Raw genomic sequence first — 144,179 nt, forward strand, 5'->3', positions numbered from 1 at the left:
AGTGACTCAAAGGGGAGATGGTTCTAAGTGCCACCAGACCACTTCCTGAAAGAGTAATGACTTTACCCAAGATGTTAACTCTTTTCCCCTTCCGTCGATGTTGCCTGGGCCAAGTACTTTGAACACTTTCTGTTTAAAGTTAGATGAATAATGACTCCCTGGTCTGTTCTTCCATCTCGGGCGCCCCATTTCCCTGCTCACAGCAACTTCTCATGCAAGACCTATCTTTTTACCTCATCCTTTTCCACCCTCCAGTGACCTCATTTATCTTTCCAATTGCACTTCTTCCAATCAGTGCACTGAATTCTGTGTTAACAATGTAGTCACCTCTACATTGTGAGTGTCCTCTGCTCAGTTAGCAAGAGTGACCCTGAGTCACCTGTCACTTTAATTCTCTATCTCACTCCGACCTCCCAGAGTGTTCTAACGATACCCAATTTAAGCTCAAGGAATGGCACCTAATCTTCCTTCTGACCACATTCTAGCCCTCAGAACTGAATAATGGTAGTGTAACCTTTGGTAGTGTAGCAGTTAGCGTAATGGTATTACAGTGCCAGCGACCTGGGTTCAATTCCCGCCGCTGTCTGTAAGGAGTTTGTATGTTCTCCCCATGTCTGTGTGGGTTTCCTCTGGTTGCTCAGGTTTCCTCCCACATTCCAAAGATGTACAGGTTAGGAAGTTGTGGGCATGCTATGTTGGTGCCGGAAGCGTGGCGACACTTGCGGGCTGCCACCAGAAAACTCTACGCAAGAGATGCATTTCATTGCGTGTTTCAATGTATATGTGAATCATAAAGAAATCTTATCTTTCCCGTTTGTGTCAGAACTGGCCAGTTCTCTTTCGACAATCGCTGCCTGCTGGGTATTTACAGCATCCTCTTTTGTTTCAGATTTCCAGCGATTGCTGTGCTCTGCATCTCATGGTTCCAACACGCTCTTTTGTTTTCCATTTTCTCTTTAATTGCCCTCATTCATCGATTAACCAGACAGTATTGAAAACATTGTGTCATCTGGACAGCCTTGGTGTCCACCCAATCACAGACATTCCCTTTGTTTTCCCGAACCCTCTCCCTTCTCTGCAATCCCAAACAAATTTGTTTTCGCACTTTTCCAGTTCTAATGAAGGATCATTGACCTAAAACATTAACTATTCTCTCTCCACAGATACTTCCTGACAATGCTGAGTATCCCAACATCGTTTACATTCCCTCCCCACCCCAGGGACCTTCTGCTGCCCTCACCATAGATGCAACACCTGCCCCTACACCACCTCCATCCAGAGACCCAAACAGTCCTTTCAGGTGAGGCAGAGATTTACCTACACCTCCCCTAATATCATCTACTGCATTCGGTGCTCCAAGTGTGGCCTCCTCGACACTGGCGAAACCAAACGCAGACTAGGTGACTGTTTCATAGAACACCTACGCTCCGTCCATAACTACGATCTGCGTCTCCCCGCTGCCAGTCACTTCAACTCCCCCTCCCACTCCATCACTGATATGTCAGTCCTCGGCCTCCTCCACTGCCGGGAGAAATCCAAGCACAAACTGGAGGAACAACATCTCATTTTCCACCTTGGAACCTTACAGTCTAACGGGATGAACATCAAATTCTCCCACTTTAAGTAAACCAAACCGTGCCCCCCAATCTTGCCTCTTCATTTCTTCTCTTTCCCAGCCGATCTCTCTTCCCCCCCCTCACCATTTTTCTCTCTCTCCTTTTCCTCCCCTCCCCCCATGCCGCCTGCCTCCACACCTTTGACCCATCCCCTGGTGGATCTGCTCTCCCCCCCCTCCTCCACATCTGTCCATCATTATCTCTTAACTGCATCTGCCCACCTTGTGCCCACCCTGCCTCCCCTCTTTTGTCCACCTACCTCCACACCTTTGACCCATCCCCTGGTGGATCTGCTCTCCCCCCCTCCTCCACATCTGTCCATCATTATCTCTTAACTGCATCTGCCCACCTTGTGCCCACCCTGCCTCCCCTCTTTTGTCCACCTACCTCCACACCTTTGACCCATCCCCTGGTGGATCTGCTCTCCCCCCCCTCCTCATCTGTCCATCATTATCTCTTAACTGCATCTGCCCACCTTGTGCCCACCCTGCCTCCCCTCTTTTGTCCACCTACCTCCACACCTTTGACCCATCCCCTGGTGGATCTGCTCTCCCCCCCCTCCTCCACATCTGTCCATCATTATCTCTTAACTGCATCTGCCCACCTTGTGCCCACCCTGCCTCCCCTCTTTTGTCCACCTACCTCCACACCTTTGACCCATCCCCTGGTGGATCTGCTCTCCCCCCCTCCTCATCTGTCCATCATTATCTCTTAACTGCATCTGCCCACCTTGTGCCCACCCTGCCTCCCCTCTTTTGTCCACCTACCTCCACACCTTTGACCCATCCCCTGGTGGATCTGCTCTCCCCCCCCTCCTCATCTGTCCATCATTATCTCTTAACTGCATCTGCCCACCTTGTGCCCACCCTGCCTCCCCTCTTTTGTCCACCTACCTCCACACCTTTGACCCATCCCCTGGTGGATCTGCTCTCCCCCCCCTCCTCATCTGTCCATCATTATCTCTTAACTGCATCTGCCCACCTTGTGCCCACCCTGCCTCCCCTCTTTTGTCCACCTATCACTGCTCTGCTTTTCCCTCCTATATATTGGGCTTCCCCTTTTCCTATCGTCAGTCCTGACCCAAAACGTTGACCGCCTGCTTTTCTCCACGGATGCTGCCTGGCCTGCTGAGTTCCTCCAGCATCTTGTTTTTTTTAATATATAAAGAGTATGTATTTTTAAAATAAAGAAAAACAGATTCAGGCTCATTTGAGTTACATTTTTTCCAGAATGTTTCCTTCTGCCTTCCTGATTATCCTCCACTGCAACATTCTCATTTTCAATGTCATTTGCAACACAAGATATTTAGGTTGCCCTTGTATTTTGAGATTGTCAAGGTCACAGGTTTCTGAGGTTCTGTTAAGAAGTCTTGGCGAATTGCCACAATGCACCTTGTAGACAAACTGCAGTCACCATGCACCCACACTGGAAAAGGTAAATGTTTAAGGTTGTTAATAGGATAATGAGCAAGTGGGCTGCTGCTGTGTCCTCGGCAAGGTCGAGCCTCCCATGCGTTCTTGGCAAATCATTCATCCAGGCACATGGAGAACGTTCCATCCTGCTTCTTTTGTGCTTTGTAAATGGTGGAAAAGATTAGGATACATCACCAGCAAAGAATCTGCTGGGGGAACTCAGCTGGTCGAGCAGCACCTTTGGGAAGGGAGGAGGGCGAAGGGAAGGAATTGTCGACATTTTGGGTTTAAACCACGCTTCGGGACCGAGAGTGGAGAGAAGATGGCCAACGTAAAGAGGGAGTGGTGGGTCAAGGAGGGGTACTGGGCAGATGGAGCCAGGTAGGGAAGGGGAGGGGTGGAATAGGGAGTCATAGGCCGGTGGAAGACAGATAGTGGCAGATGGAGCCATGCGAGGGGAGGGGAGAGTGAAGGTGGAGACAGCCGGGAGGGAGAGATATACAAGAGGGTTACCTGAAATAGGAAAATTCAAATGTTCATACCATTGGGTCGTGGACTATTCAGGTGTAGTTCCTCTAGTTTGTGTTGAGTCTCACTCTGACAGTAGAGAAGGCTGAGGACAGACAGGTCGGTGTGAGAATAGGAAGGGGAATTGAAATGGCATGCAACTGGGAGCTCAGGAGGCATTGCAGACTGAGTATAGGTGCTCTGCAAATCAGTCGCCAGGTCTGCGCTTGGTTTCGATGTGGAGGAGGCCACATCGGGAGCACCAGATGCAGTTGAGGATGTCGGAGGAGGCGCACGAGAATTGTTGCCTCACCTGGAAGGGCTGTTTAGGTCCCTGGATGGTGGCGAGGGAGGAGGTGTAAGAACAGGTGTTGCATCTCCTGCAGTTGCAGGAAAAAGTGCCTGGGGCCAGGGAGGGAGTAAGCAGTCCAGGAAGCCACGGAGGGAGCGGTTTCTGCGGAAGGCAGAAAGGGGAAGGACAAGATGTGGCAAGTAGCAGAGTCTCACTGTAGCTGATAGAAATGAGGAAGGGTGACCTGTTAGATGCAGAGGCTAGTAGGATGACAGGAGGGGACCAGGGGAACTCCATCTCCGTTCTCACAAGGGAGCTGGAGGAACTGTTCCATCTGGAGGGGGATGCGGCAAGAGCAGAAATCTGGGGAATGGAGGAAATGCAAGAGGGCTCCATCAACCACAGTGGAAGGGAAGTCATGTTTCCTGAAAAAGGATATTTCAGATATCCTGGAATGGAATGCCTCATCTCAAGAGCATATGCAGCAAAGATGGAGAAACTGGGAGAAAGGGATGGCATCCATACATGAAGCAGAGAGAGAAGTGTAGTCCAGGTAGCTGTGGAAGTCAGTGGGTTTATAGTAAATGTCAGCGGATAGTTTGTCTCCTGAGATAGAGACAAAGACCCCTAGAAAGGGGAGAGAAGTGTCAGAAATGGTCCAAGTGAATTTGAGAGCAGGGTATAAGTTAGTAGGGAAGGTGATAAAATTGATGAGTTCTGCATGGATAGATCGCCAATTCCTGGGGTTGACACTGGTCATTTCCGACAAATATAATCATGCTTCTCAAATGCCACCTCATTCTACATCACTCAAAATAATATATTTCAATGCATTTCCTCCCATTGCTCCATGCCTTTGACTAGCTCTAAAGAAAGTGGCTCCAATTTTCCAAATCAGTCTTGTTCGTAAACCTTCAGGCCAAGCAACATTCAATTGATCTTGATTGTGTGTCACCATCTAAGAACCAAAAAGACCTTCTACTTGCAGTTCTCCCAATCTCTTTCAGGAACATTCCTCATCACCCTTACACATCATATTATTTGGGATATCAGAATATCACTACCACACTGCAACTCTCAGGACACGGTTAGCTTTAAAGAACATTTGATTATGTAAGCTACATTATTCTCAAGGTCAGTTTTGAGTGCCTGAATAACCAGTTGGAGCAGACACATTGACTGCTTTCTATTCAACAGTGACACAGCTAAACATGGTGCACCCGATCATGCAGTGGTGGATCAAGACCGCTCTTCCTTGCCAGATGGCTTATGGTGTCACTTATCACTACACCTGGAGGAATTAAATGAAAGATTTCATGCAAATGATCATAGGAAAAGTATAGTGAGAAATCAGCTTTGGCGCTACAAGCTCAGTGAAAACACCAATCAAAAGTCAACGTCCTTCAGAAATTTTGGAAGAAAAAATTACCATTGCATTCTGAAGAAGTTGCAGATTAGCATTGAGGCATAACACACACATCTAAAGAGGTAGTGGTTTATTTACAAGTAGCACATGTGAACTACTTATATTTTGAGTCATAGAGAGACACAGCACAGAAACAGGTCCTTCAGCCCACTTCCCACGCTGATCACCAACCACCCATTTACACTAATCCCACATTAATCCCAATTATTCTCCCCACATTCTTCTCAATTTACCACTCCCCTACTCACCCAGGGTGATCCATAGTTGCCCAATTAACCTTCCAACCTGCACAGCTTTAGGACGTGGGAGAAACTGAAGCACCTGGAGGAAACCCATGTGGTTCACAGAAGCAACATGCAAGCTCCATGCCATCAGTATCCAAGGTCAAGACTCAATCTGGCTCTCTGGCACTGTGAGCCAGTGGCTCTAAGCTGCATCACTGTGCTGCCCTTTAAGCTGTTGTTACCAACTAAACATTCTAAATTGATTACAACAAAACAAACACACCTCATGTCTCCCCCGTCCAGTAGGGTGACCAATGGTATACGAATACAATAGGTACAGCAAGTTACATTTTTGAAGATGCATGACAGAGACCCAAGACCTGCCTTGCCCTCATCTGACTGGCAAACAAGAGAGGCCAGAGGTAGAGAGTTTACACTTGGCAGGAGCTCAGCACGAGTGGACGTTCAGCTAGAAGGGTGCTATTGGTTTGAAGAAATCCCTCTAAAATTCCTGATTATTTGAAGTGAAGGATTCTTCGGAGACTGTTAGATTATCTAAATTATTAATGAGATGATCGTTGTGATGTATGTGGAGTGAAACATGGAATGAACCCTGTGGATCTGTGCTGTCTGCTCTCGACAGTTTGGTCACAGTTAGATGCGCATTGTTGAATTTCCTGCTCCCTCTTTTACTGTATTACCAATTGAAGAGTCCTCATGAATTCAGTCCAAGCTGTTGGCACACAAACCTGGTATTCAGATCTGCAGGGAAAGTTGCTGCATTGAGGTGAATGATGTAGTGGTTAGTGCTACTGCCTCACAGCTCTGGTGACCCAGGTTCAATCCTGAGCTCAGCTGTTATCTGTACGGAGGTTTCGTGTCCTTCATGCAACCACATAGGATTGCCCCGGTTGCTCGAGTTCCCTTCACAACCCAAAGCTATGCTGGCTGGTAGGCCAACTCTCTACTCTAAATTGTCCCTAATGTAGATGGGTAGCATGGAATTGATGGGGATGCAAGGAAAAACAGGATTTGTATGCACATGATGGGCTGAAGGGTCCATTTCCCAGCCAAAGAATTTGGCCCATCACGATCAGTTGGAATAACTGCAGTCCAAAGTCAAAATCCCATTGCTAAGAAGGCGGCTTCAAACAGAGTCCGAAGCACATCGATGAAAACAGTTCAGTCAGGTTTGGTCATTGTGTTCCATTATCTCGTCAGGTTGGAAAAGTCAAATGTTTCAGTTGTGAAAAGGTCACATTCCAATAGCCTGCAGGTCCAAGGGTAAGGCAAGCAACAAAAGCAACTTCAGTATCATTGTGAAACAAAAGCACAATAGAGGATACCACTGTCTGAATGAACTTCCAAACCATGAGGAACTCTGACTGCACAGTATCTAAGTCACAGGCAAAACACAGGCTGACTTTCGAGTAAGGATGCTGGCTAACATCAAGGGCATTGACATGGTGCAAACTATTTGACACTTAACATAGAACATTACAGCACAGTACAGGCCCTTCGGCCCACGACATTGGCCAATGTTTTATCCTGCTCTAATATCTATCTAACCCTTCCCTCCCACATAGCCACATGAATGATAGAAAAATGGAGGGCTATCTAGGAGTCTCTTAAATGTCCCTAATATATCTGCCTCCACGACCTCTGCCAGCAGTGCGTTCCATGCACCCACCACTCTGTTTAAAAAACTTACCCCTGACATCCCCCTTAAACCTTCTTCCAATAATCTTAAAATTATGCCCCCTCATGTTAGTCATTTTCGCCCTGGGAAAAATTCTCTGAACATCCACTCGATCTATGCCTCTTATCATCTTGTACACCTCTATCAAGTCACTTCTCATCCTCCTTCTCTCCAAAGAAAAAAGCCCAAGCTCGCTCAACCTATCCTCATAAGACATGCTCTCCAATCCAGGCAACATCCTGGTAAGTCTCCTCTGCACCCTCTCTAAAGCTTCCACATCCTTCCTATAATGAGGCAGCCAGAACTGAACACAATACTCCAAGTGTGGTCTAACCAGAGTTCTATAGAGCTGCAACATTACCTCACGGCTCTTGAACTCAATACCCCGACTAATGAAGGCCAATACACCATACGCCTTCTTAACAACCCTATCGACCTGTGTGACAACCTTGAGGGATCTATGGACGTGGACCCCCAGATCCCTCTGTTCCTCCACACTGCTAAGAGTCCTGCCATTAACCTTGTATTCTGCCTTCAATTTCGATCTTCCAAACTGAAGCTTATCCAGTAAGTTTAACCAGATACTGTTGACAGAAAACACCATCCACTGAAAATCCACTCTAGTGAGGGCAAGTGGAGTGCACAGTGAGCACACTCACCCATCATCTCAGCAAACTACGAAAACATCACCTTTAGTGGGGAAGGACTGGCTGAGACAACTCAAGCCAGACGAGAAGAACGTTTCACCTTGACACTTCAAAAGTACCTTGCCAAGCACTGGAGAATGTGACAATGTGTTCAAAAGGCAGTTTCACTAGGATGACTGATGAGCATTTGCATCAGATAAGATGCAAAACTCATCTTTTGCAAACCCAGACCTGTCCTCTATGCTCTCAAGAGTCAAATTGCAAAAGATCTTGATATGCTAGAACAAAGTGGTGTGCTTATGAAATCCAACCAGAATGAATGGGCCACGTCAATTGCAATCATGTTCAAGGCAGAAAAGAAATTGTAATTTTGTGTGGAGGTAACAAAAATCACACTAAGTCAGGTTGTAGACAGCACATAACCACTGTTTACTTTGCAAGAGTTAGTAAGATCAAAAGATATTCACAAAATTAAAACTCTCTCATGTCTCCACACAGTATTAAAAGACAGTCAGCAATACTGAACCGTCAACACAGAGAAAGGGCTCTTCTTACATACAAGGTTATCCTATTCCATCAGGCCACGAAGGATAAAATCTTACAAGGAGTCGGTCACCTGTTGATCACCACAGGTACGGAAAAAGAAAGCCTTCGGTTCAGAAGATTATGTGAGCACAGTATGAAGTTCAGACAAAGCAAATGTGTACTTCTGCAATGTGAACTAATGCACTGTGGTTTGCAAGCTGTTGCCAATGAGCTACGATCATTAAAGGGAAATGACCACTTTTCTGACGATAACTCACCAGTTTCAATCTACTCGGTTTGCAAACTTCATGAAACAGAATGGAGCAGCTGAGGGATCAATCAGAATAGAAGCAAATATTGGAAGGAGATTCAAAAATTTGCACGAAACAGCATTTGGCCAGTTTCTTTTAAGGACGGAACAACTCCACGTACTAACGCAGGACTCAAGGAGATGACTGAAAATGTAACTGAGGCTCGTTAACCAAATTTGGCTCCTAAAGGAGAAGCAATTGAATCGAAAGTGTTACCATGACACTAATAGAAAGAAAATAGTTTCATGCAAAATAAGCACATCCGTGTTCCTAGTCTACCTAGCAAGTTAAACTCAAACAAATGGGAGGGTGGGAACATGGCAGAGGCAAAAAAAATATTTGGTTGAAATTGGTGACAAACTCCAATGTTCTTCTAGATAAATGATCATAGCTGGAGATGAACCAGGTCTGTCAACTGAACCACTTGAACACAAAGACATGATGACTGCAGATGCTGGAATCTGGAGCAAAACAACAAGCTGCTGGAGGAACTCAGCTGTCCTGTTACAGGGTCTCGACCCAAAACATAAACCATCCCTTTGCCTCCATAGATGCTGCCTGACCCACTGAGTTCCTCATGCAGCTTGTTTTGTTTTTGCATTTGAACATGAACATGTTCCAACTTGGATCCATGCAGTTTTTAGGAAATGCACTACCAAATCCAAGCAAGTCTGAAGAAACAGAATTTTCTTTCAATTCAAATTCAGAATGAAACAGTCCATAAGAGACAGGAAGACTGAAAACTTATTCCTGGACTAGATTGATAGTTGTTATCCATTAAATATGTACATTGATACATTGCTTGTCTCTCTCTGTTGCTTTCCAAAATTGGAGATGAGTGTGCTTCATCTTTAAATATGGAACATGATGTTCCACCTGTATCCACGTGTGTTCATATTGCAATCCCTTGGGACAGGAGAGCATGTGATCTGCCTGCTTTGCAGCAATGTAACACTGTCACAGGTAGCCTGCAACATTTAGTCCTCACTAACAGCTTAAGGACTCAACATGTAAACGGTTTAAGTCCGCTGTCTTGTGCAAAAATCTCCACCTCCTTGAATACGTGTACTATGTCTCCATGAATTTCTGAAAGGATTTACTTGATGGAAAATTATCAGCACCATTATAACCACATTCTTCACTGTTCAACAATTCGTCTCAAATTATGCTATCTTATAGAATATACAGCATTTTCTGTTTATACTTATTGTTTAAGCATTGACTGACTAACTAAATCAATAAAACCAGTCATGAAATATAGGTAACCCTTTACTGCCCATGGAATCATTTCTGTGCCATTTGTTCAAATCAATGTCTTTCTACCAGGGTACATAGAACATTACAGCAGAGGAACAGGCCCTTCAGCCCATGATGTTGTGCTGAACTAATTAAACCAGTGATTAAATACCTAACTAAACTAATCCTTTCTATCTACACAATGTCCATCTCCCTCCATTCTCTGCACAGTCATGCTCCTAAGGGCCTCTTAAACACCTCTATCTTATTTTCCTCCACTACCACCCTTGGCAGCGCATCCTCAGGGCAGGGGTGTCTAAAACCAGAAGGCATGGGTTTAAGGTCAGAGGGGCAGGATTCAAGGGCGAGGGATCTGAGAATCATAGAATGACAGAATTAAACAGCATAGCAACAGGCCCTTCAGCCTAACCCATCCTGCCGAACAAGACGCCTACCCAAGCTGGTGTGTGGCCCATATCCCTCTAAACATTTCCTATCCATCTACCTGTCCAAATGTATCTTAAACACTGTAATCGTACCTGTCTCTACCACTTCTGGCAGCTCATTCCTCCATCCTCTGCGTGGATAAACTTACCTCAATTCTCTTTAAACCATTCCCCTCTCACCTTAAACCTATGCCCTACCCTGTCGCTATGCCCCTCAATTTTATAAACCTCTATAAAGTCACTGCTCAGCCTCCTTCACTCCAGGGAAAACAGACCCAGCCTATTCATTCTCTCCTTATAACACAAGTCCTCCAGTATCAGCAACATCCTTGTGAATCTTTTCTGCGTCTTCTCCAGCTTAATCACATCCTTCCTATAGTGTGGTGACACAGTATTGTGTGCAGTTTTGAAGTGCAGTCTTACTAACATCTTGTACAGCTGTAACATGACATCCCAACTCCTACACTCAAAGCTCCAACCGATGAAGACAAGTGTGCCGCAAGTCTTCTTCACACCCTATCTATACCTGTATTGCCACTTTCAGGGAACTATGTACTTGCAACCCCTAGGTCTCTCTGTTCTATAACACTCCCCAGAGCCCTGCCATTCACTGGGTATGTCCTGCCCTGGTTTAACATCCCAAAATGTATCATTGCTCACTTGTCCAAGTTAAATTCCATCTACCATTCCTTTGTGCACTTTCCCAGTCGATCTAGATTCTGCTATAACCCAAGGAAACCTTCTTCACTGTTCATCATACCATCAATTCTGGTGTTATCTGCAAACTTACTAATCATGACATCTACACTCGCATCCAAATCATTAATACACACACATATATGTGTGTGTGTGTGTGTGTGTGTGTATATACACATATACATACATATATACATACACATAATACATACACATATATATATACACAACAAACAACAGGGGCACCAATCCCTGGTCACAGGTCTCCAATCTGAAAACAACTCTCCACTACCACCCTCTGCCTCCAATCACCAAGCCAATTTTGTATTCCAATTGGCTAGCTCACCTCAGATCCCGTGTGATACAACCTTCTGGTAACATTTTCAGTGGTAGCATTTTCAACCAAGTTTTTTCACTCAGAGGGTGGTGGGTACATGGAATGAGCTGTCAGAGGAGGTGGCGGGGCAATATTTTAAAAAAATATTTGGACAGGGACATGGATAGGAAAGGTTTAGAGGGACATGGGCCAAACAGAGGCAAATTGGATTCACTTAGGTATCTTGGTTGGCATGGCTAAACCGAGGGGCCTGTTTCCATGCTATACAACTCAGTGAAATACAGTATGAACATTATCAAACACTATGATTCTCTGTACATCTTGTATTACAAATTTAAACACTACACGTGAAAATTATATTGCAAAGCATCAAGGATATAAGAAAAGCTTTTTTTTTGCAGGATTGATTCTGCCTGCTTTTAAAAAGGGTAAACAGACCTGGGATACCATTAAACAAAAGATTGTAAAGGAACAAACCTTTTATTTGGCAGTGCAGGGTTGACGAATATGTTGTGAAATGGTCGGGTCCTCGCCAAAAGGGCAAATGATGTGTCCGCCCTTTCAACCACCACACACACACACAAACACATACAAATACATGGAGCTTGGCCGAAAATGCTCTCACTATCACTTGCCGGATATTACGTTGCAGTTTTTCATAACCAATTTCCACTTATTACGTTTCTACTGCATGTTATTTTTAGCATTATTACCTATGATATCCATGATGTAACGCTTCAACGTATCCAACAGGTTAGGAAACAGGAGGGTGAGCCACTCTATTTTCATTTCCGGCTAATTCTCTTAAAGTATCAAATCAGAAATTCTGCATGTAATCTGCAGAAGCCCTTAATCGAGCCCTGACCGAGATCACAAGCGGGCTCATGTCACAGATCCTGCCATGGATCAGTGTGCTGGCGGCACGGCTCTTCCTGACTGATGGTTTAATGGGGCCAGACCCACGTTATAGTAAACCTCACACAGCAACCCCCCCACCACCACCTTCTTCTCCTCCTCCTCCCCCTCCCCCGTTGCAAAACAATCGTTACAGATGAAATGCAAATATAAACAAGGTTGCCAATATTATTTTCCGTCTCCTCGGTGAAAGATTACCCGGAAGAGAGAGACTCCACCCAAGGAAAAAAAACAGAATATCTGCAAAAATGCTGACCTCCAACATGTTCCAGTGTTTGCAGAGGATTCAGGAATCATATGCCAGCACTTGCAGTCCGTCTCTCCTAACAGCCCAACCAGGAGCAAGGTAACCTCGGCCACCCAGCGAACACACAATTTCTAAGTCAATTTCAACCCACTCCTCTCACTTTCGCCTCGAAACAAGATTGGGCACATTTAAAAAAAAATAAAATGCACAAACCACATGAATGTACAACCGAGGCAAGACTGGGGAGGGAGACAAAAAGAGACCCACCTGATTGGGAATTAGTGAGATATATCGCGGGCAGGAGCGGTGGCGGCGAACAAGCTGTGATCAGGGTTGCAGGCAGGTGGAGAGGAATCGGAGAGCTCCGGATTATCACATGATCCTGATGGAAAAGAGGTGGCAGCGCCTTGGAACTCGCAATCTGTTGGTAACAGGAAGATCATGCCACCACGTGGCCTTCAGGATGATTTCTAACACTTGGGGGAAACATTCAATGAGAAGGCAGCTTCTCATCCCATCCGTTTCCACTTGTGAGTGGATTACAGCAATATTACTGCTGTGACTATGGGCAGGAGTTTCAAATTAATCCCATTTGTGTTCCAGTGATCTGGTTACATCTGAACCATTCCCACCTCCACACACGTATTTTTTTTGTTAAAATGGATGAAACTGGTATGGGATTATAGTTCAAACGGGATCCGATAATTAGTCATCGTGAGAGTGGAAAGACCAGTACAATGAAAAGACAATTTCTTTTAGAGTATTGCCTGCAAATTCTGGTCACCTCACTATAGGAAGGGTGTCGAGGCTTTAGAGAGGGTGCAGAGGAGGTTTACTAGGATGCTGCTTGGATTAGAGGGCATGTGCTATCAGGAGAGTCTGTACAAACTTGGGCTCTTTTCTCTGGAGCGGCAGAGGCTGAGGGATGATCTGTTGGAAGTGTATAAAATTATGAGGGGCATAGATTGGGTGGACAAGCAATATCTTTTTCCCATTACTGAGCGAACCAATACCAGAGGGCATACATTTAAGGTGGGGGGGGGGGTAGGTTCAGAACAGACGTGAGGGGTACATTTTTTACTGAGTGGTGGATGCCTGGAATGTGTTGCCTGAGAGGGTGGTGGAGGCAAATTCATTGGGGGCTTTTAAGAGGGGCTTGGATGGGCACACGAATGAGAGGAAAATGGAGGTATATAGGCACTCAGTAGGTAGGAGGGAATCTCTATGTCGGCACTACATTGTGAGGCGAAGGGCCTGTTCTACGCTGTACTGTTCTATGATATGTATGCTGGAGTTTCGCATTATGACAATTTTGAAACCTTATTCATCAGAGCAGTGCACACAGCCCTGCCCCTGTGCTGCCCTTTGAAGTGTGGCGCTGCCTGGCACTCCCACAATAACTTGGCATTTTCACCTTAACCCTGCCGGTTCCTCCTCCACAAACATCTATCCAGCTCTTTATTTTTTATTGAATCAGCTTGCCCAGTCCTTTCAGGGAGAGAGTTTAAGTTCCAGATCTTTGAAAAAAATGTTGTCCTGCCTTCTAAATCCTTTGCTGGTGATTTTAAATTTTTGGCCCACTAGCTCGTACCAATAATTTTTCCCTTCAAAACCAGCAATCATTTTGAAATATTTTGATCAGCCTGGCTCTCTCATTCCAAGGACAGTTCTGACCTTTCCAACCTCTCCTCAATGATGTCCCTCATCCTCAGTCTTAACATCTTGTAAACTTGCTTTGTACCCTTTCCAAAGATTTCACATATTTCTTAAAATGTAGAATCAGGATTGTCCACAGTGATCCAGACATGACTGGTCATCTGAGAAGTTCCACTGTACTTTCTGCAAGTTGATAATTTTTAAATAAACTGATGGGCGCACAAAGTAGAACAAGTACCATCGATAGAAAATAAAGGTTGGCCATTGTGGCATAAAACATTTTCATCAGCATATATTTTATCAATACACAATTGTAAAAGAAATATTATTATTGCAGATATGACCTCACACAATTGATACATATAATGATATCTATACTGTTAATGGAGGGTATATTTGGAGCACTCCTACCATTTATGATGGGCTTCTTTGTGCTCCTGACACATGAACCTGACGTTCTCAATAACATCCTGAATGCTCCTTCTTCACTTTGAGCATTCATGGGCTAGGAATTCCCAGGAGTGAATGGAAAGTTGCATTTTCTTAGGAAGGATTTGAAGCTTTTTCTCTGTCCACCTGGCGATCTCTTTGAGGTATGTTTTGGGAGTCAGTTGTTGGGCATAAGAATGACATGGGCTGGGCAACAGAGTGTAATTGGGGCCTCCACGGTGGGCACGTTGGCCTGAGAGTGGACCCTGACACTGGATCATTTGTCCTTCATTTAAAAAAAAATCCAAATTCACTTGAAGAGGACAAATTATGTTTTACTTATTTGAGTTATTTGAAATAATGCAAGCATTAGATAAGGGTGATGCAGTTGATGTTGTTTATGTGGGTTTTCAGATGGCAATTGAGAATGTACCACTCAGCAGACTTGTTAGAATCAAATGCCATGAAATTAACAAAATAGACTAGTATAGATACATGGATACAGAAGCATGTAATTGAAGTTCACATTGAAAGGACAGCAGGATAGTGTTTAACAGGAGTTGGTATTGAGAATTTTTTAAAAATATGCATTATTCTTGGGCATACTGAACAAAATTTCATATTTTACAGCTTGAAAACAGACTAAAGGTTTGGTAGGCAACAAGGACAGTAACAGATTTTAGGAGGACATGACAGACTGGTGGACATATAATAGACATATGCAGAAAGATGTGAACTACAGGATTTTTGTAGGAAAAATGAAAAGGTACAATTGGAACCTAACGGCGCAGTTTTATAGGTGCAGGACAAGTTGAGAGAAGGCTGTTAGGAAATTAAGAATCACATATCTCTTTAATAAAGTACAAAAGCAAGGAAATTGTACTAAACCTTTATAGTCCCCAAACAGTCAGCAGGAGATAGAAGAGCAGATATGTAGTCAAATCAGAGAAATGTAAATTAGATTAATAATAGGGGATTTCAATTTCCCCAGCATTAACCGGAGGTGCTTTAGTATGAAAGGCTGAGGGTGCACCATCATTAAAGTGTGTCCAGGAGAGCTTTTTGAGTGAGGACATACATAGTCTTACTAGAGAAGGGATGATACTGAATCTAATCCTTGGGAATGTAGCCAGGCAAGTGGAGGGAGTGATGGGAGGACATTTTGGAGATTCTTACCATATTCCTGCAAGTTTGGAGCTTGTTACAGAAGAGAACAAAAAGGATAGACTGGAAAATGAGGTCCTGAACTTAGGGGGAAGATGATTTACAATATGATAAGACATGACTTGGCAAAAGTAGACTGCGAGAAACAAATTGCACGCAAGTCTACAGGTGATCAGTGAGAGGCATTCAAACATGAAGCAGGGAGAGCTCAGGATCAACATGTTCACACAATGGTGAAGGTGGAGGAACCCTGGCTGTCACAAGACATTGAGGATTTGATTAAAAAAGGTAGTTTATGGCAGGTTTGGCCAACCAGAAACAGGTGGGGCTCTATTGGAGTTTAGAATGTGTAGCCTGGTATTAAAAGAAGTAATTATGAGGCTGAAGAGAATGTATGAAATGACACTGGCAGGCAATATTACAGAAAATCCTGAAAAATGTTATAATTACATTAAGGGCATGATGGTAACCAGGGAGAATAAGGCCCATTAGGAACTAGAATGGCAATCTGTGCATGGAACTGAAGGAGCTAGATGAGGTTTACCACAGAAAAACACTGCAATTGGAGAATTTAGTTAGGGCAATGGTGGAATTCTAGAACAAATTATGATAAAAAAGGGTGAGGTATTAGACGTCTTACCAGGCTTAAACATGGATAAATCCACAGGGCCAGATGAGATGTAAATCAGGCTGCTATGGGAGGCAAGGATTGATGGGCTCTGACAGAAATTTTTGAACCTTCAGTCATCTGGCACCTCTTTTGTGGATGGAGAAGGGCAGCAAATGTGGTACCTTTATTGAAAAAGAGCAGCAGGGATTATTTATAAGCCAGTGTGCTTTAACATCAGTGGCAGGGAAATTATTGAAAAAATTCTGAGGCAGGATTAATCTGCACGTGGAGAGGCAGGGATTGATCAAGGATAGAGAACTTTGTTAAGGAGAGGTCCTATCTAACTAATTGGGTTTTGTCAGGAGGTGACATGTCTGCATGAACTTCAGTAAGGCCTTTGACAAATTCCCACATTGGAGACTGTTCCAAAAGGCAAGAACTCATGGGATGCAAAACAATTTGACAAATTGGATTAGACTTGGGACCATATCCATTAACATTAATAGATAATGATCCAGAGGTACTGCTTCATTAATAAGACAACAGAAACCTGCATTCAAATCCCCCATAGGTGTTTGACAATTCAACAGTTAACAGAATACAAATCTGGAGTAAAGAACTGATACTGTGTCCTTGAAACTGTTAGATCATCATGATAACCCAATGGGTATCCTAACATGCTTAGAGCTAGACCATTGAGCAAGCAAAGTATCAAATTAGGACTCAACAAAGGCACCCCCAACCCAGATGGTTGCAAAGCCTGGCCTAGTTTAAGCACATTAGTAAACCCATGATGAAATGACAGTTTCAAGGACACAAGTATTAGCCCTTCAGTGATACAGGTCAGTTTTTAATGTTGTAAAAGGAGATGTAATGGCGAGTTATGAATTGTGTTGTAAATGGCAACTATTCTGCTGTGTAAATGTTTTACAGTTTTAGAAAATAGGACTATAATCAGTGATCCAGAGAAGTGTTCTGTCTACATTGTTAGAATTGTTCCCACTTTTTGCAGCATAATACCTTTACTTTAGCCTACCTTTGGATATTTCAAAGTTCTAATTATTTTTCCTGTTTTCTGCAGTTTGTCCACATTTCTTTATCTTCTTTCCAATATTTAATAACTTAAAAGTTTCCTTTTCATACTAGATTGCTAATCAAAAAGGTTCTGGTCTTTCATATGTTATATCATTACAATTTTTAAAAATGAAATGTCATTGTGCAAATACATAACAATACCTACTACACTACATCAAAATATTTAGAACTATGCCATAGTTACAAGTCAAATCAAGCAAGATATTTGAGCTTCTTAATAAAAGCATTTTAGTCTGCAATTTATTCCATAAGGGACCAAAAGGAAAGATTTTGCCACTTTGTTCCAAGTCTTTGGCCAAGTACCACTCTCATAAAAGACAATCTTATGACTTCAGCAAGGTTGTGAAATTAAGGACGTTTCTGTTTGAAAGGAAGCGCTATTTTGTACATCTAGAAACCAAATGATCTTTTCATGGTAACCGACCACAAAACCCTGCAACTTCAGCAGTCTGACTAAAACTGAGATAAATCATTATCACTGAAAGAAATTGCTTCAAATCATGGGAATAAAAAGATAGAGGCAACTACTGGAGAAATTCATTCAAAAGTCTTTTTAAACAGTTAAAAAATTCTCTATATACACAATTGTACTTTAAAGATACAACTCAGTAGACACTGGTTTATTTTGTAAACTTGGTACACTTATAATAGTGCCAATTTATAAGAACAATGAATATGTAGTCCAGAATATACCAACTAAAGTTAACAATTAAAGCTGGTGAAATAGGGTCCCCAGTTACAAATGAAATATTCTCATTATATATTTTAAATGGTTTAAAGAAAATGTAACATTGCTCAATGCTTCACTGAATGCAGCAACCTCTGCATGAGAAATTATTCCATAATATGTAAATGTGAGAATAATTCACAATTGGACAGTTGTCGAGATGAAAGCAGAGTGGTCTGTAGCATATTTGTAGATAAAAATAAAAGTACTGACCTATATATACACATACGTAAAATCTGCTTTACAAAACATATCTGCAATCCATTTCATATAAAAACATACAGCCAGATTTATATTTTGAAAATTATAACATCTCAAATTCAGTTTATTCACAGCTAAATCTGGAACATAACATAACAAATTCCAGTAAACATTCTTAAAGCAGAGAAGCTTCACATTTGTACAGTTAAGCAATGTTTTAAACTTGACAGAAAAAGAAGTTTTCGATAGCTTGCATTCTTTAGAATAAAAATAATTTTGTGCCAGTTTAAACATGTTATACAACTTTAAAAATGTCTATCAAGTACCATAGTTCAAAATAGTTCTTTTAACCATGGAAAATTTGATGACTTTTCATCTATATACATATACACATACATACAGACAAAAAAACCTCATCAAAATTGCACATATTCCTTTGATGTGAATCTCTGTCCAAAGAGAAAACTTGTTTCACTTAGAGGTTGAAATTACACTGTTGGTGGGAATTGAAAGGAGGACAAACACATCTACTTAAGTTTGTTGTGACAACTGTGACCAAAAATGTGGTGCAAATAATCTTTTGTATGAGTGGAGAAAGGGAATGGTGACTACCAGTCATAAAATACTTAAAATACCCTTGGAATGATATAAGCAACCTTGGATTTTGTAGAGCATAAAATGCAAATGGTACACTCACTTCTGCCAACTATAACAGCCACAAACCCAGAATTAGAAGTCTGCAAAAGATAGATCACACAGGATCATTCACTTTAAGCTTCAGTGTACATTGAATCGGTATTCCGAATGGAAAATACAAACTGGAATTAAAAAAAAGAACTGGATTTCTGTAACACTTAAATTTTTTTAAACATTATCAATGTGACAATGATACAAGGAACAAAACTAATTTAGAAAATTTTGCCTATAAAGGACGATAGCCAACTTTTTAACACAATGGATTTTGGCAAAAATATGTAATTTAGTCTATAACACAGAAAATGCCACATTTTCCAATAAAAAATCTCATTAAATGAACCATCTTTGAAGTTAAGCATGTAAAGGGATTCTGATTTTCTGAATGAGATTTCATCACAACACATATTTTCCATTGAAATGTATCAGTATTTCTGGAATTGATGCACCTGTGGATAAAATAAAAAATCTAGCACAACATCAACCTTGGTTAAGTATGCAAGCTAAAACTCAATAGTTTTATAAGGACATATATATGACATTCCAACACCTATATTTTTTTATTGACCATATAATTTGACTTGGCATTAACATAAATGATGACAGGATAGATTTTTTATTAAAGTATTTGTCCACAAAGATTAAGTTTCATTTTAGTCATATCCATTCATTTCCATATTGAACAGCTTGGTTTGGACTAGCTTACTTCAAGTTTCTTTTATTCATCAGCTTTATTTTTCTTTAGTGCTTTATGAAGTTGTCACTTTGTCTCTTTGACCAACAGTGGATGAATTTTCTGTTAATGAAGATTGCCCGGCAATAGATACATCACTGGAGGATCCACTAGAGACTGCATGGCAAAAATGCAAGGAAATTCACCTTTAAGCGAAGTCACCTTTAAGTTAATTTACCTAAAAAGTAACATGACTTTTTTTAAATTGCAAAGACACAAAGTCATTCACTTAAAGCAGCTGTTACTGATTTTTTAGCAAAGAAGCGTGAATTGAAAGAATGAAATCTGTTCATAAGGTGTATCATCCAATAGGCCTTGTTAATAAGGCAAATAAATTAGGCAATTAAACAATATTCAGCTGCACTTGCTAATGCTTGCCCCTTTTCCTGTGATAGCAAATTTTGCAGTCCTAAATGTTTTTTTTAATCCTGGAGGCCTAGCTGCTTGGAGGCAGCGTCTGGGTCTCGAGTCAGCTCCTAGACTGTCCTTGTGACTTTTTGCCATCACTTATATTGATGTATCCAGAAAAAAGGGCAAGGGATTTTGATGTTACAGGACAGTGAAGACACATGAAGTTACATGCTGTTCCTCCACATTAACACAATTTGAGCACACCCTACAGAGTGCACTGAAATTTCTGGGCATTTGTTTTTTCACAGGAATAAATTCCCTGCCCTTTTTGTGCATACATCAGTATAGGGAAATCTAAACAGATAAAAAACCTTAATTATCTGTAATTTAGCACTGTATTAGTGCTTGTAATAGTCCATTTTTTATAATCATACCCAGGCCCCATATATATATATGTATATAAAGAGTTCCAACAGATTCAGTTTCTAGTCTCTGTAATACTAAATGACTGAAATGTTTAGTAGTACTTCCAAAAATTAAAGTCATACTGACTATTAGATAATGATTCAAACTGCAGCAAGACCAACAGTCAAAGGATTAAAAAGACATCTGTCAAGGAATATGAAAGAAATACAGTGCGAGTTTTAACAATGCTACATTTATATATTTAGGATTTTAGTTTACTTACAGAAAGCAGATTTATTACTTTCTTGATCTGGCAACTGAGGTGCTGGAAGTATCTTTCTTGGAGTATATGTATTTAAAATCCTTCTACCCAGAGACAAGATATTTGAAGAAGCTAGAATCAAAAGAAGAAAATACCAGCAGTTATTACTAGCAATACAATATCTGTTCTGCAAGCTTCTAGAATGTTCAAGTTACCACAATGATTTACCAAAAATTTTAACATGTATTACACATCATTAAATTGATGTAGGAAAAACTTAAAATTATAATTGCATTGAATGAGCATTCAGCAGAACATGATGTCAATTAATGGCAGGCACAAATTAAACAGAAGACAACAGAAATCGGAACACTGCTAATTATTCAAATGCTTCAGAGTTCATGCCTGCAGGGAGTTATAATCTGGCAATTTGGTAAAACTAGTGGTGCATACATTTTGAAAGTTAATTTTTGTCAGTGCATCTAATTTTGGTTATTCCTTTAAATGAACTGGAATTTATTAAATCTTCCAATATAGGAAGAGGTCATTTGGCCCATTGAGTGCCTGCCAGCTCTCAGAGCACTCTCTATCCCACCCATCTCCCTTCTAACCTATTCTCTCTCAACTTCACCTTGATTCTCCTACGTAGATATTTTACATAGCCAATTAATCTAGCAAACCACACAACTTTGGAATGTGGGAGAAAACCAGAGCACCCAGTGGAAAACCACATGGTCACAGTGAGAACATGCAAACTCCACACAGACAGCATCCAGCACCCGAGGAAAGCTGTGAGGCAGAAGCACTCCCTACAGTACCTTTGTGCTACTGGCAAGTGCCAAAAATTAAGTTTTCCATAGCAAAGCATTTCAAAAGTAGGAACAGAAGTTAGCAAAAAAGTCTTACGGCAAAAAGGCTTTTGGTCCATTGTCAAAAAGGCTACAGTTCAAACACAGGAAAAATAGGTCTAGTGTAGTTAAGTACAGTGGTTGGCATGGACGTGATGAGCCGGACAGCCAGTTTCTGTGCTGTATGATTCTATATCTGACTCATAATAGCCAAAGAATTTAAGTGCCTTCGCATAAGATCTACCACTCAGACTTCAGGCTTTTACATAGAACATTACAGCACCGTACAGGCCCTTCGGACCACAATGTTGTGTCGACATTTTATCCTGCTCTAAGATCTATCTAAAACTTCCCTCCCACATAGACCCCCATTTCTCTATCATTCATGTGCCTATCTAAGAGTCTCTTAAATGTCTCTAACGTATCTGCTCTGCACGCACCCACCGCTCTCTGTGTAAAAAACTTACCCCTGACATCCCCCTTATACCTTCCTCCAATCACCTTAAAATTATGTCCCCTTGTGTTAGCCATTTTCACCCTGGGAAAAAGTCTCTGACTGTCCACTCGATCTATACCTCTTATCATCTTGTACACCCCTATCAAGTCACCTCTCATCCTCTTCTTCTCAAAAGAGAAAAGCCCTAGCTCACTCAACCTATCCTCATAAGACATGCTCTTCAATCCAGGCAACATCCTGGTAAATCTCCTCTGCACCCTCTCTAAAGCTTCCACATCCTTTCTATAATGAGGTGACCAGAAATGAACACAGCAAGTCCTCCACATCTCGGAAGAACCAAGTGTAAGTTGGATGGCTGCTTTGGAGAAGCCCTTCATTCAGTCTGGAATCTTGAGCTTTCTATTGCTTCTCACTTTAATTGTTCATCCCACTCATATTTTGACCTCTGTCTTTGGCTTTTTTACATTGGAACAACGCAAACTCAAGAACAGCATTGTATCTTCTAACATGGCACATTATAACACCAGGTTTTAACAATAAATTTAACACATTCACCAGCCTTTCCAGTTTATGTCAGAAATGGCCAGTTCTGATGAAAGACCATCAACCTGCTCTCCACAGACGCTGCCTGACCTGCTGAGTATTTCCACTATTCTTTTTTCCTTTCTTCCACTTCTGATGATGTTCTTGATTAAGCATATGTTAATATTTAATGGTTATATTCTACCAAATAAATCTGATCACATGCCAACTACATATTAGAAGTAACCTCTTTCCCAGAAATCAAATTAGTTAATTATGAATGTTTGCATGGTGGATGGAGGGAGATTTCTTGTTCAATTTTATGTTAAACTGGGTTAAAACAGAGCCATAAATCTAGGTCACTGAATCCTGACAGGGAATGCAAACTAATTATGGGAATGATGAGGAGATGAACAGTTGGTGGTTAATCAGGTTTCCATTGTTTAGTTTTATTTAATTATCTAGGATGTGCCTCAGATTTACACGACTAAAGCAGATAATTGTAATCTCACCTGAGGATGTAGAAGGAAACTCACAAGAGCTGTAGCTTTCAGGAATTGATGTAAGGAATTCATCCACTTGCTTCAGAGATAGTGAATTATGAAGGGTTTCAAGGGGGCAAATGGAAGGCACCATAGAATAGAGCTCAAATCCTGTAATGGAACATTTAAGACTAAGAAATGTAAAAATACAGATTCTTGGATAAATATACAAACACGTAATATGTGTTGTAAACAAACATGCAGAGGGCTACATTAAAGACTTAAGGTATAATGGGAATGTGTGATCATTACATTCTATTGTACATTATCTAAAATGTATTTACAGAGGTTCCAGGGCTCCCATCAAAGACCAAGACATCATGTACAGCCATCAGGTTTTTATATTGCTCTAAGTAATTGATTTCTCTTGCTGACACCAATGGAAACAAGAGGCATAATAAAGTCTCTGCACAGTAACTCTTCATGACAATGCTGTTCTCCACAAGTATTTCAGTCAATAGATCTCTCAATTATTTGCTAGTGTACAATAATACATAAATTTATAAATTATTTTCCATTTGATAGAAAAATACTGAAGATGGAACCCTTCAGTTACCTAAAACTCTCATGTTCAGTCTTCAAGATAAAATATAACCCTGTGGGAAACCCTTCTGTTTCCTGTATTATCTCTGTTTATTCTTGAAATATTGAAAGTGAACAACTTTGGTCATTCACAATCAGCTAACAGGTAGTGTTTCTTCCTATTCAGCAACATTTGAAACGAGTGGTGAATGCTGTAAAACATTACCAAATTATCTAAGGTAGAAAAATTACAATATACTGCAGAGTAATAAGCTGAGTCTGAAAATGTTGCCACTGTCGAATTAGACAGCCTGAACACCAAATACAAAAATACAAACCTATGTATCTTTCATGATGGAAATTACTTATTTGACATTGGGGTGAATTGTGCATTAAGAAATATAAAAGAACCAAATAAAATTGAATGTCAATTTAGGGAAACAAGCACAAATAAATGGTGTCACACATCACTAAAATTGAGGAAAGTCTAATGGGAAAGCCACTCAAGCTTTAAAACAACTACTCTCATGGTACCATGGCAGTCATGGTATGTGATTGTGACAAGGGTAATTATCCCTTCTTGTTCTTCTTGAATTAATTGCTGGTTTGACACAGGGGAGCAATGTTAGTTTGCCTCTCTAAGTGAGTCTACACTTGCCAGATTCCATTCTTAACTATCCAGTCATTGCCAGAGAATCACCTGCAGTGGCTTCTCTTCCTGAACCTTAATACCTTATGTCCTTCAAGTATCTGTTCTTGGACAGCTCTTATTTCTCCTTTGCATAATACTCCTCGATAACAGTGGATGAAAACAGCATCGACTTTTGCAGGTATGCCGATGGCATGTGTCTTTCTCGTTCACTGACATTCTTCTTGACTCATCCACTGTTTCTACAATGTCAGACTGTTCATCCAACACCTACCAAATTGGAGGAGCTGATATTATTTTCAACTAAATATTGAGGATCTTTGGTTCCCATCACAATTTTTCCATTCCCTAGCCACTGGCTCCATTCCTCATCCTGGCAAATATCTGAAACTGATTCAGACTGCTTGAACATTGGTGTTGTATTTAACCCTGAAATGAATTTCAGATCACAGAAGTACAGCAACACTGAGACTATTCCAACTCTTACAACAATGCTTGACATTGCCCCTACCCCAACTCATTGGTTACTGAAACCTTTTTGATACCTTCAGACAAGATTAATTTGGTACATGATTGCTTCCAGTTTAATTGCAAGTCATACACTATTTCTGTCTCAGGCATATACATGTATAACTGTTCCTTCCTGAATCAAAGTCTTCACAATTCCCTGCCTAATAGGCTGCAGCAATTTGTGTAAGTCCCATTTCCCTACTTTCACCACCCCATGAAGATACCAATACATTTGCAAGGTATGAATGAATAAAGTTAAAGACAGTCATTGCAAATATAATTCATTTTTCATCCTCATAATATGTATTCAGATTATAAGCTTTTCAGTACCTTCAATTTTCTTTCCAAACTACGGTGCTATTTTAGATTGAATTGCATAAAAAGGTAGTATGCAGAACAGTTTTGGTATGATGTGACTGGCCAAATAATAAAATGACTTTCTTATAAAATATAAATGTTCTTGCAATAAACATGGAACCAGTAGAGAGAGTAATGATAGAATACCATCAAAGCAAAACAGGAGTAGTCTAAGATATGACACATGCTAAGTGTCATATGCTTGGGAGGAAGAGATGATTTTGGAGCAATGCTTCAAAAAGCTTTCTACCAAGAGGCGTTTTTCTAAATCACTTTTAGCCTTCTGTGGACTAACTGATGACTGTTTCAGTAAATCAGCAACTCATATCTTGGTGGTTCATACAACAACCAGGATGATGGAACTGGAATGACAACAACGGTGCAAGTTGGCTATGACGGATTGAGGAACTTTACTAAATGGACTGGCAGTGGGTAATATTTAAAGAATGTATACGTGAAATAAAGCAATCAGACATTCCTGCCTGGCACAAGTAAAGAGGGTTCAACCATACCTTGCAAAGGACTATCAGATTCAAAGAGAAGGCATATAAAATTGTCAGAACCAAACAAGCCTGAGGATAAGGAGCAGTTCAGAATTCAGCAAAGGAGGACAAAAATGATTAAGGGAAGCAAGCTTGCAGGGAAAATAAAAACTGACTGCTAAAAGCTTCTATAAGAGAGAAAGGTAAATGAAGACAATTGTAGATCCCCGACCATCAGATACAGGGGAAGTTATAATTGGGAACAAAGAAATGGAAGAGCAATTAAGTATACATTCTGGCTCTATCTTAACAGAGAGCACAAATCACCTCCCAAATATACTAGAGAATTAAGTGTCTACAGAGGGAGGAACTGAAGGAATTAGTATTAGTTAAAAAAAAGTACTAGGGAAATAAACGGGGTGAAAGACTGACAAATCTCCAGGACTTGATAATCTACACCTCAGGGCACTAAGGAAGGGGCTCTAGGAATGGTGGATGCATTGGAGATCATCTTCCAAAATTCTTTACACCCTGGATCTCTTCCTGCAGACTAGAGGGTGGCAAACATAACCAACTATTTAAAACAAAAAGAAACAAACAGAATTACAGACCAGCAAGCCTGATGTAAGCAGTGGGAAAATGGGGAAATTGATTATAAAAAATTATAACAACAGAAAACTTGGAAAGCATTGATGGGATTGGACAAAGTCAACATGAGTTTACAAAAGGGAAATTAATTTACTGGAGTTTTTTTGAGCATGTTACTTGAATGGATACGGTGGATATGCCATTTGGAAATTTGGATTTAAGAGGATTTTTGATAAGGTGCCATGTAAGAGGTTAGTGTGCACAAATAACACATGAGCTTGAGGGTTATATACTAGCCTGGATTGAGAATCAGCTGACAGGAAACAGTGAGTAGGAATAAATGTGACCTTTTCCCCCCAGGCGGCTGGCAGTAACTAGTTGAGTATAATGGGGATCAGTGCTTGACTCCAGCCACTCACATCAAAAACTTGAATCAGGGACTAAACGTAGTATCTTCAGTTTTGCATACAATGCAACAGTACAAAGCCTGGCAGGAAGAACGTGAGCTATAGGAGGATGCAAAGAAGCTTTGATGTGATTTAGACAAATTGGATGAGTGAACAAATGCATGGCAGCTGTGGAATTATCCACTTCGGTTCTAAAAACATGAAGGGATGATTATCTGAATGGTCATTGACTGGGAAAAGAGAAGATGCAGCGAGAGCTGGGTGTGCAACAGAAGTTGCTGAAAGTTTAGGTGCAGTAACCAATTCAGAAGGCAAATGGTACATTGTCTTACTTTGCATGAGGATTTGAGTACAGGAAAAAGAATTTCTTGCTGCACTGAACATGGCTTTGGGGAAATCCCTTCCTGGAGTTGTGCGTGCAGTTTTAGTCTCCATATCCGAGAAAAGATGTTCTCACCATGGAGAGAGTGCAAGAAGTTCTTACTGGACTGATTACTGGGATAGCAGAACTGATGCATGAGGGATAGGGTTGGTTAGGCCTCCATTAACTGGAGTCCAAAAGATTCAGAGGGGACCTCAGAGACCTATAAAATTGTTACAGGCCACACAGCCTAGATACAGAGAGGACATTCCTGATGTCTGGAGAATCCAGAACAGCTGCAGAATTTATATAACACCATTAAGAACTAAGATCTGATGATATTTGTTCACCCAGAGACTGAAAAATCTGTGGAATTCTCTATCACAGAAGGCTGTAATAGTAATTAAATATATTCAAGGAGGAGGTAGATATATTGCTTAATATCAAAGCGACCAATGGATATGGGGAGAAGGCATAAACTGGGTAATGAAGTGGATGATCATCATGATAATGGTGAATGGTGGATGAGACCCAAAGTGGAGAATGGCCTTCTTTCACTCTTATTTTAAGAGATTTTTATATTCCTATGACATAGCTTATCTATGTACTCATACGGATCAAAATTCAAATCATAGCTGATTTTCATAGCTTGATATTGATAATAAAAGTAGTAGCCTGCAAATCAGTATTTTGAAGTCTGCAACACTTTAAAAAAATCAACTTAATTAGGAGAAAAATTATAACTTTTTAACCCAGTGGGAATGATTTATTAATTGGGATTCAGTTACTTATATAAGCAAACAGGTCATCCTGCTAAAGCCTAAGTTGATGCAACTTTGCTAAAGTGCTTTTCTTACTACTTGGTAACTTTTCAGATGAGAAGTCAATAGAGACTAAGCAAGGAATCTGTGTGTTGCAGCCAAAGCTACAAGTATGGTTCTTAATGAAATATCGGTTAGAAATCTATCTTGGGTGCAAGCCCTAAACGCATAATGTAGTAGCCCATGCATTTTATATACTGAATTCAAAAATTCAGTTTCATTGAAAGCACTAACTGCAGATATTTAGTTCACTCTTTTCATTTTATTAAAAAAGGTTATTTTATTACTATAGCTTGGCATGTTTGGGTTGAAAATTGAAGCACACTGCTAACAACATTTTGCATACAGTATTCCTACTAATTCATTCAAAAAGGAGTCTATTACATAGTTTTCACTTAAATGGAAATGGTCACAGAAAAAAGAAAATTAGAGGCCTCCCTAGACTACATTTTCATTTTACTGTAAGTGAAAATTACAACACCTTAATACTTTAATAAATAATCTTGTTAAAACTGATGCAACATTTTTCTTGGAAGTAAACATTACCAGTTACAAAATAGAGGATAATGGATCTTGTGAGTAACCTGTACAATAGTAATTCATCTCAAAACCATGTGAACTGAAAGCATAATGGCACAGATCTTCTGCACCAAGGGCACCACTAACAACATGATTTACATGAGCTTCCTTGCACAAGTCCAGCTTTCCTATGCTAGCATTCAGCATGTTCTACTCAGCAACCTCAACCCCCATCCAAGAGAACAGCTTGATTTTCTGCAGGCCTTCCAGTTCTCAGGCTGGGAAATCTGCCTGGTGATCCTGTGCCAGTTTAATCCTGGCTCAAGCACATCAGTCCACATTCAAATGAATGGGGTACATTCACTCCCAGGAGAAAAGTGATTTTTTTTGTGTGTGATGTACTTAGATAGTTTCAGTTATTTGAGTTGATTTTTAATGTGTGGATTGGCTTTACAACTTTTTATGTGTAAATTTATTTTGATATTTTTAACTTTGAAAATTTCTTTTTTTTAAAACATCCCAAGTGTTACAGAAGGTGAATGTCAAAGGTATCCCCAAACATTCAAGGTCATAGCGAATCTGTGGGGGGTGGGGGGGGGGGGTGGATGCAGGTTTAGTAGGGGTGATAGGCAAGGCTCACAGTGGTTCTTTGAATCCAGTAGGTTACTGGTGCTGAGACAGCTCCTCTGCTGCACTGGGCTTTGTGCTAGGCTCCCAGATGAAATTTGTACCAGGGGCATAATGGAGCAAACAGCATGACAAAAAGCCAGGTGGACAGTAATTCTGGGGCAATAGAAAACTTGCCCCATAATCTTGAACTATTTTAATGGAAGTGCTAACATTTATATTTAGCTAAAATATTGAAGTAGGGAATATCATATGAACTCCTCATATGAACTGGTGAAACGTATATTTATTACGTATACGTATAAACGTGAAATGCATATTTATTTCAAAGGATTACAAGTGTTCAAATTTAAAAAATTGAAGTTCAATCAAACAACCTGTCAAATGTTAATACAATCTTATAACAAAATTAAACTGAGAACTATGAATCATTATTAGTATCTCCAATTTGCCCAAGTTTTGTGCATCTAGAGAAGATATTGCCACAAATATTTACTCTTGAACATCCAACTGTTCTTTAAAAAGAATTGCTGGGGTGAGGGTAGGGGGGGAAGGGGTTAAAGATGCAAAACAAAAAGGCTAAAAAAGGGATTCCAGGTCATAAGCATGTAATGCATGTATCAGTAGTGGGCAGGATGTCAGGTCTCAAGATATTAAAATGTATCAATAAAAAAACTTTTAAAGCAAAATTATTCAGATAATCTGTCTAAATATGTAAAGATACATTAAGTACAAAAATGGTCAAACATGAATTATGTGCAATGAGATAACAGAAAGCATGGAATTTAGCACATTGCTAACTCAGTAATTGGATGTCACTCAACAGAGGAGAGAGAAAAGTACAAAAAGTGGCAGCTTGGATGCAAAGGGTTTCATTAATCAATATCACTGGATACATGGTTAAACTACAGAAAAGAAAAAAAATGCCTTTCACAAACTCAGAACATCGTAAAGCACTAGGAGACAATGAAATAGTTTTGAAGCAGTTATAGTCACAGTCCAGGAAATAGAACAGCCAATTTGTGCACAGCAAGGTTCCAGAAGGTGATCAGAATGTCTTGGAGATATTGGTTGAAGGATAAATTTGGCTGGGACACTAGGGACAACTCCACTGGTCTTCCTTGAAATTGTGGAATTAGATCATTTATGACTGATCTGAAGCAGTGCAGCATTCCCTCACTTTATATACTTAAGTCTCCATGTCGAGACTTTGACTCACGATCTGACTATGAGGCAAAATGCAAGACAAGATTTCAACCTTCCAAGTTACACTCTTAAATGCATATGTAAGTACATTTGTATACACAATACACTCAATGTTTGATCTTAATTCTTCAAGACATTTATGAATGCTAATTATTTATAAACAATGAATGGTCAATTTGGAACTGGTCTGTAAATTACCGATTCTAGGTTTCACCATCAGAATCCATAAGAAGAAAAGTGAAAATTTAAATACAGAATATCCAGAAGAGCAATTATGGATGGTTAATTCCTTTTTATTGTGGAAGTGGGACAAAAAGAGGAAGATTAGTTTAACATGACCATACTCTTCCTCTTATTGTGAAATTTCTGTTTGAATTTAAGGTTCAGGATTACCAAATATACAAAACCTATTTGCATTTATATAGCATGTTTAACTGAGTAAAACCTTACAAGGCCCAACAGCATAATCAAATTTGTCAATGAGCGACACAAGGTGATAGAAGGTTAAAAAGCTTGTATTTTTGAGGTAGGTTTTATGGAGCATCTTAAAGGAGCCAAAAGTAGAGGCAGAGGAATTTTCCAGAGTTAAAGCCATTACAATTGAAGACATAGCTGCTAATGAAGGAGTGATTTAAATAAGTGTTGCTCCAGAGACAAGAATCATTGGAGTCAGGATACTTTTGATGAGTGTGGGTTTGGACAATATCACAGTTAAGGAGGGGAGAGGCCATGACAAATTTGAAAAGGATGAGATTTTTAAAACTGAGGCATGGGTTAATTTAGTATGACTACTTTTCTTGTCCTTAATTATGAAGTGTCTGTTCGAGTTTAAAGAGTGATGATTCGAAATATATTCCAGATTAGAAAGTGCACAAGTAATTATACAATTTAGGACATGAGGTCATCTAAACTCTGATACCCAGGTTTAGAGGATAGATATTAAATATTAAAGGTTAGGATTTTAACAGCAGATGAATTAAGGCAGGCAGGAGTCAGGTGTTCTCACAACAGTGGAAAAAGGCAGTGTATAATGGTGTGTATATGCTGTCAGAAGCTCATCTTAGAATCAAAGTATGACACTGAGATATGAACCATGTTGTTCACCCAAAACAGTTGTTAGGAACGGAGATAAAGTTGGAGATTAGATAAGGGAATTGGTGAAAGAGACCAACGGAGGTGTCATCAGATATTCTATATATAATTGAAGGAAATTATCCACTTATTTAGTAATGAATGTTCAGCAAGCAATGTGATCATTTAGAAATAGTGGAAGGGTCAAGGGAAATGGCGGTGAGTTAAAACTGAGTGCAGTGTGTTGATGAAAAAAAAGGGGCTAATGGTAGATCCTTGGGGTCAGTATGGGAGTGATAAATGTTTTTATAGATTATTTGGATGACCACAAGGACACCAAAATGATATACAATGAGCAGGCCAGTAGAAATTGGATCACACTACAAAATTCCAGATTGATGCATTGGCACAGATATTAAAGTGTGTTTGAGTGGAGGTTTTACCATATAATAGGTAAAAATTCAGTTTATTTTCACCCTAGAAAAAAAAGCCGTGAAACCCTTATGTATACAATACTTTTTTTGAAATTATGCCAGGAATGTTCTGAAAATTAGTAATAAATCTATGCCATTCCTTCCAACTACGTAAAGGATAAAATACTGCTGCCATGAGTATTTATGCATAATATCTATTTTCTTTACTCAAGATTAATTTTGTCAGATATTATGCATTAAAATCTTTAAATTTCATTGTAGAAGTGTATGTGGTTCACTATCATCAAATATTTTCTGAGTCTGCATATCGTTGGAGTGCCAATAAAAGTGGTGGAAGTGGTGGTTAGGGTTAAATCCTAATCCATTTTTTTTTAAATTCCGAAGAACCCTTGAAGTTCATATTACTGCTACATGTTCTCTGGGAAAGTGGATTGAGAATGAGTGATTAATAGATAGGTTCACAAAATATTAGGTCAAATAAAGAAAGTAATCAAGATCTCTGTGGAGGCAAAATGTCATGACTGAGGTAATCATACATGCATTAAGAAAGCAGCAGGCTACATGGACAAATAAGTCTTTTCTCATTCCCATCTTTCTTGTGTTCTAATGCTTATTTTGTGTAATAGTCTCAGCTGAGATATAAATTTTTTAACATCAGTGCTCATGGGGAGGCTGGAGATGCAAGCTTAGTTGAAAATCTTTTTATATATTTGGGAAAACTATGACTGAAACTTTTCAATTTATTTTCTTCTCAAATTTAAGACAAAATTTAAACCTCCACTGCTATTAATTTATATGTGAAATAAGCAATAACGGATACACTACTAATACACATTTATTACAAGATCATCTCTTCATAATTTAAAATAAACCCTTTTAACCCTAACATAGTGTTAACTGCACAGAACAAGAACCACTTTCACATATAACACAGAAACAACCAGGAATGATGATGCATTTTAATGAGAAGGATAAAAGGAAGAGAAAACAAAATCATTCTGCAGTTCCATGGAACACACTTCCAAGGTATGTGCCTAATGGGAGGATAGGGAGGATGAATGGTAATAAAAGTTTGCATCCGATGTTACAAATAAAAAGGGATGAAGCAAAGGATAAACTTTGCTGGATAGGGGATAAAAAGCAAACATACCATTGGTTGGGTGTCGAGCAAATGAGATAGAAAACCTTTTTACAGCAGAACTGCATGTGGCGTCTAAGAAAGAGAAAAACAGGTACCTGAAATTTATAACAACAGAAGAGGGTTCCCTCCCTCCCAAAAAAAAGGATTGTTAGGCTGCATGCGGGACTGTTCAGAGGGAAAAAGTAATTCAATGCAAGACAGTCAGCTGTTACAGATCCTTTGACTACTATCAAGTGTTAAATGCACATTATAGTTTAACATCAGTCAGTTCAAGGTAACAAACTGCAAGGCTAGATTAGTTTACATATGGAGAGAATTTGCCATTTCTCCATCCCTCAGCTCTTAGAAGCTCTGCCCTAAACATAATAGTGCTTCAAACAACACCATATTAATTGATCATGCATCTACACTTAATTTATTTAACAGGCCAGCGAATATGTTCATTTATCAGGAATTAATCAAGTTCTACACCATTGGATTTTATGAATTGATGGTCTGTAAACATTTAGTGAACATTATTCAGTAACTAAGCACTGCAAGTCAAATTAGTTTAAAACTGTTATAAATGATATCTACCACCAGATTTTAGATCTGATCCACTGTTATGTGCCAATGCCAAAAAAATGTTGACTGATTAATGATTAAAATATAGTAATATTTTAAAGCTAAGGTGCATAAATGTGAAACCTGATTTAAATGTTTCTGTGTAAAACTATGTCTGAAGTGTAAATTGGCAATTCCTCTATGATACATGCTGAGAACAAGTGCTCCTCCACTGCCTCAGGTTTTGGAAAGGGAGAAATAGGATTCCGCCATTCTCATCACAGAACTCTGATTTTTCTGAAAAAGTGGTTACAGGTTTGGTGCGTGCACATACCATCAAAGCAGCCAGATGATGTCAGCTTTTTACGATGCGCACGAGCATAATCCTGTAGGTTAGGTGCACTCGAGGAACCCCCTAGCACAGTAGTGCTAAACAGGCCTGCACAGTGAGACCCTAATGGGAGTTAGAGAAAACACATACAAACCAGGTGTTCTTTGTTCCAAAATAGGGAATCATGCAGCATGCCTTAGAATTATGACAAGATCAATATCTCTTATTAGTATGGTAATACATCAACTATTGCAAATACATAAGTTCATAAGGTACAAAGCTAAGACAGTTATATCTTCACCATCAGATATCGAACAGTTAAAATTGTTTCAACCTTTAAGCTACTATTAGAGCTGCTTAACAGTATAGGTCACTGATGCATGATATATCTTTCTCCTTTCTCATCTATGTCACCTTAAATAAATAATAATATGGTGATGTCACAAAACAATCAGATTAACCATGTCAACCATCTATATTTTGTACATAATAACTTGCAAGTCTCCTTAAATACAGATGTGTATGCAAAGATGTTGGCCCTAGATTCCTTTCACATTTTTGAGGGAGAAAACACATAGTTATACAAATTTCTCAAAAAAACTTCTGTTGTGCGTGCTCAAAACAGGAAACTTAAATCTTTTGTTCTTTGTACATAACAGTTTACACTTTCCACACCATAAGCTTATCCTAAATGCATGCTCGATGTTCAAACATTGATTAACTTTGTGCTACATTTTACTTTTTAACTATGCATAGCCATTTAATAAAGTTTCAGCCCATCTTTGATAATAAATTGCTTTCCAAATGTAGAAATATTTGATTATTTTAATTACTGAATCTGTATGAGAGCAACAAAGAAGCAAGATCTTACAGCAAGTTATCAATTATGTAAGAAGCCAAGGCTTTTGCTGCATACCCATGCTTTATGCAAGTGACTTCAAAATCTAGCCAGAATGGTGCAGTTACTCACATGGCAGCAGAATCTTTCAAATGAGACAGTTTTTAAATTCACCAACATCCTTTATAGATCTGAAACTTCAGAAACACTTTCATTCTGCATTTACAATTTGTGTATGACTTTTCTTAAACTCCACAGTAAACCAACAAAATCTATTACAACCCAAGGAATAAAATGCCATTTTTTTTTCCTTTACTGCCTGCAATTCCTTCTGATACCCACAAAGGTTAATTTATTTCCAAATAATAATCATTTCCTTTCAAAGAATTGGATGCAGAAACATAACAGCTATCTTTGCACACTCAGTACTTACCAAGTCCAGTGTATTTCTGTTCTGAATGGGACCTTCCAGTTCGCAAATAATTACTGGACTCTGGAAGTACCTGGAAAGAAATAGCGAACAATATTTTGAGCATTTGAATCAATAAACAGTAAGAACAGAAGACAGCCTTATACTAAAGTCTGCTTAAGACAATTAATGTTAATAAGCTGCATGATAAATGTTAGTGGAAAAGTATGGATGAAGACAATGATAGATCATGCAAAGTCCTTTAGCCTGAAATGAGTCCATTCCACCTATAATGTCCTTGCAATGGGATGAATGAACATAGGAAATGTTGGATTAACACAGCAGTAAAATAAACATATGGGGAAAATATCAATTTACAACAGCATAGAGATATCGCTCTATTGCTTCATCAGTTAACTAAACTGCACCAGTCTCAGTAAAGACAAAACAAAAGCACATACAAGTGTGTTTGAGAGAACAGATCTTTACTCCATGCAGTGAATATACAAGAGTTCTGTGTACGCTGCACATTCCTCATTAGTGTCTTACGTTGCAGTACCTCTTTTCATTTAAATTGCATTTTAATTTTGGGCCCCTACATATGAACACCTTTCATCCTTCTGACAGCTGCATCATTTATTGCCTTGAAAAGGATTTATGTCGCTTACTTTAGCTGGAAGAATGTTGGTTGCCAATATCTACCATGATCTATATCAATATAAAACTATTACCTGGGCAATGAAAACAGCTTTTACGATAGATAGCTTGGGATTTTAGTTGAATGAATGTGCTGTTACTTACATTGGAAAAGGATATATCTGCATTTGAAGAAACAATGTTTATTTTCAAATATGGAAATAGACCCCAGGATGATTACTAATCATTCAATGAAAATAATTGTTTAAAAAATACTCCAATGCTGGATATCTGAAATAAAAACAAAAAAATGTTGGAAATACTTAGCAATTCAGGCAGCATAAGTGTAAAGAGAAAGTTAACATTTCAGGTCGAAGACCCTTCAAAGTATCTTCAACCTGAAGCGTTAACTCTTTCTGCAGATGCTGCCTGACCTGCTGAGCGCTTCCAGCATTCACTGGAAATATCTTGACAAAATGTCATGATACTGTGGCTTAAACTCAACTTACTTCATTTGGTTATATCCAATGCGAGGTTGCACTATGATTACTTTGGACATTACTACATTAGGGACGAATCAGTGAGAAATGTGATTCACAGCAACATGTGGGGTGGTATAAAACAACAAAGCTCAGAAAGCTCCTAAGTTGCATCTCTAATTTGAATTTTTAAGAGCTCTGAGAGAATATTATAAGTTAAATCATATTCCCGTTCCTGAATATTACACAGGGACCTCGTTGGTGTCTGACTATCAGGCTTACAGTCTACAGTGGTGCACTCTGTTAAATAAACTGGCAACAATTACTAATTCGGATCACAACCAGTGATGAAGGTAACAGAATATTATTTGCAAAAATGGATCTGGAGTCCAACACAAATCAACAAACTCAAAAGAGGGGAAAAAACTTTAATTAAAAATGGTATAAAAACTAAAATTCACTGAATCGAATACGTTTACCCTGATGTAAAATCCTGAACCAAAAGTTTTTAAAAGCAGAGGAATATGCAACTTATTATTGAAGCAAGCAGATTATAATTTGAATTATGAATACAAATCTAATTATAGAGGAGCCAACCTAAAGCTGTATTTAAGATCAGAATTAATTATTCACTATACATGACAGAGGGAAGAATCTGCAACAAGTTCCCATTTGAAGGTCTTAGTTTAAAAAAGCAGAATGTATATCCAATTCAAAACAGGTTTTATATGTGCATAAAGATATCAAGAGTGCTGAGAGGGACATAATGGTTCCTGAACTGCTGGACCTTTAGCAATGTTATGTCAAAAGGCAACTGTTTGAAGATCATAACTTCAGATGCAAGGTTAAATAAGTTAATTTGAGTTTTTCTTGTTTTACCTTTTCCTAGTGAAGTAAGAAAGATACACAAAAACATTTCATCAGGAAGTTAAATAAGTTGGATAAAGTTAATGGTAATGGAAGGAACAAGATTAATGATTCCACTGCTCTTTACCCTACCACAATTTTGTTTTTTTTTAAATTAGGCAAACAATATTAGGTTTCTCAACTTCTTGATTTGGGAACTTCCCTGACTAAAGTCCTTTCTTAAAAGTTTCAGTTTCAAAACAAAACATTATGTTCTATGACTGAACCTACACTCTTCATTCAAGGAGTGTATCTGCTGTAACTGCTGCTCTACCAGACCGTTCTGTAGTGAAATTATTTTGAAAAGGCTTATACTGAGCTACAACTAACATGGGCATAAAGGTGCTCTGATTTATGGGGTAATTTTAACTTAACTCAGCAGATGGAAAATGCATGGAATTGTTTAGGGTGGTTGTTTTATAAACTAACTAATATTATTTCCATCTCCAATTTTATTTTCTGTTGGTCTCTGGTGAAAAATCAGTAATATACTTGACCCCATAAGTTCTAAATGGATAGATTAGGTAAAAATTGCTACAAAGTTTTAAAGTATTCTAAAGATTAATGAAATTGGTACTGCAACATTCAAATTAAAAGAGAATAGACCTGTAAAGAAGAGCAGAAAGAAATGCAAGAGCAGCATCCATATTAAGTTCTTGCATGGATAGGCAATTAGACAGCAAAAGATCATTAAAATTTGAATGTATTTTACAAATAAAAGTAATTTTTATAGAATCAAATTAATCTAATGTTGTCTGAATATAAAGGATAACAATTCAAGTCAACTATTTCCATTTACTTCATCAATTTAAAAGTCTTGTTAATTATTTCATAATTATGGAAGTCGATGTTAAAATTAATAAGAGGGACTTTTAAGACAGACCTGAGGAATTACGGTGAATGTTTGACCAGTGAAAATGGCAATTTTCATAAAAATGAAGGAAAATTGAAAAACCTGTTGCCATGAGCCAAAAATACTTGATGTGAAAGCCAATGATTTGGGGGAGACAGGGGAAGAAGTGATTTGTTCCCCTGATCTGCGTCTTCGACGCCCAGCACCCACACCACTAGTGTAATGCATCCAGGTACCACTACACTCTGGGCTAGACAGACTCAGGGGGCTCTCTTCCTGGAAGTGAGAAAAGGGTGCAAAAAACAACAGCAAAGCATTCAGAGTTAGACTTATTTAATCCAAAGGAATCAAAAAATCTCTACTGACTGTGTATCATAAATAACTATTCACTATGTCAGAAGCAACTAACAATCCCGAGGTAGAAATAGCAAATCAACAAATTTCCCTTATTTAAATAAAACATTAAAAATGTACCCTATTGACATGCATACAGGCCATACTTTTCTGTTAAAGAAATGGAGACTGCTATACAAGTCTTATTTACAGGGGCAGTTTGAAAGTTTCTTCCCCTGTTGGCACTGCATCCATATCAATACAAGAGTACAGGAGTCAAGTAATTATTCCAGAAACAACCGAAATAAAATAATCAAGGCAAAATTTGCATGATTCTTGTGGACCTAAAATGTTACTTGACCAACAGAAGAACAGCCCATATCAATTCGATATTTTTTTTGGTGTCCAATTCTCTTTAAGTTTACAATTTAAATTAAAATCAAAAGAGCAATTTCAAGCTGTTCACCTCCTCTGTAATTATACTCTGATCCAAACGTGTTGCTTGGGTATTATGTACATCAGGGATGTCCAACCTCTGAAACAGGAAGCCAGATCAATATGTTGCAGCCAATGAATGAACGGCATTGACTGATTCAGCCCTAAAGACTGCATGAAATTGAGGACTCTACATTCCATCTTTAACTTGACATCAAGCATTACTCGAGACATCGAAGTAAACTGAGAGAGAAAGAGAAAAGAATAAAATCGGTCACCATGCTGTGAGAAGCAGGGGGACCAACTCGAGGCAGAGCAATGAAAAGCTGGGGCAAATTACTAACAGCACATGTAGTAGCAGAGGCACAGAAATGGAAACCCTTGCAATAATCCCTACCTGATTCAAACAACATCCCATCAACCAGTATACACAGATAGTTAATAGAACAATTTGTTTGAAGAAAGGAATTATAGCCTAAAATTGTGGAAAGGCACAACAATCCAGATATAAAAGGCCAACCGGGTCAGATCCAGCCTGTGAGCACAGGTTGGACAACCATGATGTACATCTCGTATCTGGTAATATGCTGCCTTTAGTCTTATCTGTTGTATGTTTATCATAAAAACAGCGAACATATAATACCATACTCAGTTTATCACCAAATAGAACAATTTATGATTCTAATAAAACAAACCTAAAGAATAAATAAAGGGGGAAAAAAGAAACAGATTGAAAGATAAAAGCACAAGGACAATACAAAGCCAGATGTTATTGTGAATTGTGAGGTATGCAACTTCAATTTAAATACAGGTGAGTGTAAATATAGTTGAACATTTAACTTGTATGTACATATCAAAGAGATTTCAGTCAGCTAAAAACTAGAGAAACATGAAAGAAAACATGATGAAAGGATATCAAAGTTATTCATTGCATAATGGAATAAACATGCAGTAAATTTTTCCTGCATAAATACAGAGAACGTATATATTATTTCATATTGAATTCTTGTTATCTTACTTCATGTTGCTGCTTTCATTGAAATGATAGGTCATACTTTTTTTTGTAAACTTGTCTTTTGTATACACCTATTAAAGCTATCTCATGACAAAATCAGGAAATTACTTCATTCCAATTGAACATAATACATACTCCGTAAAGAAAAACGCTTTAACTGCAATTTTACTTGCTCACTTTGGAAGTAAACCTAAACAGGGAGTTAGAAAACTGCAAGTGTTTGTTCAGTGATGGGTAACAATAATAAAAAGAGAAAGAGCAGGTTGAGCAAGAGGCCAAGGAGAACAAGCAACATTGGATGCACACCTGTCCTACATGCCAAGTCAAAACTCAGAAAAGCTTCATCAGGGATGGTTATATACAATGATAAGGGCAGTATTTGTTGATATGATCTCACAGAACCAGACATGGAGGCTTAATTTTCCAGCAGTATAGTTTCGCTTGCATCATGAAGATTTGCCACCAAAGGTGAATCCAGACTTTTCCAGGTCAGCCGCTTTGTAATGCACTGCCCCGCATTCCTTCCACTTCAGCAGTCCAACATTACAGCTTGCCAAGGACTTGGTACTTCAATGACTGCAGCCGCGTTGCAATTCAAGCTGCTGATCCTGTGTCTTTCGATCCATAGAGGGATATTTGCTAGTCTGTCCCATCATCTACTGGAGTCGGGCAGGTAATTATCATCAAATTATGTTGCTCTCAAGCCTTCTTGTTCCACATGGAGCAACTTTTCTCAGTTATAGCTGAATTCTTAAGAAAATGTACATCTGAAAGCAGTGATTGCATGAGCTCAAAAGATTTAAGAACAACATTGAGAAGAAAAGCTCATCCAGGGTGTAATCACTGTGCCTCACTACCAATCTAGGGATCCTTTATTCAAATGCCAGCAATGACAAGCTATGGAACTGATCTCAATAAATTTGGTGATTTGTGGACTGATGAGAAAATGAAATGATCGTGTAACTACAACAGTTCAACATGTTTATCATTGTTCTTCAGGGCAGAGAATGGCTACCCCAACCAGATTTGCTCTGCATCTGACTCCAAGCCCCAAGGGCAGCAAGGGACAATGCAATAAAAGCTGCCTTGCGGAATTGTTTGAGTTAATTTTTAAGAAACTAGAAATTAATTGAAATTAAGAAAATGTTTTGGTTAAGAAATTTAGTGTAAAGAAAAATACAATTTCCTGGTATCCTGGAATTCTAGGAAATAAAACAAGATAATTAAGATTTTCACTATACAATTTACTTGCACGCCTTTCCTCTGCCCCCCCCCCAAAACAGCACAACACATTCTCCACACTACCATACACGCGATATTTGCTCAACACCCCTGCCTTCACTGATCTTCCAACCCCACCACCCATCACCAGCCATGATCTTCTAATCCTCAACCCCAACAGATGACTGCAACACCACCACCAAAGTCCAGTGGACAACCCTTGTTCAGATGCCCTCTTCCAATCCACAACCCTCCCTTCCACTCTTGGACTTACCTGCGTTCCTTTGCTCACTTGGCACTGGCAGAGGATGCAAAGGAAAAGTTTTACCTTGTCTGAGATCAATTAAAAAGCTCATGAGGCTTTGGGTCTTATGTGTTATTAAATTTCCAAACGATGGGGTCATGAACATTCACTGGCTCTCCACACTGCAAATGCTTAACATGTTTTTGTAGGCACCAATAAAATTCTAAGCAAATGAGCTGTGCCAGCTTCCTTTGAAACTCTGGATATGTCTTAAGTATTTTGTTTAATTGCCAACAACCTTGACAGGGAAGGTTGATGATAACTAACAAACTAACAATGGTAACTTCAAATTCAAATTTTAAAAAATCATTTATTAATACAGATAATGAATTTTCCACTCTTTTTGGCAGCCAGCCATTTTGATAACAGTTGTAGAGATTTTCTCAAGTTTGTCAGAAGTGAAGATGATGGCAAGTCACGATGCTGGTGGTACTGTGCACAAGCCCTGATGTGATTATGTTAAATTTATAACAATGTGCACAACATATTAAATGTGACCTGAGAAAAAGGAGCTGCAAGTAATTGCCACCGAAAAAAAACATGCAAACAAAAGTTCTCCAGCAGGAGTGAGTGGATTATGTCAAGAAGAGAAAAACTAGCTAATCAAATGAGAATACAAAACTAAATGCAGATATGTGTGAAATGTTAGGCAATATAAACCAAATAGTACAACTTTAAAGTTGACTCTGTGGTTAAGAAAGCATATGGTGTATTGCCCTTCATCAATCGGGGAACTGAATTTAGGAGTCAAGAGGTATTGTTGCAGCTATATAAGATCCTGGTCGGACCCCACTTGGAGTACTGTGCTCCGTTCTGGTCGCCTCACTACAGGAAGGATGTGGAAGCCATACAAAGGGTGAAGAGGAGATTTACAAGAATGCTGCCTGGATTGCGGAGCATGCCTTATGAAAGCAGGTTGAGGGAACTCGGCCTTTTCTCCTTGGAGCGACAGAGGATGAGGTGGGACCTGATAGAGGTGTATAAGATGATGAGAGGCATTACCATAGAACCATACAGCACAAAACAGGCCCTTTGGCCCACCGTGTCGTGCCGTCCATCAGACCACCCTCACACTACCTAACCCCTTCCTCCTGCATATCCCTCTATCTCACGTTCCTCCATATGCCTATCCAACAAGCTCTTGAACCTGTTCAATGTATCTGCCTCCACCACCACCCCAGGCAGTGCATTCCGTGCACCAACCACTCTTTGGGTGAAAAACCTCCCTCTGACATCTCCCCTGAACCTCCCACCCATAACCTTAAAGCCATGACCTCTCGTCTTGAGCATTGGTGCCCTGGGAAGGAGGCGCTGACTGTCTACTCTATCTATTCCTCTCAATATTTTATATACTATCATGTCTCCTCTCATCCTCCTCCTTTCCAGTGAATAAAGCCCTAGCACCTTAAGCCTCTCCTCATATTCAATACCCTCCAATCCAGGCAGCATCCTGGTAAATCTCCTCTGCACCCTCTCCAACGCCTCCACATCCTTCCTATAATGAGGTGACCAGAACTGAACACAGTACTCTAAGTGTGGCCTAACTAGAGTTTTGTAAAGCTGCATCATAACCTCGCGGCTCTTAAACTCAATCCCACGACTTATGAAAGCCGACATCCCATTGGCCTTCTTAACTGCTCTTTCCACCTGTGAGGCAACTTTCAACGAACTGTGAATATGAACCCCCAGATCCCTCTGCTCCTCCACACTGCCAAGTACCTTGCCGTTTACCCTGTACTCTGCCCTGGAGTTTGTCCTTCCAAAGCGTACCACCTCACACTTCTCCGGATTGAACTCCATCTGCCACTTGTCAGCCCAGCTCTGCATCCTATCAATATCCCTCTGTAAGCTCCGACAGCCCTCCACACTATCCACAACACCGCCTATCTTAGTGTCGTCCGCAAACTTACTAACCCAGCCCTCCACCCCCTCATCTAAGTCATCTATAAATATCACAAAAAGTAGAGGTCCCAGAACCGATCCCTGCGGGACACCACTAGTCACTGCCTTCCAATCCGAGGGCACTCCCTCCACCACAACCCTCTACATGCAAGCCAATTCCTAATCCACACAGCCAAGCTTCCTTGGATCCCTCGGCCTCTGACCTTCTGATCGGGTAGATAGGCAGAGGCTTTTCCCCAGGGCTGAAATGGTTGCCACAAGAGGACATAGGTTTAAGGTGCTGGGGAGTAGATATAGAGGAGATGTCAGGGGTAGGTTTTTTTACTCAGAGAGTGGTGAGTGCGTGGAATGGGCTGCCGGCAACGGTGGTGGAGGCCGATACGATAGGGTCTTTTAAGAAACTTTTGGATAGGTACATGGAGCTGAGAAAAATAGAGGGCTATGGATAAGCCCAGTAATCTCTAAGGTAGGGACATGTTCGGTACAGCTTTGTGGGCCGAAGGGCCTGAATTGTGCTGTAGGTTTTCTATGTTTCTATGTTTCTAAAGTGAGGGCAAAGCACTCTGATCACCCAGATCGTTACTCAGTAAAGATTTTGGGGGTGCAGTGGAGAAAAAGGGAGGGGGCAATAGTGTGGACTGGAATCTATAGAATTATGTATCAATGGGATATGAGGGGATTAGGGTGGGGGTGGCTGGTGTAAGAAGTAAATTGTGGGGAGGCATATGGATTGTAGAGTCCATTGAGCCAAGGAGACATTGATCCATCTGAGATACAGAAAGTTGAGGTGGATCAAGGGAGCTGAACATCAGAGGAGGGAGGAACTGTGAGCCTAAGATTACAGGGCAGTGGAACATCGATTGGAGAATAGGAGTCAGAGATCATAGCTCAGGTGGCAACAAGAGAAAAGATTATTCAGTTTAGAGGAAACACCCTATCCCCTCCTGACCATCAGCAGTGCTTCAATTGCAATGATCTCAAGGTTCCCACCTTCCTTGGTTCTACTGCCTGCTGGGCTTCTTGGGCCCTGAAAAACCGCCAAGAGAGATCAAAAGGAAAAAGCAGTTAAAAATGAAGGAGCTAGTGTGAATATAGAAATCTGAATGTTGTGAGCCAGCAGTTTGCATTTTCATGTTGGGCTCAAAATTCAGTGGCAGCACAAAACTTGGCTAAATACCCAAAAGTTACTATATAATTTCATCAGAATATTTTGCACCAGGTTTTTTTTGAGAAATAATTGGTATTGTTCCATGGATTTTAATGGAAGAGTGTGGCTGAGAGAAATTTGGGTAAGAGATATGATTGGCTCTAATCTATGCATGGTGGCAGAGTAATTTATACCCAAATGAACTGCAGTTATTAGCCACAGCTAATCCAATACTGCTGTGATTTCCACCACCAGTGAAGGACAATAGCGGGTTAATAAGGAAGCCACCTGCAGTGGCTTTTCCCACATCACACAGTACCTTAGCTTGGAACTATATCACCATCTTTTCACTGTCACTAGGTCTAAACTCCTGAAACTCCCTACCCAATAGAACTGTACAAGTTCCTTCACCAAAAAGACAGCAACTGTTGAAGGAAGAAGCTCACCACCATTTTCTCATGGGCAATTACAGATGGGCCATAAATGCTGGCCTTGCCAGCAATAACCCTATCCTGTAAATGAATACATTTTAAAAATTATTTACCCAAGAGAAAGATGTTGCCAAGGTATTGGTAAAAGAGAGAAGTGGTTGAGGTATCAGTTGTGTACACAGGCTTTTAAAAGGTATTTGATTAAGTGGAAGGTAGTCGAAACTGTAGCAGAACTTAAGGTAGATAAATCACCTGCTCTGGATGATTCCTTGCAGAGACAAGAAGAGGCAAAATTTCAAAAGTACTGGTCAAAGTTAGGGTGCTGCTCAAGAAATGGATGAGAGCAAATGCTATAAGCTTGTTCAAAGTTGGATAAGAAGGTAAATATTGCAACTATCAGGCTAGTTGGTTTAATTTCTGAGGTGAGGTTACCAATACAAGCAATTTTCAGGGACAAGATAGTCATTTGACAAGATCACATAAAGAAAGGCAAATAACGTCATCATTAACTTCATCACCTTTATTCAGTGCTGTCAAGGCCAATGCAGTTGGCGTTGTGCACATGGACATTCAAAAGGTATTTGATAAATTACCACATCAGCTTGTTTGCAAAACTGAGCCCATAAAAAGAATAATGGACACAAAATTAAGTTAGGGGTAGGAAATAGTCGTGCTAAATCGTTTCTTTTCAGGCTGGAGGAAGCTATCCAATGGTCAGCACTAAGTAGGGTACAGGGCACCATTTCAAAATTCACAGATGGTATAAGACTTAAAAGTGTGGTAAACAGTGAAGATGATAGATATAGTCAGACTTATGGAATGGGTGGACACAAGGTAAATGGAACTTAAGGCAGAGCCTGAAAAGTGATACATTTTGTTAGGAGGAATGAGGAAAGGCAACATAATTTATTGGGCATAATTCTGAAGGGCACATTTATCCACTTATAGCAAAAGACAGGGTGGCATGAGGGAGAAAATAACTTTTTCATTTTAAGGACAGGCATGAACCAGAATTCGCTGTCTGAGTGCGTGGTGGTAGCCGATTCAATTGCCACTTTCAGACAGCAATTGGATAACCCACAAGAGAGAGAAATTGCAGATCCACAAGAACCAGGGAGCAGGACTGACTAAATTGCTCTTGCAAAGACCTGGCATGGGGTTGATGGGCTGAACACCTCACTCCTTGCTGCAATCATTTTATGATCCTACAATTCATTTCTAGTGGAGAAGTGTTTCATCTTTCACCATAAAAATCTGGGTTTTGTTACAAATACATAAATAAAGCTACAATTTAACATTTTGCCATTTAAAATGTTCTTGAATGGAGAATTGATGTAACAATTTGGAAGCAACACACAAAAAGCTGGAGGAACTCAGCGGGTCAGGCAGCATCTATGCAGGGAAATGGACAGTTGACGTTTTGGGTCGAGACCCTCCATTTGGACTAGCAATCTGGAAGGCTAGGACAGTGCTTGTTGGAAGACATTACCTGGAGGAATTGTAAACTGTAAATTGTGGTCTTACATTCAGGACTCAGTGCCCAACTTAATTAGGTTGTGGATACAAAATTACTATGAAACTCAAGCTCCAGTCAGCAGAGCTAAGATGCAATTGGTAATATTAGTCTGTCTCAATGCAAGCTATTCTTATGATAAATTTCTTTTTTTTTAACCTTTTTCTGATCTTTTCAATTTGATCAGAAGAATAACACTAAAGGCTTTCACATTACGATGAGTTATATGGACTGTGTTCTGAGGATGGGATAAAACCCATGTTCACCTGTTTTCTACCTAAAGTGAATGAAAGAGGAAAAAGAGGTTTAATCTCTTTGAAGACATGTTGTTTCCCAGATGACATCCCTTCTGATAGGATTCTGGAATAAAGTCAATACATTGTAGAAAACACAGCAGTCCAATGTTGGAGAGAGATCCACGGTGTGCCAGAATTCAGATGTTAAACAAGGAGCTGACTCATTGACCAAAAGTAATGAGGTTGATCAGTTCCAAAGCACTGAAGAGTCATGAATGATTAATACCCTGTGCTGTTAGGTTGCATGATTATAACTGGTTAAATTGCAGAGTTGATTTGGGGTTGCCTTAGCTGGGGCTCTTGTCAACCTGCATTTCCCACTGAAAAGGTATGTACTCCATCAGACAAACAGGAACTTACTCTAATTCTGTGGACCTCCTTGTAGTTTGGTCAGGAACTCTCAAGTATGGCAATAGATTTCCACACACATTATTACCCAACCGCCCCAAAGCGAACTAGGGGCTTAAAGAAAATGTTTTCTTTGAACATTTCAGATATTAAGGTACTATGTTAAATTCATCTAGCATAATAAAGTACTTAAAATAGACCATCTCATTAGATCCTAAAAATTACCAGACACAAATGTTACCAATAATAGTTTTGTTAGCTTCTTTTGTTAAATACCTGGGTTCGACTGGGTTGTAGAAAGAAAACAAACAAAAAGGAAAACAAATCCATAGATAATTCCTGATAACATACAAATTTAGTTTCATTGTCCTTTACTCACAAAACATAAATAATTATCTGGCAATGTACCTTTGGACACTGATGCACCCCAAAATAAAACTGTATACTTGAACAGCACTTTAAGTAGACAGCAGATGATGGGAAGTGAGCTGTCGGATAGTCGTCCTATTAAAGACATTCTGATACATTTCTCAATTCTTAACTCAGCCTTTAAGTTGACTGAACTGAATTCAGGTCAATCAACCATGCTAAAATTTATGCTCCACTTTAGCCTCTTGCAGTATTTCTTCTTTTAACTCTTAGCATAGCCTTCTATTTTCATCACTACTCAAATGTTTATTTAGCTTTTCCTTGAGTGCGTCAATGCTATTTGCCTCCATCACAACCTGTTGTGACAAGTTCCACATTCTCATCACTCATTGGCTCAGGAAGAATCTTCCAAAGTCCCTGATGCAAATTCAATATTATGATTTCCTTATTTGATTTCTTGGTGATTATCTTATATTGATGACCTCCAGTTTTATTCTTCCCCACAAACATGTTGAGGTCTTTGGATATCAAACAGATTTATACATGTTATTTCAAGTATAGCTTAGATTCAACACAATTTAGCATAATCTCACTAGGTTTCAATTCTATCTCTCTAAATATAAACTAGAGCTTAGTTTATTTTTATGTAAAGTAATCACAATTTTATATTAAATCAAAACTATTTAGTTTTATAACATTGGTGTAATAACATTGACTAAGATAACTACTGTGAATGCAAAATTAAATCATCCATTCATTAACTTTTTTTGATATTTTGTTTAAATTAGCTTAATGCCTATAATTATTGTCTAGCTATAGTGCACAATTTTCATAGTTCGAATCACTTGTTTTGTACTATGATTCTGAAAGAACTGTTCTTAATAGTCCTCCAAAATATCAACTCACATCAATCCCTTAATCTAACAACTTTGTTTACCATGTTTAGACATTTCTTTCACAAGTTGCTGCACTGATAAATCAGTTTCTCTTTGGTAGTTTATCTTTGTAATTACTCTGTTTTAAGAAATAGGTGGCAATAAAATAGTATCCAGCACAAAATGCAAAAAATGTTCAACAAGATATAGCTAGTGGTACAGTAAGTGCTGAGAATACTTTGTATGAGAGGCAGCATCTGTGGAGAAAGAATCCATTCATATTTTTAGGGTGTTTAGGTTTAGATCAAAAGTCATCAACCTGAAATGTTAACTGTTCCTCACTCCACAGATACTGCCTAACCTGTGGAGTATTGCTGGATAGTGGCACACAACTAATTTTATAATGCTTGTGTTCTATTCAATATTATGTTCATCTGGAGTGTTTCAATTATACCTATCCTCATAATCACTGATACTAGAAGTTAAATACCCTTTTTTGGTAAGAAATGAAATTTAAATAGTTATCCTTGTTAAATAATTTTTTCCTTTAAAAATACTATATACCGTATCCACTGCAATTCCAGAAAAAAATGTTCTTACAAACTTCCGAAGAATTTTTAAAGAAAGAAGGTTTAATTTAAAACACTTACTTCCACTGAGCCTATTTTCTTGGATCGTTGCAGTGGGGATTTTCGATGTATATAAATGGGATCTGAAACCATTGGCCTGAACGACACTGTGGACTTTTCAGCAGCTTCCCTTCTTGAAACAGATTCCTCATCATTGTCACTATTCAGGAAGACCTTGGCTCCACTGTCATTCTATTATTAAAGGATACATTGTCACTTCTGTAAGTTTATATTCTAAGACCAATTGCTGTAATGTTTTTTTGTCTTTAATCTAAAAAGCACAGGAGAATTACCTACTTTAGTAAAAGTTTTAATGAGTACATACAAGTAAATTTGACAATTCATAATAATACCCTCACTAAAACTCTGCTCATATTTACATAATATGGGCAATTACCTTAGCCACATTCAGTCTTCCTTCTTGCAATGTAGTAGTGTTACATTAATAACGGAGTAACCCTAGCTGACTTATCAGGGAAAAGCATGAATCAGGGCTTAAGACTGGCCTATCAGTTAGGAATTTCCATTTGATAGCGAAATGATAACTGGTTGTGGGTGCCTAAGATAGAACGTAGCATGAAGGGGAAAGGCTGGGAGAAATTGAGAAAACTAAGGAAACACATCTTCCTCTCCCCTCCCCTATCAGCATTCTGAAGGAAATGTTCCCTCTGCAACTCTCTTGCATCTCCATCTCCACACCCAGTCCCCTTCTCACAGCACTTTACCACGCAGAGGAGATGTAACACCTGCTCTTCCACCTCTTCCCTCCTGGGACCCAAACAGTCCTTACAGGTGCAGCAGCAATTCACTTGCACTTCTTCCAGTTTAGTGTACAGGCGACCCCCACATTACAGGGGGAGAGGGGCTGTGTTCCTAGGGCGCAACGCAAAGCCATGTCGTCTGTGCATGCATCAAGAAATGCAACTTGAAAAGAAAAAACTGTTTATTTATTTACTATTTTTTCCACAAATTCTGTCAGAACAAATTTTATTCCATAATCTCAATTTTTTGGGTCGTGATTTATGAATTCTGTCAGAGCAAATTTCCGTTACCTAAATGGCCATAAGGTGGTGGGGGGTTGGGGGGGGGGGGGGGGGGGGTGGGGTGGCCTGTATTGCATGTGGTGCTCACGATATGGTCACAAGAAACCAAAAGCGGATTGGATGATTGCATTGCAGAACATCTCTGTTTAAGCAACAAGGATGACCCTGAGTTTCCAGTCACCTGTCACTGCAATTCTCCATCCCACTCTCAAACTGACATCTCTGGCTTCAGCCTCCCACATTGATCCAAAATGGCCTAAAGTAAGCTCTAGGAAGTGCATCTCATCTACTGTCCACTTACATGGAAGCCCTCAGAACTTAATATTGAATTTAACAATTTCAGGTAATCACTTTTATTTTCTCCTTGGGCTCTACCTTTCTGTTTGATCTTTTTTCTTTCCAACTGCCAGTCTTTAAAAGTAATTGTTACCTTAACAATTTTGATCTGCACACTATAACTGATATTCCCTCTGCTCTCCCCACTCTTCCCCAGTTAATACAATGGTCTTATCACTTTTCCAATTATAATGAAGGGTGCTTGGCCCAAAATGTTGACTCTATTACACAGATGCTGCTTGACCAGCCGATTGTTTCAACGCTTTGTTTTTTGCTCATTTCTTACCTTCTATCCCTCAAGCCCCAGGGCTCACCCACCCACCATGGTAGTGAAATCCTATACCTGATTGCAATCCCTTGCCCTGAACCTCTGACCATCCCTAGTACTGACCCTCCAATTATGCACAGACAAGAGGCTCCTATCACCACACTCCCATCCCCCTGGATGCCAATTTCCAAACAGTCCAAGTCCAATGATGACAATCCCTCTCTCCCACCACCACTCAACCATAATCCAATAGCCGATCCCTTCTCCGGCAACCAACGTCTTCCCCCATGGCTGAAACACTGCCCTTCCCCTCAGGTCTTAATACTCCAAAGGCCAAACTCCACTCTAGGCACTGATTCTCCTGTGGCTGAACCCCCTTCCAGTCCTGATCCTTTGATCTGAATCCTAATTTACTCCCAGTTCCTTGATTCTCCATTATTTGACCCCTCAATGAGCCCCAACACCTGCAATAGTGGAATCAACTACCAGTGGCCCTTAACCTCCACAACTAATGATCCCCACCTATAACTCATATTCAAAGTCCCAATTGAGGTTCTGAAGCAAGAGGCTGCACCCTGATTTACTCATTTGCAAATGACCTTCACACAGTGTGGCGCTGTTGTGATTTGGCGAAGTGACCTCTATCTCGCTGAGGCCTAACAGCTCTCAGAAACATTTTCATGCTTTCCTTGACCATGACACCACCACTGAACATCAGGACATTGTATTCCCCAACAAACAAATCAAATATCCCCAACTCATTTCTTTGGGAGATCTTCCCTCCACAGTTTTCAGCCTTGTATTGCCCCTGCCCCACTCAGCTGCTTCTATCTCATGCGCAAGATCCACAAACAGGACTGTCTAAGCAGAACCATCATTTCAGACTGCTCTCACTCCAAACTTATTTGTTCCCACCTTGACTTTATCCTTTCTCTCCTGGGCTAGTCCCTTCCCACTGACGTCCATGACACAACTGACGACCCTGCTACTTTTACAGTTTCCAATTCACTAGGCCCAACCATCTCGTCTTTATCATGGATGTACAATCTCACAACAACCCATCCCACACCAGGAGCATCTGAGGGCCTTCCACTTCTTCCCTGAATGGAGGTCTGACCTGTTCCCCTCTATCAACAAACTCATTGACTTGGCTGAACTCATCCTCACATTGAATAACTTCTCCTTCCACTTAATTTCTCCATATTCAAGATGCAGCTTTGGGCACAATTTTTTTTTAGTATATTGGTAACTGCATTGATGCTGCTTACTGCACCCATAGTGGACAGAGCCCTTAACTGAATCTCATTCATTTGCTGCAGCTCTGCTCTCACCCCAATCCCCAAGGATAGAGTTCCCCTGATCCATCCCATTAGCCTCTGCATTCAAAGGGTTATCTTTTGCCATTTTTAACCAGCTCCAACAAGATTCCACCACCAGAGAAATCTTCCCTTCCCTCCCTTTTCAGTATTTTGAAGGGTACCTTCCCTTCACGGGTCTCCCACCAACCACTACCAACCAATGGCACTTCCCCAGGCAACATCTGTCCTTTTACCTCTTCCCTCCTCACCATCCAGGGACCTAAATAGCCTTTCCAGGTAAAGTAGCATTTAATTGCATTTCTTCCAATCTACTGTACTGCATTTGGCATTCACAATGTGGTCTTTTCTATATTAGAGAAACCAAACACAGATTAGGTGAACATGTTGCATAGCCTCTGCTTTCAGCCTGCGGTGATGATGTTAAGCATCCTGTTGCCTGCAACTTTAATTCTCCATCCCACTCACACTGACAATTCTGCTTATGGCCTCCTGCACAGCTATAAGGAGGCCCAACACAAGCTTGGGCACATTGCAGCCTCTGGAACCAATACCAAATTCTCCAGTAACTCACCTTTTCTCTCTATATCAGAGCTGGATATTTTTGTTCAAAGTCATCTGCCTGTGACATTAGCCAAGTTTTTCTTTCCCTCTCCATTAGCACACCCTGATCCGCTATTTGCAAAACATAACAATTCTTTGTCACCATCTAATCACCTCCATTAACAACTCATCCCTATAGCAATACTTAGTCACAACCCATGACGGGTATTCTCCTTATACTGTCCATTCCTCCCCTACCTTCTCTGAGCCTCAACTTAAAACTATTTCCATCTCCATGTCCCAGTTTTGAGGAGGGAACTGACCTGAAACCTTAACTCTGTTTCTCTTTCTACACATGCTGCCCGACTTGCTTAGTGTTTCCAGCATTTTGTGTTTTCCTGTTATTGTGAAACCTGATTTTTTTTTAATTAAATCTTTATTTCACCATTAGAAATTTTAGTTACTGATGATTAAACAGCAGATGAAAGATTTTCTGGTTGGGTTTAGAGTAACTGTAGAAACTCAATATCCTAAATGTGTAATCATCATTGAAGAAATTTATCAAATTCTCCATGTGATTTTCAACAGAAATACATTTAATGCCTATCATTCAACAGCATAACACAACACAAGGAAGCATTATAAATGCCATTTTAGTTTAAGGATATAACGAAAGTCAAGAAGGTACCAGATTCTTTGATTTTTAATTCATATAGCCATCAGAGTAAGGCAGGATTTTTTTACCCTAAAGGACATTAGTGAACTGGATGGGTTGTTCATTCCTAAGATCAGATGACTTTTTTTTCCAGACAAAATCAACCTTATCAACCAGCTATTCTACAGCTTCTATTGTGAGATTTGAATTTGGGTCTTTAAATTGTTAACTTGTTATCTAAATTCTTAAATTGTTATCCAAAGAAATATTTTAGTTGTTTTTGTAGCTGACTTGATTTGTGAAAAGATAACTTGAGATTTTGGCAAATCACAAAATGGAAGTGTTAAGTGAGATCTTTTGCATCAGTTTTTCAAACAAAAAAGTTAAAAAAATATTTCAGATCTGATTGCTTTAACTGTGAAACATAACCCAAGCAGGAGTTTAACTTGAGTAGACATTAAAAATTATATTCCCAATGATTAAGGTTCTTAAAAAGATTTAGTAGAACTATGCTATTTTTCTTCCTTCCTTCCTAAAAATTCTTTGATGTATCCCACGAATTTGGAAGACATTTAATTTATTTGAGTTTCTTTATAAAATCTAATTTTAACATTAGCCTAAATTAGATTCCAGTTTCTTCTGAAATTATAGTAGAAAGGTAGCCAATCCATTGTGATAAAGAAAACAGTGAGATTATTATGCATATGTGAATAACCAAACACCAATGACAACTTCCATTTACGCAGCCCCATTAACATAGCAAATAATATCACTTCATAACAGCATAATTAAAAGCAAAGTTTTATAACCTGCCATACAAGAATGACAACAGATGATTAAAAGCATTGTAGATTTAAGGAGAATCTTCTGAGGAGGATTGAGTGCCAGAATTTGGAAGAGCTCTACTGGGAGCCCATGTAGGTCCATAAGAATGTAAATAATGGGTGATTTGCAGCATAGTTTTTGATGGCCTCAAGTTTAGGCAGTGTAAAATGGAAGATGTTGCTTAGCAGGGAATAGTCGATGTTTAAAGGTAACATTGGCAGAGCAATAGTTTCACCAGCATTCAAACTAGGAGTAAACGTTACAGCAAACCACGAAGCAGGCACAAATTAAAGTGTCCTTAATGGGACATCAATGTTTTGCCCTCTGCAACTGCTTTCTCCATTGCTGGGATTCACAGTGCTTAATGAATGTAATATCAGAACAGATACATGTTGCTATGATCTCTACAGGTTCATGAGCCTTGCGTTTCACAATAACATGGAGTCACCTACAGCAGCAGATTCAATTGGCGCCAGTAATGATCGTGGTGATGGGGGGTGGGTGGAGATAGAATGCAGTCACAGACACTCAAAAGGGCATTTTTTAAAAAAAATCTATTCACTTTTCATGATCTGGGTGTCACCAGCAAGGCCGGTATTTATTGCTCATCCCTAACTGCCGTCGAGACGGTGGCAATGAGCCGTTTTCTTGAACAGTTGCAGTCCTTATGGTGAAGAAACTCCTACAGTGTTGATAGAGAGTTCCAGGATTTAGACCCAGTGACAATGAAGAACTAACATTAGTTTTCCAAATCCTAAATGTGCAAGTTAGAGGGGAACCTGTAGGTGGTAGTGTTCCACTATGGCCAAAGCTCTTGTCTTTCTTGGTGATAGAGATCACCAGTTTGGCAGGTTCTGCTGGAGAAGCCAAGGCAAGTAATTGCAGTGCACTTTGTAAGTGGTACACACTACAGTAATTTTGGACTGGTGGCAGAGGCAATGGAATGGCTGGGAGCAGTGGTTGATGGGGAGCCAGACAAGCAGGCTGCTTTGTCCTGCAGGGTATCAAGCTGTCTTGTGCCTTATAAATGGTGGAAAGGCTTTGGGATGTCAGGAGGTGAGAATATCTACCCTCTGAGTTGCTCTTGTAGTGTTGATGTCCATTATTTTGATAGTGCGGGACTTGAAGGTAATGCTATGGAATGTCAAGAGTAGCTGTCGAGACACTCTCTCTCTTGGAGATGGTTAGTGCCTGGCACTTGTGACGTAGACGTTACTTGCCACTTATCAGTGCATGCCACATTCAGTCAAACTGCTGCCTTGATGTAAAGGACTGTCATTCTCCCCTCACCTCTGGGATTCAGTGTTTTGGTTCATGTTTGAACTTCTGAGGCTGTGACGAGGTCCAGAACCGATTGGTCCTGTCAAAATCTAAACTGGGCATCGGCGAATAAGCAGGTTATTGATTAGCAAATGCCACCTGATAGCATGACTGATGAGACCTACCATCACTTTGCTGATGAGTGAGAATGGATTGATCGGGCAGTGATTCGCCAGACTGGACTCGCCCTGCTTTTTGTGATAAGCACATACCTGGACGATTTTCCACATTGTCAGGCAGATGGTAGTATTGTAACTGTGTTCTGCCCTCACAACTAGATGTAGGAGGATTGCAGAGCTTTGATCTGATCCATTGCTTTTGAACTCACATGGCTGTCTACTGCATGCTGTTTTTGTTGTTTAACATGCATATGGTTCTGTGTTGCAGCTTCTTTGGGCTGGTAGCTCATCGTTTCTTAGTATTTTTGGCACTGCTCCAGGCATGACCTTCTGCACTCCTCACTGAACCAGGGTCGATCCCCGGCATGATAGAAATGGCAGAGCGAGGGATGTGTCAGGCCTTGAGTTTACAGATCCTGATGGTGCAGTTCCTGCTGCTGCAGATGCAATGCTTCATGGATGTCTCGTTCTAAGCTGCAGATCTGTTCTTAGTCTATCCCATTTAACATCATTGTAACAGTCAGGACTTCAACTCCATAGGGAATATGCCAGTGGCCAATGCTAACACATGTGGACTTGAGTACAAGGTCAAGTACCTTTACCCCTTGTGTTGGTTCACTCACCACCTGCCTCAGACCCAGTCTAGCAGCTATGACCTACATGACGCAGTCAGCGTGAGAATAAAAAAGGATAAATGAATGATTGGCAGGAATTCAGTGGTCCGAATGGCCCATTTCCATACTGTATCTCTCTCTGACTTTGAGCTTGGTCAGTGCAGGTGCTACCAACCCATTCTTGGTGATGGACACTAAAGTAAAGACTTCTACAGTATAGACCAGACCCTTTGGCACATTGAGTCTGCATTGATCACCAAACACCCATTTGCACAGATCCTACCCTAATCCCATTTTATCCCCCATCCGCCCATATTCCCATCAACTTTCTCCCAGATTCTACCACTCACTGGCACAACATTCCACCCGCCCCCAAGCCTCTTTATGACAATCTAGTAAGTTTGTAGTCATTGTTACCCATGATAATCACAAGACTTTCTTGTTGCTGGATAGGCATCTGAATTTGAATTCCACAGCTTTCATGGGTAGGAATTCATGTCTCCTGATTATTAGTATAAACTCACTGGGGCCCCATTCCCACACTCCTTACAAACTCATCAGGGGCTGTTCCCGTTTTAATCTCACTGGGACCTCATTTCCCACACTCCCTTTAAATGTGGTTTGTTTCCCATGTTCTGTTGAAACTGACACGGTTCACAGAAAAAATCATCCTACTGTGTAACACCTAAAGAAGTGTATTAAGTGGGTTAGAGCATTAAAAGGAGCAACATCAACTTGTCTGGAAAATCTGCCAGTGTGGCATCACCAAAGTCCTGAGAATGTCAGATTAGCAGAGTTTTACTGTACTATCAATAGTCTCTTGAACATGCCTCACACTATTTACTACAAATATAGAGCTTGATGCATTTATTCTACTTTCTTTTCTGACTCTACCAAACTCCTAACTTCATTCAGCTTTATCTTCCTTACAAGTCTCACATACTAAATTATTGAAATATTATTGCAATTACTGCAGTTATTACCAATGGACAGTCCAAACACATAAAGCCCTAACTTCTTCAAAGTTCTATTTTCTCTACTCTTCTCAAAAAATAACCAGCTTGGTAACAGATTAATATTAGAATATTCACTGCCAGAAACATCCACATGACAATAACTGTAATACTTTTGAGAGCATAATTTGACTGAGAAAAAAATGTTGTCTGCATAAAATTAACTGAATACTACAAAAAAGGAATACCTCACGAGATGCTGGTCTGTATCCAAAACCTGACGGAAGATTTTTATCTTCCTCACACCCTTTAGCACCAGGGCTAAAGTGCAATTCGACGTGGAATCGTTCTTCCGAGGTAAGGTCCTGAAAGATATAATTATGAAAAACAAGTATTTGTAAGGCTAATTGGACAAGTTAAGTATTCCACTTGTAAATAAACCTTGTACAGGCAACTCCTGCACTATGGTTTGGGGGGGGGGGGGGGGGGGGGGGGTTTGCATTCCTAGAAAACGGTCCGTATTGTGATTTTCCATAACAGAAATCTGCATCATCTGCACATGCATCAAGAAATGAACTGAAAAAAAAACTTGTATTTATTTGCTTCCCCCCACATAAATCCTGTAAGATCGAATTTTACTCCATATCTCAAACCTTTGGATTGTGATTTATGAATTCTGTATGAGCGACTTTCCATAACTCAAACTGCTGTAACACGGGGAGTGCCTGTATTTGAGGATAGCTGCTGTTTTCTTTCTTCTCATTTGCTAGCATTGTTCGACATTGTGCCAACTCTGGCCAAGAGGGCAGCTGTGCAGTTTTTCCCTTGGCCTTTATTAATGCCACTCTAAACAAGGCACAAAATGAACTGATATAGTACCCAGGGACAACTATAACACCTGGCCTCATTTCAACAGTTCTGTATAGCAATGCAGCTGAACTGGTATGGTAGCATTAAGTGATATTCTCAGCTCTGATATAGCAAATGAATCTATTTTATAAAAGTAGTAAAAGGTAAATGTTTTAAGGTTAAGATTGATTACTTATTTGGTTATTTAACATAGGCTGTCACAGGCTACAGGATGATATTGATCACAGTATTGATCAGCAAGATGGGCTGAACAATGTTAGTGGAATTTAATCCAGATAAGTGCAAGAAGATGCATTAAGGGTAAGACATACACAATATCTGGTAGGATCCCAGGGAATTCTTAGGAAGGGAGGGGCCTTGGTGTCCAAGTCCAAGGTTCCCTGAAGGTGGCATCATAGGCAGATAAGGTGGTGAAGGAGGCCAATGGGATACTTGATTTCCTTAGCTAGGGCTTAAAATACAAGAGCAAGGAGGTTATGGTACAACTTTGTAAAACATTGGTCAGACCACAGCTGGAGTATATTGTAAGGCTTCAGTCACCACACCAGAAGAACTGCACTGCAGAGGAAATTCATCAGGATGGTACCTGGAATAGAGTGTTTCAGTTATGCAGAGAGATTTAATAAACTGGATTTGTTTACCTGGAGTGGAGGCTGAGGGGGAACCCAATAGAGCATTACAAAAGCATTATGGGTGTAGATGGATAGAGAGCTGGAAACCTTTTCCCATAGCATAGGTGTCTAGAGGCCAGGGTTTAGTGAAAGGGGCAAGGTTTAGAAGGGATCTGAGAAAGAATTTTTCCATCCAGAGGGTGATTGGAATCTGGGACATGTTGCCAGAGGGGGCGGTGGAGACAAGTACTCTCAGAACATTTAAATGTCTAGATTAGCACTTGAATCAAGGCAAGAAAGACTACAGGACTAAGTGCTGGTAAATGGGATTAGTACAGATGGTTGGCATGGAGGATTGAAGGATTTGTCCTGGATTGTATAACTTTATAAGGAAATGGAGATTTAAATACAAAGTTAATAAAACATTTAAACTGAAACAAAATGTTAAATGTAAATCCTTAAAATATTTCATTGTGATTTTATTCTGTATCTTATGCAATGCAAATACTTTAACTGTCATGTTTTATTGGATTAAAAGTGGCACACTAGCTGCAATAAGGATATTTAAGAAACTAAATTAGTTTGGATCACTTGTAAGTACAAGTAGAAAAAAAGGGCATTTATGTACAAAAATCTGTCTTTGATTTGCCATTCTCTTCACGTGGTTAGAGATTTTATCAATGCTTCATAGCATTTAACAAGATTAGGCCTAAACAATTATGCAGGGCTTTGAATTGCACAACAGATGAAATTATATAGAAACCAGTCAGCCAGAGAATACTTTGTCAAAAATACTTCATCAGTGTTCCTCAATTCAAGTGGAAAACAAATTCCCAAACTCTATGCACTGTAAATGAAATGGGTATCAGACCATAAACCAATTATCCTTTCAAGATATTTTAGTATTCATTCAGTTTTCAGAATCTGGCTGTCATTAGAACAACCACCATTTAATACCCATCCCTAATTGCCCTTGAAATGGATCATTTGCTCAGTCATTTCAGGAGGCATCAAAAAAAATCAACCACATTATTGGGTCTGGAGTCATATATAGGCCAGCCATAAGGACATCAGTGAAACACTCTGTTTTTATGACAATCTGATAATTTTGTGGTCATCGTTCACCAAGAGAACCACAGAACGTCTTCTTAATGCTGAATTTGAATTCCACAGCTGTCCTGGTAGGAAATGAACTCACCTCCCTGGTTTGTTAGATTTTTTGGGAACCTAACCCCTTTGTTAATGAGGGGATGGCCAGTAAGTTAGGCTGTGCTTGTATTTCATCATTATCCAGGTATGAGGAGTGAAATATCTTTACACAGAATGCAAATTAAATACATTTAAATTGCATAAACCTTACTTGAAGAACATGGGAAATAATGTTTCCCATCGTTATTAGGTAAATGCAGATGGTGGCTACAAAGTTAAAAAATTTTGAACTTTCCTAGTGAAATTTTGCTAACATTTAGAGATAACTTCACAAAAGAATTAATGTCAATTTATCTTGAAAGCTTGCACAAAATGCCTTGGCAATCTGTTCCCAAAATAATTTAAAACTTAAATTCAAAAATCAGTTTAATTTTTGAAATTGGCACTTCTTTCATTATCTACATTATGATAGATGCAAATGTGGAGAAAGTATTACCTTGTTTGGGTCTTCATACAACATGATAACAATCTGTGTCATGTAATTAAGTTCACTGGTATAGTTTAGATAGCCCATTGCCCTTTTCCACTGTTCATCTTTGACCTCCTGAAAGTTAAGCAGACTGAAAGTCACATCATTTCTTTAAAAGTATTTTATTTTTCCATGAGAAATCATGGCTTTGTTCCATTACTTCAATATAACTCTGTATATCAAGCAATTAATTACATTTAAAAGGCTATGAGAATTATCAAATACATAGTATGGATTTTTTTTTAAACTGACATACACGGATGTGGTCAACATTTTTGTCCACATCTAATTGTCCTCTAGATGGTAGTGACAAGTGCCTTCTTGAACAACTGAAATCCATCAGGTGAAGGCACTCCCATGGTTTTTGAGTATGGAGTCACACAATTTACATCCAACAACAATGAAAGAACAGGGATATATTTCTAAGTAATGTATGAATTACTTGGCGGGCACCCTGCAGCATTCTCAAGCGCTTATTACATGTCCTTCATGGTAGTGAAAGTTGTAGTTTTGGGAGATAATGTCAATATTGCAAGTAACTGCAATGCATTTTGAAGATGATACACACTGTGGCCACGGTCGCCAGTGTTAGGGGCATGAATGTTTACAAGTGATGGCTGCCAATCAAGCAAGCTGCTTTGATCCAGATGGAATCAAACTTCAACTTTTGTTAGACTTGCACTCATCCAAGCAAGTGGAGAATATTCCATCACACTCTTGATTTCTGCCTTAGCACAGCATACACAATTTCTGACCTGCTTTTGCAGCTAGACTGTGTGTATGCCTGGTCCAGTATATTTTCTGGTCAATGGCGAGTGCTAGAATTTTGATGGTGGAAGACTCTGTAACGCTAATGCCATTGGATGTCAAGAGTAGGTGACTGGACTCATTCTTGTTGGAGATGGTCACTGCCTGATATTAACGTGGGCACATGTTGCTTGCCACTTATCAATACACTCCTGAATATTGTCTAGGTCTTGTTGCATACATGTACAAACTGCTTCAGGCATGTGCCTGAATGTTGTCTAAGACTTCCTGCATGCATGTACAAACCGCTTCATTTACTAGTGTGCATCGAATAGAATGAACATTGCACAATTAACAATAGCAATCATGAGAGAACATCCTTCATGATGGAGAGTTTGTCACTTATGAAGCAGCAGAAGGTGGATGGGCTGAGAATAAAGTCATGAGGAACTCCTGCAGCAATAGCCAGGGGCTGGGATGACTGACCTCCAACAACAATACTCATTTTCCTTTGTGCAAAGTATGATCACAGCCAATAATGGGACATCAATTTACAAGCAGTGTGATGTGTGGTAGCTTCTGTGCCAGTGGTGGAGTGAATGAAGGTTGAGGGTGGTTTACAAATTGGCAATCAAGCAAGAGGCTTTGCCTTGGTTGATGTTGAACTTTTTGAGAGTGGTTGGTACTGTACTCATCCAGGCAAGGAGAAAGTATTCCATCATGCTCTTGACTTGTAACCTGGAGATGGTGGAAAGGTTTTGTAGTGTCAGGAGAGGAGTTATTTGCTACAAGATACCCAGCCTCTGATCTGCTGTCATAGCCAGAATGTGTATGTGGTTGGTCCAGTAGAGTTTCTGGTCAATGGTAATCTGACAGTAACAACTCTATTATCCTACTTACTAGGGTAACCTTTCATTCCCTTGTTAAATAAGAACCTATCTAATTCTGTTTTAAAAATAAGCAAAAGCTCTGCTTTCACTGCCCTTTGAGAATGACTCCTCATGATCCTCAGAATTAGGCAACCCATTATTTTTAAACAGTTAACCCAGGTCTAAGTTCTCCACAAGCGGATACTTTCTGTCCACATCCACACTCTCTTGTGCACAGGAAGTCTAACACTCCAGCGTGAAACAAACAAATCCATAGGTTGGACCAAACTTCCTGGTGTGCTCACATTCAACACCCAACCTACTGCAGATCTCCTGTCCTCCTACATGTTAAAATTACTCAGAATTTTGTCACAGTATGTTGCCAAACAGTTTACACGTGGTAAAGACATGCATATTAAAAGGTATCACACAGCTTGAGTATTCACCACCTAATGAGGTGGTTTTTACATAAAAACATTTGTTCACTGATTGTTGTATGTCTTTAATTGCAAGCATCCAAATGAAAAATATCATTGAATTGATTTCAAAGCAAGTGTCAACGCACGACAAAAATGCTTAGTAAAGACAAAACTGCTGGAAATACTTTGCAGATCAGGCAGCATCTGCAGAAAAATAAAGAGATGAAGTTACAGGTATGTCACTGATCCCTCACCAGAAATAGAAAAAGTTAGAAGTTGAACATGCCTGAGAAGGTAGAGGAGGCTGGTGCTCTCACAGCATTTATGAAGTATCTGGACAAGTACTTGAATCAACAAGACATAGGATTAGTATGGATGGGTATTGTATGGTTAGCACAGACATGGTGGGCTGAAGGGCCTGTTTCTGTGCCGTAAGACTATGACAGAGGAGGAACATTCCCTTTGTTATCTCCACCTCTCAACTTGAAACATGTTCAATTTCAAATATTTCCCGGTCCTGATGAAAGGTCATTGGCCTGAAACATTAACTACTTGTTGCCTGATCTGTTGAGTATCCCAGAGAAAAACTGAAAATTCTCCAGATATCTGCAGTTTTCTCTTTTCGAAAATTTCTTAATACATTATCAAAAATAGATTTAGTGAGTCAGTAAATATTAAAGAACTACTATTTTCATGTAAATATGTATTTTCTAATTAGTTATCTTTAGAAAAGATAGGAAAGTGATTTGCGCACAAAGTTTTTATTCCCATTTTTGTGTAGAATGATTTTGATAGCGATAGTGGAAGGAGGTGGAATTGAAATCGGATGATGGAGCAGTTGTGAGGTGCATGTGGAAAACTCACAACTAAAGTGTGTTATTTAAATAGATCACTTTGGTTAGTTTCAATTGTGGTTGCCTGAGCAACCTGTCTGTATACATGAATTTAGCAAAAAGTCTTCAAGCAAGCACTGCTTGCCATGGCGGCCACTAAGGATGCTTGTGCGTCTCCACATATCAGCGTGCCATGTGCACTGACAACTTAGAATTTACGAGCCTTTGCCGAGAACAAGTAGAAAATCACATTTTCTCTTCTAATTTTACAAACTGTACATAAACATTGTGAATAGAATTTCTAGAGCTTTATTCTTTTATTACCTTTGACAACCAAATCGTTAACCACTAAGTTCTGTAATTCCCTCTACAAAACTCCTGTCACTTTCTTAAAAGAATCTGTTTTAATATTTACCACAGTACTTTGACCAAGTATTTTGTACCAGTCCAAATGTCCCTTTTAGTCATCCACAATTTTTCACCAATTATGCTTGAGATTCTTGCTGTTAATCAATGAAGTAGACTTGGCTGTACTTGTAAATATGTTATCTTTTCACTAATTAGATTATAAGACATAGGAGCAGAATTAGGCCATTCGGCCCATCGAGTCTGCTCTGCCATTCGATCATGGCTGACTTATTTTTTCTTCTCAACCCCATTCTCCTGGCTTCTCCCTGTAACCTTTGATATCCTTACCCATCAAGAACCTATCAACCTCCACTTTAAATATACCCAATGACTTGGCCTCCACAGCCGTCTGTGGCAATGAATTCCAGATTCACCAACCTCTGGCTAAAGAAATTCCTCCTCATCTCTGTTCTAAAGGAACGTCCTTCTGTTCGAAGGCTATGCCCTCTGGTCCTAGACTCTCCCACTACTGGAAACATCCTCTCCACGTCCACTCTATCCAGGCCTTTCAATATTCGGTAGGTTTCAATGAGATCCCCCCTCATCCTTCTAAACTCCAGCAAGTACAGGTCCAGAGCCATCAAATGCTCCTCATACGTTCACCCTTTCATTCCCGGGATCATTCTTGTAAACAACCTCTGGACCCTTTCCAACGCCAGCACATCCTTCCTTAGATAAGGGGCCCAAAACTGCTCACAATACTCCAAATGTGGTCTGACCAATGCCTTATAAAGCCTCAGCATTACATTCTTGCTTTTATATTCTAGTCCTCTTGAAATGAATGATAACATTGCATTTGCCTTCCTTACTACTGACTCAACCTGCAAGTTAACCTTTAGGGAATCCTGCACTAGGACTCCCAAGACCCTTTGCACCTCCAATTTCTGAATTTGCTCCCTGTTTAGAAAATAGTCTTCGCCTTTATTCCTTCTACCAAAATGCATGACCGTACACTTTCCGACACTGTATTCAATCTGCCACTTCTTTGCCCATTCTCCCAAACTGTCCCAAGTCCTTCCACAGACTCCATGCTCCCTCAACACTACCTGCCCCTCCACCTTATCTTTGTATCATTCGCAAACTTGGCGACAAAGCCATCAATTCTGTCATCCAGATCATTAACATACAACTTGAAAAGTAGTGTACCCAACACTGACCCCTGCGGAACAACACTAGTCACCAGCAGCCAACCAGAAAAGGCCCCCTTTATTCCCACTCTTTGCCTTCTGCCAATCTTCTATCCATGCTAGTACCTTTCCTGTAATACCATGGACTCCTGTCTTATTTAGCAGCCTCATAAGCAGCACCTTGTCAAAGGCCCTCTGAAAATCCAAGTAAACAACATCCACTGACTCTCCTTTGTCTATACTTCCTCAAAGAATTCCAACAGAATTGTCAGGCAAGATCTCCCCTTAGGGAAACCATGCTGACTTTGGCCTATTTTATCATGAGCTTCCAAGTACCCCAAAAGTTAATAATGGACTCTAACATCTTACCAACCACTTAAGTCAGGCTAACCGGCCTATGGTTTCCCGTCTTTTGCCTCCCTCCCTTCTTAAAGAGTGGCATGACATTTGCGATTTTCCAGTCCTCCGGAACCATTCCTGACTCTAGTGTTTCTTGAAAGATCACTACTAATGTCTCCACAATCTCTTCAGCTACCTCTTTCAGGACCCTGGGATGTTGTCTATTCGATCCAGGTGACTTATCTGTCTTCAGACCTTTCAGTTTCCCAAGCACCTTCTCCTTATAATAACGACTAAACTCACTTCTGCCCCCTGACTCTCTCGAATTTCTGGCATGTTGCTGGTGTTTTCTACAGTGAAGACTGATGCAAAATACTTATTCAGTTCGTCTGCCATTTCTTTGTTCCCCATTACTACCTCTCCAGCATCATTTTCCAGCAGTCCAATGTCCACTCTTGGCTCTCTTTTACTCTTTATATATCTGAAAAAAATTTTGGTATCCTCTTTTATATTATTGGCTGGCTTACCTTCATATTTCATCTTTTTTCCCTTTATTGCTTTATTACTTGCCTTCTGTTGATTTTTAAAACCTTCCCAATCCTCCAGTTTCCCACTAATTTTTGCAATATTGTATGCCCTCTCTTTTGCTTTTATGCTGTCTTTGTCTTCCCTTGTCAGCCACGGTTGCCTCATCCTCCCTTTAGAATGCTTCTTCTTTGGGATGAACTGATCCTGCGTCTTCCGAATTACTCCCAGAAACTCCTGCCATTGCTGCTTTGCTGTCATCCTGCTAGGGTCCCCTTCCAATCAACTTTGCCAGCTCCTCTTTCATGCCTCTGTAGTTACCTTTACTCAACTGTAATACTGATACATCCACTTCTAGCTTCTCTCTCTCAAACTGCAGGGTAAATTCTATCACATCATGATCACTGCCTCCTAAAGGTTCCTTCACCTTAAGCTCCCTAATCAAATCTGGTTCATTACACAACACCAACTCCAGAATTGCCTTTTCCCTAGTGGGCTCGACCACAAGCTGCTCTAAAAAGCCAAATCGTAAGCATTCTATAAATTCCTTCTCTTGGAATCCAGTACCAACCTGATTTTCCCAATCTACCTGTATATTGAAATCCCCTAGGACCACCGTAACATTGCCCTTTTAACATACCTTTTCTATCTCCTGTTGTAATTTGTACTCCACATCCTGAGGTCTGTATATAATTCCCATCAGGGTCTTTTTACCCTTGCAGTTTCTTAACTCGACCCACAAGGATTCTGCATCTTCTGATCCTATGTCACTTCTTGCTAAGGATTTGATTTCTTTTTTTACCAGAGCCACCCCACCCCCTTTGCTCACTTGCCGGTCTTTTCGATAGGATGTGTATCCTTGGATGTTTAGCTCCCAGCTGTGATCTTCCTTCAACCATGACTCTGTGATGCCCACGACGTCATATCTGCCAACTTCTAACTGTGCTATGAGCTCATCTACCTTATTTCGTATACTACATGCATTCAAATATAACACCTTCAGTCCTGTATTCACCACCCTTCTTCTCAAATCTGTCTCCATGTTGCCTGATGTTAAAACTTCCTGTCTTATTCTTTATTCTGGAGACTTCAGTAACCTCTCCTGCTCTCTCCTTCCCTTTTACTTTATCAATCTGTTGAACCCACCCCTCTACTATTTAGTTCAAAGCCCTATCTACAGCCCTAGTTATGCGATTTGCCAGGACCCTGGTCCCAGCATGGTTTAGGTGGAGCCTGTCCCATCAGAACAGCTCCCTCCTTCCCCAATACTGGTGCCAATGTCCCACGAATTCAAACCCATTTCTCCCACACCAACCTTTGAGCCACACATTTAACTTTTCGATCTTATTTACCCTGTACCAATTTCCACGTGGCTCAGGTAGCAATCCAGAGATTATTACCTTCTTGGTTCTGCTTTCTAATTTAGTCCCTAGCTGCTCAAATTCCCTCAAATTAAATACTACCTGGAAATTAATAGTTTTAAAGACTTGCAGTCAAGTGCCAGTGTTCCCAACACTTACATCACATAGGGCACCATAGCGCAGTATAGAGAGAAGCGAATGTACATGGCTCTCACTGGTAAAATACAACCGAGTACGAACATGTCGCTCTGGGGACATCACTCCTCTTGAGTATCTTGAAAAAAGGTATACAATTTCAATGCAATTAATATACAGTATATTGTACAATGAATTGTTGATAATTTAATAGAAAATCAAACTGCTTATATCCTTCTAAGATGCTAATTCTTTGACTTCTTTAAGAAACATCAAATTAATTGCCTTCATTCCCTCCCACTGTGGTCATTTCATTTGTACAATTCATACCTTCACTGCCTCAAATCCAAGGGAACATATACTTAAAGAAAGCCAGTTAGCATAGCTATCCAGCATCACATTTTGTTAAACTATATACAAGGCACGGTCAGGCCTTTCTCATCTTCTCAAAAACCATTTACCTTCCAGATTCATCCAACATTAGTTAATCAACATGTGGACTTCTGTCACCAAGATTGAGGCCAACCATTCACCACCTCCTTTCCCCAGAGCAACTTTCCCCCACCCATCCAAACTTCTCAAAAATCTCCCCCATCTGGCTCTGAACCAATGGCTTCCTCCACTTTGCCTCCCCTAAACCTCGGTCCAAGCCCATGAGCTTTACTACCTGTTCCCTTGAGCATCACTAAAATGGAGGCCATTCCTCTTTCCTCATGATCTTCAGGTTTGCCTCCTCGAGCCGTTTCTATCTCTAACCCCCTCCCCATTTAAAACTATCGTTGCCTGTACTCCCCGACACCTCCTCACTTTTACTGACTCAGTTCTTGCAAAGCATTACCCCAGCCCTATCTCTCCTTACATGTGTCTTAATCAGATTTCTCTTTCTGCTCTCAGTATTGAAATTGCCTCAAAATTAAAATTAAAGGTGGCACCCTTTGTGATTTTGACTATTGTTCAATTTAGTCCTACACCATTCTCCATCAATGCTTTCCTCCATTTACATGGACTGCTTAGTCTTTTGACAATCTTTTCTATCTAATCAAGGTAGAACATGTCCAGCATGTATTAATCCTTTGATTCCATTTCCACTCAGCATTTCACTTGGAACCTGACTTAAGCTTCTGATACCGCATCATCTCCAGAATCCCTAAATCCAACCTCTGTAGCACTACCCCTCAGCTCATGCATGGCCAAAATGTTCATGCCTCGTGACCTTAAGAATGACTGTTCCAATGCTGTCTGGCTATCATTTCATCTACATAAATTTCAGCTCATCCTAAACTTTACGTTCCTACACCGTCCCATTTCTCATTAACCCTGTCCCCAATGAACTTAAATAATTGCCATCTAATCATTCAACATGATGTTTAAAATTTTCACTCTGTTAGTTAAATTGCTTCATATCCTTGCCCTTCTCTGTCACTGGAAATGTAGATGCTCTACATTTCTCCAACCTTGGCTCTGCCCCAAATAGTTAAAGAGAATATCCCCCTTAAAAAAAACCTGCAGCTATCTTCCTGCATTTCAATAAGCAATTAATTAAAATAAACTGAGAGGCCAGATTTAGTCATTTGAACAGCAAAAAATTCCAATAATAACACGACATGTCTATTAACTAAGTGCTGATTTTCTAAAAGAAAGTTTTCACATTTGTATTTCAATATCTCAGATCAAGTGGCAATAATAATGTGGAAAGGATTTGAAAATTGTCATTTTCTAAAAGATTTAGGCTTGGATTAATGGATTACAGTAAATAAGCTCTTACAGTGGATGGAGCTTGTTAACAGTGTCATCATCCTGAGTTCTCTGCAAGTCAGAACGAATTTTTCTTATCAAAGGAGTACAATATCCTTTGGCAATATCCAATTTCTCATCCTTGGTAATGCCATATTCCTAAAAATAAAGACATTAATCATCACTAAAGAAATCTAACAACCTTTTAAGAAGTGTTGTCAATTGAAAATTGAACAAGTCTGCTGATACAAAATATGCAATGTATTGTTCAGGAAACTAAAAATTAGCCAGATGGTAGCCAGCCAGTAGTGCCATCTTCATGTTTCATAAGGTACTTCACACACAGCTTGGGAATACCCAAGTTGCCAGTGGATAAAGAGGCAAGGGTTTTGTCCATTAACCATTTTGTTTTCTGTTTTCATTGACGTGGAACAAAAATTGATTTCCCTTTCTAGGCTGTATTTAAAAGAACTACCTCACTCAAGTTCTTATCATGAAAAATGACAAGCATTGAATGTAACCTATTTAACTGCAATATAAAATTAAGATGGGTAACACAACTTCAGGACACTTCAAACACACTTCACATCTAACTACCCTTAAGTGTAGTCAATTATGTAGGCAAATACACCAGCAAACATACACAGAAAATGACTCCATTTGACATTAATAGCCTATGGTAGAGAAAATAGCATAAGAGGGAAAATAAATGTTAATCTACGTGAAGTAACGAAATAACCCCAATTATGTTGAGTGAAATGTTGCACATTACCTGAGGTATGACAATGTCAGCCAGTGACTTTGATAGTTGATACAGTTCCATTGTATCATTCAGTTTTAGGGAACTGTTGTGTTGAACATCATATTTTATGCAGTCATAGATATCAGGAATTTTACTTATATCATAACGACCATTCTTCATTTTGACATCCTTTTCTAATTTAGCCCATCGTCTAAGCATCAATTCAAGTGATTCACTATGATAAAGCTGAATGTCTGTAAATAGAAAGAAAGCATTTATTCCTTTGTTGATGAAAAGAAAAAGAATACTATGTTCTAATGAATTTTGACAACACTGAATACAAGCTTTGACTTTTATTCAGTCACGGGATATGGATGTCACTGACAATGCCAACATTTATTGTCCGTCCCTAATTGCCTCCAAGCTGAAGAAATAGTTAAGAGTAAACATCAGTGGGTTTGGAATCACAGAAAATACAGATGGGGCCAGGATGTTAGACATTTTTCCTTCAAGGACAGGAGCAAACCAATGTTTTTTTACAAGAACATAATATATTGTTAGCATTACCAAGATTAGTTTTTTTTAAAAAACCCAAAAAATAACAACAGAAGATGCTGGAGTAACTGAGCATCTGTGGAAAGAGAAACAGAGTGAATGTTTCATATCAAATACCTTTGTCTCTTTCCAGATGCTGCCAAACCTGCACTTTGTTCTTATATTAGTTTTCCTGTATTCATCAATTTTTTTGATTTCCATTTACCACTAAATATTTCATATTCTCATTTCAGCATCTTCCATTGTTCCGACAAAGCACAATGTAAGCCTGAGAAACAGAATTTGAACTTCCAAATGGCAGACTACAACCTTCAGGACAATACACTGGATTCAACAATTTTAAATCATCAGCCATTCCTGTCTTGTATCCTATACCTCCAACAGTCTCCCTACCGCATCCCCCCCCCCCCCCCCCCAGTATTTATCATTTCTCTCTCATTTCAGATTTTGTTCGGCTCCTATTTATACTTCCTCCACACGTAACTTTACTACCACTTGTGTCATTTAATCTCTCTTGGTCTCCATCCCATCACAGATTTTTCCTTTCAATTCTCTATGCTTCTTTCCCATTTTTCTCCAACAAAAAAATGATTTTATTTCATCAGAACTGGGAAACTTTAGAAATGTCATCAACCTGAAACATTAATTTTGTTTCACTCTACACAGGTGATGCCCGAGCTGCTGACATTTTCCAGCATTTACTGTTTTTATTTCAGATGTCCCGTATCTGCAATATTTTGTCTTTGGACCCATTTCTACTTTCCCCTATTATGGGTAATTACTCATTACTCAGGCTCTTTCTTTTTTTTTTAGCCATTCAATTTCTTATCCCAACACCATATGCCCTAACTTTTGTCATGAATCTACAAATGACTTTACATTATCAAATGACTTGTTATTCCATATGCTTTACTTTTACTATTACTTGATCACTTAATTTGCTTTCCTAACTGCTTTTTGACATCAGTCCTTATCACTCCTTTCCTTTTCATCATTCTCTCCTTTGTTAACTGCATATAAATAAAATATCTTACCAGCTGATTTAGGGTCTTCCATCCTCTGCCTAATTTGGGATGTCAGGCTCTGGATCAAGGTGTAGACCTTATCACAGGTTTTAACAGGGTTTTTGATAAACTGCATTGACTTAATTATAGAACTGTTTTTAGTTGGAGCAAGCTGAAAAAGCAAGTATTAAAGAAAAGTATTATAACAGACCTCACGGCTCAAAGTTAAAAATCATTAACTTCTGATAAAATCACTGAAGAGTGAAAAAAGGGTAAAAGGAGAATGAGAGACAAAGTACAAAAGAACTGAATACAAATCAGAAGGCACTTCTTTCTGATCACTGACCCACATCATCATTCCAATATCACAGGTGTGCACAAAAAACATTCATGATGTTGACTCCTTGTGTCAACTATACATGCTGAAAGAAACTTGGGCTTTTTAAACTTTTAAATGATATATCTTGGAGATTTTGCATCTGGAAAACTACATCAAAGTAAACATTTTTTTAAAAACTGACAACTTTTCTTCAATATATGATCACCATATGCAAATAAACTTCGTAAAAATCAAAATGTGCATTCTATACTAAACTGGAACTGCTTTCACACCTGTGCTCCCTATTTTGTTTTCTAGTGATGAGAAGAACACAAAGCCTATAAGTACCCATCAGAAATCCAGACCAAAGCAATTTCTCGAGGAGAATCCAGGATTACCACGTTCAGGCTTAAGGATAAAATAAAGGTAAGGTGCTAAAGACCCCAGAAATCAATAATAGGTTAGACAAGGTTGTACAGCAAATCTTTCCCATCTATTTAGATTTGTCAGATTCTCAACGTCACAATCCTGCTTCCTAACAGTAACCTTTCACCCCTTGCTGATAAAGAACCTATCTAACTCTGTCTTAAAAATATTCAAAAGACTCAGCTTCCAATGCCCTTTGAGGAAGAGAGTTTCAAAGATGTGTAATACTCTGAGAAAAAAAATGCCTCATCTATGTCTTAAATAGGCAACCCCTAGTTCTAGAATCTCATGCAAGAGGAAACACCCACTCCACATCCATCTTGCCAAGATCCCTTAGGATTTTGTGTTTAAATCATCACCTCTCACTCTTCTTTACTCCAGTGTAGCCTTTAAACTTTTCCTCATAAGACAACCTGTCCATACCAGGTATCATCAGTCTCTTGCACTTTGTCTGAACTGCTTCCTGCCATTTAATCATCACCTGAAATCTCTGAATCTCCAAATGAATTCCTTAGGCAAAATCAAAAAGATGCTAACAAAACGCCACAGATATATCTGTGCGGAACTGAAACAGATGCTGCAAGCTTTTATCGACAAATTAATCAGGAGCCTTTGCGGGTTGTGAGAAGAGGCCAAAGTCAATCTTCTTCGCCTGCAAAAGCCATGGGCTCCTCACATATTGCCAAGGATGGATCAGAAGAAATGTGTAGCTTTTGTTTGGTTGTTGCATGGAGCAATTAGTAATGAAAGAGGAGTGATTGAGGTTTCCTTGCCCATTCCAGAGTTTGCCTTTAATTAGAAGTCTACCAAGAGTTAAGTTAAGAATACACTCAGATAAGAACAACGTATTAAATTTAGTAAAATATCCCAAGATGCTTCACAGAGGCAGCATCATACAAAGTTTTACACTGAGGCAGAAAGGAGCTATCAGATCAGTGCTTGGTCAAAGAGGTAGGTTTTACTGAATATATTAAAGGAAAGCTGTGGAGTAGTTTAAGAGGGAAATTCTAGAAATTAGTTTTGGCATCTGAAGGCACTGCTGCCAATGATGAAGTTATTAAAATTGAGGATGAAGGAAGTCAGATTTGAAGGTCTGTGGATATTTGAGAGATACTTATAGTTGATCAATAATCTCTAATGGTAGAACTAATCAGTGCAGTCAATCAGAATCCCTTTGAGACCTTGACTGGATTCAGTAGGCTGCATCACTGGCATTTTGAAAACTGCCTAAACCAGATTCCAATAGCTATGTATTGTTACCCCTGGAGTGGAGTGGTCAAAAGAGAAATTCTCCTTGGAGCAATTGTTGAAATGAACTGGGAAACTTTGTAGACCCACAAGAAAAAAAGTGGTTCTAGAAGCATGAAGTCCATTTTTCAGAACATAGGAATGGGACAATGGCATGCTTAAGATATACCTACCCCTAAAACAGCTGCCATCCAATACCTCATTAATTTGCCATTATTCATGCATGGGATCAAAGCTGAAGCCAATCACATCTTCATTTAAACTCCATACAAACGTACTTGCAACATTACCTTTTAGAAAGGGGTCAAAATTGGAAATTAGAGCCAATTTTCTCCTTCCTGTCAGCATCAGGAAAGGAGCCTCCAGAGACATTATCCTTGGTGTCTCAACAACTATCTCAGGAATGGGTTTCAGATATCTATACCATAAGAGTTGATTCAGTATGCTTACAGTTCTAGCAAAGAAAGGGATTGCAAATGCTGCCCACCATAGCAAAGATGAAAAACACCCATAATATAGTTGTGGTACAGTCCCCTCTCACCTTAAACCTATGCCCTCTAGTTTTTGGTTCTCTTTCCCTGAGAAAAAGACTGTGTGCATTCACCCTATCTATGTCCCTCAAGATTATATATAAGGTTACCCTTCAGTCTCCTACGTTCTAAGGAATAAAGTCCTAGCTTGCCCAGCCTCTCCCTGTAACTCAGGCCCTCAAGTCCTGGCAACATTCTTGTAAATCTTCTTTGTACTCTTTCCAACCTTTCCACAAAGACCTTTGTATCAGCTTTCTCCAGCAGAAATTATTGTTCTCTCCTTCGGTATATGCAAGATCAAAATGCATAAATACTAAAACTAATAAATGCTATAGTTTATGAATTTTAACTTTACGCTTAATTCAGAGAAAAGGAGTGCAAAAAGTATATACAAGTATATATATGTGTACTAAATTAATTTGTAGTCACAATGTAAAGGAGGAATGGGACTGTGTGAAAGGAGGGGCAGGATAACAAAACTGTGCATGAAATTTAAATTACAATATTTAACAACATTTTAAATTATTGATATAAAAATCAGATAACCTAACACTGAATGGTTAAACTGAAAACTCACATATACCATCCTCAGAAAAATGTTAATACAAAACCATATGAACAAGAAAGGGGGAGGGGAAAGCAACATTTGAAAGTTGTGGTACTCTATCCCTCTTTATCCTCACTACAATCCTCAAGCATTTGTTTACCTACATGGGATGACTGTCAGTCGGTTTGGATATGTAAACACAGCTGGAAGATTCGTAGCAAAGACTTCTTTTTCTGCCCTTGCATTCCACATGCACTCTTGCCTGAATCTCTACATTTCACTAAACCCTTCTACTTTTCCATCCTTTTTCTTCTAATTACCATTTATCTACACCTAATCACACCTTCCTCTCCCCACCCCCAACTTTAAAATCAAATCCTACGGCAAGTTTTTAGGCATCCCAAAAATCTCCATCCTTATTGCACGTTTTTGACTTCCTCTCTGTGAAACACTTTGGGATTCTCTTTACATTACAATCACTGTATGAATGCAAGGAGTTGTGTTGATATGAATAAATATTATTATATTCCCAGGAAAAACAACTACATACACATTCCAATTTGTTTCAGTTAACTGAATTTTGTTGTGGAAAGATGGGATCATTATGCCTTAAATGTTACTCTGATAACCAAAAAACTCATTAAGTATAATACATATGAGAATGGAAAGAAGCTGTCAATCACATACCTTTTCATAATCTTCAATGGTGAAGTCTCGATCTTTCTGCAGAATCTCATGAAGCCGAGCTTTAACTCGCTGCTGACAACTACTCAGGGAATCACTGTCACTGTCTAACAAGCCATTCATGTTAGCACTTTTAACCATCTGTACAAGAATCGGGGTTAGCTCCCCTTCCAACGCAAGTAATCCCTATTTACAAATAGTCAACACCAATTTTAGACATCATTATTTTACAAAAACAGATGTATTCTATTTGTTGTTTATCACACAGTCCACATCTTAAATCACTTCTTGCAGCACCACTTCTACAATAAATATAATTAACCAAAATTCACAGATCCAGGCATTACCCAATTTGTCTGCTTTCTGATCAAAGTAATTCCAACAGTGTATTCTGAGAACATGCAGCTCGTGTTACATCAAAGACTATACCAAAAAGCTTGAAATCTTTATTGACTAAGTAATTGATCACTAATATTGCCAGCATGGCAGATGTTGCTAAATATTTAATCAGTTCATTTCGATCTTATCCTGTGAATGTTTCAAAACTTGTGTATCAATTGTGTTAGCAAGTTCCTGGTTCATTTCATTTAGCATAGCAGACCTAGTGTAGATTTGGAAGAATGAACTTGTCAATAAATCTAATTTTATTCTCAATAGGATCAACAACCTAATTATCTTGGATGGCAAAGCACTGTTTTAAACTAATAAGTGCAGTGGCTATAATATTGCTTTTGTGATAATTTTTTTTAATGTACCTTCTGGTTGCATACAGATTTCATCTGCAGGCAAACAAATCCACAGGGTTTATCCTAAGTTTCAGAAAAAAATGTTAAGAAATACTGTACAACTTGGACTTCTCAAATTTAAGTAACTAAGGAAGAGCCTTCTTGAGAAAATGTATTTTCTGGTGAGGAAGGGCTGGAGGTGGGCTTTTAAAGAGGAAGAGTGGGAAAGATGAATATACAACTGAACTTCATTTCAACAAAATTGGGAAACAGCTCTCAGATTCAAACTGAAACCAAGAACTCCTTTATCAGTAACTTTTCCTTTGTACAACATCTGAACAGTTGAAGGTGACAAAATATTCATTTTTATATGCACTTACAATGCAATAAGAACATCAGTTCATAGCAGTTTCAGTGCAACTGTCATTTGAAGTCAAATATTGTCCTTAACTGGTTTTAAAGCATGGTGGATAGCAACTTCTCAAGAGTCTTGACTGTTTCACTTAAACTGCATTAGAAACGTAATTTCATAATGAACCTACCACTGTAACATAAATTAATCCATTGAAACATTTGGATGCTGAGTATGCAGATAGAGGTTAGGGATGAAAAGAAAGAAAACAGTTTTTTCCAGATGGATGATTTATAATCACTGAACAATCTATTAGATCAGTTTTTATCAATGGAATCCTGTATTATTGTCTAGATGGATATAAGCAATATGCAGAGATTAAAAATGATTGACATACCCATCAAATTAAATTATTTGATGGGTTTGTGATAGTAGCAGTATCAGCACATCTTCGAATGAGATTGGAACAAGAATGTATTTTGAGAAAAATACTGTTCTTAGAACTTTTCAAACAGCATTCATCAAAAAATAATGATTCCAATACTAACCAGCAACACAGCTTTAAAATATTGTTATGTGCAGTACAAGCACAACAACATTTTTGGTATCTCAAACCTTAGCAAAGGCTGCCGCTGTCATCTGAACTCTCCCTTCATCTGAAGCATAGATCTTCAAATCATGCCGATATGTACTGTGCAATCGGAGCAAACCACAGCCTGGAAATCCTGCATAATCTCCTGAAATAACATTTAACGTACAAATGCAGAAGGCAAGCTGAAAGATTTTACAAGTACAAAATAATGAACTTTTTCCCAAATATAACCAATACGTATAACAGAAGAACTAAAAATCCAACAAATTAATACATAATATTAGATCTAGAACTCACTGTATTCTGCATTGTGTTATTGTTTTCCCTTGCACTACCTCAACGCACTGTTATATTGAAATGATCTGTAAGGATGACATGTAAGACAAAGTTTTTCCACTGTACCTCGGTACATGTGACAATATTAAACCAACTTACCACTGCCTAGGAGGGTGGTAGAAACGAACACAATCACTTATTTCAATAAGACATTGGATGGGGTCTTGACACAAATAAATTTGCAGAGCTTCAGGTGAAAAGAACAGACTCATTTGCTTTACAAAGAGCTGAATGGCCTCATTCTCACCATAACGATTGTATGACTATTTAAGATCAGCAAGCCTTATGTATATTACACTACATGATAAGAGTTGGATTTCCTGGATCAGTACTTGTATTAGGATGGCATAGATTACTTGCTCATAAAATGCTGAGTTTTTATTATTTTGTATTTCAGTTCTCTACCCAAAGCAGCTCTGGAGGCTCAGTGATTGATTTCATTCAAAACTGATTATGATAATTTTTGGATATTACAGGAATTAAGGGATATGGAGATAGGACAAGAAATTGGTATTGAGAAAGAAGAGCAGTCATGACAGCTGAATGGCAGAGCAGACTCAAGGAGCTGATTGGCCAACGTCTGCTCCTATTTCTTATGTTCTTTAACTGTTCCCTTTGGTGGAGGGATCAGGAACTAGTAGTCACAGGGCTAAAAGTGACATGGGAATAATCTTTTCTTATACAGTGAGCAATTAAGGTCTGAAATGCACTGCCAGGTTAGTAGTGGAAACAGATTTTAAAGCATTATTCAAAAGGGTGCTGAATAAGTATCTAAAAGGAAAGAATTTGTAACACGTTGCGGAGAAGGTAAGGCTGGACTGCCCTTTAAAGATGTCTGTATGGATTTGACAGACCAAATGGCTTCCTTTGTGCTGTAAGCACTCTGTGCTTTTCTGTGCACAATTTCTATTTGTGATGCTCGACAACCAGGTGTCATGTTTCAGTCACCTACATGGTAGTTGCGTGTCCATTACATTACCTAGCCACTGGATGGCTCCATAAGCATGCATTTTAAAGAATACTCCAGCCTGTTTTTAATCCCTCATTTGGAAAGTGGATGTCACCTGGCTCACCCCGTATTTACTGCTGATACCTAACTGGCCTCAAGTAGATAGTGATGAGCCATCTTCTTAACTGCTGCAGTACTCCCACAATGCTGATGAGTAGGGATTCCGGCATTTAGACCTAGTGTGGTAAAAGTCAGGGGGATTGGCAACTGCTCTCAGCATAGGCTAAGTGAGTAACTGCAACATATTTTATACACACTGCAGCCACAGGTGCACTGTTAGCGGGGCAGAGAATGAATATTCAGGTTGGGGGTTGGGGTGCAAATCAAATGGGTTGTTTTGCCCTAGATTGTGTCAGGCCTCTCCAGTGCTGTTAGATGTCAACTTTCTTCATTTGAAAGTGACTTCTTCTGTGAGAAATTAACAAAAAAAAAACTGGAGATGCTGGAAATCTATAACAAAAACAGAAAACGTTGTATATAGTCAGCAGGCCAGGCTGCATCTGTGGAAAGGGAAACAGAGTTAACATTTCAGGTCAGAGACCCTTTGTTAGAGCAGGGAAGGAGAGTGGGGAGGAGGGATGTCGATACTTGGGTAAAAGTGGGGTTATCTAGTCAATAAGTGAATGGGAGTGGTTGGAGAATCAGAACATAGATAAAAGAATATAGGAGTTGGGAAATGCAGAGCGGAGTGGGTGTGGCTTCCCCTTTCCCATTGATAACAAAGCCCTTGACCACAGCGACTTCCTCTGCCTCTGCTCTCACCCCCTCTCCTCCAGGACAGAACAAGTTCCTCTGGTCTTTACCTTCCATCCCACCAGCCTCCACATTGAACGGATCATTCTCTACAATTTTCACCAGCTTTAAAGAGATTCCATCATCAGACACGTCTTCCCTTCTCCTCCACTTTCTGCATTTCACAGGGATCCATCCCTTCACGACTCCATGGTCCGCTCTTCCATTCCCACCAACCACCACCCTTCTTACAGCACTTCTCCTTGCAACTGCAGGTGATGTGACACCCGTCCTTCCACCTCTTCACTTCCCAGCCCTATTCCAATCTAGTCTACTGCATTGGGTCTCCTGTGTCTCCATTCTACTGTCTATGTTTTCACTCTCTGACTATTCCCATTAACTCATTAGCCAGATAACCTTGTTTACAGCTTATCCCCATGGTCACCAAGCTTTTACCCTACAAGAGACACTCCCTTCCCTCACCCTCCCTACAGCTTAATGAACTTCTTTTGTCTCTGTCCCAGTTCTGACAAAGAGTCTTCGACCTGAAACATTAACTTTGTTTCTCTTCCCACATATGCGGCCTGAACTGGTGAGTATTTTCAGCATTTTCTGTTTAATTTCATCTGCAGGGAGTTATTATGAAATTTCACTTCATTCTGAAGCATGGTTTCAGGCCAGCCTTCAAGCTTCCAGGTACTCCTACTATCAGCTGGCGGTAGGCCTATTCTTGCCTGACAGTCCCATGGTTGGACTTAAACCAGTCTTATCCGTCACCATTAGCTTCCAAGCCATTTCCACATCAATGCTCACGAAGCCCCCACATCATGCCAGAAAATGTTAACATTGACCAAAACTGTTTCTGTAAGGGTTATCTCAACCTGCTCGTCCCCTGAAGGGAAATCTTGATGAATTATTATTAAATAAGCATTCTTCAGCTCAGTAATGGTCATTTAAAAATATGCTTTGCATGCCAAGTGAGAAAAGAAATCACCTGCATCAATACGGCACTCTACCACATCTCAGGTGTCAAAATGATTTGCAACCAGTAAGTTACTTTGGCAATAGAATCAAGTTTGGTACATCAGTATAAACACTTTCATTTAGGATGTTGACCCTAATAGTAATTAAATTTTGCTAGATTTTGAGACTCTCTTGCTTTAGCCACTGTTGCATTGTGCAGTTGACAGAGTAAAACAAGGATAGTTAAAAACACAATCTGAATTTTAATATTGTGTTAAAAGGGGAAAGGTGATAGCCATTTTGAAAATCATGGTGGTAGTGTCAGGTAAACAGTAGTTGCTATTGATTAAGAGATTAGGAAACAAATATATTTTTTTGTTTTACCTTGTCCTCCTGGATACATACACCTGAAAGCACGACCTAGTTCTTCAGCTTGGACCCTGCCTGCCGGAGTCAGTTCTCCACCCCACTTTAACACCAGAAGCAGAGATGGCTCTTCCTTCTTGTTTTCTGTTAGTAATGCATAGTAGTTCATTCAGAATTATACAAAGCTGAAAGAACTTGTATTTGTAAAGCGCATTTTACGACCTCATGACATCCGTAAGGCTTTACAACCAATGAAATACACATGAAGCATAAATATTACTATAGTGAATGCCACTGTTCTTCAAATAGAACCATGATTTTATTAAACCACCCCATAGAGGTTTCATTCAAAAGATAGCACTCCAAGCAGCCTGGATCATGTGCTTGACTCTCTGGTTTGGAATGATCTCTCAACTTTCTGATTCAGAGATGATACCTTAGACAAGGCTGAACTTAAACTTAAGTTTCTACTATTTGAATAATAAGGGATAGTATCCTAGGAGATGGTTTGAGACTCCTGGATAGGCATCACAAGCTGTTTCCCTTCAGTTGAAATTATTGCTAACTAACCCAAATGATAGGGTTCAATTTTGCAAACTGACTTGACTAGAGTGTTAATTAAAGAAATTCAATCATTATTATAAAGTGTTACCTGGGAGTAAACAGATCCATTATATGTGTAGAAGTCAGCACTATAAAGTTCACACCAACAATTATTAAACAACATCAGCTTAAATACCTTTAGAAAGCCAAGAATAAAAGAAAAATGATGTCTGAATGCCTACCATCTTCTTCACTCGAAGTCTTTGGACACCCGAGAGGCAGGTATGTTAGTTGAACTTTACGGTTTATTCCAGAAAAATGGCCATACCTGTCAACATATTTTTTTTAATTAAAAACAAGTAGAAAACTGGGAAATGAGCTGCTACAATGCAAATAGAAGATGTTGCACAAGAAAACATCCAGACGTGTTTTGCAGCAGAATAATCTGACATAAATAGCTGAAGAATTACATGGGAACAATTTCCTTTGTTAGAGGAATCCAGAGCAAGGGAGAAATTATACATACACAAGGCCACTAATAAAAGTGGGGAATCACTTCCACACAAAAGCAAATATGGCATCTTCTCAGTAGAGGCTGTTGACGAATTGGTATTTTCCAGGTAAATCATTAGATTTCTGTTCAGGAAGGGTCTGGAGCAAACAGGAGATCTGGGGCAAAAGCGGTTAAAGGACATCGAAGGTCAGTCATGAATAAATTAGGAGCTTCTTCCTGATCGTATGTAGTTAAATCAATAGAAAGGAATATTGAAGCACAGACTTCAATAGTAAAATAGGCAACTCTTATAATGTTTGTGGATTGTTTAATTATTTAAAGTGTGGGGTTTTTTTTCAGTTATTTCATTTAAATTTGAAAACCTCACTGTTGACTTGCTGCCTGAAACTGTACAGGCCTAACACAGTGCACCCTACATGGTGACAGTGCCAAATGCAATGTATCATCATCATCTGGGTAGGCCAGAACTGCCACCATCCATGAAACAGTTGGAGAAATAACTGACAGGTATCTGCAGACTTAATTGATTAGAAAGCCCATCAAGGTCTTTTGATGTTTTCGTAATGCTTTACGGCGCCAGTGACCCGGGTTCAATTCTGGCTGTTGTCTGTAAGGAGTTTGTACGTTCTCCCTGTGTCTGCGTGGGTTTCCTCCAGGTACTCCGGTTTCCTCCCACATTCCAAAGATGTATGGGTTAGGAAGTTTTGGGCATACTATGTTGGCGCCGGAAGCGTGGCGACACTTGCGGGCTGCCCCCAGAACGCTCTATGCAAAAGGTGCATTTCACTGTGTGTTTCGATGTACATGTGACTAATAAAAGATATCTTATCTTATCTTACTATTAAGTGTCTGATGCAGGAACAACACCACTAGCACCTCCCCAAAGAGACCAAATGGATCTGTGGCTGACCTGTGAAGCACAGCCTAAAGATAGGAGGACTGCACATTTTCAAATGACATAAGGGTCAAAACAGTTGCTGACATACAAATATGAAATATAGTAGAATTTCTTGGTGCATATTCTTTCAACTATTTATTTACTTTTCACATAAATAAATAAGTATTATCATTTATCATAGAGTAGAATTTCTCTGGCACTCACATTTCAAGCACTGTTTTAAGTTGCTCAAGCTTTGATTTACTTTCTTCTATTTCTGAATCATTATTCTGTCCCAGTTCTGCCAAAAGATGCCTTGCAATATCCAAGACTTCCTGAAAAAGTATTAGGACAAATGTTTTAGAGTATTTGTTCAGATTCATTGCATTTTACACATGTACATATTCAAACTGGGGTGCCACAAACACAAATGCTAAACCCTCAACTACCTGTTGTCTAAATCTGTGATTTAGATTACAAGATTATATTGCTCATAACACTAAACTGGCAAAATAGTGCCCACTGATGACTGCAGGGAATCTGGAAAAAGCTTTTGATATATAGTGTGCTAGAAAGAGGCAGATAGAGTTTAATGTGGGTAATTGTGGGGGTCTTTAAAATAAAAAGGCAAAACCTTTTTTTAGATTGTTAAAAACTAGCAAATGTTAGTATAGACAGGAATCTGGGAGTGTTGATATCAAAACACAATTTAACAGGCACAAAAAATTAATTACATGACAAGTGGTACATTAGACTTTTTTTGCAAGGGGCTAGAGCATTGAATAGGGATGTCTTGGTGCAATTATCTAGGGCTTTGTTGAGACTTCACTTAGAGAGGCACATGTAGTTTTTATCTCTGTACTTGTGATGTATTAGCCTTCGGGATGGTGCAGCGCTAAATTCACTGGAATGATTCCTGGGATGAAAAATTGACGATGAATAGTCTAAATTCACTGGTTTAGAATGATCAAAGGTGATCTCACTGAAACACGTGTCTGACCGAAACTGGCAGGGTGGATAGTGAGAGGCTTCTTATTTCAGGAAGAATGTACTAGCATTGAGGGCAACCCTGAAAGGATTCACTTTGTTAATTCCTGGCACAAGAGAGATGTCCTGTGATGAATGGCTGAAATTGGTACTTTATTCTTTGGAGTTTAGAAGATTGCAGGGTGATCTTACTGAAACATACAAGACCCTAAAGGCGGTGTGACTAGTTTATATTGGAGCTATTTCTACTAGTGGGAGAATATTGAGCAAGGGGACACAGTTACAAGGAGGCAGTCATTTATAAATGAGGTGTACATGAATTTCTTCTCACAGAGGTAAATCTCTAGAATTCTTTACTCCAGAGGTATTTAAAGAGGTGGATAACTTTGAAAGATCTAGAAATTGAGTGCTGTGTGTAACTGGCACAGAAGTGGAGGCCTGGGGTAGTCAGCCATTGTCAGATGAAAGGTGGGGCAGGCTTTAGGGGCTCAGGTGACCAGCGCTGCTCCTATTTTCTTGTGTGTATGTTTTATGTATCTGAAAAACTGTTGGGGGCAGGGAGGGAAGTGTTGGTTACATTGTTTCAGATTAAGGTTCAGATGCATAGGACCAAGATGAAGAGCAATCTCTTGCTCAGATTGTTATGAATCTTCAGAATTCTATACTTCAGAGGGCTGTGGGTGCTCAGTCATTAAGTGCATTCAAGGCTTAGATGCTTGGACTCAAAGGAAATCAAGATACATGAGAGAAAAGAAAAACAGGCAGGAACATGAACTGAGTTGAAGAAACAGCCACCATCTTATTGAATGGTGAATCATGCTCGAGTGAGCCTTATGGCATTCTCCTGCTTCTATTTCATACACTCACATATAGAGAAACATAATAAAAAGGGTATAAAACCAGAAAATCCTGGAAACATTTTGCAGGTTAGGCAGCATCAGTGGAGAGAGAACAGAGTTAATATTTCAGGTCAAAGACCCTAAAGACCTTTCGACAGAACTGCAAAAGATCTGTTGAATGCTTCCAATATTTCTGGTATTGGTTCAGGTTTCCAACATTTGCAGTTTTTCATTATTTAAATGTGGTCAATTCTCCATTTAATCCCATTTTGATTTTAACCTTACCCTGCAGGATTATGCTTCAAGCAGTTTTTTCCAATTAGGTGTTAAAGTCTACAATTCTTTAAAGACAATGTGTGGACCATCAACCAGCCACCAAACTATTTTTATTAGAGATATAGCACAGAAACAGATCCTTCTGCCCATTGAGCCTATGTTGAACATCAACCACCCATTCACAATAATCCAACATTAATCCCATATTTTATTCTCCTCCCATTCCAATCAACTCCCCCAAGATTCTACCATTCACTAGAGGCAATTTTTACAGTGGCCAGTTACCCTACTGACCTACATGTCTTTGGAATGTAGGATGAAACCAGAGTACCTGGAGAAACCTACACAGTCACAGGGAGAATGTGCAGCTCCACAGTCAGAACCAGAGATCAGCATTGAACCCAGATCTCAGCTGCTGTGAGGTAGCGGCTCCAACAGCAGCACCACTCTGCCACCCACAATTAATTCCATATTAGATAGATTTACGCAGTGAATTTTCTTTTGTGCCTTTTAAAAAGTTCCCAAGTTTTTAAACACAGAATTCTGATCATCACAAAAGCAGCTGTATTTTGTCCAATGACAGTAAAAAAATTTTAAAAGAATTTACATCCACCCGAGAGAGAAGGACTGCCTTGTGTCTACTGTCCATTCTGCGAGACGGAACGCTTCAGAGTGTAACAATTGCCAATACTTCTGTGCTGAACAAGATACCTGCTTAAACATTGTGGCTAAATCTGGAAAGAGTCCCGAATGATAAACCTTCCAACTCAAGACAAGGAGAGGGCAGAGAGCATGCCGGAGGGTATGGGTATGGGGGTGGGGGGAGAGAAGGACAAGTGTATGCTGGAGGAAAAAAAAGAGAGAAGGAGAACAAGCTCTAAACCACATCTGTGCATTTATAAAGCTTTTATGATGCTTTTATTTTGGCACAGTCTGGAGTAAGGGTGCAAAATTGATCTCTATTTAAGGAAGGTTGCAAATGTGTTGGAAGCTGTTCGGAGGTTTACATAACTGATGCCTGGAATGGGTAGGTTGCATGAGGTAAAGTTACATAGGTTTATACCTGCTGGAGTTTCGTACAGTAAAAGACTCAACTGAATCATATAAAATGGCAGGGTGCAAGTGGATAGGATGTTTCTTCATATGGGTAAATCTACAACTAGGGGTCATTGAGTAAAAGTAAACAGTTGTGCACTTAAGACAAAGAAGTGACATTTTTCTCTCTTGAGGATTTTGAGAGTTTGGAACTTTCTTACTCAAAGGGCAGCAATTGAATATCTTTAGGGAGAATTAGATAGATTCTTAATAAGTAAGTGGAAGAAAGACAATTCTTGATAAGTAAAGAGATTAGCAGTGTTGCAAAGTCAAGCTTAGTCACATCATCCATGATCTTATTGAACAGTGGAGAAGGCTTGAGGGGCCGAGTGGCATATTCCCATTCTTAATTTGTACATTACAAAATAGGTTTCCATACCTATTTAAAATCAAGAAAAATGGATGCAAGGAGAAGCCAAAGAGAAATCCTGGCTGGAAGGTAGACTTCAAACAGAAGAACAGCACGACTGATTATTTTACAAGGTCGCTTCTTTACTCTGATGCCAGGATGCTATTATTTTAACATTTGTGAAAGACCAAAAAGGAAAATTATTATTTTACAGGGTAGCTACTTCACCTAATGAGGATCACAGAAGGGTGTACTTTATATTATACTAGAAATTTAAGAAGAAAAACTTACCTGCAGCTGCTTTGGCTTCTTGAGCTTTATTTTTCCTGCTTTGTATCCATTATATTTTTCAAAGAGATCAAAAAATCTAACAGGAATGAGAGAAGAAAGAGAAGTAATACAGTAAAAAAAAATCAAGGCACATATTTTTGTTCAAATAAAAGTGTATCAATCACATGACATGCCACAACTAGAAATTGGATTTCACCTACATTTGATGGGCTAAAAGGGTAGTAAGTTTTGTTCTGTTGCCAAATCAGCTGTCACCATTAAAAAAAAATCAGGGCATCCTCACTTTAAGAAATCACTAATGTGGTTTCTTCGCACCAAAAAGCATTAGAAGACAATTTGTGTGTTCACAGAGAACAGTTGTTGCACAAACTTACAGCTACCACAGAGCTGAAAGAAAACTGGAACTCGTGGTGGGACATTACACCTCTGCTGTACTGGTGCAAATATTTCAAAGCATGGGCATGTGTAACTGGTGCATAAAACACAGTGCCGTTTCTGGGCTTATTTCTTCTATACACAGACACTGGGAGGAATTCTAAACTTGGAGGATGTTGATCTCTCCTCTGAGTTTTGGCCCAAATACAAGGCAGGTTTGCAGTACTTTTGTTCCTAGAACAAGTATCAATGGGGGAACATCTAGAATAAAAGGTTTAGAATAGCTTTGGAGTGGTCTTTTTCTTCTCTCAAATTAAAAAGAGTCAACTGGAGAACGTCCAACTTTAATGGAATGAGAACAGATCTGGTCTGGTAAACTGGAACCAAAATTTGGCTCCAAATGTGTAATTGAACAATGGGAGGCCTTTAAATGTGGAAGAGCTTCACCTATAATAGAAACAGAAAATGTGAGAAACACCCACCAGGTGAGGAAGCACCTGTGAAAAGAAAAAGAGTTAACATTTCAGGTCCAAGATACTTTGTCAAAACTATTCTGATGAAGGATCTATGACCTAAAATGTTTCTCTTTCCACAGATGCTGCCCGAGTTGCTGAGTGTTCCAGCTTTTTCTGCTTTTTATTTCTTATTTCCAGCATCTACAGTTTTATTTTGATTTTCATTCTGAGTTTCAGCTGTAGTGTGGGAATATTCCCATGAAGGAGAAGATAAAATTAAAGCTAAAGCTCCCTGGATAGTCAAACAATAGAGAACAAAATAGAGCAGGTGAAAAAAGACATGTGATAGATACCAGGTTGTTAATACAAGTGAGAACCAGGCTGATTGCAGAAAGGAGGGGAAGTAAAAAGGAAATAATAGAAGCAAAGAGATAGCATGAGAAAAGACTGGCCACAAACTTAAAATGGCACCTAAAAATATTCTGTAACAATATGACAAAGAAAAGGATTGAATGAGGACAGGGACTGAAAATGAAATCTGCTCGTGGAGTCAGAGGGCATGGCTGAGGTACTTAATATCAGGTTTTTTGAAACAAAAAAATGATGATGTTGCTGGAGTTTCAGGAAGGAGGGAGATTTCTTAGATTTTGGATGGACTAAAAATTGCTAAAGAGATGGGATTAGTGAACTAGCTGCATTTAAAATGGATAAATTATCTGGTTCAGATGGGATGCATCCCAGGTCCCTTTTAAATCTTTCCCCACCTTAAACCTATGCCTCTAGTTCTTGATTCCCCAACCATGGGAAGAAGGCTGTGTATCAGTCTCCTATGATCCAAGTCCTAGCCTGCTTATCCTTCAAGCCTTCAAGTCCTGGCAACATTCTTGTAAAGCTTCTTTGCAATCTTTCCAGCTTAATGTTGTCTTTTCTATAACAGGGTAACCAAAACTGGAATGAAAGCAAGTTATCCTCAATCTTGATGGACTGCCTATGAAGAGAAGATAATATAAAGCAAAATACTTCTCACTCTGCAATCTGAAATAAAATACTCAGCAGATCAGACAGAATCAGAAGATGACACATACACATTTTCAAATGCAGTGCATGGCATGAATTCTTTTTAAGTGTGTTATTGTTCTGTCTGCACCAAATAAGTAATTATCTGTAGTATATATTCTAACATAACTGTAAATTTAGAAACACAAAATTCAATTAAGAAAAATTGAGGTACGTGATTAAAAACCTCAAAATATAGCAAATATATAAAAAAATAAACATAAAGCCAACAACTGAAGGTACACTTCACCTCTGGTGCCTCACTTCCATTTTCATTTTTTGCTTTGGAGTTCGATCCCCATGCCTTATGACTGCAATCACACAACGAAGCTCCATCCTATACATAAAACAGGCAACACTGAATTTGTAGAAATTATAGAAAGCAATCCAAAAGTTTTGAAATAAAGCTTGTAAAAAAAAGTTTCAAGACAAATTTCCTGAATGAGAAAAAAAATCCATTTAATCCAAATTTGCTTGTATCCTTGCTACATATGACACTAATCGGTAGTAGCCTTACATGGTGCCAGATGTGGTGGGTACAATGGGAATGTCCTCTGCCTCAGTTGGGATGGACCATGGGATACGAAATTGAGGAGCTAACTCTCGCATGATGATGTTTCTGTAAAATAATCAAAAGGATTTGTGAGCAAAGTAATAAATCAGGAGTGAAATTATTTTGTCTTTTATTATAGCTTTTAGAACATTTAAACTGTAAATTATTGACTACAGATGCATTACGGTTCAAAATCTGACATATACCTTAAAGTTTTTGGACATGTTCACTGGAGTCAAAAAAGGAATTTTCCACCATAATTAATGGGGATTTTGTAGGCAAAAATATTTGTGCATAGATGCAATGTTTATGCTTTACGTGCAATGGGCAAACGAGGAACAAAGTGCACTAGTGGTTTCACTCAAACTCACTTGTAAAATAGAAACATGGAACTAAAGTAACTTAGCAATGAAAATGGCCGTAAAATGGCTAATGGACAAGCAGGGATCTTTTGGTGAATGATGTTTTGCTGACTACAGAGAAGGATGCAGTACAGTTTTGTCAGAATCAGCATCAGGGTTATTACTTTTCACAATATACAAACTAAATAATCTTTTTGAATATAGAGAATAAAATTTTGAAGTTTGTACAATAAAATAAATCTCGTTCAAGAGTCTTCAATGTTGTTCCATAAGGTAAAATATTGGAAAAATAACAAACACAAATCTTACCCTAAAATCTTGGCACAATCATCATAATACTTCATGGAATTCTTCACAAAGCTGAAGCCATTAACATCACAGACGTAGGATTGACCATTAGCTCTTAACAGATCGAAGCCACAAACTGTTTGCTACCAAAAAGATAGAATCATCAGAATGTTACAACGGAACACGTCCAGCCCTTCATGCCTATGCTGGTCAAAAATCGAGCTACTGAAATTACTCCCACTTCACTCCTTCACCTTGTATGTTGTGGCTCTTCAAGTGCTTATCCAGGTACCTTCTCAATGTAATAAGAATTTCTGCCTTCAGAACCCTTTGAGGCAGTGAGTTCCATAGTACTATTATTTTCCAAGTGAAGAAAAGTTTATATAACTAATATTTCTACCCAGTAACTTAATAATATTTGTTACTGACCCCTCTACCAAGGAAAGTGGGTCCTTTTTGTTCACTCTGTCTAGACCTCTGAGTTAAGTCTCCCCAGTCTCCTTTGTTCCAAAGAAAACAACTGTATAATAGTCAACCCCTCCTCATGCTCAATTCCCCAGCCCTGGCAACATCTTTGTAAATCTTCTCTAAACTCTTATCCATGCCATCACACCGTTCCAGTGGTGTGGTGACCAGAATCCTACACTATACTCTAGCTATGGCACACTAATGTTTTATACAGTTCTTGCATGTTTTATATTCTATGCCTGGACATTTTTAACCAGCTTATCTCTCTGCCTTGGCACCTTTAAGACACCCCAAGATTCCACTCTTTAGTATCTTACCATTTACGTTTTCCCCGCTTTCTTTGCTTCCAAGTGCATTACCCTCATACTTTTTTGAATTAAATTTTGATCATTACTTCTGTGTCCAGGTAGCCAGTCCAGTCACGACTTCCTGCACCCTAGAACTCCCGCATTCACTAAAAGTCCTGATGATGATTTACTGAGACAATGTTGTAAACTATAATTTATCAACATCTCTTGTATTCTATGTCTTCTACCTCCTTGATCCATGTGGAACTGAATCAAATGCCTTGCTAAATCCATGTAAACCATATCAAATACACTATTGATGTAGGGTCCTGATGCGGGGTTTCAATCTGAAATGTTGACAATTCCTTTCCCCCGTCCCCCACAGATGCTGCTTGACCCATGGAGTTCCTCCAGCAGATGGTCTGTTCCTCCAGATTCCAGCATCTGCAGTCTCATGTCTCAAATACACTACCACCCATTGACTTTGTTACCTCCTCAAACGATTAAGTCAAGCTAGTAAGACATGACCTTCCCTATAATAAATCCACAGTGAATGACTTTGATTAAGATCTGTACCTTCCAAAATGCTGAGTTCTGATATCCTACAGAATTGTTCCAATAGGTTACTCAGAACTGATATTAGGCTGACTGGCCTACAGTTACTCAATCCACCTGTTTTCCCTTTTCTCAGAGAAAAATACTGTACCATATTAGCAATCCTGACTACTCCTTCCTTGCTCTTTTTTAATAGCCTGGGACATACTTTAGCTATTTTTTAAAAAAAATACAGCACAGAAACAGGAATCTTCAGCCCCCAGAGCATGCCAACCATCAACCACCCATTTACACCAATTGTACACTAATTCCATTTTATTCTCGCCACAATCCACTCCCCTCCTACCACCAACCTACACATTAGGGGCAATTTACGCAACCAATTAACCTACTAACCTGCACATCTTTGGAATGTGGGAGGAAACTGAAGCACCCGTGGGAAAACCACGTGGTCACAGTGTGAACATACACACTCCACAGAGACAGTAGCCAAGGTCAGGATTGAATCCAGATTGCTGGAGCTGAGGGGCAGTGGCTCAGCCCTTTAATTTGTTTTGTCCCTCTGCTTATCATTTCCAATACTTCACATACTTGAGTAGTAGAAAAATAAAGATCAATTCAGTATTAATGCACATCTTCAGAGGGCTGAGGTATAATGTGGTGTCTCTGTTTTTAGGGCCTTTGCAGGTGGACATTTCTGTGCTTCCTGCCCCATGATCATCAACCCTTTAAGTCACCTGCAATACCGATCTTAAAGCTTACAGTGCTACCAGGCGATGTCCTAGAGAACTATTGAAAGGGTTGCTGAGTAGCTAAGTGAAGTAACAAGCACTACCTGATAATTTTAACATACTATGTCAACTTCAGGAGAACATTGAGCACTCTACAGTCAGCTGTGACACTGCCCTTTGAGATCTCCTTTTGTTAGCAGAGTATCCCTTCAAATACTGAGTAAACCAAGAACATAGCACATTGTGCTCCTAGTTCTCCAGAGACTAATCCATGATGGTTGTTGTCTGGAACTTTGAGCAACTGTCAGTACTGGCTGAAACAAGTGATGATTGATGTCATTAGGTGTGTGTCCTGATGCTAGAAAAACAACAAAGCACAATAACGTGGATCATGATCAGTCCAATTTCCTAATTTCACCTGGAGAAATCTGCTCATGTGATTTATTCTGGAAAGAAATGATCTTCGGATTACATAGCACTGAAAGAACAGTGCTTTGTGATATAATTTTTAGGCATACCTCTCTGTCAAAAATTGTTCACTGTGAACAACTCTATAGTCATGCGAGTCAATGACTGCTTTCCCTATGCAAGTCAGGATGTTTCAATTTTACATTACATTGCAAGTTAAATGTAAACATTCAATACATAAGGCACAACTACATAGATTTTAGTAAGTTTGAATGTCATTCTCTTTCTTGTCCCCCAAATAAATATTATATAACCTATTCAAATTCTAGTGAGACACAAGAGATTGCAGATGCTGGAATCTGGAACAAACTAAATGCTGGAGAAACTCAGTGGGGCAGACAGCATCTATGGAGGGAAATGAACAGCCGATGTTTTGGGTTGAGACCTTTCATGTGGAATTCGAATTTCAAAGATCCGTTTGAAATATCCAGATTTTGCAAAGAAGGCATATTAAGATTTTTACAACACTATAATTTCAAAGTACCAGGAGCTCTGCTTTGTGCTGGATGTTTCCTTAAACCAAGGGTATTTTCTTCATGTATAATGTTAGCACAAGACAGTCCATTATTTTCATCACAGCCAAACTAACTGTGTTCTGTTTACTTTAAACCCACTGTAAGCACTTATTAATCCTACCACCCACCTTAAAAGCAAGGCAAACCTTCCAAGCAATTAACTTCTCTCTCGCATTTAGTATGACAGGATATCGAACTTCCTTTCCTTCACTGTCACGCTCAACCTTGCCATCCAGAGCAGGAGATTTGCGCGCCTCTGCATGAGCATAATCTGGACCAACTGTATAAACCTTCAGAAATGTATTTTATAACAGAAAGAAAGACATGCTTAAGTATGCTGTGAAAGATGGCAACTCAGACGTAAGTATAAATGACTCACTGAAAAAGGAATAAAATCAACTTTCTAGTGCAGTTTGTTTCCCTGAAGTAAAGCATTCAGAAGTGAAGAGACATCAGTTGGTAATAAGAGAATTTAAATTATTTTATAATGCTACAAAAATACAGTGAAAACATGGCCAAAGAACTGTTGCCAGTGAGCTTGGATTGCTTGTGAAAACCATACAATTTCCCTGAAAAATTAAGTATCTCAATTAATTTATTGATTATAGACTGAGAATTATTTTAGTTTGAAAAGATAATATTTGAATCTCTGTACCTTCACATCTGTACCATCTGTTGGCATAAATTGCTCATATATATAAGATCCAGTTTTTCGGACACTGCTTTCAGGAGAATAGACACTGCTTCTACTCCCAATCTAAAAGAGAAGAACAATTTACTCTATACATGGTATTTTGACCATTTTATTTTCTCTTTATCATCAGCTAATGTTTTCAGTATTTTACCAAATGATTCCATATGGCACTGCGAATGGTGATCTGAACAATGCCTTATTTGAAGGCTAGGTTTTTTTAAATTCATTGCTGAAAGGTGTGTCCATTCCCAAATCCCTTGAAAAAGGTGGTGGTAAGCTGCCTTCCTGCTTGATGGGTACTCCAATAGTAGTGAGATCCAGGAGCCAGCAATGACAAAAGAATGGCAATCCACTTCCAGGTCAGAATAGTATTCAGCTTCGAAGAGATGGTGCCATTTCCATGCACTTGCTGCCCTTGTCCTTATTAATTCATACAAGATCTGAGCTATCGCAAGGCTAGTATTTATTGTTCACCTCTAATCTCTGTTGAGGTGATGGTGGTGATTGAGAAGATGGTGGTGAGCCTTCATGTTCAACTGTTGCAGACATTGTGAAGGAGCTATTAAGGTAGGATATTTCAAGGTTTTCACCCCCAGTTACGATAAAGAAATGTTGATGTATTTTCAGGTTGTTATAGTGTGTTACTGGGAGGGAAATTTGCAGATGTGTGTTGTGGCCACGTAACTGATGCCCATAATCTTCAAGGAGTTAGATGATGTGTGTTTGGTCGGTGCAGTCCAAGAAATCTTGCCAAGCTGATGCAGTGAGTCTTATAGCTGACTAAACTGCAACCATTATGCATACATTTAATGATGTGAACAAGGTATTAATCAGGAGCATTGCTTTGTACCAAATGCTCTCAAGCCCCTGGAGCATTTGGTACAAAGCAATGCTTGAGGGGCTTGAGAGCATTTGGAGCAGCAGTTATCCAGGCAAGTGGACAAAATTACATCACACCACTGATTTGTGCCTTGTAGATAGTGTAAAGGTTTGATGAGCTACCAGAGAAGTCATTCATCACAGCATAGCCAGCCTTCAACTTGCTCCTGTAACCACAGTACACTGGAATTCATAGCTCTTCTGTTCACATTTGAGTCATGGGTGTGATAAGGTCTCGAGCCCTTCTAAAAATGTCTCTCTTCTCACTCCAAACATAAAGCTCAGCCTTCATTTCTTTTCAATTTTATGAAGCAGTTTGAAATGTTTTTAATGCTTAACTGCAAGTTATTTAGAAAATTAACTCAAAAAGTTATCCATGCTACAAATGGTGTAAAAGCATACAGAACATACCTTTCGAAAGAGTCTTTGGCTTCCCCCTCCAGCACTTGTTGGATAATAAATGTAAACATTGTGATCCTCTGCACTCACTGGTTTCTCCACAAATGGTTTTTGAAAGACATCTCCATTGACCTCTACGTGATCTTCACCCTCTATCAAATTACATTCTAGGAAGAGAGAAGTTATGGATTAGATGTCCGTTTGCATTACATTTAAGCTTATCCATTAAAAACAGAAGAATTTTGACTTTGATCTCACAAACAGGATAATTCTTTCAAAGAAGCTAGCTCAAACACTGATATTCCATTCAACAGTTAGATCAATACGCTCTATAAAAGAGAGAAATTGTATAGAAGAAAAGGAGTTACTTAAACAAATAATTCAAACCAAGTTAATGTAAACAAGGGTATCCTGGTGATTTGAAGTTGATAAATGAAAATGCTGATAACTTTTTGATATGGTGTCAAGAAAATCACAAGAGGAAATTCTTAGTGATCCAATATCCATCAAAGATCTAGAAAATGTCCAGAAAAGGAAGGATTGTGATCTAAGACAAAGGGTACAACAGTAGAAGATATTTTTAAAATGTATAAAAGATCATTTAGATTTTGGAAAAGGTTAATGCAAAATATTAACTGAAATTGAGCTACAGAAATAGAACAAGGGAATACAGATTAAAATTATTAAAGAATAACTATGGCACTAGCCTATGTGCTCCAATACAGTAATAAAAGGGGCATCCAGCTGAGACAGAAAATTGCCCACATATAGAAAAAATACACACCTAGAAAATAGGAGCAGGAGTAGGCCATTTGACCATTCAAGACTGTTCCATCATTCAATATAATCATGGCTCTTTCTCAATATCACATGTCTGGTCTCATCCTATAGCTTCTTTGTATCTAGAAATCTATCTGCCTCCTCCGTAAGCCACTTGGTCTCCACAACCTTCTGTGGTAAAGAATTCCATAGGTTCACCACATACTGAGTGAAAAAATTTCTCCTACTTTTGGTCCTAAACATCTTACCCCTGGTTCTACAGCTCCCAACCAGGGAAAACATCCTATCCACATCCACTCTGTCCAGCACTAACAAAAAGAAAATTCTGACAACGAGGTCCCCCCTCACTCTTCTAAAATTTAATGGAAGCAGGCCTGGTTGACTCAATCTCTCCTTCTAATACAGTCCTGCTGTCCAAAAACCAGTCTTGTAACTTGTGTTGTACTCCCTCAATGGTAAGTATATCCTTTCATAGACAAGGAGACTAAATCTACTAACACTATTCCAGGTGTGGTTTCTCTAAAACTTTGCGTAATAACAAGACATCCTTGCCCCCAAACTCAAAACTTCTGCAATGAAAGCCAATATACCATTTGCTTTCTTACCATTTGCTGCACCTGTATATTTGCTTTCAATGACAGGTGTAAAAGGGGAGCCAGGTTCCTTTGTGCATTAATATTTCCCATTCTTTCACCACTTAAATAACACTCTGCATTTCTGTTTTTTTTCCCGACTAAAGTGGATAATTTCACATTTATCAACCTTACACTGCAAATGTCATGTACTGTCCACTCATTCAACTTGCCTAAATTGACTTTAAGCCTCTGAGTCCTCCTCTTCTCAAATCTAACAGCAGTGGAATTATCATCACATAAACTCCAGCAGTTTGAAAAAAAGATTCAGCTTCATTTCAGGGACAACTGTGATAGGACAACTACTGTCAGTGATCTTCAGGTGCTATACTGAGAACTGAAAAAAAGACACCAGTGAATGGATAAAGCAAGTGATGCTCCTCACCTGTAAATATTTTGCTCTCATGGAACAACAGCCTATAATGTTACACCTAAAGTTAATGCCAGATAACTACAGAAGCAACCAAAATAGTGGGATCTAGAACTAAATTACCGTCAGGTTTATCTGGATCACGATTTAAAATTGCATAGCGCGGCAGTTCAATCCCTTCCTCTTTCAAAATTCGATAAACTTCCCTCCTGCACAGAATTATTATACGTTAGTAGAACTAAAAATGTCAAAAATAGAAAAAAAGATTTTAAAAAATCATCTTAAAGAACATTTTGAATACACGCAAATTAGTATTTTCCTTTAGGTTCTAGAGATTATGATGCATCCTTGAGTAATTCCATAGCGTTCCTATGCATGGTTTCAGTAAACAGGATATAAATGTATATTTGCACATGACAGTCTTAAGAGTAGAAAAGTGCAATGTGATGCATAAGAAAAATGTTAAAATCTTCAGACAAATTGAGACCTTTTCTGCTATTCTTCTTAGATTGTGTAGTTTAAAATCTTGTTTTGAATTTTGTCACCATTTCTGACAATTGCACATGTAGTTTATTAGAAAATGAAAATAGTTCATTTTACTGGATGGTGGGGAAACAATGAGCTGGATCACCTTAAAAGCCCACAGACATCAGGTCCTGATTTCCACACCTATCCACAGCAATGTGGAAGAATGCTGAAGGTCAGATGTGGGAATGTCAGACCCAATGCCTTGTGTCTGAATTCTCCATTGAACCAGGGGGATTCTGTAATACCCTGAGCTGAAGGGCTGGATATACCATATCAAGGGGCTCAGCTATAACCTGGTCATTGCTGGCACATCCAACATGGTGCCATTCATCTAAATATGGTCAGCAACCTTCACCAAAATAGTAAATGCAGGTGAATGATTTTATTTTCTGTAAAACTATTAACTAATATTTTTCATTAATGTACAGAAGGTTAATGTGGCTTAAAATGAATTTATACTTCAAACTTAATAATTTAAATGTTTTTCAACTACTTCTAAGTTTCTCTAATCGTCGTTTAAGGAATAATGAAAACACCTTCAACAGCACAAGGCCTGGAGATGTTCTGTGAATGGTTTCTTGGTTTCTGCCATCTGCAGCCTGGCTGCTACTTGTGGACTTCTACAGTTTGGGCAGCAGCACTTGAAGGACATCATGAGCAGTGCAGCTGCATAGGTTAAGTGTGACAACAGCTTGTGTGGAGGATAAAAACAAGTCATGGACCAGCTCCAGGATGACCTAGCCAAAATGATGTCAGGCACTTAAAAACCTTATTAGTTATAGATGCAATGCAACAAGAATCCATGATTGAAAAGAGGAATTATTTCTATAGATTTACCAACGTGCACAAAAGAATAATTCAACAAATATCACTTCAAAGCAAGATGAACCCGAGATGTATATAGAAAACAATAGTATATGGAATATTAAAAATACATCAAGGTTGCAAAATTGTACAAGAATTTAGCTGAAAACTTCAGTTTCAGTACAAGGGACCTATAAAATTAGATTCAGTGGTCGCTATGGCATATTGAATGTGCCTCACTTCAAATCATGATAAACCAGGATTCAGATTTCATAATAGGAATGACAGTGAGATTGTTAGTCTTCTGGGAAACTGAGCTACATCAGGATTTCCATACATTTGTGGTTTAGCATCAAAATCATTAAACTGCTGTCAGTGATTCAGCTCAACTCTACAGGCTGCACTATTTGCAGCTTTCTCTAATGAAATGAAAGAAAACCATTTGAACTAAGGTGAGTTTAACCTAGGTGCACTATAAAATGCCAAGAATTCTACAGTTTACAACAAGTGTCGGAGAATTTTTAATGGTGTACAATCCAGATTTTGTTACTGGTTACCAAACTACATGACCACACAAAAAAAAATTAAATACATATATTTTAATTCCATCAGATGAATATTTCAAAATAATGAACTATAACTTTGTTTTTAAAGATACATGTTTCTTCAGTCTTAGGAAACAAAAACAGTAGACCAATTTGCTCCATGAATCTGCTCTGCCATTTAATGAGATCATGTGGCCAAATTTCATATACCCAACCTGTTCCTTATTAACTTTGGTTAACCATTTTTTTTACCTTGAGTATGCGTGTATTCCAATCTATATTTAGCACTCGGAATAATATTCAAAAAACATTAATTAAAAATTGTGCTTTTTGCTGTGAGATAATTTAATATGATCCTCTTCTCAGCCTGTTTAATGACATCCTGGCTGATAGACACAAATCCCATGAAATTGATGTCTGACAGCACAAGGCATTGGGAAAAGGGGAAGTTATTATAAAGATCACTGTATCTTTAGGGGGGAAAAGTTTTCTTCAAGATCTGCTCTGAGATTTGTTGCTTATCGCAAATTATTGGCCTAAATATTTCTAAATAATTATTTATAAAATTTGTGTCTGGTCACATTTTATTAGAAACAAACATTTCAGTGCAATGTACATACTACTATGGCCCATATTTTGTGAAAAGATGAACAGAACCATTTTATATATATCTATATATCAATCATACGTATGCATGCGCGTGTGTGTGTGTGTGTGTGTGATATATATATATATATATATATATAAAAAAAAGATTCAGTGTGACCAAACAAAGTAAAAGCAACATTGAAGCACTGATGAAGGGTCCTGAACCATTAACTGTTCCTCTTTCCAAAGCTGCTACCTGGCCTGCTGCACGTTCCCTGTACTTTCTATTTTTATTTCAGATTTCCAGCATCTGCATTTTTATTTATTTCCACAAGTTGTAGAAGCTTTCTTATGTAGTTGCTCAAATTACCACATATCACTTTATCTTTAATCTAGAAATTAATCAGTAAAATAACTAAAAGGTAGCCAGCCTTTCAGGCTCTCCCTGTTCAACAAGTTACAATTATTTAAACATTTGATTACTCTGATGAGGAGAAAAAAGCCAATTGTTTCTAGTTTCTGTGGTGTTTGAATAGTATCTCCACAGGGTCAAGCATCAGAGATAATGGAATATTTTTCTCTCTTTGCCAGCTTATTTTCCATCTACAGCCATGAACAGAGACAAATTAGGATTGTGAATTTGCCTCATTAATGCAAAACCACTGTTAAGAATGGAAGATACTTTAAGTATAGCATGAACTGTCAGAACTTTAACGCATTCTACCATTATGTAAAAGATACTGCAAGTTTACTTGGTCTCAAGGGTTTGACTTCTACTTCCAATTTTTATTGATTAGCAAACTAGACTGGAGATATGCTGCCTGTAAAGGTTATTTGTCAGTCAAAAAGCAAGGAAGATTCAGTTACTGCATCCAGTGTACAAATTGATAGTAAACAGTGACTGTTCTCTCCCACATTTGGATTACAAAAGCATGCAAAGCTATGGAAGTGGACCTTTGCTCTCAACTCAAATGAATATATCTACAGTAATCCCAAGCTACAATTTTATCTAAATTATGATATCTAACTCATGACCTACAGCTTGAATTGAGTATGTTACCATGTATCATTAACCATGACCTTGAATTCCATTTCTTATAAAACATATGTTACACTTCTTGTGCATTGATTAGCAGTCCTTATATAGCTGATGCACATATATTGTATATTTCTTTTAGGCATTTTGACTAGTGAGATTTCAAAATTCCTAATTCCTTTCATGTGGCTAAGGTTTCTCAAGTAATTTCCTCAAAATTAATAATTTCAACTCTTATTTGGGCATCAGCAGCTGTTTGTTATCTCATCCCAGTGACCATTGTTCAAGTATGCTACGAGTCGAGGCTGTGAGTATCAAGGAATTATTTTAAGGATTTATAGTCACAACCATTCCTATTTATATTAGATGAGCAAATAGAAGGCATTAAATTCTGATTCCGAAATTTCGAGTACCTAATGACAGTTCAGTGGAAATGTTGTGACAAAAGTGATGTCTTCCATACACGATGACAAAGCAAAATCTCATTTACCCAGTCAGATAGATGTAAATGACCCCACTTCATTCACAATATCTAAGGACAGCAGCAATTTTCTGGTCTTCTGTCCAACATTCACTCCTCAACCAATAACGCATAAGCAGATTTTGTTTCACTTTATCGGATTTTTAAGGATTTGGCCATCACTATTAAAATCAGTATTTATTGCCTATGTCTAGCTGCCCTTGAACTGAATGGCTTGCTAAACTATGTGACTCCAGATGCATTGGAATAAAAGCCAGACTGTAGAAGAATGCAGATTTTCTCCCCTCTAAAAGTGACAGAGAGTGAAGGTCATTAGTGAACCAGATGCGATTTTAAAATAATTGCATCTGGTTTTGTGGTCATTAATAATGCTTTCTTTAAAAAAAAATCCAGATTACTAATGGATTTTTAAATTGCACAGCTGCCAAGGTAGGATTTGCACTCGGGTCTCTGGATTGTTAGCCGAGGCCTCTGGACTACCAAGCCGCTAATTTAACCACCGACCCACCACCACATTTTCTTATTTGAGGTTTGCTTATCTTACTTGATACTTGTTAATTGTGGCCCTTGTTTGCATACAGAACTATGATTATACTTCCAGAGTTACTCATTGGTTGTGAAACGCTTTGGTTTACCCAAGGACACAAAGGTGGACTATAAAATAAATACTTTTCTTTATCCTCAGCTATCTGCACAGTCTTTTCAGCGAAGCTCATTTCATAGCTATCAAGCTAAGTAATCAGTATGCTTCCCCTCTTAAACAGACGTGTTCCACCTTGGCAAGTCTATTTACTCAGAGCGCTTACCTGTCTTGAATATCATATTGCATGTTCAAATCATTAATAACAAATGGATTCCTGAGCTTTGCATAGGCCACTGCTTTGTCCAAAAGAAATCCTTAAAATAATAAAAGAAATGGTCTTAAGGTTTCTAATCCATATGGAAAGTGGGAATTCAGAAGCACCCTCATAATGTGGACAATTTTACATCCATTAATTTTAATCCATAAAATCATCTCAAATGCAACAAAAGACTCCCCACATTCCCCAAAAGAATGTTAGTTTCTTATAATTTCTTCTACCTCTTATACAATAAAGGGAGTAATTTTTGCTTTAAATCAGTGAATCTAAGCCATCTTATTCATAACATTTACATTCATACAATGAAATGAAATCAGACTCAAATTGCTGCCTCATCTACTGTGGATACTGATTGGCATTCTGTAATTGGCAGTATCCCTAGGAAGATCTATTCTATAAATCACAAACTGGAGATTGTTGACTAATTTCAACTCAGGCAATAAGGAAGGAGAAAGATTATACAAGTCACTGGATACACTAGGGTTCAAAAGGAAAAGGTTGGCCAGCACTGATACTCTTTGCAGTGCTTGTGGGTGGATATTGGGAGAGGACAGGTTCAGTCATCTGCAATTCCTTCCCCGTTTGAAGAGTTTGCATTACTCATTGCCATGGTTCATTTGGCAAGAACAGGCAAGGCACCAGTCAGGATCAGAACAAGTAACCTTACATCTTGTAAGAAATCAATTTACATCTTAAGAAAGCAAGAGTTCTGCATTTGGATCAAATGTTTGATCCTGACTTATTTCAATAACCTTTATAAATGTGATAGATTAAGAAAGTTGAACAACATAGAAAGGTGAAGTCTTTAAGTGTTATAATTTTTAAATTTTATTTTTCAGCCCCAACTCATGACTGATAATTAAAAACTGAAGGAATAAGACTCCATGTTTCTAAAAGTTAATTTCAAATGCAAGAAATGGTGTTTTAAGACTTACATTATTAACAAAACTTTACACTGAAATGGATAAATGCTGATTACTATGGATTTATCAGGCAAGTACCACAATTTCATGCATTTTGATGAACTCGATGCCAAATTTCCCACAGAAGTTATCAGTATGGTGCAGCTTTGGGGAGAAATTGGGGCAACTCAGACAGCAATTTATTCTGATGAAATAGCATTGCCTCAAATCGTTAATGCTGTTTCTATCTCTCCACAAATGCTAACCGACTTGCAAAATATTTCTTCTTTTACCTCAAAGTAAACTACTGATTTATCTGTATTGTATTATACATGGAGAGCTAGCAATAGCATTAATTATCATCACAAGTAGGTGTAAAAGCTCTAAACAATGTAAAAGCTCTAAAAATGGATCTCAGCAAAGTAAGGTCAGACATCATATACATCTCAAAACTGCTACCTTTTGAATGGAAAGAGATGAGGCAATCACAAAGTGGCCATTTTTCCACTGGCTCATTTAGAATAGTGTCTTCTTCAAAAATTACAGTAGTGATGTATTTAAATTTGCAAAGTCGTCCCAGAATCTCACTCATTGGCTTGGACTTAGATTTCTTGGCCATGGCACAAATTCCAACTACAATCTGTCTTTCTGGTGGCTACAGAATAAAGGTCATTTTATATATTAATTAAACCAAGTCTCCATGTAAATCTCTTCCAATAACTTAACTCACTCCAACAAAGGACAAAATGAACAGAAACATTACTAGAAATGTAAACACAAAATGTTCAGTATAAAAAGTGATATTACAATTTATATCTTCATTTAAATTTAAACATAAGTATTTATTATCATAGTTTTTATATACACATCCTCAGATATATTATATACTCTTTTTTTTTCTCAGACAAGAAATTAATTAATATTGAGCACTCACAGAATCATATTCTTCGTCCTGATCAAAGTCTTCAAATACTTCCTGTTTCATTTGTTGCAATAGCTCCCCATCTTCAGGTCCAAGAAAGAAGGTAGGATGCTGGGTTTCCAGACCATGAACAGACATGATTGCTTAAAGTGCTTTTTATCAACAACTAGCAGCCAAACTGCTAGCTAGAGAAATAGCACTCCCTATATGTAGCAGTGCAACCAAGCAAGGTCACTCAAGCCTGGTTGCTGGATTTGTGGTTAGCTGCCAAATGCACTTCAACTTCTTACTGGAAAGTCCACATATTTAAACCGTGCACCTTCTTAAAGCTTGCAGAATGTCCTAGACCATGGACTATTCTCTGAGATTCTTAGCAAGGCTACATTCTTCCTTCTGAAAAAGAGTGAAATTGTATGTTAATATGACTGCAGGTTTGCTCGGCAGAGTCAGATAAACTCAAGAACACATATCACTGTCTGTAATTTAAACAGCATAGCTTAATCCAAGAAATTGTAGACAAAAAGTTTGAAATTAAAAACAGTTATCAACAAAATACAAAAGGCTATTTAAACTAATACCAATCACATTGCTTAACAGCAAACACACACATACCATGAAAAAAACAATGATTATGATAAGACAATGTTTTCTCTTTCCATTAGAAAATGGCTAGAGCCTAGAAATACAGTATATAAAAAGATGCCTATTACAATCCTTCTAGAACATCCTGAAGTACTCTACAAATACTTCAGCAATGCAGTCATATTTTGGTACAGCAAATTGGTAAGTCAATTTTATATACAAACTCCCAAAAAACAGCAATGTGATAATGACTAGATAAGCTGCATCAGTAATATTGATTGAGGGATAAATATTGATCAGAACACCAGGGATAACTTTCCAGCTATCCAAAAAATAAACCAATATTTTTCAAACACTTAAGAGAACTAACAATGTTTTGGTTTAATATTTCATCTAACAGTTCAGCATATCCTCAGTACTACACAGGATACCAAACCAGATCTTTATGTTGAAGTTAATGGAGTAGGATTTAAATGCGCTACCACATAATCCACACTCATCAGTAATATAACAAAAAAAGTGTTTATCAGAAAAACCAGAGCATTTTCAATAACAGTGCTTGTCCTTTAATCAATGAGTAACCAGGTTTAAAAATCAGGGAATGATTTTTAATTAAACTATTCAGTAGTTACACTGGTCAGTTTCTTAATCAATTTTTTTCTCTTAGTAAATTAACCATTTTCTGATATGAAAAAGATCTTCATAACATGGCTGTGGACCTGAGCAATGTCCTCTCAAATCAAGACACCTGGCTGAAACCTGCAATTTTAACTATTGCACCTGCCAAATTTTACAGTGGAAGTAAAAAGGGCTGAATTCATACTTAAATCAGCATAAAAGATCACAGAAAATAAACAAGAACTGTGTTCTATCCATGCAATTTATTTGCATTTAAAATTGCCGAGTCCTTTCTGCTGGTTTGGCCAATTCTCCACAGTTGTGACAATATGGCTAGCATAAACAAGCATAAACGAGATCTTCTTGGTCTTGGAAATATCGACAAATTAATCTCTGCTACACAGAATACCGTCTTTTAGAGAATGTGTGGAGTACAATTGGAGGAAGGAGGGTGGTGAGGAATGGAGAGCACAGGATGAAACCCTATTAACAGTGTAATTTCAATGATAAACATTTAATTTATATTACACAATGTTTGAGAAACCTGAGAATTGAAAACAATCCAATTACTTGCAGAACACTTTATTACTTGGACAACACACATTTTATGGATGTGCAGGCTACACATTTATAATATGGTTTGATAAAATTCAAATCTGAAATATTAACATATACATATGTAAATATTAACATTACTACCATCGGGAAGGAGGTGCAGGAGCCTGAAGACCCACACTTAATGTTTTAGGAACAGCTTCTTGCCCTCCACCATCAGATTTCTGAACAGTCCATGAACCCATCAACACTACCTCATTATTCCTCTTTTGCACTTTTTTTTGGGTAACATTGCAATTTTTATGTCTTGCTGCCACAAAACAACAAATTTCATGCCATATGTCAGTGATAATAAACCTGATTCTGATCCTTTCTTTAGATATTGACTGAAATACTGCAGATCTCCACCATTCTCTATTTTTGTTTTTGTTACTTACAGTAAGATGATGAAAATTTGTGACTTGCGCAAAAGGGACAAACCCCTTTAATCTGTAATGACACAACTTGGGCAACATTTTCCACATGGCCAAACACTCTCTTACACAATGCAAGATCCCCTCCCCCAAAGCCTCATTGCCTTTTTTGTCCCAATTATTTTGCTGAAAAAAGCAACACACAAGGGAATATGTGGCACATGGAATGTGGCAATTTCTCCTTTGAAGAGCCTGCAGATTAATCTTTCCAACCGTATCTTCCTGGAGTTTCATCGTAAAACGAAGTTCACAAGTGAACTGGAGACAGAAGAGATCATAATCTGGAGTAAAAAAACGAATTGCTGGAGGAACAGTGGGTCAGGCAGCATCTGTGAAGGCAGAGGTGGTGGGGGGGTGAGGTGGGAGGGGGTGAAGGGGCAAGGTGGGAGGGGGGGCTGGAAAGTACAAGTGGAGACACAAGAGGCTGCAGGTGCTGGAATCTGATGAAGGTGATGTGGAACCAGATAAGGGAGTGATGATCGGCAGATGGAACCAGTTTGGGGAGGGCAAAGGAGACCCAGCAGGTTAAGCGTGTGGGTGATTGGCAAATGGAGCCAAATGGGGGAGGGGAGTAAGAAAGCTGGGTGGATCAGAAGGAGAGAGAGAGAAAGGACCACGCCGGTATGGGTCACCTGAAACTGGAAAATTCAACATTTACATCATTGACTTGTTGACTACTCAGGTGGGATATGAGGTGTTGTCCGCCAGTTTCGCCTTACCCCACCCTCCCACCCTGCCCCCGGTTCCATCTGCATCTCACCCACACACAAAACCTAATGAGACTCCCATCCTTTCCCTCAACTGGTTCCACCTGCCCATCATCCCTCCTTTATCCGGTTCCACTATCACGATCCTTATTTATTAGGTTCCAGCATCTGCAGCCTCTTGTGTCTCTACTTATCACCCTCCAGCTTGACTCTCCCTCCACCTCCCCTCCCCCCACCTGTTTCTTTTTTTAAAACCTCCCCTCTCCTTTTTTATCTCTACCCTATCACCCACCCAACAGTTCTCCCAACTCCTCCCCCACCTGGTTGCATCTGCCCATCATCCCCTTCCTCACGTGGTTCCACGTATCATCTGCCAGCCCCTGCCTCACTCCTCCCCCTCACCTCTTTATTCTGGCTATCTTCCCTGTACATTCTCTGTCCCCGGTGCAAGGTCTCCACCGGAAACGTCGACCATCTTTCTGTCTCCACCGATGCTATCTGACCCACTATGTTCTTCCAGCAGTTTGTTTTTTGCCTCAGATAGGAACTTTTGAGCCAGTGAAAATACCCAAAGTTCAACTTTTAAATTGAGCCAGTGAAACCATAGAACATGTTTAACAGACGATATTTTGGTAACAAATTTAGCTAGCAACTTAATTCCATGCAAAATAAATTAAACACCCTAACAAAAAGAATTTGGGGAATTTCAGAGAAGAGGCTTCAATCTGTTGATATCCACAAAACAGAAGCATTCTTTGAACAGGCAAAGAAGAAAACAAAACAATGTTCATTACGCTCTGATCTAAGTGACAATGGGATACTCCTTTTGATAAAAACTGGGATCCATACGAAGTACTGCAGGATTCAGAAACTAATGACACGGCTGAAGAGCAACTTGAAATCATCCAGATACAGGTTCAGATTCCACTCCAGATACCTATGGGTTCAGTGCAGTCCCGAGGGAAAGTTGTGGGAATGGGGATAAAGGTTGGGACACCGAGGGCAAGGACACGAAGAGAGAATCAGGATGAAAGGGGAGGCAGTTATGCTAGAGGCATCCGAGGAAAGGGTGCTGGCAGGCGTGTGCATTGTCGCAATGCATTTTGTCTGCTTAAGAGTTTGTGTGCACGTCGGGTCTGTGTCACCCTGGTCCTCCTTACCATTGAACCAAGACCTTGCTGTCAAGACTTTGAGGTTGCTGAAGTGCAACAGCCACCCCACTTCAAACAAATTAAAACAAGGGCATTTTCCACTTCTCAGAAATGGAATGGAAGCAAATCATCCCCAACCCCTCGGGACTACCCAAGGAGAAGAGGGTGTTCTGCACTGTTGGAGGTGTTGGATAAGGTATTAAACAATCTTCCCCCTCATTGGATGCAAGTACACCAATGTCATTATTTCTGATCCGAAATTCCCCAACAGTGACTACATTTCAAAAAGTACTGGACCTTCCGAGTTCCTCTAGCAGTTTGTGTTTTGCTCCAGATTCCAGCACTTGCAGTCTCTTGTATCTCAAAAAGTGCTTCATTGGATTATTTCAAAACAGTTGAAAGTCAGAGTGAAAGGTGTCATGTAAATACACATTTTATTTCCTTACTGCAGATAGCCAGTTTATTGGACATGTTATCAATACTGTAGTCTTGAACAAAACTTACAAAACAAAAAGCACTTATGTCAAAGTCAAAATCAAGTTTATTTTCATATGCATAAGTACATATATGCACAGGTGCAATGAAAACCTTGCAGTAGCAATGACAGGCACATTGCATCAGACCGATGACTCACTGGTCCTGCTTCTTGCACACATGTAGAACTCTAAAAGTTCATTACTGCTGTTGCCAACTTCCACCTTGCTCTCACCTTCTCGTAATCCATCTCTGACTCTTCCCTTTGCTTTCTGGATCTCTCCTTCTTCATCAGTGTGGATAGACTAACCACAACATCTACCACAAGCCCACAGACTGCCTCAGTTGCCTTGATTATAACTGCCTCCTGCAAAGACATTACATTCTTTCAGTTCCTCCGTCTTCATCACACTTTTTCCAATGATGACACATTCCTTACAGGTGCCTCTGAATTGAATGACCTCTTCCTGAACCGTAGGTTCTACTCTACCATAGTGGACAGAGCCCCTGACCCCATCTCATCCAATTCCCACACCTTTGCTCTAACCCCTTCTCCTGGGTAAATAAAGCGTAGAATTCTTCTGACCTTGCCTTCCAGCCCATCAACCTCCACACATTCAACAGTTCATCCTTTGCATTTTCTGCCAGCTCCAATAAGATTCTATGACCAGCACATACTCCCCACCTCTTCCCTTTCAGCATTTCAAAAGGGTCCCTCCCTTCGTGACTTCTAGTTCCCCTCTTCCATCCACACCTACTACACCCCGTCGTTTGCCATTTGTCCCTGCATGCGCAAGACATGCAACACTTGTCCTTTCACCTCTTTCATCTACCATGGACCTGTCTCTGATTGTGCCCTTTTTTTGCACTGAGGTCTTGTTTATGCACACTCTTTTTCTCTCTCTTCACTGTCCTGTATAATTTATATTCTGTGTGTTGCCTATACCTAGTTGTCTGTGCACGTGCTGCAAGCAAGTATTTTTTAAATTGCACCTATACCTCACCATACTTGTGCACATGACAATATACCTGACTTGATGCCCTCCTCACCATTCAGGGACCAAAGTGTCCTTCCTGGTGATACAGTGATTTATTTGAACTTCTTCCTGTGTAGTGAACTGCATTCTCATTTACACTGCAGAAACCAAACGCAAATTGGATGATCACTTTGCAGAACACCTTGCTCAGTCTGCAGGGGTGACCCCGAGCTTCCGGCTGCCTGCCACTTTAAACCTCCAGTCTACTCCCACTCTGAACTTGTGGCCTCCGCACTGTATCAATGAGACTCAATGCAAGCTTGAGGAACAAAACCTCATCTTTCTCTGGAAACGTTGCAGCCTGCAGGATTCAATATCATGTTCTCCAACTTTAGGTAAATTGCTCTTTCCTTCTGTTTGTAAGAAAACTGACCAATTTTGCCTACCATCATTTTGGCTCAGCTTTTCCTTTTTTATTGTATAGTCCAACCTTATATTGTGTAGATCCACAGCCTTAACATTAACAACACATTACACAGACAAAGAAACTTAATTGGATCTTAACACCCACATTAAGTCATCCTGTCTCAAGCTATCGGAAAAATTCCTTTTGTTCCACTCCTTGCCCACCCCTTTTCCTGCTACCTCTTACCCAGTTTTGATGAATGTAACCAGACCCGAAATGTTTAACTGTTTCTTTCCACAGATGCTGCCTGACCTGCTGAGTGTCACAAAGTCTTGTTTTTCTTTCAGACTTCCAGAATCTGCAGTTTTTGTGATTTTCATTTAAAGATCAAGTGTGTCTATCTCTGCCTTTCTGAACAACAAAGAGTTTTGAAGTAAAACATGGTCCTCTTACTTTTTCTGTCGAACTGATTAACCAAAATGAACATAACTTTCAAGTCTACATTCGATTCAAAATTCTACAGCAAGGATAGTTGGCATGGGTATATACCAGTATACAAAGAATGCCCTTTATAGCAGAAATGAAGTACTAAGCTTTGAAAGAACGTAAGAAACTGAAGCAGGAATAAGTGATTTGCCTGTACCCTGTCCCCCATGATTACGCCATCATTCAGTTATCTCTGACCTCAGTGCCACTTTCCTACACTAACCCTATATTCCTTGATTCCCTTAATGTACAAAGATGTAGCAATCTGTATCTTGGATATGTTCGGCAATAACCTGCAAAGCCCTCTTAGGCAATGAACTCCAAAGATCAACCACCACCTGGGTGACAAAATTTCTTTATCTCTGTCCTGAATGATTGACTCCATATTTTGATCCCTAGTTCCAGGCAACCCAGCCAGGGAAAACAGCACTCATCTCACCTACTCCAATGAGATCATCTCTCATTCTTCTAAACTCAAGGGAATACAGGCCATGTTTGCTTAATCTCTCCTTATTCAGCAAATTTGCCATCCTAGGAATCAATCTACTAATTTGCATCCTTTCTGTCTCAATTACATCCTTTATTTGGCAGGGAAACCAGATTTGTATACAACATCACAGATGCTAGCTCATCAAGAACTGTATAATCAGAGCAAGATCCCTCTATTCCAGTACTTAACATGCTATTTCCCTTCTTAATTGCTTGCTGAACTTGCAATAATAACACAAGGAATCCAGGTCCTTCAGAACACCACTTTTCAGTCATGGTAGTGTAACACTTAGCGTTATGCTATTACAGCGCTAGCAACCCGGGTTCAATTCCGGCCACTGTCTGTAAGGAGTTTGTACGTTCTCCCCATGTCTGCGTGGGTTTCCTCCGGGTGCTCCGGTTTCCTCCCACATTCCAAAGACGTACGGGTTAGGAAGTTGTGGGCATGCTATGTTGGCGCCAGAAGCGTGGCGACACTTGCAGGCTGCCCCCAGAACATTCTACACAGAAGATGCATTTCACTGTGTGTTTCCATGTACATGTGACTAATAAAGAAATCTTATCTAAGAAAATACTCCACATCTATTTTTTTCTACCAATGTGAATGACCTCCTATTTTCCCACATTTCCAACTTCACACCCTTCTTGTTCAATTAGCCTGTCCTTACCCCCAAAGCCTCCTTAAATCCTGCAAAAAAATACTTATAGTGTTTTCTCAGGAGATACAGCTTCACAGCATTAAATGTTTAAGCTGATACTTGTAATTCAGAATATTCATATTGGAGCCACCATCACTTACTGCAGGATGAAGAGTCCACACAAGTGTCACAAAAGGCTACAAAGCCAGTGCATTTGTAATCACCAGTATCCTTGAAAAAGCTAGCTCATGTCCCAATTTGCTTACAATCATTTTGATCATGGTGATCATTTTAAATTAAGATGACTATGAACATAAACAAAAAAAATGCATAACACAAAATGTTTCTAGAAGGTCTGATTGAAGACAATCTTCCATTTTTGGTACAATAAAAATATAAAAAATACTGACACTTGCAATCATTCTGTCAAGCTGAGAAAACTAAACAGATGGTTCCAGAAAAAGTACACAATTCCGTATATTCGCAGGAAAAGAACTGGCTACATAGGGCACTACCAAAATATTAGGTTGGCCCAAATAGCTTAAAGAAGATATCTTTATTAGTCACATGTACATTGAAACACAGTGAAATGCATCTTTTGCGTAGTGTTCTGGGGGCAGCCCGCAAGTGTTGCCACACTTCCGGCGCCAACATGGCATGCCCACAACTTCCTAACCTGTATGTCTTTGGAATGTGGGAGGAAACCAGAGCACCCAGAGGAAACCCACACAGACACGGGGAGAACATACAAACTCCTTACAGACAGTGGCCGGAATTGAACCCGGGTTGCTGGCGCTATGAAAAGCACTATGATACTAGAGGAACTCAGTAGGCCAGGCAGCATCTGTGGAGAAAAGCAGGTGGTCAACGTTTCGGGTCAGGACTCTTCTTCAGGACTGGTGCATTCCCCACGGATGCTGCCTGGCTTGCTGAGTTCCTCCAGCATCACAGTGTTTTTCATCTAGATTCCAGCAATCTGCAGTCCTTTGTTTCTCTAGATCTATCCTTTAACCGATTTTCATGTCCTATTCCTATCAAGCACAGATCAGACAAAATCAATTACGCGGATGTTATAAGATAGGGCAGACAAGGTAGGGTAGCGGTTAGCATAACAATTCCGGCTGCTGTCTGTAAGGAGTTTGTACATTCTCCCCATGTCTGCATGGGTTTCCTCCGGGTGCTCCCGGTTTCCTCCCACATTCCAAAGACGTATGGGTTTGGAAGTTGTGGGCATGCTATGTTGGTGCTGGAAGCATGGCAACACTTGCAGGCTGCCCCCAGAACACTCTATGCAAAAGATGCATTTCACTGTGTTTCAATGTACCTGTGACTAATAAATATATCTTATGTGCAGAATATATACCATTTCAGAAATAGCAAGAGTTTCTGAAAACTGCAAAATCTTGCTGCGTTCATATAGAACATAGAACAGTACAGAACAGGCCCTTCGGCCCACAATGTTATGCCAACATAGCTAATCCCTCTTACCTACAGAATGCCCATATCCCTCCATTTTCCTCTCATTCATGTGCCCATCCAACCTCATGTTAAAAGCCCCCAGTGAATTTGCCGCCACCACCCTATCAGGCAACACATTCCAGGTATCCACGACTCTCTGAGTAAAAAAACCTTACCCCTCACATCTCTCCTGAACCTACCCCTCCTCACCTTAAATGTATGCTCTCTGGTATTGGATCACTTGTCCACCCTATCTATGGCCCTCATAACTTTATACACTTCTAACAGATCACCCCTCAGCCTCCGTCGCTCCAGAGAAAAGAGCCCAAGTTTGTCCAGCCTCTCCTGAGAGCACATGCCCTCTAATCCAGGCAGTATCCTTGTAAACCTCCTCTGCACCCTCTCTAAAGCCTCGACATCCTTCCTACAGTGAGGTGACCGGAATTGCATGCAATATTCTAAATGTGGCCTAACCAGAGTTCTATAGAGATGCATCACAACTTCTTGACTCAATACCTCTGTTAATGAAAGCAAGCATTCCATAAGCCTTCTTAACCACCCTGTCTACCTGTGTAGGACGCTTAACAGTGTTGAAGAGCAGAGACACCTTGGGAATGCAAGCTCATTGAAAGTGGCTACACAGGTAGACAGGGTGGTTAAGAAGGTTTAGGGAATGCTTGCATTTATTAATCGAGGTACTGAGTGTAGGAATCAAGTTGTGATGCATCTCTATAGAACTCTGTTGCCTCTTGACATCTCTGACAAACCATAATATTTAGAATGAATGGGGGTAAGTTTCTCACTGCAACAGTGACAGGCATTGGGTGAGTGCACCTTAACACAGAGAGCCCCGTAAGCTTCGGGGAGCGATGCTCCTGTCGGGCTGGACACGTGGGGAGGGGGGGGAAAACGCCCGATCACGTGACCTGCTCCCCGGTCCCGTCTGATCATGTGACCCGCCCGTTACGTCACGTCACGGCCGTTGGCACCGGGGCGCACGTGCCGCCGCCTTCGCTCTCCCACCCGGGGGGGCAAGTTTCACCCCCACCCGTCACATCGGGCTGCCTGTGCCTCACGGGGGGAGGCCGAGCCGAGCCGAGCTGCCCGCCCCCGGAGAGCCGGGCCCCCGCCCCGCACGGCGGTTACCTCGCGTCCCGTTTACCTGGGGCGGCCGCCCCGCACTCACTCCGGCCGTTCGCTGCTTCCACCCGTCCCACCGCCAAAAGCGTCCGGGCGGACCCGCTTCCACTCGGTACGGGCGCCGGAGGTTCCGCTTTTGGAGTTCACCAGTCAGGGTTCCGGGCAAGTGAGGAACGTTGGCTGCGTTCAGGAAGGAAGGCGTTTTGTGCGTTACTCAGCCCTGCTTCTGCTTTTTCACGGTGAATGAGAGTTACCCACCTCGGTTTATGCTGATTCTGTGAGAGGAAATTCAATGTTGGTGTCCTCTTGTGTAATGTCGACCTGCAAAGCTGCAGAAGTGCCTACAGCAGAACAGCTCAGCAACACAACTGAAGAGCAGCCACAAATAATTACACTCAGTCACTGCATCATTGAGTCGCAGAGTCAGCCCACAAAACGAGCCTAGACTAACTCGTCTCTTAGTTCTGAGGGGTTCCAGACCTGAAACATTAACTGTTCCTCTTTCTACAGATGCTGCCTGAGTCTTTGCAGCATTTTCTGTTTTATTTTAGATTTCCAGCATTTGCAGATTTCTTTTTTTTATTTTCACCCCTCTGCACTCTCAGTCCTGATGCAGGGTCTCGACCCGAAACGTACAGATGCTGCTCGACCCGCTGAGTTCCTCCTGCAGTTTGGTTTTGGCTCCAGATTACAGCGTCTGCAGGCTATTGTGACTCCTTGTTTCTCTGTTTAAGAAGGGCAAAAGAAATAAACTGGAAATTATAGGCCGGTGAGCCTTCTATCAATGGGAAGGAAATTATTGGAGAAGATTCTTAGGGATAGTATCTACCTCGCATCTGGAAAAGCATAGACATATTAGGGATAGTCAGCATGACTCACAAACTTGATTAAGCTTTTTGAGGAAGTGCTGAAGCTGATTGATGAGGGTAAGGCAGTGGATATTGAATACATGGACTTCAGTAAAGTTTTCAAAGTGGTCAGAATCAGATTTATTATCACTGATGTATTTTGTGAAATTTGTTGTTTAGTGGCAGCTGTACAGTGCAAGACATAAAAATTACTAAAAGTTACCAAAAATAAATAAAGCGCAAAAGAGGAATAACAGGATGGAGTTCATGGATTCATGGACTGCACATGGGATGCATGGAGACTTGGTACATTTGATTCAAAATTGGTTTTGTCATGGAAATCGGGGGGTGGAGGGGTGTTATTCTGACTGGAGGTCTGTACCAGTGGTGTTCTGCAAGGATCAGTACTGGTATTTCTTTTGTTTGTGATAGATACAAATTATTTGGGCTAAAATGTGGATGGGCTGATTGTTAAGTTTGCAGACGACACAAAAATTGGTGGAGTTGTGGGTATTGAGGGAGGTTGTCAAGAGATTCAATAGGATATAGATCAGTTGGAAATGTGGGCAGAGAAATGGCAGATGGAGTTTAATCTGGGCAAGTGGGAGGTGTTGACCTTGGGTGGTCAAATGTAAGAGGAAAGTGTACAGTAGGTGGCAGGAACATTGGAAGCATTGACATACAGAGGGATCTTGGGGGCAAATTGTTAGCTCCCTGAAAGTGGTATCACAAGTAGCTTAAGAAGGCATATGGCATACTTGACTTCATAGGTTGGGGTGTTGAGAATAAAATTCAGGAACTCATGTTGCAGCTCTGTAAAACTTTGGTTTGGCCACATTTGGAGTATTGTATGCAGTTCTGGTTGCCACATTATAGGAAGGATGTGGAGTCTTTGGAGAGGGTGGAAAAGAGGTTCACCAGAATGTTGCCTGGATTAGAGAGTATTAGTTATAAGGAGAGGTTGGACAAACTTGGATTGTTTTCTCTGAAGTGTTGGAGGCCGAGGGGCAACAGGATAGAAGGATATAAAATTATGAGAGGTATAAACAGGGTAGGTAGAGTCTTTTTCCCAGGGTCGAAATGCCAAATACTGGAGGGCATAGCTTTAAGGAGAAAGGGGGAAAAGCTTAAAGGAGATTTATGAGGCATATTTTTTTTTACAAAGAGTAGTAGATGCCTGGAATGCACTTTCCAGGGGAAGTGATGGAAGCAGATACGATAGCAACGTTTAAGAAGCACATGAACAAGCAGTGAATGGAGGGATATAGACCATGTGCAGACAGACGGGATGGGTTTAAGTTGGCGTCATAGTTGCACAGACATGGTAGGCTGACGTGCCTGTTCCTGTGCTCTACTCTTCTATGTTTTATATGTTCCTTCTGATTTTCATGTACTGTTGAATTTACTGCCACTTCCAGGGATTCCAATCCGGAAGAAGTTCTCTGTTCTCTGACGGGTTTTCTGACTGACCCTTCTGCCTTGTTCACCCTGAATGGTTTCTCTTTCCTTTCTAGCCTTTGAGAAGGTGTGGACCAAGACTCACTTCCCTGGCCACATCTCCTTCCTTAGCAAATGTCTCCAGCTCCACCTCATCCCACCTGGATTTCTACTCAGGTCACACCCTTCACAATTCAGACCCACCCAGGATTATAGGTATGTTCAAACCATCCAGCATTTCCTGAGGCAGTGTGCTCAACACATCTTGAGATCCATGTTTTATGCCTCGCATGCTCTTGACTTCTGTCTGCAACAACACTGCCTCACTCCACCTCAAAGCTGTTGCAGCCCACGGTTCTACTTTATACCCTGCTGCACTCAGTGCTGCGACAGAGGATTTTTTTCCTTCATTTCTGGTGCCACAAGTCACAAACCTCGACAGCTCTTGGCTTCCAGTACCCATTCTGGCCTCTGCCTTCCTGCCCTTTCTTTTACCCCCACCTCTTCCCCTCAATTGCTCTACCTTCTGTGTTTTCACCATCCCTTCTGACCTTCTCCTCTCTGATCCTGAACAATTAGTCCTCGGCAGAGGCCTCAGCTTTGTCCCCCTATATCTCCGTCTTGACGAATTCTGAGCCTGATATGTTGAAATTTTCTTCCACTGCCTCCACCTTCTTGCCTATTGCTTCAGGCTGGAGTCCTCATCCTGTAGTGCAGAGCCTTTCTCCCATCTCCAGGATTCGCAATTCCCTATGGCTGCTTACTTTCTCTTGATCTATTCACTGCTAATTGCTGATGGGACATTGGCCACCTTGATTTTTCCACTCCCCTCATTCACTTTAACCTTCTGCCCTCTGAGTGTGCAGCACTCGCTCACTAAGAACCAGCCCTGACATCACCATCAAGCCTGTTAACAAGGGGTGGTGCTGTTGTAGTCTGGCGAACTGACCTCTACCTCGCAAAGGCCAAAAATGTCAGCTCTCAGACACATCCTCCTTCTGGAAAAGCCCCCACCATCGAAGATCAAGCCATTGTCTCCCACAAAGTCACGGACCTCGTTTCCTCAGGAGAGTTCCCCCCCCCCCCCCCACAGCTTCCAACCTTGTTGTGCCCCAGCCTCACATGACCCACTTCTACCTCTTGCCCAAGATCCACAAGCAGGACTGTCCAGGCCATTGTTTCAGCCTGCTCTTACCCCACTGAACTTATGTTTTCCTGCCTTGACTCCATTCTTTCTCTCCTAGTCCAGCCACTTCCCACGTACATCCATGGTGCTTCAGATACCCTCCGTCACTTCAACAGTTTCAAATTCCCTGGTCCTAACAAGTTCATCTTCACCATGGATGTACAATCCCTCTACACCTCCATCCCACATCAGGAAGGTTTGAGGGCTCGCCACTCCTTCCTTGAACACAGGTATTACCAGTTCCCTCTATCAACACACATTCATCTGGATGAGCTTGTTCTCACATTAAACAATTTCTTCTTCAACTCCAGTCAGTTTCTCCAGTTCAAAGGTGCAGCTATGGGCATTCGGGGGCCCAAGCTGCACCTGTCTTTTCATGGGATATGTGGAGTAGTCTTTGTTTCAGTCCTAACCAGGTCCACTCCCCCGACTCTTATCCCAGGACATTGACAACTGCATTGGGGCTGCTTTCACCTTCACGTGATCCATTCCTGACCCTTCCTTCCCCTTCCTTGATCACTGTCTCCATCAGAGGAGATAGGCTAGCCACCAATAGCCACTTCAAATCCACAGCCTCCCACAGCTACCTTGATTCTACTTCCTTCCTGTAAGCACTCCATTCCATTCTTTCAGTTCCTCCGTTTCCATAGTGTTTGCTCTGATGATGACGCATTCCTTAAAGGTGCCTCTGAAATGACCTCCTTAGTCTTTTAACAATGGCTTCCCTGTACCCTAGTGTAGAGAGCCCTCTACCACATCTCATCTGTTTCCCAAACCTCTGCTTTCACCCTCTCTTCCGAACAGAACTCATCTGGTCTTTACTTTCCACCCCACCAACCTCCACATACAACGGATCATCCTTTGCGATTGATGCCAGCTTCAAAATCGTTCCTCCACCAGGCACATCTTTGCCTCCCCTCCTCTTGTGGCATTTCAAGGGTCCCTTTGCGACTCCCAGGTCCGCTCTTCTGTCCCCACCGACCACTCCTCACCGTGTGGCGCTTCCCCATGCATTGATCCGCTGAGTCCGTCCACCTTTTCCCTCCCCACCATCCAGTCACCCAAACAGTCCTTCCAGGTGAAGCAGCGATTCACTGGAACTTCTTCCATTCCAGCCTGCAGCATTCAGTGTTCACAATGTGGCTTTCTTTACATTGGAGAAATCAAACACAAACTGGGTGATCATTTGCGGAGCACAAACACTCAGTGAACAGGAGTGACCCTGAGTCTTCTGTTGCCTGCCACTTTAATTCACCATCTTACTTCCACTCTGGCCTTTCTGCCTGTAGCCTGCTCCACTGTTACAACAGGACCCAATGCAAGATCTAGGAGAAACACCTCGTCTTCCATCTGGGGATATTGCAACCTGTAGGACTCGGTATTGAATTTTCCAACTTTAAATAATTCACTGTTTCTTCTTGTCTGAATCAGAAGTGGCCACTTCTGCTTCCCATTGCTTTATTTCCTTTTTCCTTCTTTGTACGGACTGATCTGCTGGGCCAGCATCATACATACTGTAAACAAAAGCAACACATTACGCACACAGTGGCACAGTTAGTAGATGGCTCCCTTACAGCACCAGGACCCAGATTCCATCCTGACCTTGGTTGTTGTCTCTGGGGTGTCTGTACGTTCTCTCTGTGACCGCATGGGTTTCCTCCTGTTGCTCTGGTTTCCTCTCACACCCCAAAGGCATGCTTGTTGGTAGGTCAATTTGCCACTGTAAATTGCCCCTAGAGTGTAGGTGAGTGGTAGAATCTGTGGAGAGTTAACCATAGAACCATACAGCACAAAACAGGTCCTTTGGCCCACCATGTTGTGCCGTCCATCAAACCAGCCTCACACTATCTAACCCTTTCCTCCTGCATATCCCTCACACTCCTCCTCCGCGTGCCTATCCAACAAACTCTTGAACCTGTCCAATGTATCTGCCTCCACCACCACCCCAGGCAGTGCATTCCATGCACCAACTGCTCTCTGGGTGAAAAACCTCCCCCTGACATCTCCCCTGAACCTCCCACCCATAACCTTAAAGCCATGCCCCCTCGTCTTGAGCATTGGTGCCCTGGGAAGGAGGCGTTGGCTGACTACTCTATCTATTCCTCTCAATAGTTTATATACCTCTATCATGTCTCCTCTCATCCTCCTCCCTTCCAGTGAATAAAGCCCTAGCACCTTAAGCCTGTGCTCATATTCCATACACTCTAATCCAGGCAGCATCCTGGTACATCTCCTCTGCACCCTCTCCAATGTCTCCACATCCTTCCTATAATGTGGCGACCAAAACTGAACACAGTACTCTAAGTGTGGTCTAACTAGAGTTTTGTATAGCTGCATCATCACTTCGCAGCTCTTAAACTCAATCCCACGACTTATGAAAGCTAACATCCCATAGGCCTTCTTAACTGCTCTATCCACCTGTGAGACAACTTTCAGTGAACTGTGAATATGAACCCCCAGATCCCTCTGCTCCTCTACACTGCCAAGTACCTTGCCATTTACCCTGTACTCTGCCCTGGAGTTTGTCCTTCCGAAGTGTACCACCTAACACTTCTCCGGATTGAACTCCATCTGCCACTTGTCAGCCCAGCTCTGCATCCTATCAATATCCCTCTGCAAGTTCCGACAGCCCTCCACACTATCCACAATACCACCGATCTTAGTGTCATCCGCAAATTTACTAACCCAGCCTTCCACCCCCTCATCTAAGTCATCTATAAACATTACAAAAAGTAGAGGTCCCAGAACCGATCCCTGCGGGACACCACTAGTCACTGCCCTCCAATCCGAGGGTACTCCTTCCACCACAACCATCTGCTTTCTACAGGCAAGCCAATTTCTAATTCACACAGCCAAGCTTCCCTGGATCCTTTGGCCTCTGACCTTCTGAAGAAGCCTACCATAAGGAACCTTATCAAAATCCTTATAGACCACATCCACCACAGTACCCTCATCAATCTTCCTCGTCACCTCCTCAAAGAACTCTATCAGGCTTGTGAGGCAAGAACTTCCCTTCACAAAGCCATGCTGGCTGTCCCTAATCAGTCCATGATTCTCCAGGTGTTCATAGATCCTATCCTTTAGAATCCTTTCTAACAGCTTACCCACCACAGACGTAAGGCTCACCGGTCTGTAATTCCCTGGCCTATCCCTACTACCTTTTTAGAACAAGGGGACAACATTCACCACCCTCCAATGCTCCGGCACCATCCCCGTGGACAACGAGGACTCAAAGATCCTTACCAGCGGTTCAACAATCTCCTCCCTAGCCTCTCGAAGCAGCCTGGGGAAAATCCCGTCAGGCCCCAGAGATTTATCCATCTTGATATTACTTAACAACTTCAACACATCCTCTCTTTTGATATCCACAACCTCGAGAACATTACCCTTACCAGCACTCCCTTCCGCGTCATCAAGACCCCTCTCCTTGGTGAATACCGAAGAGAAGTACTCATTGAGAACTTCTCCCACTTCCGCCGCCTCCAGGCAAATTCTCCCACCTTTGTCCTTAATTGGACCTACCTTTACCCTAGCCATCCTCCTACCCTTCACGTACGTGAAAAAGGCCTTGGGATTCTCCTGAACCATACTAGCCAACGCCTTTTCATGTCCCCTTCTAGCTCTCCTCAGCCCTTTCTTAAGTTCCTTCCTCGCTACTCTATATTCCTCACGGGCCCTGTCTGAACCTTGCTGCTTATACCTTATGTATGCTACCTTCTTCTCCCTAACTAGTCATTCCACCTCTCTCGTCACCCACGGTTCCTTCACCCTGCCATTCCTTCTCTGCCTCACCGGGACATATTTATCCCTAACATCCTGCATAAGATCCCTGAACATCGACCACATCTCCATGGTACATTTCCCTTCAAAAAGGACATCCCAATTTACACTCCCAAGTTCTCTCCTTGTAGCCTCATAGTTCGCCTCATAGTTTCAGGATGAGTCCCTGCATCAGGACTGAGAGTGGAGAGGAAAGATTGCCAGTATACAAAGGAGAGGAGGAGGAGTGAGACAGGAGCTGGTGGGTGATAGGTGGGGGCTGGAGGGGGGTATAGGAAAGGGAACAAAAATGGGAGGAGCAGAAGTCGACGGGAAGGAGAGAGAGGGGGGAACAGAGGAGGTGTGGATTACCTGAAATTGAAAAGTTCAATGTTTATACCATTGGGTTGTAGACTACCCATGTGGGACTTGAGGTGTTATTCTTCTAGTTTGCAGTGGGCCTCACCCCAGCAGTGGAGAAGGCAGAGGATCGACAGGTTGGTGTGGGAATGGGAAGGGGATTTGAAGTGGCAATGTAACTGGTTCCTCCCATGTTGTTCCCTTTCCCATGCCCCCATCACCCCTCCATCCATCTACTGCCTGCACACTTCAGCCGCCAGATCCCCTCCACCATCTGGTTCCATCTGCCTTTCGTCTTTCCCTGAAATGATTTCCATTATCTCCTTATCAGATTCCAGCACTTGTAACCTTTGTGTCCCTACTTATCACCCTCCACAGCTTCTGTCTCCACCTCCCAACCTCCCCTCCCCTCCCCTGGCCCCCTCTGCCTTTCTTTCCTCTTTGGCTATTTCCACCTATCGCTCAGCTGTCTCTGTCGCCCAACTCTACCCCACCCCTTCTCCCACCTGCCCATCTTGTGTTTCTGGCGCCGGCAGTTTTTTTTTGATTTTTACTAAACAACGCTGTTCAACAGATCAACCTCATCATAACCAGCACTCAGGAAGATGCTCTTAGCTTCTCTACCAGATAGCACCAAAACAGGTTTGATAAAAGTGACCTGGAGATCCAGAGTTTATAACCACATATGCAAGGGACTTCCAGATGAGAAATTCCACCACATCTTAATGGAGAAATATCTCTACAGACTCCTGAGGACTGGTGTTCAACAAAAAACCTGTGACCTAAAAAATAGATGTAAGGTAGAAAGAATGGAGGAGATCTATCAACATTAATAACCACATGTTCTTTCTTTGGTGCTGTCAAGATCATTTACAGCACAAACACCCAGGTGAGAACCAAGAACAGAGGAGAACTTATCGAGGAAAGAGAGGGAGTCAGTGCACACTGTAACCAGCAGTTCAGAGAGCTGCTCAACTGATACTATGTCCTTGATGCAAGTGCACTTGACTCCATCCCACAGTGAACGATTCAGTCTGTTCTTGGATAAAACCACAGAAAGACCAAGAGATTGAAAGACAGTAAAGGCCTTTGAAGCAAATGGTATCCCTGCTGACATTCTAAAACTTGATGGAAAGGAACTAAAGGTACACAAATTCACGGCCTTATTTCCCATGTATGGGAAAAGAAGGACTTCCCAGGGGATCTCATAGATTCAATAGTTATAGCCATCTTCGAAAAAAACAAGACCACACTCCATAAAAAAACAAAAAAAAATCTTCACACTCTTAAATCTTCCATCTATCATTTTAAATTCATGTCCTCTAGTCCCTGAACCACCTGCTAATGGGAACATTTATCCCATCCAAATCCATAATAATTTCTAAAATCTCCTTTCAGCCTTCTTTACTTAAAGAAGGACAACCCCAGCGTCTCCATTCTGGTCATTATCTGAAATCCCTCAAACTTGGAACTATTCTTGTAAATCTTTTCTGCACCTTGTTTTGGTCCCTCACATCTTTCTTAAATTGTGATAGAACATAGAATAATCACAGCACAATTCAGACCCTTCGGCCCACAAAGCTGTGCCAAACATATCCCTACCCTAGAAATTACTAGGCTTACCCATAGCCCTCTACTTTACTCAGCTCCATGTACCTATCTAACAGTCTCTTGAAAGACCCTATCGTATCAGCCTCCACCACCGTTTCCGACAGCCCATTCCACGCACTCACCACTCTCTGAGTAAAAAACTTACCCCTGATATCTCCTCTATATCTACTCCCCAGCACCTTAAACCTATGTCCTCTTGTGGCCACCAATTCAGCCCTGGGGAAAAGCCTCTGACTATCTAACCTATCAATACCTCTCATCATCTTATACACCTCTATCAGGTCCCCTCTCATCCTCCGTCTCTCCGAGGAGAAAAGGCCGAGTTCCCTCAACCTGCTTTCATAAGGCATGCTCCACATTCCAGGCAGCATCCTTGTAAATCTCCTCTGTACCCTCTCTATGGCTTCCACATCTTTCCTGTAGTGAGGCGACCAGAACTGAGCACAATACTCCAAGTGGGGTCTGACCAGGGACCTATATAGCTGCAACAATATCAATTGTTGCAGATGATTTAGATGATCAAGATTTCACAACATTCCAGTAGTAGCCAAACCTTTGTCTAAAAGATTAAGCCTAACTTCCTGACTTTTCTAAGCTATGCCTCTACTCATAAAGCCCAGAATCCCATTTGCTTTACTCACTGCTCTTTCAACTTGTCCTGCCATTCTCCTAAAAAGTGCTGCTTTTAAAACATACTTGCCTAAAGCTGTTTTGATTGCAGCATTTTCTAGTCCCAAACTATTTCAGATAATTGCTGCAACAATATCAGTGGGGTTAGCAGCTGCCTAAGGTGTGCCTGAGGCAGATCGCACATTGAGCAGCCTGCTTTGCATGTTATTATTTGAAGATAGTTATTTTCCCCCCACATTATTCTCTGGCTAGATCTGCACTCATTTGTTATTCTCATCTCACTAGCCAAAGCCAGTAGTTCGTCTGCAATAGTTTATCTATTTAACACTCTTACATCTGGAATCTTTAGCCCCTTCTATTTTCTATGTGCTTCCCTATAGTACATCTAGCTGTATGCTGATAACAAACAGCTGTATCTCACCATTAACTCTTTCAGTCCCTCCACTATCCCCGATTTGTCTGATATTCTCAAACTAATTAAGGCTAATATCATTGCCTTGTACCCTGCTAGAAAGTCCATGCATCTCCCAGGCCATCATCTGAAGCCAAACCTGTCTGTTTACAATCAAGATGTTGTATTTGATCCTGCAATGAGTCTCCACGTGTATATCTCTTCCATCAGCAAGATCAGCTACGTTCACCTCACCCATCTCCACGCCACCACAATTTATTACCTTCTGCAAACCTTATGTCTGGTTTTCCATCTGCCTCCATTAAACAAGTTATTCCAAATCCCTCTACCTGTATCCCAATTTGGACCAAGTTCTGTTCACCCACGGCCCTTGTGCTTGCTGGTATACATTAACTCTTGGTTAAACAGCTCCTCAGTTTTGAGATTCTCATCCCATGTTTTCAAATGGCCTCCTCCCACCCTCTCTTTGTAACCTCCTCATGATTCTGCAGCCCTTAAAAAACCTCTCAAGTTCTTTCAAATTTTACTTCATGTGAATCCCCAATTTGTTGTTCAATAGCAGCTAAACCTTAAGTTGCTCAGGATGTAAGCTCTGGAATTCCTTCCATAAAATCCTTAGCTCCCTTATCTTTAAGGTGCTTTCTTGAAATCTACTGCTATCTCTCTTTGTGACTTAGTATTAGGTTTTGTGTGATACTGCTCCTGCAAAAGGCCCCGGAATGTGTTGCTACACTTTAAGAAATGTGTGAAACAAAGAGGGTGCAGAAGCGGTTTCCTGGAATGACTCTAATGATGAGAGAGTTTAGATAGATGGATGGTGTGGGGAAATTGGGGCTGTTCTTCTTTGAACAGAGAAGGTTGCAAAGGGGATCTGAAAGAGGTACTTAAAAATCATGACAAAGTAGACTACCTCATTGGAAGAAGGTATATAAATGCAATTTTGCTTGTTTATTATTACTTTAGTGATTTATTCAGGAACATTTCTTCCAATTTCACTTAGCTCAAAATATTACTTTCTTTGAAACACATTTTCTTCAAGCAATTCCTTTATCATTTCTCTGAAGTGGAGGAAGAGATTCACAGAAAGGACGGCAAAAGCCCATTCGGCTTGTTGAATTTTTAACTGCTCTATGCAAGAGAATTCCAACTAATCCCACTTCCTGCCGTCTCTCTGTAGCCCTGCATATTCTTTTAAGTACTTTTCCAGGTCCCTCTGGAAAGCCAAGATGAAATCTGCCTCCCCAACTACCTCTGGAAATGCATTCTAGACCCAAACTCTTCATGCCAAAAACAAAAGATTTTCCTTAAATCATTTTTTCTTTTTGGCAGTCTGGTTCTTCACACTTCCAATGGGAACATGTTCTCTTTCTCTATTCTGTCACGATTTTAAGTACCTCTCTCAAATCCCTTCACAGCCTCCTCTGTTTGAAGGAGAAAAAACTGGATTTCCCCAGTCCATGCATTTTAAATCCCTCTCTGCATCCTCTATAAATCTTTCACATCTTTCCTAATACAGACCCTCCCTGGGTTATGAATACCCGATTTATGGCCACCCCATACATATGAATGAGCTCCTATAAATATTATTAAATTCAAACAAGGAACCAGTCTTGGAAAAAAAACTGTTTCTGTGTAATCTCCCCACAGTAATCAGACACCATTGTCTCTTCAGAACACAGGCTGCCAGTTTCACCATGGGAGCCTACTTTACAGGGTTGCTCTGGAAATTGACAAGCAATCACTTCTATGAATGATTGTGCAATGATACTCTAATAAACAATGTAACAGCCACTGATACTTCAAGCCCATTGAAACCTGCCATTGAGCGTGGGACATCCTGATTCCGTACCATTGTAACTAGGCAGGGGAAGGCAATAAATAAATGTTCATGTTAATTGGCCCTTATCAACACCGTTCATTAAAATACTGTGGAGGTGTTGTTACCATATCAAGTGATTCTGTGTATTTTCCAACTTAAGGACAAAATCGACCTGTAAAAATGGAACCCATTTGTAGCCCGGGACATCCAGTATGTAGCTCCTGGAAATGGACATAGTACTCCTGGAATAAGTGAACCAGTGCTTTGTGAAGGTTCATCGTGACTTCCTTGCTCTGGTGTGCTCTATAAACCCCCGGATCCTGTTCATCTTTTTAACCACATTGTCAACCTGTTCTGCACTTTCCACAGTGCATGCATTATGCACTCCAGCTAGCATCACCTCTCTCGCTTTCTACTGAAATGTAGGTGTTCACATTTTCCTTCATTAAATTTCATCTGCCACATTCCAACAACCTGTCCACGTCATCTCGAAATCTGTTACCACCCTTTGTGTCCCGTCCTGCATCTCCCTCCATCTACACCCTCCCCTCCCCTCCCCCAAATGGCTCCAGCTTTTCTTCTTCCTTGTCTGCTTCCACCTCCCACTCACCTGCCTCTGTGTCCCAACTGCACCCCACTCCTCCCCCCTCCTCCCTGTCCTGGCTCCTTCTGTCTATCATCCTTCACCCCATCTCGGTCCACCTATCATCCACTGGCCCCTGCCTCAGTCCACCCCTTCTCCCTCGTACACTGGCTATCTTCCCTCTCCACTCTTAATCCTCGTGCAGGGTTTCGACCCAAAATGTTAACAATTCCTTCCCACCCGCCCCCCCCCCCTCAGATTCTGCTTGATCCACTGGGTTCCTCCAGCAGTTCTGTTTTTGCTCCAGATTCCAGTATTGGTATTGGTGTTGGTTCATTATTGTCACTTGTACCGAGGTACAGTGAAAAACTTGTCTTGCATACTGATCGTACAGGTCAATTCATTGCACAGTGCAGTTACATTGAGTTAGTACAGAGTGCATTGAGGTAGTACAGGTAAAGACAATAACAGTACAGAGTAAATTGTCACAGCTACAGAGGAAGTGCAGTGCAGTTAGACAATAAGGTGCAAGGTCATGAGGTCAGAGTCCATCTCATTGTATAAGGGAACCGTTCAATAGTCTTATCACAGTGGGATAGAAGCTGTCCTTGAGCCTGGTGGTACGTGCCCTCAGGCTCCTGTATCTTCTACCTGACAGAAGAGGAGAGAAGAGAGAATGACCCAGGTGGGTGGGGTCTTTGGATATGCTGGCTGCTTTACCAAGGCAGCGAGAGGTAGAGACCAAGTCCTGTGGTCTCTTGTGTCTCCATTGAAGTGATAACATCTGGAATACTGTGCACATCATTACTAAAAACAATTTTTTTTAGTTCTGAATTTTTAATTTGAATTTAGATTCCACAGTTGCATTGGTGGGATTTGAACTCCAGTTTCTGGATTGCTGGTCCAGGTCTCCAGATTACTTTGTGTTGCAACTTAACCAAGGTTTGTGCAGTAGCAGGGCTCTCAAACTGCTGTGAAAACCTCCTGCAGTAGTGGCCTGCAGACAATATGATACACTCCAATGCAAATGAAAATCCCAGAAATGGCATCTGGACCACATCGTAACCCCACTGTGCCTCTCAGGAGTCCTTCATGCAATACATTGCAGATGCATGGCAAAATCTAGTAGGAATATTGTGAAATTCATGTATCACACCATTAGTCTCTGATTTTTATTCATTATTTAATTTTAATTGAAAATGGATTCCACAGTACACAGAAACATGATGCTAAACAATCAATTTTTACGTGTCCCTCTGGGTTTGTCCAGGAGATGGTGCTAACATTGAAGCATTGTGATGATTACATATTTTACAAATACATGTTTAAAATGAACCAAAATGTCAAAGGGAATTCAAAACACATGGCTGTTTAAAATTAGGGATGGACTCATTTCTTAATCATTTACTTTCTTATTTCAATCAGAAACTTAGAAAGTTACAGCACAGAAAGAGGACATTCAACCGACCATATCACGCCAACCAAAAATGGACAAACATCCCATCATTTGATTCATAGCTCTGGTTGATGTGGCTCTTCAAGTATTCACCCATGCACTCCTTAGATGTGGTGAGGGTTTCTGCCTTCACCAACCTTTCAGGTAGAGGGTATTAGATTTTTTTTTCTCAACTGTCTTATCCCTCTACCAATTAATGTCAATCTATGTCTCCTAGTTATTGCCATTTCTGTCAAGGGAAATAGGTCCTTTCTGTCTACCCAGTCAGTATTAATAATATTACGAGAATCTCCCTTGCCAGACTCTCCTTATTTATTATTTTCCACCCCTGGCAAACTCTTCATAAACCTCCTCTACAACCTCTCAAGTGGTATCACATCTTTCCTGCACTGTGGCAACGCAATACTCTAGCTGTGGCCAGATTAAAGTTTTTTGTCGTTCAAGCATGAGTTCTCTGCCTGAGCCAATAAAACAAATATCCCAAGTATGCCTTCCTGAGTTGTGGACACAGCACATCATGGAAACCAGCCTCCCCTCCATAGACTCTGTCTATACTTCTCATTGTCTTAGTAAAGCAGCCAGCATAATCAAAGACCCCACCTGCCCTGGACATTCTCTCTTCTCCCCTCTCCCATCAGGCAGAAGATACAAAAGCCTGAAAGCATGTACCACCAGGCTCAAAGACAGCTTCTATCCCGCTGTTATAAGAATATTGAACAGTTCTCTAGTACGATAAGATGGACTGTTGACCTCACAATGTACCTTGTTATGACCTTGCACCTTATTATCTACCTGCAATGCACGTTCTCTGTAACTGTAACACTTTATTCTGCATTCTGTTATTGTTTTACCTTATACTACCTGAATGCACTGTGTAATGAATTGATCTGTATGAATGGTATGCAAGACAAGTTTTTCATTGTACCTTGGTACATGTGACAGAAATAAACCAATTTACCAATTTATCCAGTTGTTCTGCCACCTTCAGGGATTTGTGAGCATCCACTACAAAATACCCCGGTTCCTCAACAGTTCGTAGAATGCTTGATAATGGTCCTCTGTATTGTACAATAATAGTTCTCTAATGCTTAATACACCTAACCAAAATCTATTAATCCATTTGGAAATATTCAGTTCACCTACCTCAGCATGTTTTACTTCCAGTGGGGATGGGGAGAGGAGTTGCACATTCCCAGTACCTGTGACATCTTGGCATCAGCTGTGAACAGGTGAGCTCTCAGGTTATACCTGTTAGTTCTGGAAAGGGCCCAAAAGGGAGAGTTTCTATCAGTGCACGGTAGCATAGTGGTTAGCACAATGCTTTACAGCGCCAGCGACCCAGCTTCAAATCCGGCCACTGTCTGTAAGGAGTTTGTACGTTCTCCCCGTGTCTGCGTGGGTTTCCTCCGGGTTCTCCGGTTTCCTCCCACATTCCAAAGACGTACGGGTTAGGAAGTTGTGGGCATGCCATGTTGGTGCCGGAAGTGTGGCGACACTTGCGGGCTGCCCCCCAAAATCACTACGCAAAAGATGCATTTCACTGTGTTTCGATGTACCTGTGACTAATAAACATCTTAACTGTTGTCATCTTGAACATATCATTTGCAAGGCTGGATTGTCAACAGATTGTTGGGTCCTTTTGGTCTGAACAGATCTAATGTTTGCCACATTGTCTTCGATCTGGGCTGCAGCTCTTGTTCCCCAGTTTACATGCTTCCTGCAGTGCTGCTGTTGCCACATTTAGCAGCAGGTTTAATATTCCTGCCATTTTTTCAATACTCGGTATTTTCTGAACCGTTTTCGGGGATGAACATTAAATCCACCCATTTCTGCCCATTACTTAACAGAGGACAGCAGAATGGTGCAACAATTAGAGCCAGTCCCTCACAGTGCTAGAGACCGGGGTTCAATCCTGACCTCAGGTACTGGCATGTTCTCCCTGTGGCATCTCAAAAATCTGCAAGTTGGTAGGTTAATTGTCCACTGTAAGTTGCCCCTAGTGTGCAGGTGAGTGGCAGAATTCTAATCTCCCTTATTCCCAAAGGCTTCTCTGCAGTAGAATTATAATCTTTTCTTTCTTAGACTGAAATATATTGATAAAAAACATTGATCATTTGCAATGCAAAGTAATCAAACTTACCAGACAGTTCCAATACATTGCTAACTTGATTCGTGTAGGTTTAAAGATCTTTGTATGATCACTCTTTTTTAATTCACCTACAGAATGTATGTGGGAATGGCTGTACTTATTACCCAAAGCTTGGAGGTATTTTGGGACCATGGCTTGAACTGCTATCGTCTTTCTGGTGAAGGTGCTTCCAAATTTTTGTTGGATAATAAGTTCCAGGATTTAAATCCAGCAATGATGAAGGATCTTTTTCAGTAAGGCTTTTGACAAGGTCCCACATGGCCAACTGGTCCAAAACAACAGCGGATTGGATGCAAAAATTAGATGTTTTTGTGACCATTCCTAGTGGGATCCTGCAAGGCTCAGTGCTCAGCCCCTTACTTTTTGTAACGTATATTGATTTAGACCTAGAACATGGGGACATGGCAAAGAAGTTTGCATATGATACAAAAACTTATGTGGTTGCATGGTTGACTTTGAGGAAGAAAGTTTTTGGCTGCAAGCAGATATAGATGATCTGGTCAGTTGGGCAGAAAAATGAAAGTTAATCCAAAAGATTTTAGTTGATGCATTTAGGGAGATGCAGCAAGGGAATATGAAATAGTTGGTAGAGAGGTGTAAAGGAACACAAAGACCTCAGAGTTTTGTGTCTATAGATTCTTTTTGTAGGGTAGGTAAATAAGGCTGTTAAAGCCAAGGATTAAAATATAAGAGCAGGGAGTTAAGCAAGAACTGTGTACAATACTAATTAGGCCACAGCTTGACTGATGCACACCGTTCTTTTCACCAGGAGATGGTAAGGATGAGATTGCACTGAAAGATTGCAGAGGCGATTTATGAAGGTGTTGCCAGGACTGGAAAATTGTCGCTATGAGGAAAGATTGGATAAGTCAGGGCTATATTCTTTGGAACAGCAAAGGCCGAGGAGAGACTTAATTGAGGTGTATAAGGGCCATAAATGAGTAAAGAAGAACTTTAATGACCCTTAGCAGAAGGAGCAAATACCAAGGGGCATCAAATTATAATAACTGGTAAATTAGGAGATAAGGAAATTCTTTTTCACCCCAAAGGGCAGTGGGGATCTGGAAAAGAGTGACATGTAGGATCTCTCATCACCTTTAAACAACTGAATGTATAATTGCAAAACAGTATTCTGCACGGTTATAGAACCTACTGCTGGAAGATGTGATTAACTTAGGTAGCTTTTTCTCACCAGTACAGACATGATGGCCTCTTTCTGTATTGTAAATTTTACTGGATTATATGCAATGAAACATTTCCAATAAAGGATAACATATGACGTGGAGAGATACATACAGAAGGTGGTATTCCCATACATCTGTTGCTCTGATCATCAATGGAAAAGGTTCCAGGTTTGAGAAGAATTGTAATGCATCTTGTATTTCATGCAATGAATCCATAGCAAAGAAAGTAAATGTTTAGACTGGTGGAAGAGGTGCTAATATTGTAACTGCTTTGCCCTGGAGTATTGAGCTTTAGGTTTTGTTGGACCTGCACTCTCTGTCTGAGAGATTATTCCAGACAAGTGGGTGTATTCCATCTACAGACCTTTTTAGATGAAAGGATTTGGGAAGTTGGGAGGTGAGCTACTAGCTGCAGGGTAAACAGCTTCTTACCTCCTCTTGTTCAAATTTCTGGTCCCCAAGATGGTGCCTCAACCATGACAATATTGTTTAATGTCAAGGTTAAGCATTGCTGAAGGTGGGCAATATGCCACTTGTGCAGTGTGTGTGCTACTTGCCATATATCCACCCATGCCCAAATGTTGTCAAGGTCCACTGCATGTGGACATGGACCTGCCTGATTTTCAGAGAAGCTGTGAATTGAACTGTGTGCATTGATGAGAGAACTTCCCCACTTGTGACTTTGTGGATTGAAGATGGTTGGGCTGGCAAGCTGTCCTGAAGAACTCCTGCACCAGTGTCCTGGGGCTGAGATGATTAGCCTCTAACAGTGACAACCATCTGTCTTTGTGCAAGGCTTGATTCTGGCCAGTGGAGATTTTGTTTTTCCTCTCTTGATTCCAGTTCTATCAGAGCTCGTTGATGTCAAAAGCAGCCACTGTTAACTTTGCATCTGAAATTCAGTTCTTTTGTTTGTTTGTTTGAACCTGGGCTGTTTCATCTGGAGCTGAGCAATCCTGGTGAACCCCAAACTGACATTGGTTAACAGGTATTAATCAGTAAGCAATCACACTGTCATAGAGTCACAGAGCAATACAGCGTGGATACAGGCCCTTCAGCCCAACCAGTCCATACCGACCACGGTGCCCACCCAGCTAGTCCCACTTTCCTGAGTTCAGCCCATGTCCCTCTAAGCCCCGCCCCTCCATATACCTATCCAAGTGCTTCTTAAATGACACTATTGTACCTGCCTTAACCACTTCCTCTGGCAGCTCATTCCATATACTCACCACCCTGTATGAAAGAGTTGCCCTTCAGGTCCCTTTTAAATCTATGCCCCCTAGTTTTGGAATCCCCTACTCTGGGCAAGAGACTGTTACAGTCCACCTTATCTATGCCTCTCATACTTTTAACCATATCTATAAGGTCGCCCCTCATTCTCCTACATGTCAAGGAATAAAGACCTAGCCTGGCCAACCTCTCCCTAGAACTCAGGCCCTCTAGTCTTGGCAACATCCTCATAAATCTTTTCTGCACTCTTTCCAGTTTAACCACATCTTTCCTATAACAGGGTGACCAAAACTGTACACAGTACTCGAAGTGCGGCCTCACCAATGTCTTATACAACTGCAACATAATGATCCAACTTATATCCTCAGTGCCCTGACTGATGAAGGCCAGCGTGCTAAATGCCTTTCTCACCACCCTATCCACCTGCGATGCTGGTTTCAACAAACTATGCACTTGTACTCCTCGGTCCCTCTATTCCATGACACTCCCTAGTTCCCTATCATTCATAGTATAAGTCCTACGCTGGTTTGACTTTCCAAAATGCATCATCTCACACTTATCTGTATTGAAATCCATTTGCCACTCCTCAGCCCACTTCCCTAACTGATCAAGATCCCCCTGTAATCTACCATAACCTTCTTCATTATTAACACCTCCTAATTTTGTGTCATCTTTAAACAAATGATCAAGCCTTGTGCATTTACATCCAAATCATTTATATAAATAATGAATAACAAGGGTCCCAACACCAACCCCTGCGCCACTAGTCACCGGCCTCCACTCCGAGAAACAACCTTCAACACCACCCTCTGCTTCTTACGTCCGAGCCAATTTTGAATCCAGCTAACTAGCTTGCCCTGTATTCCATGGGATCTAACCTTGCAGGCCAGCCTACCATGTAGGACCTTGTCGAAGGCCTTGCTAAAGTCCAAATAGACAACATCCACTGCCCTACCCTCATCTACCTTTTTGGCTACCTCTTCAAAAAAAAAACTCTAAAAGGTTCATCAAGCATGACCTTCCATGCACGAAGCCATGCTGACTCCTCCTAATCAGACTCCGTCTATGCAAATGCTGGTAGATCCTGTCCCTCAGAATTCCCTCCAGTAACTTCCTGACTAATGACGTCAGGCTGACCAGTCTGTGGTTACTTGGCTTGTCCTTGCTACCCTTCTTAAACAACAGAACATTAGCCTTCTGGTCTTCAGGAACTTCACCAGTGGTTAACGATAAGGCAAATATCTCCACAAGGGCCTCCACAATTTCTTCTCTAACATCTCCGCAAGATCTTAGAGAAGAAATTAGATCTCTGTCAATGATCCTCTCCATCACTCTTCTGATTACTTAGGGTAGGGTAATGGGCTGATAATTAGCCACATCAGATTTGTCCTGCTTTTTGTGAATAGGGCATATACAGGCAATTTTGTACATTGGAATAGGTTGCTCAGTGGTGCAGCTAATTCTGGAGAAGTCTTAGCTTTACAGCCAGGATTTGTCTGATCCCATTACGTTTGCTGTACCTAACGCTTTCAGCCATCTCTTAAGGTCAGATGGAGTGAACTATATCAGCTGAAGACTTCCTTCTGTGACGGTGGGACCTCAGGAGGAAGCTGACGATTGCAAATACTTCAGCCTTAAGACTTCAGATATATTCCTGCGCCAGACCAATGAAGGTCTTAGAACCTTGCAGGTCACAATATCTACACTAAAATGATACTGCTCTATACCAAGTTCAACCTTGAAACTATGCAGGATGGAGATGAATGAATCTTGTATAAAATGAGTAATGCTTGTGAACACTTTATTACACAAATTACATTCAGCGCTTGAAAATAGTCCTCTGACAAAATAAGTTTCCCCCAGAACTAAAGTATTGACATTTACTATGAATACATCAAAAATGATCTTTTTCTGTATATACAGATTAATCCTCTGTATAAACAGTTTTCTCCAGTAAACAAGACAGTTATAGATATAAACTAAGACAGAAAGTAGCAGCTTTGCTTCCCTTTTATAGTATGATTGGATTACAGTAGACTGAGAATGCTTGATAAAGAAGGCACAATATTACACACTGGAAATATCAAACTAAAGTGCCAGACAGGACGGTATCCAAATGTTACACCTCAAGCAGAGAAAAGTAACCGACTCACCAACACAGGTTTATAGCTCCGGCAAAGTAAGGCAATAACATTTAAAGAATATTCAATATGGCTCAAAGCAGTAGATTTTGCTTCAGCATTAATTCCTGGTCCCCAGAATAAAACTGACTTGATTGTTTAAATATGATAGCAAAAGCATGATATGAAACTCTCCACAAATAAATAAAAACTTACGTGTAGCAAAAACAGATTAATACAACTACAATCAAACACAAATCCTGAATACATCTGCTTTTAGGGCAACAAAATTAAACGCAATGTATCATCAGATCAAACTGGAATCAGCATAGTTCAGGAGGATGAGGTGGTGGGTGGAAGTGGTGGTGCAGAACACTCTTCTATTTCTGAGTCGGTGCCTTCTTCATCATCTTTTTCTTGATCGCTTCCTTCAGTACTCAATCTGTCAAAACCTTTCCGACTGTAGCCTCTGTGGCTTGCAAAGAAGTTCCCCAAGTTCAATCCTCTGCTGTTTTTCCCTGCCAAAAAGAACATATTTTAAATTCCTTGGAAGTTGCAAAACATTGCTGGTCTAACAACTCATTTGTTGCTGATGCAAAATTTTGGCAACAGTGTAGCCAGAATGACAAAATTGAGAGATTTGTAACTAGTGAAGATAGGAACGCTGCAAATGATTTTGCCTTCCTTTTATAACTGTCTTACCCCCAAGTCTCCCCAGGATTCCTCCCGATGATTGCTTTGACTCTAATTTGCTGTCACCATCATCTATAAAGACAAAGAAAGCATGTCAGACTGTAGGTTCTGATAAACAAGCAATACAGTTGGAGAGTTCACAAATTAACACAGTAAACAAAACTATGATTTTTATGAAGTACGAATCAGCTTACTGGTAATGCTAGTGATAAGAAACAATAATAGATTTCAGGTCAGCACCCTGGTCAACACATGGAATTCCCAAATTATTAGAAAAGTACCAAGGAATACCAAGTACCAAGGATGGTTGGGCAAGGTAGACAAATAGTCTTCTGACTGAAAATACAACTCTTGTCCAATTTATTTTGATCAGATACTAAGTTCATATTCGTTGAGAAAATATGCTTCAGCCCCATGTCTCAGTCCCAAAAAATATCCTTTAATGAAACTATATGTCACTTTTAATCTCACACACCAACCATTTTGAGAGCGTGCTGATTTAATGAAGGGTTGTCTTTAGGAACTAAATTGAAATGGTCATTCCTTGATGAAAAACACCATGATGCTGGAGGAACTCAGCAGGTCAGGCAGCATCCATGGAGAAAAGCAGGCAGTCAATGTTTTGGGTCAGGACAGGCAGATAAGTGATGGAATGTGATTGATGGGCTTGTCTCCAAATATATGAAAGTTCAATATTATTCATACAATATGTGTGCCACAGTTTAAAGGCTGAAACAGATAAATCCAAAAAAGTACAGTTTGAATATTACATGTTTTAGTTCAAAACTATTTGCATCTCAAAGTTTATTCTATACCTCCATACATCTTGCCCTTTCGCCAGTGGATGAAGACTCCAATTCCCACTAACATCACAACAGGAATAATGAGCAGTAATGTAATAAGGACAGGCGAAACTGCAGTACTGGACTGTTTGAGAACACTTTTGCTTTTATGTTTCTCCAGCACATCAGGCGATCTCATCTTCCCTTCTATTTCTGCTTCCATGAATGTTTCAGTTGCTTAAAATAAAAATAATATGAAACAGTTATTAATCTTTGCAACAATTTAATAAATTTGTTTGCACTAGTAATTTTGAAATGCAGTTTAAAATTTGTTTCAATAATGCATAGTTTCTATTTCTTAAAACACTGATATTGTTTTTTATTCTTTTATTCACACTGAACAATTTACATTTTTGCTGCAGTGCAGATTTTTGCAGTAAGTTGTTCAAAGAAAGGCAGGAGATGCTCACCATCTATCTCGTGCATCTCAATACCAGGTCCAGCTTTCTTCACCGAACGATGCTCAGCTTCTTAAAACAAAAATAAAATTTTATCCATTATAAATCCTTCTGAGATTTCAGCTCACTTCGAGAAGTTTTGCTATGTTAAATAATAATCCCCAAAGTCATCAGTTGAAAAAGGAAATTCCCATGTGGGTACTGCAAACATCAGTAATGTTTTTGCATCTATTTCCATGTCTAAAAACACGTGGATGATTCAAGCAATGGCTCATGAGTCATGGTGACCTGCTTACAAAATTAATGTTGCAAGGAAACCCTGACAATCATTGTAAAATCTCACATGCATCTACCTTATCTCTGTTACCTTGAGAAATGACTTGTATGAATGTAAAGCAATGAAATATTCAATTCTTTTCAAATGATATTGAGTGGCAATTTTGAGTCAGCCAGGAAAATAGCTTTTCTTTAAAACTTCTTGGTCAACCTTATAATTGTCTAAAAATTGCAAGAACTATTTATTCATGTTTGTTTCTGAATAGCAAATTTGCTTAAAAAAATCTTTTTCTCTAGTACTCCAGGATATCAGTTATGCGGTTTATGCTCTGAGCATCCATTGGAGATTAAATAAAATTATATGCTTTGTCATATAGCTTCCACTTACAGTAACTAGAAGGAAGGGATTTAAGCTAACTGGCAAGAGAGGAGAGATGTTAAGAATCCTTATTATCCAAAGAAGAAACAAAGAAAGGAGACACTGAATAGATTAGCCTGATAGGACAAATATATGCTCCTTCAAGATTCTAAGATGCTAAAGGACTATGAAGAGTATTCTCTACTAATGGTATATTTAAAACTTCTGTCACACATCAGTGCTATCCATATAGAAATTTCTTTATCGAAAGACACAAGATTTTATTGCTGTTCAGAACTGTGGACTGTTTTGATGGAATGAAGGAGGAATTGGTTCCAGTGATTTAGGTGTCAATAGATTTACGATAACTGACAAAAGAATCAGAAGCAAGATAAGTAATTTTTGTTGTTGTAACCTAGAAATAAACTGCCTTAAAGGGTAGTGGAAAATATTCAATGATGCCTGATAGGGGTGTACATGATGATGAGGCACTGATCATGTGGATAGTCAGAGGCTTTTTCCCAGGGCTGAAATGATTGCCATAAGAGGACACAGGTTTAAGGTGTCGGGGAGTAGGTACAGAGGAGATGTCAGGGGTAGGTTTTTTTTTAACTCAGAGAGTGGTGAGTGTGTGGAATGGGCTGCCGGCAACAGTGGTGGAGGCGAATGCGGTAGGGTCTTTTAAGAGACTTTTGGGGAGGTACGTGGAGCTTAGAAAAATAGAGGGCTGTGGGTAAGCCTAATAATTTCTAAGGTAGGGACATGTACAGTACAGTTTTGTGGGCCGAAGGGCCTGAATTGTGCTATAAGTTTCCTATGTTCTAAAAGGAAATTGGATAAGTGGTAGAGAAGGGAAAAAAATTTGAGCTGAAGAAAAACAGTTGAGTAATCAAAGATATAACAAAGGCTCTGTGGGCCAAATGGCTGCCTCTGCTGCTCCATTCTACTATACAATGATGTCAGGAACCATAATCCTATAAATATCAATTTTTCCACTGCACTCCTGAGATAAATAAACGCTAATCAAATCTGAAGCTACAATCTGATCAATTTTAGAAATATGATTCTCTATAGAGCCTTATTTTGTTGGCGTGCAGATCCATTAAAAAAAAGAGACATTAATGAAAAAATATTCATGTCTTGCAACCCCAAATTATCTCCAAAGGTCACAATTAACTAAAATTATTTCTGCTACCTCAGAATAGAATCAGAGGTAAATCAATGGCAATTTCTGCAATGACTCACTCGAGAATGCATTTGTGGGACAAGCTGTTTTGTGGACATCTGTACAATTTTGAACATGGCGATAACAATGCCATAGTACAGTGGTGCTCACAGTTATGCGACTCTGGAGCCACATTCAAAGTCACTATTAGCCACATTACTACTGCATACCCTGTAAACCAACCTACCAAAGATGTACATACATATTAAATATGTAATCATAGAGAAAACTAAATCTTCTGAAAATTTCCATCAAATAAGAATGCCTCATTGTTATGTCATACTTGCTCTGTTCCAATATTAAACAAATATTTGTACAGCATCGAAACATGGACACGTTGAGGAACCAGTTGTCTGCATAAACAGTGATCAGTTTCAGACCACTTGTGACAAATAACTGCCTGCTGTTCTGACAGTGAGCGGTTCTTGTTTATACTGTTGCATCTTGTGATTTCATCACTGCTTGTAACTATCAATATATTCAATGGAAGCAGTTTGAAGGCTGGTTCTGGCCTATATCATGGGTTCTTGTATTAACTATGGAGAATTGACTACGTCTCTCTCTACCCGCAAATAGCTAGTGTTCCAGTGTTAATATATACTAGTAAATGTACTATAGTTACTATATTTTAGTTTAATCAAATTTCATATTATACCAGAAATTATTGAAGAGCTGCAAAATGTCCAAGTACCACAGGCAGATCAAGAGTCCCAGTCTGGTATCACTGCAGCAGCATATACAACGGTCCAGAGAACACTATTCAAGGGGACAAAAGTCAAGGGGACAGAATTGTTCTGGGACTCCTAACCAGACAAAGTTGAAGGTATAATTCTCCACAGCTCACACTTGAAGTGCATCATGAACCACACCAAACACCTGGTACATTGGTAAGAATTAATTTGAAAAGGAAGCTTCAAAACAAAGAAAACAGTAATTTATATGCACCATTTTCCAAAATAATGCTGATAAAGTACTCAGATACTTCCATACTGTAGGAGTAGCTACACACTCTGCAGTGACACATGAATATAATGAATCATTTGAAAGCTTACTTTCTGCTGATACAAATTTCCACACTCTGCTTGCTTGGACATCCCCAGCATAGACAGTCTTGTCATCTGCTGCAACAATATCATGGGGCATCAGGAATTTCTTAAGAAAACAAATCAATGTTAATTTGTATGTTCAAGAAGAAACATTTCATTCCAATCTTAAAAAAAATATGCAAAAATTATTTCAATTTACAGCAAAGTTTCTGTTTACTTCTACCTGTTTTTCTGGTTTGAAGGTATCCAGTAATTCTCCAGTTGTAAAGTTCAGAACAAATCCTTGCACTGGCACTCCTTTGCCAACAAGAGCTTCTCCATTTACTGCATATAACTGACCACCTAAAATAAAAAATAATGGAATTAAATAATAACTAATCAAATTAAACAATGGATGTCTGATCAAAAATTTATATTCCTTAAATTTGGTTCTAATTTTGCCAAAACCTTTTCTAGCCTGGGAATTACTGCAAAGCTAAACAAGGTTTAATAAGATGTTAAAACATGACACCTATAGTCAGTCTTGATATTTTTGAATTAGTCCCACCTCACCTATTTAAGACATGTTAAAACATGACACCTATAGTCAGTCTTGATATTTTTGAATTAGTCCCACCTCACCTATTTAAGACAGATATGGTCAATGACTAACATGTACTGCTTATTTCTTTCACATATGTGGGAAATGCTGGCAGGGTCCTGGGGCTAAGCCAGAGGAGGTAAAGCGATGGTTAGCAAGAGAAATGGAATGGACAAAGATGACTTTTGGAAAAACTGGCATCTCTTATGTTGAGTTAGGATTTGAAAATGGATGAGCCAGTATCAAGTAGAGAGCTTGGCAGCACTCAGAGGCAGAGGGGTGAACGAACAGACAATGACGATAAAGCAGGGAAGGGACAGGGACCTGGCATCGTTCAAGGGTGATGAAGAGATTCTGGGAGAGCAACACTGGGCCTGGGGAGGGCTTGGAAAACGATGGGAAAGTGTGCAGCTTAATAGGAATGATTTGCCAAATATGTGCATGAGCAACCATTGACGACTCAAGCACAGGCAGAGACTTCAAAACAGGAGCCAAAAAGCACTAATACACAAACAAAATTCAAGAATCCTCTGCAGGTAAAGAACACAGACTCCAGAATAAAGGGAGTCAGGGTGCAGAGGGGATTCACCTGGATACTGCCTGGGATAGAGCAGTGAGACTGGATCATCTGAATTTGTTTTCTTTGGCACAGAGATGGCTGAAGGGGAACATGTTTGAGGTGCACAAAATTACGAGGGGCATAGGTAAGGTAGAAAGTGCGAAGCTTTGAAAATGAGAAGTGAGAAGAAATAACCAGAGGGCATAGGTTGAAGGTAAGGGACCGGAGGTTTCACATGGAATTGAAGGATTTTTTTCACCCAGAGGGAGGTTAAAATCTGGCACACACTGTCCGAGGTGCTCTCGCAGCATTTAAGTAGATTTAGAAGAGCACTTAAAATAATATGGCATAGAGGGCCATGGGCTGGGGAGCTGCAAAATGGAATTAGTATACATAGGTACCCGATGGCTGGTCACTGACACGGTGGGCCGAAGGACCTCTTCCATGCCATACTACTCTATGATTATGACTCTTGGGTTACTGAGGCAAAGCTGTGGGTTGGATGGTGCGATGAATAAACATGGATAGATATAATGATTGCCAGAATCAATACATTTTTATCTCATTTATAATATTAGGCATTAAATTTGGGCAACTATTGTCACGCTATTACTTGGCCATTTATTTTTTTCCCCTCCCCCAAACGTTTGGAGCTTATAGAGCTTTAAGTATTCAGATAAAAAGAGAAGGTGGGATGGGAGAAGAGTGTAGGTGGGGGAGTGGGGTGGGCGGGGTGCTGGGTAGAAGGATTGGGAAAGAGGAGGAAAGAGCCATGCTCCTTATTGGAGCATTGGCATGGTAAGTAAATTGGATTTGTCAAAATGTTATATTCCAGAAACTATTTTGAGATTTTATTTAACTGCTGTAACTGCTTTTCAGTACAGATATGGGCAGGCTTATTAGTTAATTGAATTTTAAACATTTTCACAGATTTACATCCACTGTAGAATCTTGAAAAAGGCAAAACCATGCTTACACAGATACACAATCTCCAGTATTACCATTGTCAGATGTGTAGGATACTGCAAACAGTCGCTCTCCAAATTCAGGATGATGAATCTCCCGAATGAATTCTCCAGATCGTGCTATAAAACACTGGATTCGCCCATTCTCTCTGTCAGCAACACAGAGCTGGCCTAATACTGGCACAAATGTCAAACTATGCGGAATGAAGAATTGACCCGGTTTAGGTATCTGGGAAGGCGAGCTTTCTGCAAGGTAAAAATTATGTTTCATGCTTTCAGAATTACTGCAATATTAAAAAAGTCTTAACAATAAATTTGACAGATTTAAGGCAGTAATATAGTATTGCTGTTCCACAACATTGAGAATGCCTCGGATTATAACAGCTTTAACTACTTAAACTGCTGACCTGAGACTCACCTTCAACCATTTATAAAGAAATCATACCTGCCAAAATATCACACAGAAAATAGTTTATCATATATTATTACTTAGTATGTTATTAGATTTCTATATACCTTTTAAAGATAGTCCAGTCACCTTACAGCCAGTCACAATACACATGGAATCATCTGAATGATGTACATGGTTGTATTCATTGTGATTTAATGTTATGGAATATAAATAACCAAAACCAAGCCATAACTTCACAAGTGATTATAGGTCAGCTCATATCATATAAAGAAAAGATATGATCATCAGATCACATGCTGCAACTACTTAATTAATTGCTGTACTCTAACCTGGTAATGGGAGTGAGTTATTTACCCATAGAATCACAGAGCAGAGTCACAATATTTGGATATCACAGGTCATTCGACCCAATAACTGAAGAGCAAGGGGCGTGTTTATTTTAAAATTTCAATAAAATTGTCAAAAAAAACTGTCATAGAAACAAGTTAAAAAAACTTACAATGTTCCTGAGACCATCAGGTAAATTAATTAATTGCTAAACTGAATGCTTAACACCATTCAGTGTGTAACGTGCCCTGACAAATTAGCTGGGTGAGAGCAAGCACATCCGGGATTTGGACTTCAGCTCGACAAACTAAAAATTGGCATAAAACATCTTCAACCCATTTCTCTTATCTCCCTACAGAACAGTGAGGCCAGCTGGTCTGCCTTCACCTAATCTTTTTGATTTCTGTGTCATTTTATCATGGCATTATGAGATGAAAACTCAGGGGAGAAATTTTAATCCCAGATGTTGCATGAGATGGCGATATGTGAAAGATAAAAAGAATTCAAAATCTCAAACTCAACTCAACCTGCCTGTGGCTTACTCTAATATGTCTATGACATATATTTTTTTAAATATGTTTTTAAGGAAGCTGTTTGCCTCTAATTTAACAGGATTTTTATTATTAACTGCTGCAAGCTGGGAAATCCAGTAGGCAAGGCTATGTAGGAAAGTCAGCAGGAATTACCATAATTGTGTTAATGGCACTGTTTGTGAATCAGGAGGAGCAGCAGTGTTTCCACCAGGCCCAATAAGCTTACTTCTATATGTACCCTCAACCAACCTCCAAGTCAATCCAGCCAGCAGTTTGGCAGGACAACTGCTAAAGGCAATTCCAAAGACCTCCAGCTGTTAATTTCTGTGTTAATTGTCTGGAAATATGCATCCATTCCCTCACTCTGGTCCATCCCTTCACCACTTTCTTCAATGTCTCAAGTAAACATTAGAACAAAAGTGATTCTTACCATTTTTGAAAGTGTGGGGTGCTTATTTGTACAGAAGATATTAAATTGTTGGCAGACTTGCACTTATCTAATGAGCCTCATCTACCACTTTGGTATATGGATTGGAATCTTTAAGTACTGAATTATATTATTGTTAGGTACACCTCAAGATGGGATATAAAAAGTTGTGATTGGAAGATACCTCTTTCAGTCATTATTAACTATCAGTCCTTAAAAAGCCAAAATTGAATATTCAAATCCCATCATAGTAAATGGTGAAGCTGAAAATAGTAAACCTGGTTATACGTGACGGATACCAAAGCAATGATGTCTGGCCTCCAGCCCCACACTGTGGACATTTCTGCTTGCCACATCATTCTCATTTATCCCATCAACTGATACAGTTGCTCCTCCACTGTATTTTGAATGCTTTCCAAAGTCTAAATTTTGTCTTTAAAAACAGGTGATTTAAAAATTCTTGAGAAACACAATACCTTCTCCCCACTGCATAATGAACTTTCCCTCTGGAGAAAACTGAATGATCCTGCTGTTGCAGTAGCCGTCAGACACGTAGAAATGACCACTAACTGGATCGACTGCCACATCGGTGGGCTTACAGAAATGATAACTGTCACTTCCTGGCTGAAAGGCTTGTCCAAGAACTAACAAAATGTCACCGTTGCTTCCCAGTTTGTAAACCTAATTTGGGGACAGAAATAGCAACATCACAGTCATAACTGTAAGCATTTTGCAAAACATGTACTTGATTTCAATTTTAAATTAAAAAGAAAAATAGGCCTAGAAATTCAAGTGCAGGTGGTCACAGCAGCAGATTTTGTTGTGGGGCCACTCACATAGCTAAAGTACCACCTTGGGCCCAGAGTCCTGGGACAAGTATGGGACTTACCTTCTGGGGTTCCAATCTAAAGCTGTCCTACTATGGTTACTTCCCCTGGGACAACTTGGTTTAATTCTTACCCCTGCCCCTTCCCACCTACCCCCACCCAAAACTCCAACTGAAGCATTGCATGGACAGCAATGTAATTTGATGGGCATCTGACGTGAATCCAATGTAAGGTGACTTCATTATCATACAACTGACATTGAGAAAGATATAGCTGGCTTTTTAAATCACCTGAGGTAGCCGTTAGTATTGGAATTGGTTTATTATTGTCACATGAACCAAGGTACAGTGAAAAACTTGTCTTGCATACTGTTCATACAGATCAATTCATTACACCGTGCATTGATGTTTATCTGGTGCAAATGTTCCCTGTCACTTTGTTGGTCTGGGCAGAGGAGGTTGTGTTCAAATCCCACTTAAGGTGACTTCTTACTGAATACAAGACTTAGAGGTCTGGTATATGTGAAAGCATTTTAACTGCATTTCTTCAAAAAGATTATAAAATGGAAATTGTGACCTCACCAAGTTGTTCACCTACCTGATGAAGTGCCACATCAGTTACCCAGAAGTTGTCATTTTTGTCCGTGCTTATACCATGTGGTAGATAGAAGCTGCAATGTGAAGTGAAGATTGTTAGCTTGACTAATTTCAAGAGCAAATATAATTAACACACTTTCAATCGGTGACCCAGCATAGTTGTTACCTCACACTCAACAAGATGATAGGTTAGTGTAGTGACAACTGGGTCAAACTTTAACAATTTTCCAGCAATAGAATAACCAGAGGATGGCCAAAAGTCTGCAGTTGTTTCTTTTTCTCCAACTAAAAAACTTTCTGATGTCACATGGTTAGCAATAAGCTAGTTCATGCACAATTTGACATTCCAGCCTATCCGATAACCCATATACATGAATACTTTTTTAGTTTGTAAATAATCAATTCTTATGTCATGGGAGAGCCAAGACTGGAAAGCATACTTTGCTATTAGCCCTGGATCAGATTTTAAACTATGCCTGAATAAATGTACAGTAGCAAATCTATTATACTTAGTTTCCTGATAAGGTTTGTTTGAGAGGATTTGATTTAATCTGCTTGGATCTTCTATTTGAGTCAGGCAGATTTGGGTGGACTTGGGTACATGAATGCATGTTTGGGTTGGATGACAGGTACTGTCTTTGGAGAATCACAATTCCATTGAATAAACAGTGCATAGTCATTAGCCAATTTACTGCAAATGTCTCAAAAGAGAGCAGGATGTGTTTAGGTCATGGCTGATACCACTGTGTTTAAAAGACAGGTGCATAATGGGACATGGTAGTAGAACAGCAAGTAATTGGATAAATAATTCAAAATCTTGGGACAAACAATTCAAAAATCTAAGTTCAAATCTCACATGCCAGCTGTGGAATTTAAATTCACTAATAATCCAGAACTTAAAACAAATTAGCCTTTGGTTATGAAGACCACAAAACCACTGGATTACACTACTGCAATCTGCAGCCTCATCCCTCACACTACCATTATGATCAAGCCAAGGGATCAAGGTTTCCTGCAGGAGGAAATCTGCTATCCTTGCCCAGTCTGGCCTATGTACAACTCTAGACACACCAATGTGACAGACTTTTAAATGCCTCTGAAGTGGTCAGTAGGCAACCCAGTTGTACCATTACCACTACATGGAAACCGAGAAAGAATAAAATCGGATAGTCCACCACGTATTAATTTAGGCACCAAATTTGGATAAAAGCAGCCTCGCTCCCAGCCCATTCAAATTGAAGAGGATTTTGCCTTACAAACTTATAAGGACTGGTGCCTAAATTGGGAGAGCAGATCCACAGACTATGAAGCAAAAGTCTTCCTCACTGAATCATAACTTAAAGACAATGTGCCAAG

At 40.0% G+C, this 144,179-nt stretch overlaps 3 protein-coding genes across 19 annotated transcripts in view; all 3 read right to left on the bottom strand.

Annotated features, from left to right (window-relative positions):
* The window catches only part of macir (macrophage immunometabolism regulator), a 19,807-nt gene extending 6,829 nt beyond the window's left edge, over positions 1 to 12,978 (bottom strand). Inside the window, exon 1 of one of the 3 annotated variants that reach the window (XM_052020539.1) lies at positions 12,804 to 12,978. The gene's annotated coding sequence lies outside the window, so the exon portion shown is untranslated. Of the gene's footprint in view, positions 1 to 11,851; positions 11,955 to 12,087; positions 12,149 to 12,803 lie in introns of those variants that run through there. The other 2 variants (XM_052020541.1, XM_052020540.1) reach the window with 2 other exon arrangements.
* Positions 12,979 to 18,080: 5,102 nt separating this feature from the next.
* ppip5k2 (diphosphoinositol pentakisphosphate kinase 2) lies at positions 18,081 to 112,109 on the bottom strand. Of its 12 annotated transcripts, XM_052019468.1 has the most exons (32): positions 111,998 to 112,052; positions 106,617 to 106,748; positions 101,834 to 102,214; positions 101,359 to 101,554; positions 99,944 to 100,034; positions 95,279 to 95,364; positions 93,386 to 93,540; positions 92,057 to 92,158; positions 91,530 to 91,691; positions 88,399 to 88,520; positions 87,692 to 87,793; positions 87,425 to 87,511; positions 85,289 to 85,364; positions 81,677 to 81,786; positions 80,303 to 80,388; positions 79,536 to 79,661; positions 76,135 to 76,256; positions 74,446 to 74,628; positions 70,719 to 70,860; positions 69,160 to 69,383; positions 68,419 to 68,546; positions 66,678 to 66,792; positions 59,858 to 59,965; positions 56,980 to 57,096; positions 48,761 to 48,931; positions 38,024 to 38,197; positions 35,072 to 35,141; positions 33,804 to 33,923; positions 32,936 to 32,998; positions 23,202 to 23,342; positions 20,884 to 20,994; positions 18,081 to 19,961 (listed from the first exon to the last, which is right to left on the bottom strand). In XM_052019468.1, the coding sequence occupies exons 3-32, from the start codon at positions 101,957 to 101,959 to the stop codon at positions 19,861 to 19,863; spliced, it is 3,717 nt and encodes a 1,238-aa protein (XP_051875428.1). In that variant the 5' UTR covers positions 101,960 to 102,214; positions 106,617 to 106,748; positions 111,998 to 112,052; the 3' UTR covers positions 18,081 to 19,860. The 12 variants fall into 12 exon arrangements, with proteins under 12 accessions (XP_051875428.1, XP_051875429.1, XP_051875425.1 ...); XM_052019469.1 differs by lacking the exon at positions 106,617 to 106,748 and having other exon boundaries at positions 112,022 to 112,109; XM_052019465.1 differs by lacking the exon at positions 106,617 to 106,748 and having other exon boundaries at positions 111,998 to 112,078.
* Positions 112,110 to 132,423: 20,314 nt separating this feature from the next.
* The window catches only part of pam (peptidylglycine alpha-amidating monooxygenase), a 146,994-nt gene continuing 135,238 nt past the window's right edge, over positions 132,424 to 144,179 (bottom strand). For all 4 annotated transcript variants that reach the window (XM_052020022.1, XM_052020019.1, XM_052020021.1 and 1 more), the window contains 9 exons: positions 142,825 to 142,897; positions 141,877 to 142,081; positions 139,738 to 139,947; positions 137,821 to 137,939; positions 137,604 to 137,703; positions 134,705 to 134,764; positions 134,268 to 134,471; positions 133,462 to 133,524; positions 132,424 to 133,277 (listed from right to left, as the gene is read on the bottom strand). In XM_052020022.1, the coding sequence (XP_051875982.1) occupies positions 133,093 to 133,277; positions 133,462 to 133,524; positions 134,268 to 134,471; positions 134,705 to 134,764; positions 137,604 to 137,703; positions 137,821 to 137,939; positions 139,738 to 139,947; positions 141,877 to 142,081; positions 142,825 to 142,897 (1,219 nt within the window). In that variant the 3' untranslated portion in view covers positions 132,424 to 133,092. The remainder of the gene's footprint in view (positions 133,278 to 133,461; positions 133,525 to 134,267; positions 134,472 to 134,704; positions 134,765 to 137,603; positions 137,704 to 137,820; positions 137,940 to 139,737; positions 139,948 to 141,876; positions 142,082 to 142,824; positions 142,898 to 144,179) is intronic.

Source organism: Pristis pectinata, chromosome 7 (assembly GCF_009764475.1).
Source record: "Pristis pectinata isolate sPriPec2 chromosome 7, sPriPec2.1.pri, whole genome shotgun sequence".
Classification (NCBI taxonomy): Eukaryota; Metazoa; Chordata; class Chondrichthyes; order Rhinopristiformes; family Pristidae; genus Pristis; species Pristis pectinata.

What these genes read in the sequence shown, in the direction of transcription:
- ppip5k2 (XM_052019469.1), bottom strand. Translation starts at nt 101,959, where the DNA reads ATGTCTGTTCATGGTCTGGAAACCCAGCATCCTACCTTCTTTCTTGGA. An exon ending in CATCTCTTTCCATTCAAAAG is followed by an intron (nt 100,035 to 101,358) that starts GTAGCAGTTTTG and finishes TATTATTTTAAG; the next exon opens with GATTTCTTTTGGACAAAGCA. An exon ending in ATCATCTGGCTGCTTTGATG is followed by an intron (nt 32,999 to 33,803) that starts GTATGTGCACGC and finishes TCTCTTTCTTAG; the next exon opens with ACGCCACATGCAGTTCTGCT.